The 135,087-nt window shown below is 48.3% G+C and overlaps 4 protein-coding genes across 17 annotated transcripts; 3 read left to right on the forward strand and 1 right to left on the reverse strand.

Moving 5' to 3' along the window:
* The first annotated feature begins 7,259 nt into the window (after positions 1–7,259).
* Positions 7,260–23,963, forward strand: MEIOC (meiosis specific with coiled-coil domain). Of its 3 annotated transcripts, none has more exons than XM_082706338.1 (9): positions 7,260–7,276; positions 7,506–7,649; positions 8,290–8,424; positions 12,248–12,405; positions 16,068–16,172; positions 17,296–19,168; positions 20,115–20,249; positions 21,195–21,375; positions 21,796–23,963. In XM_082706338.1, exons 2-9 carry the CDS (start codon positions 7,644–7,646, stop codon positions 22,023–22,025), a joined length of 2,823 nt encoding a protein of 940 aa, XP_082562464.1. In that variant the 5' UTR covers positions 7,260–7,276; positions 7,506–7,643; the 3' UTR covers positions 22,026–23,963. The 3 variants fall into 3 exon arrangements, with proteins under 3 accessions (XP_082562464.1, XP_082562463.1, XP_082562462.1); XM_082706337.1 differs by lacking the exon at positions 7,260–7,276 and adding an exon at positions 7,306–7,349; XM_082706336.1 differs by lacking the exon at positions 7,260–7,276 and having other exon boundaries at positions 7,366–7,649.
* Positions 23,964–25,586: 1,623 nt separating this feature from the next.
* Positions 25,587–35,537, reverse strand: CCDC43 (coiled-coil domain containing 43; the record flags this gene model as incomplete). Its single annotated transcript, XM_082706430.1, has 5 exons — positions 25,587–27,195; positions 28,312–28,370; positions 29,688–29,823; positions 31,654–31,741; positions 35,256–35,537. 5 exons carry the CDS (start codon positions 35,535–35,537, stop codon positions 27,008–27,010), a joined length of 753 nt encoding a protein of 250 aa, XP_082562556.1. The 3' UTR covers positions 25,587–27,007.
* On the forward strand, positions 35,342–83,735 carry DBF4B (DBF4B-CDC7 kinase regulatory subunit). Of its 10 annotated transcripts, none has more exons than XM_082706368.1 (17): positions 35,342–35,679; positions 35,865–36,393; positions 43,002–43,085; positions 44,184–44,217; positions 49,759–49,953; positions 50,434–50,499; positions 62,130–62,284; positions 67,193–67,378; positions 67,995–68,045; positions 68,809–68,896; positions 71,131–71,207; positions 73,288–73,321; positions 74,758–74,803; positions 76,971–77,087; positions 80,273–80,381; positions 80,528–80,652; positions 81,674–83,735. In XM_082706368.1, exons 6-17 carry the CDS (start codon positions 50,466–50,468, stop codon positions 82,380–82,382), a joined length of 1,731 nt encoding a protein of 576 aa, XP_082562494.1. In that variant the 5' UTR covers positions 35,342–35,679; positions 35,865–36,393; positions 43,002–43,085; positions 44,184–44,217; positions 49,759–49,953; positions 50,434–50,465; the 3' UTR covers positions 82,383–83,735. The 10 variants fall into 10 exon arrangements, with proteins under 10 accessions (XP_082562494.1, XP_082562490.1, XP_082562497.1 ...); XM_082706364.1 differs by having other exon boundaries at positions 35,546–35,679; positions 35,865–36,075; positions 67,031–67,378; XM_082706371.1 differs by lacking the exons at positions 43,002–43,085; positions 44,184–44,217 and having other exon boundaries at positions 35,546–35,679; positions 35,865–36,075; positions 36,243–36,393.
* A 5,771-nt stretch (positions 83,736–89,506) lies between these two features.
* On the forward strand, positions 89,507–107,194 carry ADAM11 (ADAM metallopeptidase domain 11; the record flags this gene model as incomplete). Of its 3 annotated transcripts, XM_082706340.1 has the most annotated exons (27): positions 89,510–89,651; positions 90,132–90,307; positions 98,318–98,394; positions 98,598–98,664; positions 99,587–99,672; positions 99,771–99,846; positions 100,254–100,320; positions 100,389–100,456; positions 100,821–100,895; positions 100,975–101,046; positions 101,223–101,389; positions 101,896–101,980; positions 102,090–102,180; positions 102,312–102,363; positions 102,879–102,978; positions 103,060–103,131; positions 103,242–103,334; positions 103,742–103,822; positions 104,351–104,401; positions 104,513–104,576; positions 104,803–104,902; positions 105,141–105,260; positions 105,352–105,520; positions 105,611–105,725; positions 105,813–105,903; positions 106,534–106,551; positions 107,080–107,194. In XM_082706340.1, the coding sequence occupies exons 1-27, from the start codon at positions 89,582–89,584 to the stop codon at positions 107,093–107,095; spliced, it is 2,319 nt and encodes a 772-aa protein (XP_082562466.1). In that variant the 5' UTR covers positions 89,510–89,581. The 3 variants fall into 3 exon arrangements, with proteins under 3 accessions (XP_082562465.1, XP_082562466.1, XP_082562467.1); XM_082706339.1 differs by lacking the exon at positions 107,080–107,194 and having other exon boundaries at positions 89,507–89,651; positions 106,534–106,763; XM_082706341.1 differs by lacking the exons at positions 89,510–89,651; positions 90,132–90,307; positions 98,318–98,394; ... (2 more) ...; positions 106,534–106,551; positions 107,080–107,194 and having other exon boundaries at positions 100,389–100,452; positions 105,813–105,907.
* Positions 107,195–135,087: the final 27,893 nt, after the last annotated feature.

Here is a 135,087-nt window from a genome sequence, read left to right on the forward strand (position 1 = left end):
GGCCAAAATTAAAACCACTGACAACACCAAATGGTGTCGAGGATATTCAGCAACAGGAACTCCTATTCATTGCTGGTGGGAATGCAAAATGGCACAGCCATCTTAGAAGACAGTTTGGCCATTTTTTACAATACTAAACATACTTTTACTGTATAATCCAGCAATCGAGCTCCTTGATTTTTTTTTTAAGATTTTATTTATTTATTTGACAGACAGAGATCACAAGTAGGCAGAGAGACAGGCAGAAAGAGAGAGGAGGGGAAGCAGGCTCCCTGCTGAGCAGAGAGCCCGATGAGGGGCTCGATCCCAGAACCCTGAGATCATGACCTGAGCCGAAGGCAGAGGCTTTAACGCACTGAGCTACCCAAGTGCCCCAATCATGCTCCTTTATATTTATTCAAATGAGTTGAAGACTTGTATACACGAAAAGCTGCACGTGAGTGCTTACAGCAGCTTTATCCATAACTTAGAAGCAACCAAGATATCTTCAGTAGATGAAATGTATATACTGTGGCACATCCAGACATGGAATATTACTCGTGCTAAAAAGAAATGAGCTCTCAAGCCATGAAAAAATAGGGAGGAAACTAAATGCATATTATTAAGTGAAAGAAGCCTGTCTGAAAAGGCTACTATTAAATGATTCCAAATATATGACATTGTGGAAAAAGCAAAATATGGAGACAGTAAAAACACCAGTGGTCACGAGGGGTTAGGAGAGAGGGAGGAATGAATAAGTCGAACACAGAGTATTTTTAGGGCAGTGAAACTTTTCTGTATGACACTATGATGGTAAATACACAACATTATACATTTGTCAAAACCCACAGAGTACACAACAGTAAGAGTGAATCCTCCTGTAAACTATGGGTTTTGATTGATAATGTTGTGTCAATGTAGGTTCATCAATTGTAACAAATGAACACTATGGTGCAGGATACTGATCATGGAGAAGGCTGTATATGTGTGGGGGCAGGGAGTATATGGGGACTCTATCCTTTGCACTCAATTTTCTTGTGAATCTAAATGTGACCTAAAAAATAAAGTCTATTTTTAAAAAGGGGGCGATGCCTGGGTGGTTCAGTGTGTTAAAGTCTTTGGCTTTGGCTCAGGTCATGATCCCAGAGTCCTGGGGTGGAGCCCCTCATCGGGCTCTCTGCTCAGTAAGGAGCCTGCTCCCTCCTCTCTCTCTGCCTGTCTCTCTGCCTACTTGTGATCTCTGTCTGTCAAATAAATAAATAAAATCTTTAAAGAAAAAAAAAAAAAAAAAGGAGAGCAAGCACCAGATCATCCAGCTAGATAAGTAGTAGGACTCCAGATCAGAGGTAAGGACCCTGAAAGAGGGATAGAACCTTATAACTGGCTAAATCTCCCATACTCTGCTCTCCCAGAGCCAGTGAAGTAGCTTCTCCAGGTTTCAACTTTGTAGGTGTCCTGGGGATGGATACCCCATAGAACCCTGCCTGATTAGGAGCCAGCTTAGAACCTAGGCAGATTTTAAAAGTTTTTGCAATGAAAAGAGCTATCTCCAGGCTCTGACAATGTGATAAAGATGAAGAATCCCATTATTTAGTACAAGGATTTATAAAACAACCAAACTCTCAGACTCAACTTATAGGTAGATCCTCTTATAGTATCTTAAGACTGCTCAAATAGAAAATAAGGCAGATAAAAGAATACAGAATTTGGGGCTGGTTAAAGATTGTAACAGTTAGATGAGCTGTGAGTTTTCAGGAAGATTCTATAAATACAGAATTTATTTCCCACCTTAAGGGCATATAATCATCCACTTTGGAAACCATACCTTTCATGAATGTTCTTTTAACTTAATTACCCTTGGGAAGGAAGTTTATGTTTAGTGGTATGTCACAAAACACAAAGCTTGGATAGAACTAAAAAAATGGACCCGTCCATAACTTCTTGAACTCTGTGGCCTAAATTAAAACTCTGGATCTTAATTTCTTTTAAGAAGCTGTTTTCTGGTCCATTGTGTCAGGAGACCCTTCATTATACAGTCTGGGGATCCCTCAAATTCAGGAGAAATTTAAAGGCCCAAAGGAAATTTCAAAAGACATCTTTAAAAGATGTCTTTTCCTGGTGGCGATCTTCTATGAACCTTTTCTAACATCTGGTTCCAATCAAACATTGAGAAATAGAAACTCAGTTTTGGAGGACAGTGAAACAGAGATTCAGAATTTTCATTCTATAGTGAAAGCCCTAGTTCAATGTCAGTTTGTCAGTGTAAATATCAAATATACACTCTATCCTATTCAGGAAATAAAGTTTTACATAGATAAAATCAAAATACAAAAAAGATGACAAGGAACGTTATCTTTGAAAGAATGGAAGAGTTTGCCATAGAAAATGCTCATTAATATTACATTTGATAAATATTAATCAACTCAAGAATCTCCCCACCCCCCTCAAGTAGAAACATTTATTCAGCAAAGGTAAATGCATGAATTTTTCAGGGCCTCATCTCAAGCTAAGTGGGAACCTACAAGTTTCCTGGAACACAAGTCCAACCAGAAAGGTTAAAGCAGAAACAGGTTTACTTCCTACCTATCTTAAATAAATAAGTAAGCAATCAAGCTGTAAATACAATACTAGAGAACCAGAAAAACACTAATTTGAGTACTGAAAAAAGGGAGTAATTTCAAAGAGCTCTAATAAAGAGCATTATGTAAGGCTTCTGTCAACCTTTTTAAAAGAAAAAGGTAAGCAATTCAGCCAGGAAAATAGAGTTTTCGGGTGGGGGTGGGAGAGCAGAAAAACTGCAATTCAGGACAAGCAAACTATGGCCAACCACAGGCAAGTCCTGGCAACAAAATGGGAGAGGTCCTTCTACAGAGGTAAAGAGGAAGTTTGAAGGGGTTTGTTTTTTGTTTTAAAGATTTATTCATTTGTGGGGCGCCTGGGTGGCTCAGCGGGTTAAAGCCTCTGCCTTCGGCTCGGGTCATGGTCCCAGGGTCCTGGGATCGAGCCCTGCATCGGGCTCTCTGCTTAGCAGGGAGCCTGCTTCCCCCTCTCTCTGCCTGCCTCTCTGCCTACTGTGATCTCTGTCTGCAAATAAAATAAATAAAATATTAAAAAAAAAATAAAGATTTATTCATTTGAGAGAGAGAGAGCGCGCGCGTGTGCGCGCACATAAGGCAGGGGGAGGGGCAGTTGGATGCGGAGAAGTAGGCTTCCCGCTAGGCAGGGAGCCCCACATGGGGCTCAACCCCAGGACCCCAGATCATTACTTGAGCCAAAGTCAGTCAACTGACTGAGCCACACCGGCACCCAGCTGGGAGGTATATATATATATATATATATATATATATATATATATATATATATTTAAGATTATTTATTTATTTATTTGACAGAGAGGGATGACAAGCAGGCAGAGAGGCAGGCAGAGAGAGAGGAGGAAGCAGGCTCCCTGCTGAGCAGAGAGCCCGATGCGGGACTCGATCCGAGGACCCCGAGATCATGACCTGAGCCAAAGCAGTGGCTTAACCCACTGAGCCACCCAGGTGCCCCAGGGAGGTATATTTTGAACAAAAGTTCATTGGAGGAAAAAGTGAGTTTGAAGTGGTGGCGGCCTTTCATTGGCTGCAGGTGAGGGCAGCTTGCTGTTACTGGTCTGAGAGGAAATCTTCCTTCTTGCTGGAGGAGGCAAGCCAGGAGGAGTGGGAGTACAGGTGTGAAAGCCTTCCCTTCCTATTTTCCCAGCTCCAATTTTGAGTTAAATTTCCTTAATACATTTTCACTCTTCCAACAACCTATGAGAGGTAGAGAACCCATATATGGAAGCCCAGTAAATTTCAGAAGGTATAATTAAGATAATTGGATCCCTCAAGTCAGAGAAGCCTATAAAGAATTTAATGGCTTGAACTGAGTAGGTTTGCAGCCCATTTAAATTGTTGGACCCCTAGTCCATTAGGAAACTGGAAAAACAATTCATTTAACATAAATGTGAGCATATACAATAATCCCGCAGTGATTTAATTATATACTGACATGGAATGATATGATTGCTTTCAATGAAGAATTAATTCAGAGTTCTCTCTGGCATTGAGACTTTGCCCCGAAACACTTTGAACTTTTGGAAATACGTATTTTATTTGCACTTGAAGTTTTAGTTGAAATCCTATTTCTTTTATCACACAAAACACTTCTTGGGGGCAGGCTGATTTTTTTCAATGGAACTGATTATTTTTGTTACAAAACAATATGTTTAAGCATGTGTAAAAGTATAAAAATGGTTTCACTAATGTAACTGAAGAGTACCACATTGTACATTGTCTTCCAGAGTTGCAAACCAAAAACAAAAAAACCTAACCTTATATATTTTGGAGAAAAGTGCATTCTGCACTAATTCTTAAGAATGGAATAGGTTTTAAATTGTTCCTAGTTATATAAAAGAATGCTCTTTTTTAAAAGAGTTTAGTTAATTTGAGAGAGCATACGCTGGGGGAGAAAAGGAGGGAGAAGCAGATTCCCTGCTGAGCATGTCCTGAGCTGAAAGCAGAGGCTTAACCAACTCAGCCATCCGGATGCCGCTCAAAGAATATTCCTAACTATTTTTAAAAATCCAATCATAGGGGTGCCTGGGTGGCTCGGTTGTTGGGCGTCCGTCTTTAGCTCTGGTCATGGTCCCAGGGTCTTGAACTCAAGCCCCATATCAGGCTCTCTGATCAGCGGGAGGCCTGCTTCATCCTCTCCCACTGCCCCTACTTGTGTTCCCTCTCTTGCTATGTCTCTCTCTGTTACATAAATAAAATATCTTAGAAATATATACTGGGGCGCCTGGGTGGCTCAGTGGGTTAAGTCTCTGCCTTTGGATCAGGTCATGATCTCAGGGTCCTGGAATGGAGCGCCAATCAGGCTCTCTGCTTAGCAGGGAGCCTGCTTCCCTCCCTCTCTCTGCCTGCCTCTCTACTGGTGATCTGTCAAATAAATAAATAAAATCTTAAAAAATATATATATATATATATGCACAAATGGCCAATAAATGTATGAAGAGATGCTTCAAATAATTAGTTATAGGGAAATACAAATCAAAAGCACAGTGAGACACTGCATCATACTTTCTATAATGGCTACTATTCAAAAAGAAAAGGAAAACAAAAAGTGGAGAAATTGGAACCAGGATGCATTGCTGATGGGACTATAAATGGTGCAGCTGCTGTGGAAAGTTTGGTGTTCCTCAAAATGTTAAAAAGAATTACCATTTGACCCATTCCCCTCTAAGGCATATACCCAAAAGAATTTTAAAAAAAAAAAAGACATCAGATACATGTACACTGATATTCAGAGCAGCATTATTCACAATAGTGAAAAAGTTAAAACATACCAAGTGTCCACCAACTGATAAATGGATAACAAAATGTGGTATACATGTACAGTGAAATATGATTCAGCCAAGAAAAGGAATGACTTTTTGACACATGCAACAATACTGATGAACCTTAACAATGTTAATGAATAAGACAGCCACAATGGGACAAATATTTTATGATTCCACTTACGTGAGGTACCTAGAATAGGCAAAATTCTAGTAACAGAAATTAGAATTGAGGTTATCAGTGGATGGGGGAGAGGCAATAGGGAGTTATTGTTTATTGAGTACTGAGCTTCTGTTTGAGATAATGAAAATCAACAGCGGTGATGGCTGCATAACCCCACTGAACTGCAAACTCGAAAATGACTAAAATGGTAAATTATATGTGTATTTTACTATAACAAAAAAGATACATAAGAGGATTCATACTTTTTCAAAATTCTTTTGGGCACAATGGGGGAGGGAAGGGAGTTAGAGCTCCGTCAAGCAAGGGGAGAATGAGCTCCACATCAGCAACTTTAAGGGTAAGGTAGGGAAAGAAATTTAATTGATACAGCCACCTCACCTGGTCAGCTTTCTTTCTTTTCTTTCTTTTTTTTTTTTTAAGATTTTATTTATTTATTTGACAGAGAGAGATCACAAGTAGACAGAGAGGCAGGGAGAGAGAGAGGAGGAAGCAGGCTCCCTGCTGAGCAGAGAGCCTGATGCGGGACTCAATTCCAGGACCCTGGGATCATGACCTGAGCCGAAGGCAGCGGCTTAACCCACTGAGCCACCCAAGCGCCCCCTGGTCAGCTTTCTTAAATCATATCTAGGCAGGCATCCAAAATAACTCCCGCAACAGAATGGACCAATAAAACTTGTCCCCCTATATTATCTCCATTTGCTTTTTTTTTTTTTTTTTAAGATTTTATTTATTTATTTGACAGACAGAGATCACAAGTAGGCAGAGAGGCAGGCAGAGAGAGAGAGAGGAGAAAGCAGGCTCCCTACAGAGCAGAGAGCCCGATGCGGGGCTCGATCCCAGGAACTGGCATCATGACCTGAGCCGAAGGCAGAGGCTTTAACCCACTGAGCCGCCCAGGCGCCCCTCCATTTGCTTTTGAATTAAAACATCTTCCAGGATGCCTGGGTGGCTCAGGTCATGATTTCAGGGGCTTGGGATCAAGTTCCACATCCGGCTCCTCGCTCAGCAGGGAGCCTGCTTCTCTCTCCGCCTCTGCCTGCTTGTGCGCTTGCTCTCTCTCTAATAAATAAATAAAATAAAAAATCTTCCACTTCATTGAGCGCTTCTCAAGTTTTGATTTTAAACAAACACCTTATAGGCTTTTGCAGGGTTTATGATTCTCATCTTCAATATTTCAACGCCCACAACACTTAGCGTTTCTCTATCATATCTCCAAATGGGACTGCCCATGTAAATGGCGTCTGTGGTGCAAGTTGGCGTGAACTCTGTTCAAGAGTTACATTAACACCAAAACGCCTTCACCCTCGTTGTGGCCTCGGGCCTAGAACAGAGCGCTGCTCTCTCTCGGAAAGGGGGAAGTCCCAACAACACCCAACTCCTTAATGAGGTTCCTCACCTTCAGAAAATGAGCACGCCTATTATTCTCTTGGCCGCTCCAAAGGATTCTGGGAGTTAGGGGAGGGACTAAAGGACAAAAATGAAATACGTAAAGTGCACAGCGATAGGTGAAGGATTATCAACCAGTTGCTGAGCGAATTCTCATATCTTCCTACCACCTACATCACTTCTCCTATCCCGTAGGCCCGCGCTCCTTCCTCACCTTCTACGCCCGCCCCTTTCCTGCCCCACTAGCCAATCATCGGACTGCTGTTTGCCAGTCAGGGCCAATCTTGAACAGGTTTACTTTGAGCGGGAAAGACTCTGAAGCTGCGGAAGAACGAAGTCAGCTAACAGCCCCCTCTTGGCTTTCTCTCTGGGTGGGTGGGTGGGTGGGGGGTAACAGGCCCTGGAGGCGGTTGCCCATTGGGTGGGCAGCGGGCCAATGAGGAGGTGCGATGCGGGGGGCGGGCCTCACAGGAGGGAGTAGGGTGGGGCGGGGCAGGCCGGTGCGGGGTCGCGTGCCGGGTCGCAAGCCGGGGGGGTAGGCAATGTAACGGCCTCTCCCCCCACCCCTCCCTCCCCGCTCCGGCCCCCCCCCACCCACAGACCGGCTCCAGGCAGCGCCCGGGGCGGCGGCGGCGGCAGCAGCGGCGGGGTGCGGGCTGAGGGAGCCGGGCCTCGACGCCCCCCCTCACCCCCGTACCCCAGGAGCTGTACCTAGTCCAGGAGGAGCTGGGGGGCCCCATGGAGGTGAGAGGTGGAGACACCTGCCCGCCCCCTCAACCCCCCAGGCCCGAGGGAGGGACTTGAGGTAACCGGTGGGGGTGGTCAGCGTCCGGGAGGCGGCCAGGCTTGGAGGATGGCGACGGTGAGGAGCCACAGAAGAGCGGGCGCGTCCCCTGACGCGGTTCTCTGAGGAGGCCGCGGCCGGGCTGGAGAGGGCCGGTCGCCGGGGAGAGCCCCCGACGGGGCACCCGGGCCGCGGGGCGGGGACGGGCGGGGGGGGGGTGCGCGGCGACCGGCGGCCCCGGCCTGGGGGGCGCAGCGCGGGCTGACTGGACGGACGGGACGGACTGCAGTGGCCGCAACGCCAGAGCAGCCGCTGCCGCATCCACGTCGGGTGGCCGCGGCGCTGAGGCCGGTCAGAGTGGCCGCCGGCGCGGGTCTGTCAGGGCCGTCGAGGGCCGCCTCCTGGAGTCGGCCCGCTGCTGGCCGGGAGGCAGACAGGGAATCCTGGGGGACCGAAGCGCGGGCCCCGGGATCGGTGGCGTCGGAGTGGATTCCGAGTTGAGCGGGGCAAACAGTGGCGGTGTAACAGCCGTCCGTCCGTTCCAGCCCCGGCTTTGCGCTGCGTGACGCCTCTCCCGCTTCCTACCCCTGTCTTGTGCAGCCCAAGGTAGCGTTCCGTGGAGGTGCGAATCGCTGCTGGAACCTCGGTGCCGACCCCAGCAGTAGACTAACGGACGTGTTCAACAGCGTGATGCTGACTGGCTCCACTTCCTTCTATGATTGCTACAAATCGCAGGTCCATCCTTTGTTAAGAGGATTTTTTTTTTCGAAATCAAAGTCGTTTACCCGAGCCCATTCACTTAGGTTTTACATTGCTCCAAGTGTAGGGACCAGAAAGCCAGTAACATTTTCTTTCTTTCTTCCCTTTCTTTTTTTCGGCCAGTAACATAGAGTCTGCACAATACATATTTTGCTTTGAAAACAAGTTAAGGAAGATTTTTCATTGATTCTTGTTATCATTTTGTCCTCAGTGTAACGTGAGGCCAGAAATATAAGAAAATCCCTATTAGTAAGACCGTAAAATAGTTTTTCCTTCAAGCATTTATTACAAGTCAGTACAAACATAATTTTGATCATCTGAAGGCGAAATTTTCCTGCACTCATTCATTTTCTGGCTTTAGCAGTGTCTTAGATTACATGGTGCCTTTCACCTCACCTAAAACACTCAGTTTTATTAATCATACTAAATTAGGCTTAGGGCAGTGTAAATCATTTGAAATTATTTAACCAGGACATCGGTACTGATATTGTTATACTTTGAATTATAACAATATCCCAAAATAAATAATTTTCTTTAATCCACATTACAACTTTGTATAGTATTACATCCACTGTACAGACTGGGAAACTGAGGCTGAGAGAGCTCCTTTCGTGTTCCCAAGTGGAACACAGGTCTTTTCACTGCTAAGACCAGCATTCCACTATTCTCTATAACGTTTATACAGCTCCTAAAATTTACTTAGACTTAATTTCAATCAGTTAAGTATAGCAGGATATAAGTGATACATTTTGCAGTTATTTAGTCTGATTAATATGGCAACCCCAAGCATTTGCATATTTAATTCCCATAAATGTTTTAACTAAAAAGGATCTAGATATTTAAAGTATAATTATGGTCAAATCCACCATGTTACTTTAGCTGTTTCTTTTATCCTAGAATACCTAACTGAAATCAATCTTATAAAGGAGTTAATTTTTTTTTTTTTAAGATTTTATTTATTTATTTGACAGAGAGAGAAATCACAAGTAGGCAGAGAGTCAGGCAGAGAGAGAGAGAGAAGCAGGCTCCCGCTGAGCAAAGAGCCCGATGCGGGGCTCGATCCCAGGACACCGAGATCATGACCTGAGCCGAAGGCAGCGGCTTAATCCACTGAGCCACCCAGGCGCCCCAGGAGTTAATTTTTCTAATCCTCAAATCTTATTTAATATGTAAAACAAACTTGAAAGAATGGTTTCAAATACTGTATATCTTGTTTGAATTTGCATAATCTGAAAAATACTACTTTTAAATCCCTGTCTCAGAAAGATGAACAATTATTTCTATCACTTTGGATATTTCATACCCAAAAGAGAGTTTAGGTGGGCCTATGATAAAGACTTGAGAACTGGGATACCTTGGGTGGCTCAGTCTGTTAAGCGGGTGCCTTCTGCTCAGGTCATGATCCCAGCATGCTGGGATGGAGTCCTGCATCACACTCCTTGCTCAGTGAGGAGTCTGCTTCTCTCTCTGCCTCCTCTGCCTGCCACTTCCCTGCTTGTGCTCTCTCTGACAGAAAAATATAATCTTTAAAAAAGATTCAGAACTAAAGGAATAAAATTCTGAAAGTTTCTAAAGATAAAAGCCTTTGTAAAAGTTATTGCTAACTAAGAAATTCTGTAAAAGTAATTTTTTAGTGACACACTTAGTAAAATTACTTTGGTACCTCGGTTTCCACAACTTCAGAAGAGGCAGCATGATATATATAAACATTATAATGTGTAGTTTTCAAATAGCAGTCATAACCAGAATTTAAACAAATGGTTGTCAAATATTTGAGATTCTTAAAAGTTGAGTGATTGGAAGAGATTTTCATATTTTTTTGCTATAGTATAAACTCTTATATATTTAAAGAGTTGAATTTCAATAATGTCTATAATGAACAAAAATTTAAGAATACTTTGATTTAAGTATGTCTTCTCTCTTTATATAAATTTTGATTAAGAGTATAAAAACAGTTAGAAAATATTTTCAGTCAGGATTATATTTTATCAATTTATAAGAAAATACCATTTCTACTGTGTCTGGATATTTATAGTTATTACATCTCAGGTTTCATTTGGAGAGTTAAAATTTGTGAAACTAAGGGAGACAAACCATAAGAGACTCTTAATCTCAGGAAACAAACTGAGGGTTGCTAGAGGGGAGGGGAATGGGAAGGATGGGGTGACTGGGTGATGGACATTGGGACGATATATGCTATAGTGAGTGCTCTCCATTATGTAAGACTAAGGAATCACAGACCTATACCCTTGAAACAAATAATACATTATATGTTAATTTTATTTTTAAATATTTTATGTATTTTAATATATGTTAATTTTAAAAATTTTGTGAATTTATACTTTCAGTCTTCCTTAAAGAAACATTTTCTAGAATAAAATACATTATTTGTTAAATTCATTCTACTATATTAAGTATCTAAAATTATTTTCCTGGAACATCAATCCCTTTTGGAAAGAGGCAGCATTTTATTTTTTTAAAGATTCCATTTATTTATTTGACAGAGAGAGAGAGAGCACAAGCAGGCAGAGCACCAGACAAAAGGAGGGGGAGAAGAATGCTGCCTGTTGAGCAAGGAGCCTGATGTGGGGCTCAATCCCAGGACCCTGGGATCATAACCTGAGCTGAAGGCAGATGGCTAAACCAACTGAGCCACCCAGTTGCCCCTTGAGGCAGTACTTTAAATCAATAAAATCTTAAAATTCAAATTTTTTTTACCTTATTTACTCAAAGTTCATTCTAGAAGTATCCACAAAAAGAGAAAAATGAGTTTTTTCTTCTAATTGTAGTAATAGCTATTAAATTTCTAAAGAGATCATAAAATTTTATGTGTCATGTCATTTTTATAATATCTCTTGGAAATAGAAAGTAGGCTGAAAATTGAAGATACTATTTAAAAGGTCCTACAGTAGGAGTAAGGCCTTGAGTTTGGGTGTAGTTTTACCATCTATCAGCTCAGTAATCTGTAGCCTCAGTTTCCCTCTTTTTAAAGTAGAGTACTTAAGTCACAAGGTTGAATGAATATAATGTTATATGAAATTTCTTCAAAAAGTCTATGAAATATTCTATATAAATATGAAAAAACATTCACTTTTTTCACAGATTGGGGGCATTAAGATCAAATTTTGTAAATGATTACTTGAAAATAACACTGCTGGTGTCCACACAATTCTCATCTGTTCAGAAAAGTTAAGGGTGGTAATTGTAGGTGTTTCATACCAGGAATAAGCAACAAGTACAGATCAGATCTGCCCAGTGCCTCATTGTATAAACAAAATCTTATTGGAACATAGCTATGCCCTTTACATATTTTCTTTTGTTTGCTCTGGTGCTAGAAAAGCAGAGCTAAGGAGTTTCAACAGAGACCTTAACAGCTAGAAAAACCTAAAATATTTATTATTTGTCCCTTACAGAAAAAAGTCGCCAACCCCTAATAGAAAACAAACTTAAGGGGCGCCTGGGTGGCTCAGTGGGTTAAGCCGCTGCCTTCAGCTCAGGTCATGATCTCAGGGTCCTGGGATCGAGTCCCGCATCGGGCTCTCTGCTCAGCAGGGAGCCTGCTTCCTCCTCTCTCTCTCTGCCTGCCTCTCTGCCTACTTGTAACCTCACTCTGTCAAATAAATAAAAAAAAATCTTTAAAAAAAAAAAAGAAAACAAACTTAACTGGTAAATCTAGATTTTAAGTCTTCCAGCACTTACACATGGGCTGTTACCTCTAATTTCTTATTATTTCACTAATATTTTATAATAAATGTAATTTTGATGTGTCTGATATGCAAATATGTCTTTAAAATTTCAGAGTGAAGACAGTGTTGACCTAAGGCAGACCTATACTCCACTTTCTTCATCAACAGAATATTCAAATTCTGTAGATTCTTCACTTTTCTATGCACCATGGTCTACTTATGGAGATGATATTAAACAGCCTTCTAATTCTCAGATCAATGTAAAGAACAGGTAAATTAATAAATCAGATTTTTCAGGCTAAATGAAGTTCTTTTTAAGTTTGATTACATGGGAACCCAGTTGTATTAGCTCTTTTTTCCCTATATCAGGATTTTAATGTCACGGCATTATAATTCTGTGTTTATTAAACTTTTAGAAATCCTGGGGTGCCTGGGTGGCTCAGTGGGTTAAAGCCTCTGCCTTCGGCTCAGGTCATGATCCCAGGGTCCTGGGATCGAGCCCCGCATCGGGCTCTCTGCTTAGCAGGGAGCCTGCTTCCTCTTCCCTCTCTCTCTGCCTGCCTCTCTGCCTACTTGTGATCTCTATCTGTCAAATAAAATAAATAAAATCTTTAAAAAAAAAACTTCTAGTGGGGCGCCTGGGTGGCTCAGTGGGTTAAGCCGCTGCCTTCGGCTCAGGTCATGATCTCAGGGTCCTGGGATCGAGTCCCGCATCGGGCTCTCTGCTCAGCAGGGAGTCTGCTTCCCTCTCTCTCTCTGCCTGCCTCTCCATCTACTTGTGATTTCTCTCTGTCAAATAAATAAACAAAATCTTTAAAAAAAAAAAAAAAACTTCTAGAAATCCTGAACTGAGCAGATTTTATGTATAATTTTTAGCTCATTACTTTTTTTATTCATTAGAGGCAATCCTTAGTGCGTACATATTAAATTCCTCTTTCTAAGGATAACTTATATAAATGAGTTATAATTTTTTATCTACTTTTTTCATCCAGTTCTAAATTTTTAGTAATTATTTCCTTCACAAATATACAACAAACAGGATTTTATCAAATATAAGATACTTTTAGTTATTTTTCAATTCCATTAATAATAAAGGCCTACTCTATGCCAGATCTCTCGTACTGGGAATACTAGAATTAACATGGCAAATATTATTCCTACCTTTAGAGATCTTACAATGAGGATAATGATGACTATGATGACAGTGACTTCCTGGGCACAAGTATAGTGAAGTTTAAAAAAGTGTAGGATATTTTGGGAGCCTGTTGCAAAAGAGGGAGTGCCATCTACTGTTACTTTAATTATGTATAAGACAGCAGTTGATAGAAATTTATACATCTTTTTTTTTTTAAAGATTTTATTTATTCATTTGTCATAGAGAGAAAAGCAAGAGCGAGCACAGGCAGACAGAGTGGCAGGAAGAGGCAGAGGGAGAAGCAGACTCCCTGCCAAGCAAGGAGCCCAGTGTGGGACTGCATCCCAGGACGCTGGGATCATGACCTGAGCCAAAGGCAGCTGCTTAACCAGCTGAGCCACCCAGACATCCCAAAGTTCATACATCTTTAGTTTAATTGGAAAATAATTATTTTAAAAATCTTACATGTTTATTCTTTTTTTTTTTTTTTATAGTAAATTTTATGCCCGCCATAGGGCTTGAACTCAGGACCCTGAGATCAAGAGCCACATGCTTCACTGACTGAGCCAGCCAGGCTCCCCAATTTTTAATATTCTTTAATTAATAAAATTTTAAGTGGCTCAATCAGTAGAGCATGTGACTCTTGATCTCAGGGTTGTGAATTCAGGCCTCATGTTGGATGTAGAAATTACTTTTTTTTAAAGATTTATTTATTTATTTTAGAGAGAGAGCATAAGTGGGAGGGGCAGAGGGAGAGGGAGAGAATCTTTTTTTTTTTTTTTAAAGATTTTATTTATTTATTTGACAGACAGAGATCACAAGTAGGCAGAGAGGCAGGCAGAGAGAGAGAGAGAGGGAAGCAGGCTTCCTGCGGAGCAGGGAGCCCGATGCGGGGCTCGATCCCAGGACCCTGAGATCATGACCCGAGCCGAAGGCAGCAGCCCAAACCACTGAGCCACCCAGGCGCCCCGAGGGAGAGAATCTTAAACAGGCTCTGTGCTCTAAGCCCCATCATGGGGCTTGATCTCACCACCTGAGGTAAAACCAAGAGTTGGTCTCCTAACCCACTGCATCACCCAGGTACCCCTAGAGATTACTTTAAAATTCTTTTTTAAATGTTAAAAATTTTAAAGTTTTAGAAAGTTCTATAAAATAGTGATTTTATTAGAAAGACATATATAATTCTATAAAAATATTTTTAAGTTGCTCTATGTTCATTGAAAAAATTCAGACTTTACAGAAATACACGAAAGAAGGCAGTTGTTCACCTTAATCTTTAACACTTCCCAATAATAACTATTAATAGTTTAGTATATATTACATTGAATTTTTTAGATAGATACTAATATATTAATATACAAAAAACTTCACATTGAATCTTTTTGAAATAATACAACATAGTGGAGAAAGCATTAGACTTGTAGGCATACCACTTGTTCAGCAAGTATACAGTTTGGCAAATCAAATACACTTGCAAAATACAAGGTTTTTTTTTAAGATTTTATTTATTTGACAGCGAGAGAGATCACAAGTAGGCAGAGAGGCAGACAGAGAAAGGGGGGGAAGCAGGCTCCCTGCTGAGCAGAGAGAGCCTGATGCGGGACTCGATCCCAGGAACCTGGGATCATGACCTGAGCTGAAGGCAGCGGCTTAACCAACTGAGCCACCCAGGTGCCACAAAATACAAGTTTCTTAAAATCTCAAATCCTCATTCTTCAGTAGCTTAATGATTACTAATTCTTGCCCATCCTGTGTTATGAAGATCAGTGAAATGTTTGAGTGTTATCCAAATATTTTTATTTGGTATTTTTATTTCTTAAATACCTAACATTATGAAGTGTTAGAAATAAAATGTGAGAAAACAAGAAGTTACAACCTAAAGCAACATACTACTTCTAGGAACAAATTTAAATACATAGGAGGTAAAAAGGACTAATTTTGATCTCCTTGTGGTTTTTACATTTTGTATTATTTAGTGTTAGTCACAAGGTACAATTTCAGGTACATAGAGTTCCAGTTACTTTAGTAAGGATTTGGGATAGCCCACAAATCTGTTACATTTAAGAGACAACTGCAATAGGTGTGGTATCTAGGATGACCATATCACATTTCACTTTTTTTTTTTTAAGATTTTATTTACTTATTTGACAGAGAGAGAGATCACAAGTAGGCAGAGAGGCAGACAGAGAGAGAGGAGGAAGCAGGCTCCCCGCTGAGCAGAGAGCCCGACGCGGGACTCGATCCCAGGACCCTGAGATCATGACCTGAGCCGAAGGCAGCGGCTTAACCCACTGAGCCATCCAGGCGCCCCCACATTTCACTTTTTAAATCCAACATTTGGTCTAAAGAGTCACAAAAATAGAGCAGCAGATTTGTTTGGTTTTCAAATCACAAATGAAGAAACTGAGCAAGTGTTGATGGAATAATGTATAATGGGACCAGATATGCTTTTAGAAGGAGCCATGGAGCCAAGCCTGTCTAAAACATCATAGGTCAGAGATTTAGTTCTTGGAACCTAAAATGAATAGCATGTGTTTTGGAGAAATAGGAGTTAAGCATACATCGTGAATTAGACGTAGGATTTGAAATGAAGGAGAAACACTTATGTAGCATAGGCACTATGCTGAAGTGGAAAATATTCTTGAGTTCCCATTCTCTCTTTATTTGAAATGATGGTATAAATCCAATCCAAATATTTTATAGGAAAATAATGATATAATAAGTCTGGAAATAGAAATCAATATATTGTATTTCAGTATGAGGAAAAGAATTTACATGTGATATTCATTTATTTTTAGGATTCAAACAGAAAGAAATGACTATGGCAGTGAAACAGACTTATATGGACTTGTGTCTAATATTTTGGAAGAACAAGATAAGTCACAGCCATATTTTGCTGAGGGGTTAGTATATTCTATAAGCCCTATGGTATATAGTAAGCTTTTAAATTCACATATACTAGATTACTGTATTTATTATTAGCTTTTATTCTTATTTAATAAAGGATCATCTGATGATAGACATCTTAATTCACAGATTTGTATCTAGCAGCCTTGATTTTTCTGAGGTATTTGCCATACAATTGGAAGTTTCATACTAAAGTTTAATTTGATCTTAAGAACTTTCATTTGGAAAATTATTCTTGCATAATTCAGAGCTTTTTCCCTCAAGTTTATGAGCTAAATTTTGGCTTAAAGAATATAAATTCCAAAGAGCTTTTATAGATATATCCTAAAGAATGAAACTATCATTAGTGCTGTGTAGAAATATGTATGGACTTTATTCATATGGTAAAAAATTTTTAAATACATTGTTTTTTGGGGTGTGGAAGCCATATTACCCAAATACCCTATTTCATAGGTAGGGAAATGTGCAGCACACATGTAACCAATTAAAATATTTTATTTATTTTTTTTTTAAGATTTTATTTATTTATTTGACAGACAGAGATCACAAGTAGGCAGAGAGGCAGGCAGAGAGAGAGGAGGAACCAGGCTCCCTGCTGAGCAGAGAGCCCGATGCGGGGCTCGATCCCAGGACCCTGGGATCATGACCTGAGCCGAAGGCAGAGGCTTTAACCCACTGAGCCACCCAGGCGCCCCTAAAATATTTTAATTTCAGTAATACTTTCAGCAAAGTACATCTTTTTCATTTAAAAAGTTGCCGTCAACTTTTTTGTATTGTATAATAACTTAAAGGAGAAACTTACTTTGTTTTCTGCTTACTATAGATAAATAATTCATGTAAGATCATGCAGTCACCAGCCTCAGGCCTTAGTTAATGCCTCTTGGGAAAGTATAATGTAGACATATTAAGATTAAAATGCATATTTATGTAGCATGTGACATTTCAAGTGATAGAAAATTATTTGGATGTTACAGTAGTTTATAAGGCAAAATTAGAAAGCATTAGATAGATAGTGGGGCAGTGAGGTAATATGTTTTGAAAACCTGTCCTACCTTTTCCACTAAGGCAATAAAGTCATTTAAAACCTAAGTTGTAATTAAATATATTTACTTGTTCTAGGACCTGCTCCTCCAATTTAAAGTCAGTTTGGCCAATGAACACAAGCAGATTTGCAGATCACCATGACCTCTTAACAGAAACCAAAAGGCCAATAGATACAGCCATCTCTCAGCAAGCTTTTTATAGTGGTGAATCTGTGTCAGCAGTGGAAAAGCAATACCTGCATAATAGTAATCTAACACCACAACAAAAAATAGATGAACTTTATCATGGATTTACTGGTTTAGACCTTGAAGAACAATGGATGTACCCCTCACGAAGTGATCATTCTAACTGTTACAATATCCAGACAAATGATACAGCTAAGACAACATTCCAAGATTATCCATTTGTCAAAAACTGTTTTACATCACAAACTGGTCTGTCTGACATCATGAAAGAAACAGGAGTTGATACTTACCCTTATGGAAGAGAGAAAATATGTGCTAAAGGTCTTGAAGCACCATTACAGCAGAAAAGGGCAGAGATGTTTCTTTCTCAATTTAACAGATACAATGAAAACACAGATTATTGCAGATACCCAGAATATGTTCATCCTAATAAGGCTAAGATTAATAAGTGTTCGAATTTTAGTGTCCAAGATAGTAAAAAATTAGCCAATGGCACACCTGAAACACCAACTGTAGAAGCAGACACCTACACAAAGTTATTTCAGGTTAAACCAGCAAATCAGAAAAAAATGGAGGAGACAATACCTGACCAGCAGAATTTCACATTTCCAAAAACCACACCACATCTGACAGAAAAGCAGTTTGCAAAGGAAGCAGCATTCACTGCTGATTTTGGCTTAAAATCAGAATTTGGACTAAAACCTCACACAGCTTGTCCAGCTAATAATGATTTTGCTAATGTCACAGAAAAACAACAGTTTACAAAACCTGACCCCCCAAATTCTGAGTATTTTAAATCTGTGAATTTATTACCAAACTCAGCAACATCTTCAGGAGGTATCAACTTAAACAGACCAACTTGGATGAATGTCCAACCAAAAAATAACACTCCTATTCCTTATCGGAATCAAGGTAACTTGATGAAATTAAATAGCCACTTAAGTGTAGCTTCAAAAGGTTCTAACCATTCTTCAGATTTCCCCCAACTGTCATCCACAAATTTAACCCCAAATAGCAGTTTATTTCAGAAGTATTGCCAAGAAAACCCTTCAGCATTTTCTAGTTTTGATTTCAGTTACAATGGTGCAGAAAGAATTCAATCTGTCAATCACATGGAAGGACTAACAAAGACTGGAGAAGAAAATCTCTTTGAATCAGTTACTGATAAAAAAATAAAGCAACCAAATGGATTTTGTGATAACTATTCAGCTCAGCAGTATGGGATCATTGAAAATGTAAACAAACATAATTTTCAAGCTAAGCCTCAGAGTGGACATTATGATCCTGAGGAAGGTCCAAAACATTTAGATGGCTTATCTCAAAATACATATCAAGATCTGTTGGAGTCACAGGGTCATTTTAATAGCCACAGACAGGGAAGTGGAGACAACAATATTAATAGCCGTGTGAATCGCACACAGGCATCATGCTTTTCTAATAATTATATGATGGGAGATTTAAGGCATAATCAGAGTTTTCAACCACTTAGTTCAAATGGGTTTCCCCTAAGATCCTCTCACCCATTTGGCCATTCAGTTGTTCCACTGTTGGATTCTTATGATTTGTTTTCTTATGATGACTTAAGCCATTTATACCCTTATTTTAATGATATGATGTATGGTGATAATTCCTTTTCTGGTTTCGTGCCAACTTTTGGATTTCAAAGACCAATTAAAACCCGTAGTGGACCAGCCAGTGAACTTCATATTCGACTAGAAGAGTGCTATGAACAATGGAGAGCATTAGAAAAGGAGAGAAAAAAGGTAACACAAAGCTATCCTTATAGGAGTAATTTAGGATGTTCCCTCTGCCTGTCTTCATTTTATTTGAGTAGTTTAAGAGTACTCACCTCATTTCTAAGCTGAATTCTTCTGTAATGTACCGTATTTATTAAGTCCATGACACTAAGGAATTAATTAGATGACTTAAACTTGAAACTTAAAAAAGTAGTTCTTATGTAAAGTTTATTTTGCCTTTGAAGTAGACTTTTTCCTTAATGGGTTAAAGATATATTTTGGGGGGTGCCTGCCTGGCTTAGGATTGTGTTTGAGTAGTAGAAACTACTTTTTTGTTTTTAAAGATTGTATTTATTTATTTGACACAGAGAGAGATCACAAGTAGGAAGACAGGCAGGCAGAGAGAGAGGGGGAAGCCGATTCCCTGCTGAGCAAAGACCCCCCCCTCCCTTGCAGTGTGGGCTTGATCCCAGGACCTCTGGATCGTGACCTGAGCCAAAGGCAGTCCTTTGACCAACTGAGCCACCCAGGCACCCTTAAGAAGTTCTTTTAATTAAGTATTAAACTGTCAGAGCCTTTGGGTATTTTATATGCATTAAATATGGCAGAAAAATATGGTGGTATTGTGGTTTGGATTTTTTGCCTTTTAAAACCAAAATGGGAGGCTGGGTGGCTCAGTTGGTTGTGTCTGCCATCGGTTCAGGCCATGATCTCAGATTCCTGGGATCATTGAACCCCCCCACCCCCAAAAATCAGGCTCCCTGCTCAGTGGGGAGTCTGCTTTTCCCTCTCCCTTCCTCCACCGGTGCTTGCTCGCTCTGTCTCAAATCTTTTTTTAAAAAAGAGAGAAAGAAATGGAAACAATTTTAAAGTTGTGATTTTCAATTTATTTCTTAGGCCTAGGAGAAATGTTACTCAGTTTTGAGTCATATGTAGAAAGTTCAGCATGTAAAAGTTATATAATTTTTTACAGACTGAATTGGCCCTGGCCAAGAATTACCCAGGAAAAAAAGTATCCAGTACTAACAACACTCCAATTCCAAGGCTAACCTCCAACCCATCTCGAGTTGATCGCTTAATTGTGGATGAACTTCGGGAACAAGCCAGAGTAAGCTGTAAAAACACCCAATAATGGATTTTTTTAATTGTTCGATAAAATTTTAAAACCAGGAGTTTTGAAGGAGTTTTAAATTCACATTTATGCATAACTCTTTAAATATATACGTTTGCAAGTTTGATCCTAGAACTATGATTAATATTTAGGGAAAGGGAAATTGCACCCCCTTAATTATTTTTAAAGTAGGTTTAGTAACTTAAATGGTTCCTCTTTAAGAAACCCAATTAACATAGAGTTAATGCTCAAGAAAAGAATTCTAAAGTAAAAATAATTTTGAATATTATCTATATGGAAAGTCCCATTTCTTAGACACAAACATTTTTTCTAGCTTGATGAGTAAGCTGGTAAATAACAGGTAATTACTGTCTTTCATTTTCTTAACCCTGTACTCTTGAGTTATTTGACAAACACTAAGTATATCCAACAATGGATTAAATATTGAAAAACTGAAAAATACTGAAGGATATGGGTATGCATAATTTTATATAATAATCTTGTTTTGGAAAATTTATGTATCGTTTCAAATATAAAGAATCCTGATGTTAGATCATTTTATGATTTAACAAATGATTATTCCTGTTATTTCCTTTGTAATTTCAGAATTTTCTAGAATTTAATAAAGCAGGCTGTTCTCTTATTTGCAAAAAACAATGTTAGATCTTAAATTTGCACTTACTGTCAGTAATGTGGAAATGTTTGAATGTTCAGTTTTTTTAACTGTTGCTTATTCCCAGATTACTCAAATAAGTAGGTACAAAAGATTGACTTTACAGCTTTGTTTTCCCCAGCAGGGAAAATAGGACACCATAGGCAGTTATTTATTAGATGAATATTATTGTCCTCATCTCTATTCTGCTTCACTGAAGATTTGTTCTTACTTAAAAAACAGGGAAGTATGATTATATGCCTTATCAAAATTTAAAATGTTTCCCTCAGGTTGTGACTCTACTAGGCAAAATGGAACGTCTTCGAAGCTCTCCCCTTCATGCCAATATATCTACTGCTCTTGATCGACACTTGGAGTCCATTCACATTGTACAGTCACGGAGAAAGGATGAAATTGTTAATGCTTCAAATCGGCAAAGGCAAGGAGTTCCTAGATGCCAAGATGACAGAGGTATAAGTGTTAATACATATTCTTTTGATAAGGCAGTGAGATCATTTGAATGTTGTTAAAATCAGATTCTGAGGTTAAAAGGTTGGATTTCTAAAATTTACACTTAGGTGAAGAATAAATCAGTAAATGATGCCCATATAATTTACTCTGAAAGTACTTTGATCAGTTTTGTTAATTTTACCCATTTAATTAACTCTTGTCAAAGTCTCTTCTACCCAAAGCATAGTCATTGTCCTACAAGTAAGAAATAGAGTACCAATAATTTTAAATACTAAGCCAAATACTTCAGTCCAGTCAATAGCCATCCTTCTTTTGTAAAAATAATGTTTGAACATTTAATAGCACAACATTGGGCTTCTTAAGAGTTAAGGAATATATAAAATGTATCTAATATGAACTGACCCTTAATTTTTTTTACAGATGTTTTTGCCCTTGCTTCAGCGATTAAAGAGATGTGTGTGGCTACTCGGAAAGCACGCACTACCCTGTGGTGTGCACTGCAGATGACCTTGCCAAAAACAGCCAGTACAGCTGGCCAAACAGATGTGGAAAAGGCTTTACAAGATATAGTGAACTGTGAAGACAAAGTCCATGAAAACATCAATAGTAGCAATCCAATGAACCAGAGAGGTGAAGCAAACAAACATTAAGGAAATGCCAGCAGAAAGAAGAATAAAAAGCTGATAAGTAAATGTATCAAGACATGCTAAAAAATTTTAATGAACTTGTCAAACTTGAAAAATTCAATACATTAATTTTCTTTCAGATTTAAAGTTAATACCTTAATGAAGTCTAACTTCTATTTAAAAATCTTCTATTTGGAATGAATCAGATATAGTTTAAAGTGAACTCAAAGGGAAAGTTGACTACTCTAGGAGTTCCGAGTAGCCAAAACTAACAAGTTTAAGTAAATTAAATATTTCTTAACAGCTGAAATATTGCTTAAACCCATTCTGCAGTGCAGGTAAATGCAAATGTGAAATTGTTCTAGAAGATAAGTTTCATTTAGGTCTGCCTTAGTAAGTATAATTCCAAATAATGAATCTAAGTGACTGTAACCCAATTATGGCTACAGTCTAGTAACCAAGACAAGTTTTGATTGTGATATAAAAGTGTTTTCCTTACAAAACTGGATAATACCTAGGAAACAAAGGAAAACAAGGATGAACCCAATATTCATGTAAAAATTTAATATTCAAAATACTACCATATTTATAAATTTGAAATCTTAGTGCCTAAGTATATGGAGGGAAATGCATCTGATTCTCCTAAATTAGTGATAAAAGTGCCAGTGTAAAAACCATGCAAGTTACTGAATATAAAACCTGTTCAAATCATTTGTGTATATTCTTTAAAATTTAATTATACTATCAATTATTACATATTTCCAATTTTAAAGTATTTAAACTGAATCAAAAACAAAACATTTCCTTTATCTGGATCTTTTAGACTTGATGCACAGTGACTAAAATAATGACTATTGTTTTAATACCCTTAGTTTGCTGCATTTTATGAGGGTATCACGAAGTTCTAAAGTGTATTTTTTTAAGGTTAATCTTTAGTTTAGTTTGCAATTGGTTAGTGTATATTTTGTGTAGTTGTGTTCATTAGTTTGTTCTGTATTTTTTTTTAAGAGCTCTTGAAAGCTTGGCTTTTTCTGTTTCTCATCACTTAATATCTTTGTATGAAACCCGAGTAATTTATTCATTAATATGAAATGTTGGTATTATGTGACTCAGAAGATCTTGGGTTTTAACATTTCTAGCATGAGTTAAACTATAATATAATGTACTGATGAAATTTAATTGAACTATCCTTGACTAGAAACACTGATGTTTTAAATGTTGGTGTTTTTCCTAGTTTTAGAAATCTTGGTATTAAAGAGTGTAATCACACCACATAAATTTTCTTTAGATGATGTGCGGAAGAAACTGATTGAGAATGCAGGAGTAACTGTAGGGAGAAACATTTCGATCACTGATATGCTTTAGAACTACCCAAATGAATTACATTGAGGGTAGTCAAATAAAATAGATCACCCCACCACACTCACTGCATAGAAAGTGGTTAAGTTTGACATAAGACATGTTGGATGTTATGAAAACAAATATTGTACTGAATTTAGTCTCTCAGGAAGAAATTAATAAATTTGTTGAAAATATATGGTTTGGGTTTTTTTTACATTTTTGTATTAGTTTCTAACCTTAATTGTCACACAGGTCAGAAAACCAAATTTCATTTCACTGATAAGAACTGGCACTGAGTTTTAAATTTCATTAACATAGAAGTAAGAATGTTGGTAGGCTAACCAATGCCATTCAGATATCCTTGCATCGAACCTGACCTCCTTCAAAGTTGAAGGTTTGGTTTTTGTTTTTGTTTTAAGATTTTATTTATTTGAGGGGGAGAGCGAGAGAGAGCATAAGCAGAGAGGCAGAGGGAGAAAGCAGACTCCCCAAAGAGCAGGGAGCCAGGGACCTAGAGATCATGAACTAAGCCAAAAGCCAAAGGCAGATGGTTACCCGACTGAGCCACCCAGGCACCCCAAAGGTGAAATTTTTGCTCTGCCTTTATACTAATCCAGGCAAACGAAAGTTTTAACATGACAGTGGTTAGAAATAAAACACTAGTCCATTAACAAAAACCAAACACAAAAATTCTTTGAAATTCTGTTAATCACATCACCCTGTAAATAATTCATACATTAGTTGATTATTCCTTCTATGGCATACTCTCTTAACAGATGGTTTATATGTATTGGACTTCTGAATTACAACCTATGAGAACAAAAATAACACACATAATTTGAGGTGAAACTAATAAAACTGATGCTCTCATTTTTAATCCAAAAGAATTTGGTATACTTAATTTTTTTAATAGACAGTGATTTATATAAAGGTGGTTAAAAATTATATATCCTGAATTATACAGGCATCCTTACCACTTGAGTAATCTGCTACTATAACGTTTTGGAGGGTTGGAAATTAATGACTGAAATCCCTATTTTTTAAAAAAAGATTTTATTTATTTATTTGACAGAGATCACAAGTAGGCAGAGAGAGAGAGGGAAGCAGACTCCCTGCTGAGCAGAGAGCCCGATGTGGGGCTCAGGGCTCCATCCCAGAACCCTGAAGGCAGAGGCTTTACCCACTGAGCCACCCAGGTGCCCCTGAAATCCCTATTTTGGCCTAAAATGTCAATCATACTACAGAAGATAGAGTTTAAAATTTGCCCTTTGCAGTATTGAACATTTTAAACATAAAGGATTAGCAGCATCTGAATTAAGTGAATAACCTTACTCAAAGCCTCATAAACTGATCTTTTTTTCCCATTTAAACATTAGTTCCCGGGGCGCCTGGGTGGCTCAGTGGGTTGAGCTGCTGCCTTCAGCTCGGGTCATGATCCCAGGGTCCTGGGGTCGAGTCCCGCATCGGGCTCTCTGTTCGGCGGGGAGCCTGCTTCCCTCTCTATCTCTCTGCCTGCCTCTCTGTCTGCTTGTGATCTCTGTCTGTCAAATAAACAAATAAAATCTTAAAAAAAAAAAAAAAAAAAAAAACATTAGTTCCGGGGTGCATGGGTGGCTCAGTGGGTTAAGCCTCTGCCTTTGGCTTAGGGCACGATCTCAGGTTAAGACCCCTATCGGGCTTTCTGCTCAGCAGGGACTTCTTCCCCCTCTCTGCCTGCTTGTGATCTCTGTCTCTGTCAAAAAAAATAAAATAAATAAACATTAGTTCAAGTATACACCTAACTGTATAGAGTCCCAGAAGAACTGGCTACTGTTGGACTAAAACAAGTACCCTTCAGGGGTCCATAGGTATAACCTGGCTCTGCTTCAGAGACCAAAATCAAGGTGAAAATAAACCAAAAATCCAAAATAAGGGTTAATAAAATAGGCTCTCTCATATGCTATCTGTAGCCACAGCCTATTATTGCTACTGCCATAGAGGACTAAGACTCCAGAAGTACTTGCAAGGACTTCAAAGCCAATTTACCGACTTCCAATACTTGTCCCAATTACAAAGTAATCTTTTTGATCTCCCAATACCCAGCCTCACAGAACTGAGGCAGAGAATTTGATTCTAGGAAGACGTTTTACTTAATAGGTCATATTGGGCTAATAAAAATCTAAAGCAAAATTCAACACATTCTGAAGTGTTCGCACAATTCATTTCCATGGATAGCTGGAAGGAATCAAAATAAATCAGAAAACAGTGATTTAAATAGTTTATTTTTTTTAAAAGATGGTTACTTTTTTTAAAATGCAATGCCACGATTAGAGGAGTGTATAGAGGTGACACATCTTTTCCTTAACCAAGCTTTTTACCCTCTACACAAAGGTAAAAATTTGTTAACCTCTTAGTTAATGGTATAAAACAGGTTGGCAAACATTTTCCCTTAAGGGCCAGACAGTAAATACTTTAAGTTTTACAGGCCACAAGAGGGGTCTGTCACATATTCCTTCTTTTACAACCCTTTAAAAATACAAAACCTATTGCTGACTTGCACCATACAAAAACAAACGGAGCCAAATTTCCTTGGCTGCAGTAGTTTGCCAACCTCAGGTATAAAATACCTATTTTTTGTCTTGTCAGGGAGATTGCTCCCTTCAGGCTTCTTGACAGTCCGCTGCCAGAAGTAGAGAAAGGATTTATTTACAACTGAATGTGGCTTGTGACAAAAGTACAAATGGAGAGTTCCTGCTCACTTGTGACTCTCCCAGGTTTTTCCACTCACTCATTAAATAAATTTGTTGAGCACCCACAATGTACACTCTCAAACATCTTTGTATTAGCAGAGATTTCCAGTGTTTCTTCCTTAGACGCATGGTTCCTGCAGTTTCTTTCAGCCTGTAATTACACATCCTTATACTCATGTTTTACGGCAGATCAGGATTAAAATCTCTACTAACACCCAAGAGGGCTCATGATTATAAAAAATGAATCTAGCTAACAATGATATCCTTTCATCCAATACACATCCTTCAAAATCACAGCCTGGATGAGGAAAAATAGGTAACTATCTCTACATAAAAAGATACTTCTTTCCTCCTATCGGCTGAAACTTAAAATCTCAAATCTAAACATCTACCACATCATCTCTTCTGTTTTCAAAGTTTGTTGCCATGTTAACATAATATCTGGATCCAGGTAGGGCTCTTCATAAGCTTTCTATTTCATCCATAAAACAATACATTAAGAGGTAAGTACTATTCTCAAAGTACTTTACGCTCCCACATTTCATATCAGAAAAGGAGTGGTCATGATTCTGCTCCTTCAGGATGAAAACCGTAACAGTCAGCTTTCTGAATATTTCTGCTATTTATCCTAGGTGAGGGAAGACTTTTAAAGTGGCCAAAAGGAGCCAGGATTTCAGTCTTAAAATATAAAAGTTGCCCCCATTCCAGATCTTTGGTACAGACATCAACTACAATAATCTGATTACCCACACCACAGAGACATGGCACATTTTGTAATTAGAAGTGTTTGTGATTTTCCTTTTGACTGTGTAAACAAAAGGGAAATGCCTTGGGAAACCACTCTGCAATGTTCTCTCATTTCTCTTAATACACATGTGCACAATCGCTTCTCCCTTTGATCAAGTTCATGAGGAGAAAGAATAGAGTGGACCAAGGTTATCGCTTCCGCTCTCCTCTTTGTGTCCTTTTCTTTTCCTTCTCCTTGCGCTCCTGCTTGGCTAGTTTGTCCCTCTCCCTCTGCAGCTTGTCCTGTTCCTTCTTCCTTTGGGACTCATCCCGAAGTGAGTCTCGCTCCAGTTTTCGGGCATTGAGGACATCTTCCACATTGGTGTTTCGGAACAGAGCTACAGGTGAGTTAAGGGATTAGGGTACACGTCATAGTCTACTGTCTTTATTCTCTCTCCACATATGCCTAGTCTTTAAAAAAAAGTCCTTATGACAATTTATCTTTGGTCTCATGGGATACACTGAAACTATCATTACAAAGGTTTAAAACTAACCCTCAGAATAAAAATCTCAGACTTCTCTAAATTTGAATATTAAAATATTTTAAGAAAATGAAGTTTCATTCCAGAATAAGTACTTAGATCATGGCAGAATATTATTGGGAGTATCTAGGCTAGTTTTAGTGAATAGAGTATTAATGTAACTGGCAAAAATTTTATGTTCTTGGCACTATTAAAATGCTTGGAAAGAGTTAAATAAGTGTGTAACCTTACTAAACTTTATCAATTTGCTTTTTTTTCCTAGACCACTGAAGCTTAAGTAAAAAACATGTTCTAATAACCACAAACTCTGAATTTATAGAAGATATGAAATAAGTTTAACCAGTTAGAAAATAACTAGCCAAAAACTTTACCCTCCATTTCTTAGGACTTTAAAAACACAGCCTGGGAGGGCCTGGCTGGCTCAGTCAAAAGAGCATATGACTTGATCTTGGGGTCACGGGTTCTAGCCCCACAACAGGTGTAGAGATTACTAACAAAAACAACCTCCCACTCTTAAAACAACTCTTTTTGCTTTGGTGCTTTAAAATAAGTCCCCCTGGGCGCCTGGGTGGCTCAGTGGGTTAAGCCGCTGCCTTCGGCTCAGGTCATGATCTCAGGGTCCTGGGATCGAGTCCCGCATCGGGCTCTCTGCTCGGCAGGGAGCCTGCTTCTCTCTCTCTCTCTCTCTCTCTCTCTCTCTGCCTGCCTCTCTGCCTACCTGTGATCTCTATCTGTCAAATAAATAAAATATTTAAAAAAAAAGAAATCCTTCCTCCCTTCACAGTAGATGTTAACACTATTTCTTTGGGAAAAGTTCTCGTTAAATTGAATGTTAATGGTTATCCTTAAAATGCTGGCCCAAAACGAGATCCTGTTGGTAAAAGGATCCCCCCTCAAAGACAGCAAGATGAAAACTGTTCCTCAAGAGTGCTCAGTGGAGAAACACTTGGGGACGGACAAAGAGAAGGATACATTTATCAGAACCAATGTTCACTGTGGAGGCACATGAGTCATCCTTCTCATCTGCTTCGGTGAGCGTCGTTAAGGAAAGTCGGATGGAAAGCAAAGGCTAGCACATCCCAACCCAGCATCAGAAGACAGTCGGTGAAGTGATGAGCAGGGAAAGCATGCTGAAGAAAAACACCATCAGAGCGGCAGGGGTAAGCCCAGCCCGGTCATCTTCAGGAATCTCAAGACTGTTCAGAGCTACTGGGAGATCCTTATCTCCCGGAGGCTGAAAAGAAACTGCCTGGTCTGTGTGGGCTTCCACATTACCTGGCAATGCCAGGGGATGGCAAGAGGACTTCTAAAACAGTGTTTCTCAAAGTATGGGTCCTGGAACTCCCTGGGAACTTGTTAGAAAAGCACCTTCTTGGGCCCCACCCTCGACGTACTAAATCAGAAACTGGGGAGCGGGGCCCAGCCATCTGAGGTTTAACAAGTTCTCCAGAACCACCACTGCTTAAAATGTTCTTTTCTAGCCCAAGAAAGAACTACTGGAATCATAGCTCTGCTGACCCTGGCAAGAAAAAAAGTTAGGAGAAACCAGAAGACAAGCTGGCCCCAAAGAGCCTAGGAGCTAATTCCTACACTTGTGATAAGACAGCTAACATTTCTGGTATGAGGTCCCCTATATCAGGCTCCACACGCCCCATTCAATCAGGCCATAAGCTCAGCATCTCCTAAACAAGTTCAAACTCACAGGCAACCAAGCCTGTCCCGGTCAGTAGCAAGTGCCTTTTGCACAGGCCTCCAAATTCCAGACTTCTTCTGTGTTGGCTGGGGATTCAGTCTCACTTTCAATTATGTGGTCACTGGAATATTAAAAATTAAAAAATAAAAAATTCAAACAAAACTGCTCCAAATTTGGGAATCCTTCATCCAAAAATATCCATATTCTAGTCCCTGTTTTGCCACTAAAGCTATGTATGTCTCTGATCACACAGGCATCTCTAACCGTCATGATTTCCTTCTCAACTGGGAAAAGCATAGAAAGATGGATTATATGAAGGATACTGTACTGGACAGAAAGATATTAGACGAATATAAAGAATGACAGCTCTATCTTAAGCTTCTGAAAATACAAGTGGTCCATTATTAAGGCTTTTTTTTTTTTTTACACCACAGTTTTCAGGAACATACGGATTATGTGGTGAAAAATGTTAAGTCTATTATCAACTCTCCCAACGTCACTCCTCACACCCATGAAGGGCCACAGATCAGAGCCATTTTAGAGGGAAAAATTACACTACAGGGGGAGATTAGTAACTTCTCAAAGCTCACTGTAAACCAACAAACACGTCGCTCTCAAGCCTCAGGGAGTGGTCCCAAGATTCCGAAAAGGATATTCTTCCTCATCTGTCACATCAGCATACTGGGCCAGAAGGGCGGCTTTTCTCTGCTTCTCCTCTTCGGACACCATCCTGGGCTTCACCACAATCTGTGCCTGCTTCTCAATTAGGGTGGCAATGGCCTGTACTTCATCTGGGAGGGGGGAGGGAAGGGAGGGACAACAGGGTTGTATGTGAGAGAGAACAAGCTCACCGAACCACTAGTCCACCCAAATAGTGTGCAGGAAAGACAGCGGCATCTGCTGACTCTTCAGGGCCCTAGGCTTCAAAGGAGGTGCCTTGGGGGCCAATGAGAAAGGCAAGGAAAGGCCACGCAGGCTAGGCTTTAGGTCTTGTATCCATCTCCGATCAGAGCAGCCCTGCTTTTACCTGTTTTATAAATTGAAGTTCTGATGCTTTAAGGGACAAAAAAAAAAAAAAAATTTGACAAGCTCTACATTAGAATCATAGGAAATTCAGCTTCAAGCATGCAACTTTCTCCCCTCTTAACCCAGAAACCTAAGAACGAATCTAAAATCAACTTATGCTGGTCCTTTTCATAGTGATGATTATGCCAGGTGAAATTCATAAATTATTATTATTTTTTAGGATTTTATTTATTTGAGAGAGAGAGATAGCGAGAGAGGGAACATAAGCACGGGGAGTGGGAGAGGGATAAGGAGGTTCTCCACTGAGCAGGGAGCCCAATGCGGGGCTCCATCCCAAGACCCTGGGATCATGACTTGAGCCGAAGGCAGATGCTTAACCGACTCTGTCGATCTCTGTCAAATAAATAAAATCTTTAAAAAAATAAATAAAAATAAAAATCAACTACTAAGTTAACCATTCTCAAAGAAAGGAGGCAACAGTGCCCAGTAGTGGTTTTTATGCCTGGAGTGACATTAGAATCATCCGTGTGAGCTTTAAAACAAACAAACAAACGAATGCCTCGATGGCTCAGTCGGTTAAGCCTCTGCCTTTGGCTTGGATCATGATCCCAGGGTCCTGAAATCAGGCCCCACTCAGGCTCCCTGTTCAGCTGGGAGCCTGCTTCTCCCTCTGCCCCATCCTCTGCTCATGCTTTCTCCATCTCTCTCTAATATAAATAAATATCTTTAAAAAAACAAACAAACAATATGTGGGCCCCACCCCTCAAAGATGTTTCTATAACTGGTCCATGGTATGGCTCCAGCACTGATGTGTGTGGGTTTTTTTGTTATGTTTTGTTTTATGATTCTTTTTTTTTTTTATATTTTATTTATTTGACAGATAGAAATCACAAGTAGGCAGAGAGGCAGGCAGAGAGAGAGAAGGAAGCAGGCTCCCCGCGGAGCAGAGAGCCCGATGTGGGGCTCGATCCCAGGACCCTGGGATCATGACCTGAGCCGAAGGCAGAGGCTTTAACCCACTGAGCCACTCAGGCACCCCTGATGTGTTTTAAACTATATAAAGTGGTACTAATGGACAGCCAAGACTGAGAACCAATGTGTAGATAGTTTAGAATTGCTTTAAGTCTGGCTTTTACAATTTGAGTTTTCTGCAGTTAATCTGTCATTCTAATGGCTGTATTAACCCACTTCTCTTTCATTTTAAGGGGTGACACATTTAGCTGAATTAAGCAAAACATCAATCACAACTGTTATGAAAGTACAGAAAAGACAGGAGGAGGGAATATTTAGTTGGCCGCAAGCCCTGCCATGAAAATCTACAAGGAGTAGTGGAAAGAGGATGAAAAGAAGGAAAAGTGAAAGCCAGAATGAAGGGGACTGTGGTCCAATGAGGTGGGTAACTGGAGAAGGGAAAAAGGAAACCAACGTTCAGTTAAAAAGCTCATGGAAGCTGCCAGGTGTTTACCAGTTCAAATTATCTTGGTCAAAATGAGTAGGAAATGGAGAAAACTCAAAATCTTCTTGCTAACAGCTGTATAGGAAAGGTTGCTGGAAAAGGTACTGGTGGTTAGACGGGCAAAAACTCCCAACTCTACCTTCTTTTTTCACTTTGGTGACGACATTCTGACTTTCCGACCATCGTTCCACAATCTCCTTGCAGATGTTAAGAAGCGAATCTTCTTCCTAGTTGAAAAGGTAGACCAATTAATTTCCTGAGAGCCCTCAGCCTGAACAAAGCCCATGCACAGGGCACGGCTCTCCCTCTGGTGATGAGGAGTTCATGGGGAAGGTTTGAGAGCCTTTTTTGAGGCTCAGAAGTAATCCGGCGAGTCTCAGAATCTACACCTGCTAGGTCAAAAGCACCCGCTCCGTCCTGCCAAGCACCAAAGGAAAGGATTCACAGTAACTTAGAACAGTTTTCCTCATGCTTTTGGAGCAAAAACCTGTTGCTGGAGTTAAAACTCTCCTCTGTGAAATCTTCCTTGGCTGATAGATTCAACTCAGTACATTTTCCAGGGTTTATCAACTTTGATGCTGGAACATATCCACGACCTTGGGGACCCCACCACTTTAGCTGTCTCCTATCCAACCATCCCTCTGTCCATTTCACACAAGCAGACATATTCTGCATGTTTACCAATCCTCCTCCTTAGCACAGTAGAACAAAAGGATGTTGGCTTCAGTGTCCGATGAAGTCAAGCCCCGATCTATGAACGAGTTTCTTAACTTTCTGAACTTCACATCTTGTCAGGATTTTAGTGAGGATGAATGAGAATGTGTGAAAAACCCCTACCCTGCTTGGCGAAGAAAAGGCAGGTCAATCAATCCGAGCATTTCCCTCCATCTTCATTACAGCTACCTTATCATCTTCATACTCTATCCTCAAAATGAGTTGTTGGCTCAGGTGCCAGGCACTGTTCTCAATACTTTACCTAAGAACTTTTCATTCTTAAAACAATCCCAAGATGTAAGGGCTATTGCTACTCTCAATTTATAGATGATAAAACCAAGGTACAGAGGTTAAGTAACTTGCCCAAGGTCATACAAGTAAAACACACACACACAAATGGATTAAACAGGATTTGAACCCAAGCAGTCTACCTCCAAGCCCATGTTCTCAACCATTATAGGATACCATCTCTCAAAGACAGTAGGAAGGTGTAGAACACGTACTTTTTTTTTTTTTAAGTTATCTCTATACCCAATGTGGGACTCGAACACACAACTAACCCTGAGATCAAGCATTGCATGCTCTACAGAATGACCAGCCAGGTGAAGCCGTATTTTGGATTTCCTTATTTTGTACCCAACAAAGGATTTCATTCGCTCCCCTGCATCCTTTAAGCACAAATGACAAACATGCAGAACTTCTCTAGCCCAGTTTCTTTAGTTCATAGACCCCCTAGCAAGAAAAGCAAAAGAAGAAGAAATGGAAGGAAAAGGGAGAAAGGAGCAAAAGAGAAAGGGTGCTCTTGGAGGACAAGGTGGTTTATTCTCCCAGGCTTCACCTAGACCAAAAGCCTTCATCCATCCATTTGTTCATTTATTCACCCACATGGTGCCTGCCATGTTGAAGGCACTAAGATGAGTGATAAGAGATGAATCAGAAACAGCCCTGGCTCTCACGACACTGACAATTTAGAAAGCTGGTATAGAAATAGCAGCCATAAAATGTGATATCCCAATTAATGTAATAATCCTACTTAATATTGAAAACTCACTCCCCCATTCCACTCCTGATCTTCTTAAAGTATGTTCCTTTTTTCCTAGCACTTATCATTTTTCTAAAGTACTATATAATTTACTGATTAAGTTTTTCTCTGCTAGAATGTCCCCCCATCAGGGCAGGGATTTCTGTTTTGTTCCCCGAGGTATCCCAAGCACTTAGAGCAGTGCTTGGCAGAGAGTAACCTATCAATAAAAACTCAAATCAATCAATCAGTCAACAAAAATGCTACTGGAAGGAGTAAAAAAAGGATAATAAAAAGCTTTGATTAGCTGTTATTTGCTCCTGACAAGATACACTGTTCTTGAATCTTCACTCAAATTGTTGTTGACAATTTCTTAATTCCTAATATTGAATCCTAGCCCCATCTGGTGATCGATCTGGCTATGCCTTTTGTTTTTTTTCTGGAAAGGGATTTGGTAAAACAGCAGCTTTCATACTGACCGAAAGAAAGTAAGTAGCATTATGAATAACGTGTTTGATATATACCACATTCATTGGCCTTGCTGATCTGTAAAGTTGTTTCTCAGTTGTGTCATGAACCCTGCCTCATCATATAATTCCTGGCCAATTCTTCCCAAAGCCATTTCCTATACAGAAGGGGTGGGAAAACCAAGAGAAAAATTAAGCATAGTGTGTGAATGGGCAGAGCGGGAGGGAAATAAGTCTGTCTATTATAGTTCATGTAAACAAGAAGCAGATATAAAGAGCCAAATCTGGTTCTAGATAACTTTTCTCTTTTCTACCAAGAAACTTAATAGTCTAAGCAAATTCATGCCTGCCTTTATCAGCAGTCATGCAGTCCTAAATAATGACACAGGAAAAGAACAAGTCAAGGAGCTAGTACCAGTGGGTACCCAACTTATTTCAACTTCTTTTTCATGGAGTCTTTAGAAATTTCCAAGCTGGAAATAAAAACTAACTTAAATTGCTTGTCTCACCCTCCCTCTTTCCCCCTGCCCCACCAATCTGCAATGTCAGCATCCAGCAAAAGAGTTTACTCCATAGCGTTCTATCTCCCTGAACACATGAGCTGCATCACAAGCTTTGTTAAAGCTTTCCCGTTTATAGGTCAATCTCACCAGAGCAGGCTTTGGGACTAAAAGGGGGACATGGCCAGAAGGACCTGGGACAGCTGCACCAGTATTATATTTCAACCATCTGCCCAATCATTGAACGGTGTTTCCACCAAGTAAGTGTAACCACAGATGAAGGCAGCAGAATGATCAGGTTGGAAAAGTGGACAGCCTGGTAATTTACCACCTAAACATAGATTAAAAGACACATTTCTGAATTCTTGAATCTCCTTCTAAGCAGCTGGGTACCAAGTTTATCTCTCTTCTTTAAAACTCTGACTTTATATGCCACTTCCCCCAGCAAAAACCGGCGATTACTGCATTTCTAAATACTATAAAAGATCAAGCACAGTATTTGCTTCAGTTCCCACCTAGGCCTAGACCTATACCTAGAGTTTTACTGCCAACTTACCTTTTTTGGACTCTTACCTCCAAAATTGGAACCGAGAGGGTACTTCCTGCAGGCTTTTTTTGTCATGGGACAGCCCTGGGCACTGCCTCCTAAAGAGCACAGACATCCCAGAGCACTTTATTCCCCTCTCTGAACACTGTCAATGGATGGGAATGAAATTGGTCGTTAGGCGTTTATGATAAAACTCTCATTTAGACATTTCAGCGCCTTCGGAAGAACACTCAGCCAGCTCACACACAAGCATCCGAGACAGCCATGTCCCTGAGGAATAAGAGAAAACCATTCTTCTCTATGCACCTGCAACCTCCTGACATCCCCAAACCCTGGTTGGTGAGTAATCCCCTTCCCCCGCGGCCAAGAGCTCAAAATATTCCTCTCCCAGGTGATACCACTAATTGTCTGGGACACCAGGTACGGGAAAGGGGGTACGAAGTACTGACAGGGGCCGCCAGAAAGCTAAAGGAACGTGGCCGGGCTTCTCACCAAGAAAGCAGAAAGGATACCCTGCAGAGCGTCCAGCCTCTCTTCTTCCTCCTCTTCCTGCAGGACACCCAGGATGTAGGCGCCGTAAACGGCTCGGTCCACTCCCAGCGCCTCCAACCGTCCATCCAGCCAGGACCCAAAGGCGGTACTCACGCCATCGCCTTCTCCGGAGGCAGCCGCAGCCACTTCGCTGGGCGCCGCCATCTTGGGGTCAGGGTCCTGCCAGCCTCCAGGGCGCCTACCGCAGTGCCTGACGGGTCGCGCCGCGGGCCCACTGCGCATGCTCCGAAGGAGAACCCAAGACCTGGCGCGTGGGGCGGCGAGCCAATCCACCTGCTGTGGTCGGTCTGGGCATTTTGCACCTTCTAAATAGAGAGCCTGCTGGCGTGAGCGCGGTTACGTCATCTCTCAGGAACGCTGGCAGGTGAGTATTCTTAACAGACTCTTTTTCACAGTTGGTTCAGAGAGGTTCGGTAACTTGGCTGAAGTCACTAAACAGGATTGGAATTCAGCTTAGATTCCGGCACTTCGTCCCACCTCGCGGAATTGCCCTTCCCCGCGCCCTGGTGGGACAGGTACTAAGTCCCCCTCTCCCACACGGCTTTCCAGAGGGAACCGGCTGACTGTCCCGGATGCCCACCGTCTCTATCAACGAGCACCACATTCGCCTTTCCAAGCTCCGTCCGTTTCAAAACTCAAGCTCCAGAGAACCTTCCCCGGTTCCCTGCAGCCTGTGTTAAGACATCTGCAATGTGCTGCGGTTGCTTCTGTGCATTTAGCAAGTAGTATCGGACATAGTAGGTGCTCAATAAATGATCAGGTAACCTCAAGTCATTTTTCACTCATTCATTCAACACTTAAAACGCTTGTCTGTTTCTGAGGAGCCTTCTCTACTCTTTGCCGGGCTCTGTGCTAAGTTAAGAGCTTTTGATGCCTTACTGCTTGTAATCCCCGCAACAACTCTGTGAGGAGATTCTTGTATTAAAGGGAAGGAAACCGAGGCACAAGTCCTTCAGCTACAGGAAGCCTAACCAGAGGCCTCTGCACAAGCCTCAGCTGACTCGAAAGCACCTGGCTCCTGGCCAAAATGAATTACCCAAGAACTTAGGTTGGCTTTTCCTGAACTACAGAGAGGCTGGTAGGTCACTGACCTGACTCTTTCATTCACTAAATATTTGAGTACCTACAGCATGGTGTATGTAGCTCCTAGGCTCTGAAAATACAAAGATAGAAATATCACAGAATCTCTGCCCTCAAAGGGACTTTGAGTCTGGTGGGAACAGGCAGTGTTTAATGACAAGATAGTGAGGTAAATGTTTTAATGGAGCTTTGTCCAATGGTGGTTGTCCAATGGGGATTGTCAGTTGACAAAAGTTGGGAGCCATTATGACTCAACGGTCATAGTTTGAGGTCAGTACAGAGCCCCCCCAACCAGAAAAGTACCATGAAATTTTGTTAGCTTTTAATTTTTATTTTGAAATAATTATGGGCTCATGGGAAATTGCGAAAATAGTCCATAGAAACCTGTGCATCTTCACCCAGTTTCCTCCAGTGGTACTATCTATATAACTATAGTACAGTATCAAAATTAGGAAATCGGGGCGCCTGGGTGGCTCAGTGGGTTAAGCCACTGCCTTCGGCTCAGGTCATGATCTCAGGGTCCTGGGATCGAGTCCCACATCGGGCTCTCTGCTCAGCAGGGAGCTGGCTTCCTTCCTCTCTCTCTGCCTGCCTCTCTGCCTACTTGTGATCTCTCTCTGTCAAATAAATAAAAATAAAAATCTTAAAAAAAATTTTAAAAAAAAAATTAGGAAATCGGTATTGGTACTATGCACAAAGGTTTTTTTTTTTTTTTAAGATTTTATTTGTTTGATGGAGAGAAACAGCGAGAAAGGGAACACAAGCAGGGGGAGTGGGAGAGAGAGAACAGACTTTCTGCAGAGCAGGGTTCAATCCCAAGACCCTGGGATCATGACTTGAGCAGAAGGCAGATGCTTAATGACTGGGCCACCCAGGTGCCCCATGCACAAAGATTTTTGAAGGCCTTAGGAACATCTCACAAAACTGTGTGAAAGCTCTTCAGACTCTGTGTTAAAAAAGATACTTGAGGGGTGCCTGGGTGGCTCAGTGGGTTAAAGCCTCTGCCTTCAGCTCAGGTCATAATCCAGGTTCCTGGGATCGAGCCCCACATCAGGCTCTCTGCTTAGCAGGGAGCCTGCTTCCCCTTCTCTCTCTGCCTACTTGTGATCTCTGTCTGTCAAATAAATAAAATCTTTAATTTAAAAAAAAAAAAAAAAAAGATACTTGAGGGTGCCCGGGTGACGCAGTGGGTTAGACTCCTGGTTTCGGCGTCCATTGTCACCTCAGGGTCCTGACATCCAGCTCCACACTGGGCTGTGCGCTGGGCACCCAGCCTGCTTCAGTTTCTCTCTCCCTCTCCTTCTGGCCCTCCTGCACATTTTCTCTCTCTCTCTCTCTCAAATAAATAAATCTGTAAGGATTTTTTTTTTTTATTTGATAGAGACAGCAAGAGCAGGAGAGGGAGAATCAGGCCTCCTGTGGAGCGGGGAGCCCAATGCGAGACTCGATCCCAGAATCCTGGGATCATAACCTAAGCCAAAGGCAGACACTTAACAACTGAGCCACCCAGGCATCCCGAGGATTTTTTTTTTTTTTTTTTTTTTTTTGATAGAGAGAGATCACAAGTAGACGGAGAGGCAGGCAGAGAGAGAGAGAGAGAAGCAGGCTCCCTGACGAGCAGAGAGCCCGACGTGGGACTCGATCCCAGGACCCTGAGATCATGACCTGAGCCGAAGGCAGTGGCCTAACCCACTGAGCCACCCAGGTGCCCCCGAGGATTTTTTTTAAAGAGTTATTTATTGGGGCACCTGAGTGGCTCTGCCCTCGGCTCACATCATGATCCTCGGGTCCTAAGATTGAGCCCCAAGTTGGGTTCCCTGCTGGGCAGGAAGCCTGGTTCTCCCTCTCCCACTCCCCTTGCTTGTGTTCCTTCTCTCTCTCTCTGTCAAATCAAAAAATAAAATCTTAAAAAAAGTTAAGAAAGAAATCCTCATTGGCTATTTTATTACAAAAGTAATTGCTTGTGGTTAAGAAAAAAATCATAAAACTGGAAAGGTGACAGAAAGCTTACAGAAAAAAATCAAAATTATTTTTAATCTATAAAAAGATGCTGACCTATAGTTTTTTTAATATGCAAATTAAACTTGGAATGAGCTACAGTGTTTACTTCTCAGATCAAAAAGGCCGATAATAGGGTACCTGGGTAACTTAGTCTGTCATGCATCTGCCTTTGACTGAGATCATGATCCTGGAGTCCAAGCATTAAGTCCCACATCAGGCTCCCTGCTCAGTGGGGAGTCTTCTCCCTCTGCCCTTCACCCAGTTTGTGCTCTCTCTTGCTTGCTCCCTCTCTCGCTCTCAAATTAAAAAATAGGTTTGTTTTTTTTTTAAAGAAAAAAAAAAGCAATTTTTTTTTTAAAGGCACCTGGGAGGTTCATTTCTACTCAAGTCATGATCCCAACATCCTGGGATCGAGCCCCACTTTGGGCTCCCTGCTGAGCAGGGAGCCTGCTTCTCCCTCTCCAGGTCCCCCCACTTGTGTCCCATCTCTCACTGTCTCTCTCTGTCAAATAACTAAATAAATAAAATCTGTTAAAAAAAAAAAAAGGCTGATAATATGCTGTCTTGATCTGTGATTGAGTTGCAGGCACTGGAAAATGTGAGAGCAGGAAGTAGATCAGTACAATCTAATTGGAGGGCAATTTGAAAAGACCCAGCATTTCTACTTCTGGGAATTTATTATAATACATACATGTGTGCAGAATGACCTATTTATAAGGACATTCATTACAGTGATGCTTATTGTAGTGAAAGGACAGAAATAGTCTCCATTCTGTCCCTGGGAGATGGGCTCAAAAAAGTCACAAAAAGGGATGCCTGGGTGGCTCAGTTGGTTAAGCCGCTGCCTTTGGCTCAGGTCATGATCCCAGAGTCCTGGGATCGAGTCTCGCATTGGGCTCCTTGCTCAGTGGGGAGCCTGCTCTCTCTCTGCCTCTACCTGCCACACTGCCTGCTTGTGTTCTCTCTCTCTCTCTCTATCTCTATCTCTGACAAATAAATAAAATCTTTAAAAAGAAAAAAGTCACAAAAAGGAGTACTGGACAGCTGTAAAAATGGAAGAAGCTCTTAATGTACTGACAGGTAGCAAAACTCAAGCTACATTGTTAAAGAAAAAAGTGAGGCTCAGAACAGTATGTAATGTTTGCTACCAATTGTGTTCGAAAAGAACATGGGGTGGGGGAATATATATATACATTCGTGTCCTTGTATGTGCATAAAATACCTCTGCAATCACAGACAAGGAGTAAGAGGATGGTTGACACTGAGGAGGAGAACCCAGGGAGACTAGTGTCAGTACATCTTGATTTAAAATTATGAGAGGGGCGTCTGGCTGCCTCAGTCAGTTAGGCATCTGACTCTTGATTTGGCTCAGGTCATGACCTCAGGGTGCTGGGATTAAACCCTGCATCAGGCTCTGCATTCAGTAGGGGGTCTTTCTCCTTCTGCCCCACCCCTGCTCATGCTCCCTTGCTTTCTCTCTCTCTCTCTCAAATAAAATCTTAAAAAAAAAAAAATAAAGGGGCGCCTGGGTGGCTCACTGGGTTAAGCTGCTGCCTTCAGCTCAGGTCATGATCTTAGGGTCCTGGGATCAAGTCCCACATCGGGCTCTCTGCTCAGCAGGGAGCCTGCTTCCTCCTCTCTCTCTCTCTGCCTGCCTCTCTGCCTACTTGTGATCTCTCTTTGTCAAATAAATAAATAAAATCTTTAAAAATAATAATAAAATAAAATAATAAAATTATGAGCTATTTATTTACCTTACATCTTTTTCTTTTTCCTTTTCAGAAATAAAACCTACTTGCATACTTTCTCCAATCTCATTTTCTTCCCTTCCTCCCCAGAGGTAAACACTATTTCTGAATTTGGTGTTTATCCTCCTCCGGAATGTTTGAAACATAATATATAATACAGCATGTTTGTGTATTTACCCAAACATATATATGTATCTGTAGACAACATGTCACATTATTTTTGCATGTGGGACTTTTCATCCTGCAGTGTGCTTTTTTCACATAAAATTGTTTAAAATACTTACCCATGTTAATACATGTAGCTTTTATTCATTCATTTATTTTTTTAAAGATTTTATTTATTCATTTGACAGAGATCACAAGTAGGCAGAGAGGCAAACAGAGAGAGGGGAAGCAGGCTCCCCACTGAGCAGAGAGCCTAGTGCGGGGCTCGATCCCAGGACCCTGAGATCATGACCCGAGCCGAAGGGAGAAGCTTTAACCCACTGAGCCACCCAGGCACCCCTTATTCATTCATTTAAACCACTCTTTGCATATCCTAGTTGATCCATTCCTTTGTTGGTAGTCATTTACTTTCCAGTTTCCCAAATACTGCTTCAATTCACATTCTTTTTTTTTTTTTTTAAGGTTTTATTTATTTGACAGAGAGAGGGCGAGAGAGGGAACACAAGCACCAGAAGTGGGAGAGGAAGAAGCAGGCCCCCACTGAGCAGAGACCCTGATGTGGGGCTGGATCCCAGGACCCTGGGGTCATGACCTGAGCCAAAGGCAGACGCTTAACTGACTGAGCCACCCAGGAGACCTCAATTCACATTCTTATATATGTCTCTTTATATGCTTGTGGGAAAGTTTCTCTAGGCCAGTAAGCATCAAACATATATATATATTTTTTTAAGATTTATTTATTTATTTTAGGGGCGCCTGGGTGGCTCAGTGGTTTAAGCCTCTGCCTTCAGCTCAGGTCATGATCTCGGGGTCCTGGGATCGAGCCCTGCATCAGGCTCTCTGCTCAGCAGGGAGCTTGCTTCCCCCCCTCTCTCTCTCTGCCTGCCTCTCTGTCCACTTGTGGTCTCTCTCTGTCAAATCAATAAATAAAAATCTTTAAAAAAAATTAAAAATTAGGGGCGCCTGGGTGGCTCAGTGGGTTAAAGCCTCTGCCTTCTGCTCAGGTCATGATCCCAGGGTCCTGGGATCGAGCCCTGCATCGGGCTCTCTGCTCTGCAGGGAACCTGCTTCCTCCTCTCTCTCTCTCTCTGCCTGCCTCTCTGCCTACTTGTGATCTCTGTCTGTCAAATAAATAAATAAAATCTTTAAATTAAAAATTTTTTTTAAATTATTTATTTATTTATTTTAGAGAGAGAGTATGAGCGGTGGGGAGGGGTAGAGGGAGAGAGAGAATCTCCAGCCCACTCCCCAGAGTGCAGAGCCTGATGCAGGGCTCAATCTCACGACCCTGAGATCATGACCTGATCTGAAACCATCCTGATAAACAATCCACCACTTAACTGACTGTGCCACCTAGGAACCCAGCATCAAACATATTTTTGCCACATACTCTTAGCAGGAAAAATATTTCACTAGGCATGTCTTGATGTATGTATGTATTTGTTTATGAATCACTATAACAAATTAGTATGTCCATCATAAGACATATAAAAAGATAATTATAAAAGGGGAGATTAAAAAGTGAATAATGATGGTTAGCATTTTTTAGCAATAAAGCAATTTACAAAAAAAAAAAGGTTGAAGAGGGGTGCCTGGGTGGCTCAGTCGGTTAAGCATCCAACTCTGGGTTTTGGTTCAGATCATGATCTCAGGGTTGTAAAATCAAGCTCCACGCTGGGCCCTGTGCTCAGTTAGGAGTCTACTTGTCCTCTGTTTTTCCCCCACTCATGTTCGCATGCTATAAAATTCAGCTAAAGTGGGGTGCCTGGGTGTCTCGGTGGGTTAAAGCCTCTGCCTTCAGCTCGGTCATGATGATCCCAGGGTCCTGGGATCAAGCCCCACATCTCAGCTCAGCGGGGCTCTCTGCTCAGCATGGAGCTTGCTTCCCTTCCTCTCTCTCTGCCTGTCTCTCTGCCTACTTGTGATCTCTGTCACATAAATAAATACAATCTTGAAAAAAAATAAAAATTAAAAAAAATAAAATTCAGGGACGCCTGGGTGGCTTAGTTGGTTGGGCAGCTGCCTTCGGCTCAGGTCATGATCCCGGCTTCCTGGGATCAAGTCCCACATCGGGCTCCTTGCTCGGCAGGGAGCCTGCCTCTCCCTCTGCTTCTGCCTGCCATTCTGTCTGCCTGTGCTTGCTCTCTCTCCCTCTCTCTCTCTGATAAATAAATAAAATCTTAAAAAAAAATAAAATTCAGCTAAAGTAAATAGAGGGAAATATATGACCTTAAATGAATACGCATGCTCTACAAACATAGCCAGCCAGGTGCCTCTTCCCTTGTATTTCTGCCTTAAATATTTTTTTTCGCCTTAAATATTTGAAGGTTATGTTGTTAGGTTCATACAATACTAGGTTACTTAGTTCCTGGTGAATTATCATCAAGCAGTGACACCTATATCCCTAACAATTCTTTACCTCTTAAAATCAATTTTTTTCAAGGGTGCCTGGGTGACTCAGTCATTAGGTGTCTGCCTTCGGCTCAGGTCATGATTCCAGAGTCCTGGGATCAAACCCCGCATCAGGCACTCTGCTTGATGGGAAGCCTGCTTCTCCCTCTCCCACTCCACCTGCTTGTACCTCTCTCTCACTGTGTCTCTCTCTGTCAAATAAATAAAATCTTCCAAAAAAATCAATTTTGTCAGATTTTAATATTGCTGTATTGGTTTTCTTTGACTGTGTTACCCACAGAGCAGCGTTAAGAGCATGGTGTCTGAATTCAGACTGCCTGGGTTCCCATACCAGCACTAACACTTTCTGGCTGTGTGACTGCAAGTAAGTTATAACCTCAGTGTCCCCATGTGCACAATGGGCGTAACTAACTACCCACCTCACAGGGGTTTTATGAGGATGAAATTAATTACAATTTTTAGAGCACTTTGAGGGGCACCTGGGTGGCTCAGTTGGTTAAGCATCTGCCTTCAGCTCCCATTATGATCCTGGAGTCCCAGGATTGAGCCCCAGGGCAGACTCCCTGCTCAGCAGGGAGTCTGCTTCTTCCTCTCCCTCTGCTCCTCCCTGATTGTGTTCTCTCTCTCTCGCTCACTCTATCTCTCACAAATAAATAAAATCTTTCCTCCAAAAAACATTCTGAATATCATAAAGAAGCACTACATTGGTATTTATTAAATAAATTAAATATATATATATATATATCTGCATCCCTTTTCTGTATTTTTAAAGATTTTATTTATTTGAGAGAGAGACAGTGAGAGAGAGCACGAGGGGGGAGAAGGTCAGAGGGAGAAGCAGACTCCTCATGGAGCAGGGAGCCCAATGCCGGACTCGATTCTGGGACTCTGGGATCATGACCTGAGCCGAAGGCCGTCACCCAACCAACTGAGCCACCCAGATGCCCCTGTGTCATTATTTTTTAAGTATTTCTCTAGTAAACACCATACAGCTGGTAGATACTGCAGTGCTGCAGTAGATGTTGCATAAATCCTAGCACATATGTGTGAGCGTATCTGTAGAGTCATTTCTGTAGAGTCACTCCTAGAAATGAGATTGCTGGGTGGAAAGATACATACATTTGTAATTTTGCTAGATAGTGCCAAATTGCCTTACATAGGAGGCTGTTACAACCCCGATGTAAGGTGATTTGGCACTGTCTAGCGAAATTGATCTTTGCCAGTCTGTTAAATGAAAAGCGGCATTTCCGAGTAGGTTTAATTTGCATTTCTCTTATTTTAAGTGAGGTTGAGTCTATTTGAATGCTCTTTGTATTTCTTTTTCCATGAATATTCTCTTACCCATTTTCAACTGGGTTATTCTTTTCTGTATCTATTTGTACAGGGTTTTTTGTTTTGTTTTTAGATATTGGGAAATCAGTCCTTGTTCTATGATAGGAGCTGATTTTTTTTTTCTTTTAAGTTTAAGCACTTCCCCTCAGGAATGGAGAAAAATGGTAAGAAAGAAAATTTTGAATTACTATCTCAAAACATTTTCTGCCCAGTAGTAAAAGGTACATTTTTCTAGTCACTAACTGTGCTTAACACATGTTGAATATTTAAAACCTCACTTTCTGGTAGATAATATTATCTTCATTTTACAAATGAAAAAAATGAAGATCTGAGAGATTCAGGGATCTGGTCATTTAATAAATATTTAGTAAGCACTCGCTGGGTTCTTTACTTTGGGGATATAGCAGTAAGTGAAAAGAAAAGGTCCTTCTTATGGGCTTGCATTCTAGCTGAGGAAACATAGACAAATATAGACCAGTACACAAATAAGAAAGTTTCTGATGGTGGTTAAGTGCTGTGAAGAAAATAAGAAATGGGCGAGCTGGTGTTAGGATGGGTGGTCTCCAAAGTCCTATCTGAAAATAGATGAGATTTGATCTGATGCCTAAAAGAAGAGAGAAGAGTTGGGAAATGGAGCTGTTGGTATAAACGCCCATGTTGGGCTCATTCAAGTTACAGGGAAGTATGGTCAGAGGAGCTAACAAGGAAAGCCACTGGATGGTTTTGAAAGGGAGGGGAATTTGATCCATAATGGAGGAGCCCAAACAGCTTTTTTTAAATAATTGATGTGTCTGTCAGTTATCTGTTGCTGTCTTGCCCCAAAATGTAATGATTTAACCACCAACCACCGATTTTCACTGGATTTCTATGGGCCTGGAATTTGGGAGCGGCTTGCTTGGGCTTTCCTGTCTTGGGATCACTTGTGAGGTTGCAGTCTTCAGAAAGCTCAGCTAGGTCTGAACTATCTCCTTGCAAGATGGCTCAGTCACGTTAGCAGTTACGTTGTTGCTGACTCTTAGCAGGAAGACTTCATTTCTCTCGGTCTCCATAGGCATACTCGAACCTTCTCATGTCATGATTGCTCCCTTCCCCCACAGCAGGTGGTCCAAGAAACAGCAATGCATATGCTGAAATGTTTTATGACCCAGACTCAGAACTGGCATGGCGCATTGCTCTTTCCTGAATATTCTGTTGGTTCCTAGTCCTATTTGATGTGGTCACGATTGCCAGGAGACATACGTCCCTGCAGGCCATCTTGGGAGACTGGCTACCACAACGTTTTAGCGGCTGCTTTTAGGCAACAGGTTTGAACAGTGGAAACCTGAGTAAGGTAGAAAGGCCCACAGAGACCCCAGCCCTCCGGCTAGATACAGACACGCCCATCAGGTGACCCATCTCAAACTATCCATAGGCCCTAACCAACCAACGGGCTACTTAGAACCAGGCACAGGTACCAAAAAAAGGGACTATTCCATATGTTCCCATACCTCCTCACTGTCCTTCTTGAAAAACAGCCCCCACCCATTGCCTTGGGGCCGGCCATCTCTCCTTTGTGGCCCTGCCTGCTGCTCCCTTGCGGTGTATTTTGGTAAATTTCTATCTCCTTTGTTCTGCCTCCAGTGAATTCTTTCACTGCCTGCGCCACTGGCTTCCATCAGATTGAATGGCACCACATTTGGGGCCCCCCATCCAATTGAGACAGACACCACAAATGCGGGTATTTTTTAATTTAAATTTATAAAAGTAAATGTATTTTTTTATGTTTGTATATATATTTAGAAAAGAAAATATGTGATATTTACCATATTAGAAATTAAAGCTTAAAAATATTGTTCATAGGGGCACCTGGGTGGCTCTGTCAGTTGGGCATCCAAGTGCTGGTTTCAGTTCAGGCCATGATCTCAGGGTCCTGAGATCAAGCCCCAAATATGGCTCCATTCTCCCAGGGAGTCTGCTTGAAGATTTATCCCTCTTCCTGCCCCTAACCACTTGCACGGATGCACGAGCGCAACCGCTTGTACTCTTGTTGGGGCACCTGGGTGACTCAGTTGTTAAGCCTCTGCCTTCTGCTCAGGTCATGATCTCGGAGTCCTGTGATCAAGCCCCGCATCAGGCTCCCTGCTCAGCGGGAAGCCTGTTTCTCCCTCCCCCTGCCCTACTGTATTCCTTCTCTCTGTCAAATAAATAAATAAATAAATAGAATCTTTAAAAAACTGTATCTTGTTTGTTTAAAAATAAGCCCACTATCTATTAATGTAAATAATGAATTTTTATAACTATATTATTTTTTATTTTTTATAAACATATAATATATTTTTATCCCCAGGGGTACAGGTCTGTGAATCGCCAGGTTTACACACTTCACAGCACTCACCATAGCACATACCCTCCCCACTGTCCATAGCCCCACCCCCCTTACTCAAGCCCCTCCCCCCAGCAACCCTCAGTTTGTTTTGTGAGATTAAGAGTCACTTATGGTTTGTCTTCCTCCCAATCCCATCTTGTTTCATTTATTCTCCTACCCCCTTAACCCCCCATGTTGCATCTCCACTTCCTCATATCAGGGAGATCATATGATAGTTGTCTTTCTCCAATTGACTTATAAATAATGAATTTTTAATGAAAATACATTTTCTGGGGTGCCTGGGTGGCTCAGTCAGTTAAGCATCTGACTCTTGGTTTCAGTTCAGGTCATGGTCTCAGGGTAGTGGGATGGAGCCCTGAGTCTGGCTCCCGGCTCAGCAGGGAGTCTGCTCCTCTCACTCTCCCTCAGCTCCCCCCCACACACATGCTCTCTCTCTCAAATGAATAAATAAAACTTTAAAAAATGTATGTATTTTCCAAGACAAAAACAATCAAAAGAATGACATTGTTTTACATTTCTCCAAATCTTTTTTTTTTTCCCCTCAAGATTTTATTTATTTGACAGAGAGAAACATAGTGAGAAAGGGAACACCAACAGGGGGAGTGGGAGAAGGAGAAGCAGGCCCCTGGCTGAGCAGGGAGCCCCCTGTGGGTCTCCATCCCAGGCCCCTGGGATCATGACCTGAGCAGAAGGCAGACACTTAACGCCTGAGCACCCAGACACCCCTCCAAATCTTTTTAATAACTGGTTTGACAAAAGAGTGTTGGATTCTTATTTTTGCTTCTGCATACTCCACTAAACTATTCATGAGAGAATGAGAACAAATAATGGAAAATAATGTCTTTTGTGTTATTACAAAAATAGTTTTGACTTCCTAGAGCCTTTTGAAAGGGATGAGCTATACTTTGGGAACCTTAAACTAGATTATGATGTAAAAAATGATACCCAAATCTCAGTAGCTTAAAATAACAGAAATTTATTTCTTACTTATGCTACAAATCCATTTGGGGTTCCCCATGGTTCTGTTCTATGTCATCTTTTTTTTTTTTTTTTTAAGATTTTATTTATTTATTTGACAGACAGAGATCATAAGTAGGCAGAAAGACAGGCAGAGGCGGGTGGGGGAAGCAGGCTCCCTGTTGAGCAGAGAGCCCGATTCTGGGCTAGACAGTTCTTTCCCCCCATTCTGGGCTAGATCCCAGGAGCTGGAATCAGAACCTGGGATCATGACCTGAGCTGAAGACAGAGGCTTTGACCCACTGAGCTACCCAGGCGCCCCAGTTCTATGTCATCTTGACTGAGGAACCCAAGCTGTCAGGTCTTCCTCTAGCTAGGACATTGCTAGTCATTGTAATGGGGGGAAAGAACTTGGTAAATGATCCTGTTTCTTAAAACTTGTGCTTGGAAGTGATGTGAATTTTTTTTCTTTTTACATCAGCTAAAGCAAGTCACATGGTCAAGCTTTAGTTCATCAGGGCTGGTATGTATATGCTAGTATAGGGAGGGATCCTGCTGGAGGGGATATAAAGTATATGTGATCATTTGTATATGTGCCGTGGTAATTAATGAATATCATTCCAGTTGTGCATGGAGAATGGATTACTTTGAGGAGATGTAGGAAGGTACTCAAGAGTAAAAGTAGTGTTGGGCCACCTGGCTGTCTTAGTCAGTAGTAGCGCATGCAGCTCTTGATCTCAGGGTCATGAGTTCAAGACCCACATTAGGGATAGAGTTTACTTAATTAAAAAAAAAAAAAAAAGAGGGGTGCCTGGGAGGCTCAGTCGTTAAGTGTCTGCCTTCAGGTCCTGGGATAAAGCCCCACATCATGGTCTCTGCTCTGCGGGAGGCGTGCTTCTCCCTCTTCCACCCCCCCCACTTGTGCTCGCTCTCTCTCTCTCTCTCTGTCAAATAAATAAATAAAATATTAAAATAAAAAAAATAAGTGTTAGAAATTGTGTTAGAAATTAACACAGTGCTTTGGGCAAGAAGGTCTGGTGGCTTGAACTAAGATGATAGCAGTGGTCTGATTCAAGATGTACTTTGGAGTTGGCGGAATTTGTTTTTGGAGTAGGGGTGGGGATAAGGGCAAATACTGAAATAATGTCTAGGTTTTTGTCTTGAGCAACTGAGTGGATTGTATGACATGTACTGAGATGGAGAATAGGTGGGTTTTTTGAGGGGAGTGTGGGTGAAGCAAATGTTCTGTTTCGAACATATTAAGCCTGAGGTTGTCCATTGGACATCCAAGTAGAAATGTTCAGTAGCCACTTGGATATATATAAGTCTGGAGATCAAGGGAGAGGTCAGAGGTAGAGATAGAAATACTGCAGGCATTAGCATAGAGCCAATTGTAAAGCCATGGAGTTGAATGAAATCTTCTAGGGAGAAAGTGTTAATATGGAAGAGAAGAGGGCTAAGGTCTAAAGCCTTACTTAGTATGCTGAAACATTTATAGGTGGGACAATGCCTTTGGATTCAGCAAAGGAAATTGAAGAATCATTGAGGGAAGATGAAAACTGGTAGAAATAGAAGCAAAATGAAGAAATTGGCTCAAGAAGGAGAGAATAGTCTGTTTCAGGGTTCTAAAAGTCAGATAGGATGAGTATAGCAAAGTGACCATAGGATTTGGGAAAATGGAAGTGATAGCTGACCTGGACAAGTATAGTTTTAGTGGATAGGTGAGGATCAAAGTCTAATTACGTGAGTTGGGAATAAGAAGTGAAGAATGGAGACACCTCTTTTGAGAATTTTTTTTGGAGGTAGGTAAGTGGAGAAAAGGGAGTGAAACAAAGATGTGAAGATGAAATGAAGTGTTCATGGGTTGTTGTTCTTTTGTAAATTGTCAATGTTCTGTGAGTGCTAGGCTTGTCTTGTTATTTATTTATTTATTTATTTTTAAAGATTTATTTATTTGACAGAGAGAAATCACAAGTAGTCGGAGAGGCAGGCAGAGAGAGAGAGGGAAGCAGGCTCCCTGCTGAGCAGAGAGCCCGATGTGGGACTCGATCCCAGGACCCTGAGATCATGACCTGAGCCGAAGGCAGCGGCTTAACCCACTGAGCCACCCAGGCGCCCCTTGTCTTGTTATTTATTATCTAACTCCCAAGAATTTCCAACCAGCTTAGTGTGAAGAATCACGAAGACTGGCTACCACTAGCCGCCAGCTTCCCGTCTTTTAAGGCGCAGGGTATCTCCTCCACCCAATGGCAAATCAAGAAATGAAGAGACGGTGGAGAAAGCGGAACTGAAAAGGAAGGGGGAAAGGGAGCATTTGCCGAGTTAATATTGACCTCGCAGGGCCACCGTAGGGCAGCCCCTCACAGCTATTACGCTATTTTAGGGGGCGGGGCCGACAGGAAATTTAAACCGAAGCCGCGACCGAGGGCGCCTAGAGACTGATAATGTACTCGAGGAGTTGCCGTGGGCCCTCGGACGTCTGAAATCGCTCATGGAGCCCGCGAATGTAACGCGGAGGCCTTGAGGAAGGAGTACGGAGGCCGAGAAGGAGCCAAGAATTTGAGGGAGCCAGGAAAGGGTACGGATGCCGGGAAGGGGAAGATGGGGTAAGAAGGTTGGCGGAAGGGGTCGTGAGATTGTAGAGAGGATAAGGAATGGGGAAGGTGCACAGGCATTGGGGAGCGGATAGGTGCAGAAGCTGAGGAGGGTGGAGGGACGGAAAGAGCTCCCAGGAGTTGAGGAGGCAGAGGACTCGAGGGGGCGGAGGGACTGAGGGGACAAGAACCCGGAGGGAGGAATTGAAACGTACCAAGGGTGGCCAAGAGGCCGTGGGAGTTGAGAGCGCAGTCCTAGAGGGGCCGGTGGGACTGAGGGACCAGAGCCTTGAAGGGGGTGCGGGAGGTGAGATGAGATGTGGATTGGGATGGATTTGAGGCTTGCTGTACCCGGGAGCCGCTCCGGAGATTGTGCGGTAATTGGAAGGCGGGGGGGAAGGGGGGGATGATAGAAGGTCGAAGGCTAATGAAGGTGGTTCTGCTGCTGTTTTGTCCTTTCTTAGGCGACGGCAAATTCTCTGAGCTGCGGATTTCTATGGCTGAGAGTAGGCTCCGGGCTCCGGACCTAGGTAGGTAACAGGTCACAACTAGGGATGCGAGGTCGAAGTTGCTCCTCCTGCACCAGAGTCTCTTGGGATGGAAAGGTCGAGAAATGTTAGCGCTGTTAGGGTTTTCTAATTACTTAGTGGTTTTGAGTGTGTGTGTATGGTGGGATGTCATTGAATCATTTAGGAATTCATGTTAAAGGTCAAATAAGAGCTTTCAGTCTGATAATACAAACAAGATTAGCAGATGGGGAGTCAGGATAGAGTCTTTTATTAAGCCCACATTCATGGTTATTTTTACCATAAACTTAAACACCGAAATAGATAGCGTATTTCAGCACATGCTCACTTCCCTCAATCTTCCCCCTCCCACTTCTTTCAATATCTTCTAGTTTTAGTTCTGGATAATTACAGATACAGGCCTTGGTTGTTGCCTTTGAACGTTAATGTATTTTACTAAGTTATCCACTCTTCCTTTGCTGAAGAACTTTTCTCCAAGAGTTTTCAAAAGGGGGCTTTACGGGATGAATTTTCTGAGGCTTTTATGCCTGAGAATATCTTGACTTCACCGTTGTGTTAAAATTCTTAAGTCAAAGTTCTTTTCCTTCAACACAGTGAAAAATTACAGTATTTTCTTCCTGCAGAAAGTAGAGCCTTTGATAATTGATGTTGGTCTGATTCTTGTTCCTTTGTAAGTGACCTGCTATTTTCATGAGAACATTTCAGATGATTCTCTTTATATTTGTTCTTAAAATTCACTGTAATATGACTGTGTGTGAATTTTAGAGGGTTTTAAAAACTTTTTAATTTTTTTTAAAGATTTTATTTATTTGACAGAGAGAGAAATCACAAGTAGGCAGAGAGGCAGGCAGAGAGAGAGAGGGGAGGAAGCAGGCTCCATGCGGGGCTCGGTCCCAGGACCCTGGGATCATGACCTGAGCTGAAGGCAGAGGCTTTAACCCACTGAGCCACCAGCGCCCCTAAAAATTTTTTTAATCACAATTTTATGGTTACATCATTTTATTTTATTTTTTTTTTTTAAGATTTTATTTATTTATTTGTCAGAGAGAGAGCGAGCACAGGCAGAGTGGAAGGCAGAGTCAGAGGGAGAAGCAGGCTCCCCGCGAAGCAAGGAGCCCGATGTGGGACTCGATCCCAGGACGCTGGGATCATGACCTGAGCCGAAGGCAACCGCTTAACCAACTGAGCCACCCAGGCATCCCTGGTTACATCATTTTAAAAGGCCAGGTCTCCATCCCTCCCTTTCTCTCTCTCCTACACACACACACACACACACACACACACCCACACACACCCAGCAGTGGGAGTTGTTCCTCTTGATTGCCACTCCCTAGGGTGCCATTGTTTACAGCTGTTTTAGCTATTTCTTCTAGTGTTTACCTACTTATTTCTAAATAGCATACTCCTACTGTTTTTGTTGTTTTCAACTTAAATTATATCTATTGATTTCCTAGCATGGAAAATATTTTTTGTTCTCTCCCCACTTACCTGAGCGTGCGCGCAAAAACACACACACACACACATTTCCCTCCTCATCTCTCCTCTTCTTAGTGCATATAAAGTCTGTTTTTGTCATTTGTTTGTTTGGGCCCAACACGGGGCCTGAGCTGAGCTAACCCACTGAGCCACCCCAGCACCCCTATATGTAGTCATTTTTGATTGGTCACTCATTTATTTGCATTATTATTATTATGGTTATTCACAGATGACCCATGTAGTAAAGTAGGAAATATGCCTCATTTTCTGTGAATGATGACTAATTCATGTCCAGATTTTACCAGAATTACAAACCTTCCCTCAGTGCCTTCAAGCTCATCATCAAAGAATCCATCAGTTTCTTCTTTGTCTGGAAGACATACCTTCTGAAATCATTTGTCTTAGTCTTCCAGTCCCGCCCAGCTATGCCTAGGCTTGTTGCACTGATTTCATCCTAGAATCTCCCTTCATCATTTTATGGATTTCCCTTTGCTTCTTTCCTGTTTAGGATCCCCTACATTCCAAATTCCTTTTTTCTTCTCCCTCATTTATTTCCTCATTTTGGTGGAGTACATCTTCTAATATAGCTTCCTGAGAAAGGTATATGACAGATAAATTTTTCAAGACCTGCAGGTCTGATAATTCTTCACTCTTTTTTAAAAGATTTTATTTATTTATTTGAGAAAGGGAGAGAGAACACGGGGTAGGGGGTTTGCGCAGGAGGGTCAGAGGGAGGAGGAAAAGCTGGCTCCCCACTCCGCAGGAAGCCCCATGTGGGGCTCAATCCCAGGACTCTGGGATCATGATGTGAACTGAAGGCAAACTCTTAATCCATTAAGCTATCCAGGCTCCCTGACAAATTTTTATTCTACCTTACATTTGAATGATAAAGAGTTAAAGAATTCTGGGTTGGAAATCATTTTTCCCCAGAATTTTGAAGACCTGTTCCACTTTTTAAGTGTACAAATCTTTTTGTTTTGTTTTAATTTTTTTTTTTAAGATTTTATTTATTTATTTGCCAGAGACAGAGGGAGAGAGAGCGAGCACAGGCAGGCAGAGGCAGAGGGAGAAGCAGGCTCCCTGCCGAGCAAGGAGCCCGATGTGGGACTCGATCCCAGGACCCTGGGATCATGACATGAGCCGAAGGCAGCTGCTTAACCAACTGAGCCACCCAGGCATCCCTGTTTTGTTTTAATTTTTAATTCCAATATAATTAACATCTTGTCTTATATTAGTTTCAAATGTACAATATAGTGATTCAACCACGTTCCACTTCTTGTAGCTTCCAGTGTACTATAGCAAAGTCCGATTCTGTAAATATTTCTGCCTTCCTCCTGAACACGATAATGGCCTCGACTGGTCTATCTCTGAACCACCCCTGCCCCCATCTAACACTGATTGTCTTTTTTACTTCCAAATTTGTCATTGTTATTGTTTTATACAGTCAGTGATTGTTTAGATTTATACATATTTTTGCCAAATTTTTGGCATTTCAGTCCTTCTGGGTCTAACTTCCTTCATTCCAAAGTACACCTCTGTGAAGTCCTTTAGTAAGAAGTGTTTGTGGATAAATGGGTTTTCTTTGTTTGAAAAAATGCCTTTGGTTTTCTTTGTTGAAAAAATGGGTGGCTCAGTCAGTAAAGCATCTGATTCTTGACTACTGATTTTAGCTGAGGTCGTAATCTCAGGGTTGTGGGGTCAAGCCCAGTGTCAGGCTCCATGACGGGTATGGACCCAGCTTAGGATTCTCTCCATCTCCCTCTACCCTTCTCGCCCTCAAGATTAAAAAAAAAAAAAGGAATAAAAAATAAAGAAAGTTGCCTTTATTTTGCCCTCACTCTTGGATAATTGTTCAATCAGATACAAAATTCTAAGTTGACATTTATTTTCTCTCAGTATTTTAAATACTGATTTTAGTGAAATAAAGCATTTAATAATTGAAGTAATTATTTTATAGTCTATATGATTATTCTGTTTGAAGCTCCTGGGGATCCAATTTTGGTGTCTCTTATTTCTGTTGATTCTTACCCACTAGTTTATTTCCTTCATGGTGTTTTATAATGTTGGAAGGTGAGTTAATGTTTGAGGATGCTTTATCTTTGGAAATTCTTGGAACCTTGAACTAGGCTGTGTACCTCTAGAACTGCTTTGCATTTGATTGTTTAAGGTATGCCAAAGACATGAGCTGGGATTATTATTTTTTTTTTTTTTAAGATTTTATTTGTTTATTTGACAGAGATCACAAGTAGGCAGAGAGGCAGGCAGAGAGAGAGGAGGAAGCAGGCTCCCTGCCGAGCAGAGAGCCAGATGCAGGCCTGGATCCCAGGACCCTGAGATCATGACCTGAGCTGAAGGCAGAGGCTTTAACCCACTAAGCCACCTCGGTGCCCCGAGCTGGGATTATTTTTTGCTTTAATTTCTCTGCTTGGTGGTGGTCATCGTGGGTTTTTAGACCACATAAGTAATGTGAATTTGAATTCCAAATTCTTGGGAGGCCTGTGCTTATGAGTTCTCAGAGAAGATTTTTGTCATGCAGAGCCCAAGCTAATATAGACAGTATTCCCCCTTTGTCTCTTTTGGTGGATAGATTATTTTCTAATTTACCTTTTCTCCTAGATTCATGCAGGATTTCTCAATTCTATCTCCCTCCTTTAGGCAGGCACAAAACCTTATCTCCTGGGCCCATCTGGCTCATCAGTCCCAAACCCTTTTCTTTTAAGCCCACAAACTCCCCCAGGGCAGCCAGCATTAGCTTTTACCACAGTGGTTTTCAGTTTTCTCATCATTCAGGGCATTTGTGGGGTCCTTTTATTTATTTATTTTGTGAATTTAGCTGTTAGATGGGATTTGTATTTATATTTTAGCCAGTATTTTTTTTAGATATTTTGTATTATGAAGGCTTTTAAATTACCTGGTCTCCAAAATGGCCTGAAATGAAGCCAAAATCTTCTTTCTCCTTAATGTCCTGAAACTTGACAGTGTGCCCTGATGTGGGACTTTTTTCATTCATGGCAAGGGCACTTGGTGGAGACTCTCAGTCTAGAAACTCATTTTCTTTCGTTCTGGAAGTTGCTAGCACTATTTCTGTAAGATTCATCCCCTCCATTTTCTTTCTTTTTTATTTCTGGAACTTTGTATTATTCAGATATTGGATCTCATGGACCAATTCTTCGTTTTTCCTTTCTCTCCCACTTTCCATCTGTTTGTTTTTTGTTCTCTTCTATGTAGAATTTCTTCAACTTAAGCTCCAATCATTATATTAAATTTATTTCTGTAATAGGTTTCTCAATTCCTAAAAGGCTTTTTTCTCTGTAGTTTCCTTTTTTTATAGTTGCCTCTGTGCTTATGGAAGGCATTGCTTTCTTTTATCTCTCTGAGATATTCATGGGTTTTTTTGTTTTTTTTTTTTTTTTTTCTGTTTTCCTCTGCTTTCCTGTGTTGTCTCTCCTCTAAGGTCTTTTTTCTGTTCATTTGGTAGTCAGATTTCTTGTTAAAAACTTTCCTTTTTCTTCTTTTTTAGAAGCTTTCTTTAAATATTTGATGGTCTTTCGTAACCCTTTTTATTTCAAAGTGAGGTGATAAAATGCCAATTGGAAAGGACTGTCAGCAGTAGACTTGATTCTAAGTAATCAGGCTGGAACCTGGCAATTTTGGTGGGTGTCTTATAGCTCAGGCTGCTATAACAAAACAGCATAGACTGAGTAGCTTAAACAACAGACAGTTATTTCTCCTGTTACTGGAGACTGGTAGACCAAGGTCAAGGCGCCAGTAGATTCAGTTTCTGGTGAGGACTCTTCCTGCCTTGTACATGCCTATCATCTAGCTATGTGTTCATATGACCTCTTCTTTATGCCCTCCTGGATGGAGAGAGTGAAAGCTCTGGTCTCTCTCCTTCTTACAAGGACACCAGCCTCATGTTGGGGGCCAGGTTCTACATTATGATCTCCCCTAAAGGGCCATACCTCCTACCACTATCACACTGGGGGTTATAAGTGTGGTGGTCAGCATTCTGGGAGCTCCATAGGGGAAGAGGTTTACAGGTCTCACTGTTCAATAGGTAGATATCCTTCTGTGTTTTCAGTGGGGCTTATCCCTGCTCTCACCTGTGCTCCATGTCCTCTAGCCCAGGGAGCTTTCACACTTAGCGCTGTTGACATGTAGGGCCAGGTCATTTTCCTGCAAGGACCTTGTCCTGGAAGATGTGAAGCTGCTTTCCTGGCTTCTGCTGGCTAGAAGCACAACCCCTCTCCATTGTGACCACCAACAATGTTTCCATCAAAATCTCCCCCCAGGGAAGAACCATTGCTGGAGTCTTCTCCTGGGGTGAGAGAGGGTTCCTGGTGACCGGCTAACCATTCCTTTTAAAGACTTTCTGATAGCCTCTTTCTCAGCCCCCGTCTTGCGCTCTAGCCTTCTCTCTCTGGCTCTGCAGGTGTGGGCCTTCCAGCTCCAGCTTCTCGAGGGCTTCAGAGGCCGCTTTCTCTGGGGCCTCTGCCTGCTTTCCACTCACCATCTGCTTTCCAGCTTCCACAGTTCAGGGGCATCTCTCTTGCCTATTGTCATCTTCTTGCCAGTTTCTTTGTCCATTTTTATTCTTTTATCTGTCATTTTAGTGGCCCTTGGGGGCGAGAACAGAAGTTCTTGCATTTACCCTCCACATATATTCAGAAGCCTGGACCATTATTTCTCCAAATATTTTCCTGTCTCCATTCTTTTTTTCTTTCCCTTTACAGTCCCTCTGTGGTGTTGCTCACACTTCTCTTTCTGTCCTTTCTTAATATCTGGTTGGTCCATTTCTTTATCTCTTCTTGATACCTTCTGGAAGAGTTCCTCCACTTCAGCCACCAACTCACACTATGTTACAAGATGTAACTCACCTACTGAGGGTTTGGGTTTTTTCTTTTTCATTCTTTAAAATAATTTCAGGGGCACCTGGGTGGCTCAGTGGGTTAAAGCCTCTGCCTTCGGCTCAGGTCATGATCCCAGGGTCCTGGGATAGAGCCCCGATTGGGTTCTCTGCTTAGCAGGGAGCCTGCTTCCCCCTCTCTCTCTGCCTGCCTCTCTGCCTACTTGTGATCTCTGCCTGTCAAATAAATTAATAAAAACAGAGATCACAAGTAGGCAGAGAGGCAGGCAGAGAGAAAGGGGGAAGCAGGCTCCCCGCCGAGCAGAGAGCCTAACACGGGGCTCGATCCCAGGACCCTGAGACCGTGACCCAAGTGGAAGGCAGAAGCCCAACCCGCTGAGCCACCCAGGTGCCCCAAGGAGAGAATCTTAAACAGGCTCCATTCCCAGCTAGGTGGGGCTTCGTCTCACAACCCCAAGATCATGACCTGAGTCGAAATCAAGAGTAGGACCCTTAAAGTAACTGCACCTCCCAGGTGCCCCACCCCACCCCCTTTTTTTAATGTATTTTTTATTTTAAGGAGGTGCATGCCCAACATGGGGCTTAAACTCATGACCTTGAGATCAAGAGCTGCGCTCTCACCAGCTGAGCCAGCCAGGTGCCCCTCATTGCTCATTTATAGTTGAATTATTTCTTTTTATTATATGAGCTTTTTTTTTTTTTTTAAAGATTTTATTTATTTATTTGACAGAGAGAGAAATCACAAGTAGGTGGAGAGTCAGGCAGAGAGAGAGAGAGAAGCAGGCTCCCGCTGAGCAAAGAGCCCGATGCGGGGCTCGATCCCAGGACACTGAGATCATGACCTGAGCCGAAGGCAGCGGCTTAATCCACTGAGCCACCCAGGCGCCCCAATATGAGCTTTTTTTAACTATTGTATTTTTCATGTCTTTTATCTCCAATTTTTTACCTGCTGTTCCTGTTTTATTATTTCCAATATTCTCCCTTTTTTGAGATGATTTGTAATACTTTAAAATTCTTTTCTCTGTCCAATCCATTACTTAGGACAGATAGATATGCTGTACCAGAGAAAACGTCTTTTTTTTTTTTTTTTTAAAGATTTTATTTATTTATTTATTTGACAGAGAGAGATCACAAGTAGGCAGAGAGTCAGGCAGAGAGAGAGGAGGAAGCAGGCTCCCCGCCTAGCAGAGAGCCCGATGTGGGGCTCGATCCCAGGACCCCAGGATCATGACCTGAGCCGAAGGCAGCCACCTAATGACTGAGCCACCCAGGTGCCCCGAAAACGTTTTTTATATACTTTCTTTCTTCAGTTGCCTCATATTTTCTTATAAGCCCATGTCCCTGGGAGACAGTTAGCCACTCTGATTGATAACGTGCTTCTGGGACATAGATGCAAAAGCCCAGACCCTGTCCTCTGCCACTCCATTGCGTGCAGGGACTGGGGGTGGGACAGTAGAGGACAGCCCCTGGTCCCAGCATGGGCTCAGTCACTCCCTGTTTGCAGCCACAGCCTGTGCCCTCCCAGATATACACAGTGCCTTGTGCTGTTCGTCCTCAAGAGCTGTCTCCTTGGAGCGCCTGGGTGGCTCAGTGGGTTAAAGCTTCTGCCTTCGGCTCAGGTCATGATCTCAGGGTCCTGGGATCAAGCCCCGCATCAGGCTCTCTGCTCATCAGGGAGCCTGCTTCCCTCTCTGTCTGCCTGCCTCTCTGCCTACTTGTGATCTGTCTGTCAAATAAATAAATAAAATATTTTTAAAAATAAATAAATAAATAAAATCTTTAAAAAAAAAAAAAAAAGAGCTGTCTCCTTGAGTTGTAATTACCTAACTCACCAAATGGATAGACGGTAGGGAGGAAGGTTCATTCAGACACCAGCCAGCTCGCGGTCCCCTTGACCTCTTGTTATCTCTTTCTCATACACATGTGCGTATTTACCCTGTGCTAGGCTCCCACACTGCCTTGATGGTACCCTGCTGCCTCTGGGGGGTACGGGGCTGCTTACTGGCCCTGCCCACTGCCAAGCAGTGACAGCACAAGTTGAAAGCAATCCCCAGTCTGTCCCCCACCTTCACACCCTGGCACCCTTCTGCTCTGAGCTTACTGTCCGCCCAGCCCCCAAGGCCCGGATCTGACATCCATCTCATTCCTCCTCACTTCCGTGGCTTCTCTAGGTTTTATTTCTGTCGAGAAAGTCAGTGGGCCTTATGTGTTTATCATCTTGTTTGGAACTCGAAAGGAGTGATTCTGAGAGAGCTTTCTATGCAAGTACAGAATTAAAGTGTACACCTGAAACTAATAACAATGTTGTATGTTATTTATACTTCAATTAAAAAAGAAAAAAAGAAAAGCAAGCTTTCTGGAGAAGTTAGCATTGGGAGGGATCTAGAATGGCCACAGTTAGAATAATGCCCAGGGCTAACTTTCGGCAGGTATTCCTCATTTGGCTAAATCCGATACTTCCGGCCAGTCTCCATTCAGAGTGGTTGGTGCAGGTTAAGTATTTGAATACCCACCCCCCCAATACCATTACCTGACACAATTTGCAGTATTTGATTTACTCCATATGGACTGTCCAAGGAGGATGGGTAGTAATTGTTATCACTATTTCAGAAGATTGGGAGACACTAAGAGAGATTGTGACCTGCCCAGGGTTACACAGCTAGGAAGAAGCAGAGGCAGGGACTCACAACAGGAGTCTTCTCTGTGAAATGCCAACCTGACTCTCCAGTATTTTCCGCCTCTGTACCTGACACTTTCAGGAAGAGGAAGGTTTAGGGGACCAGAAGTTAAGTGCCCGGAGGTCAGGCGCCCGCTGAGGATGGGAGAGCAGGCTCTGGTTTTATGGGAACAATACTGATATGTAAGTCGAAATCTCTTCCCTAAATAGTTCCCAGTCTAATGGGAGCCCAGAGGTTCACCCTGAAGAAGTAAACAAGAATATGAAGCTGAAAATACCACGAGGACAGACAGTAAGTGATATGGAACTCAGAAAAAGAAAAATACCATCTCACCAGGGCAGGCAGGGTTTAACTGAGCAGGTCCAGCTGGGAGTCTGATAGGGCAGTAGGTAGCAGTGATGCAAGAATTCATGGAATCAGGGGCTCCTGGGTGGCTCAGTGGGTTAAAGCCTCTGCCTTCGGCTCAGGTCATGATCCCAGGGTCCTGGGATAGAGCCCTGCATTGGACTCTGCTCAGCAGGGAGCCTGCTTCCTCCAATCTCTCTCTCCGCCTGCCTCTCTGCCTACTTATGATCTCTATCAAATAAATAAATTTAAAAAAAGAATTAGTGGAATCAAAGAGTTTTAGAAAACTTACAAAATTATCTGATCCGGGGGTGGTTGGGTGGCTCAGTCGGTTAAGCGTCTGCCTTCGGCTTGGTCACGATCCCAGAGTCCTAGAATCGAGTCGCACATCAGGCTCCCTGGTCAGCAGGAATCTGCTTTTCCTTCTCCCTCTGTCTCTCCCCCTACTCATGCTCACTCTTTCTCTCTGTCCAATAAACAATAAATAAAATCTTAAAAAAAAAAAAAATCCAGCAATGTCACTAACTATATCTTGGTATTGGCTCTTCCGGGTCCATTTTTTCAAGTATGTGACAAACTGAATTTGTTAGTTTCAAATACACTTTTTTATTTCAGGGAAAGTTTCTTCAATTGTAAGTTTTAGTATTCTGGGGATTTTTTGTTTTCTTTCATTGTGTTTAGGAACTCTTCTTATCTGTATGTTAGAACTTCTTTGCCTGTCTTCAGTGTTTATCACATTTTCTCAAATCCATTTTTATCTGTTTTATCTCTTAACATTTATTGTGAAAGTTTTCAGCCCTGCAACAAAGTCAAAAGAATTCCACACGAGCATCTGGACACACCGTTTAGTTTTACCGTTGATGTTTTACTATACTTATTTTATCATCATTGATTTTTATCTATTGTATTTTTTTTTAAGATTTTATTTATTTATTTGACAGACAGAGATCACAGGTAGGCAGAGAGGCAGGGAGGGGGGAGTGGGGGGAAGCAGGCTCCCTGCTTAGCAGAGAGCCATCCCAGGAACACATGACAAAGGCAGAGGCTTAACCCACTGAGCCACCCAGGTTTCCCATCTATTGTATTTTTGATACATTTCAAGTAATTTGTAGACAGTAGTACCTTTCCCTCTAAATAGTTCAGCATGCGTTTCATTGACTAGAATTCCATATTTGTTTATAGTTTTTTCCATTTAATGTAAAATTTATATATAGTGAAATGTACAATTCTCAAGATTATATTCATTGAGGGTTTTGGGGGTTCCTTTTTTTTAGCTTCATTGAGATATAATTTACATACTATAAAATTCATTTGTTGTAATGTATGCTTTCGGTGATTTTTAGTTAATTTACCAAGTTATGCAACTAACACACCAGTCTAATTTTATAATATTTTCATCAACCCGAAAAGAACCTCATGCCCATTTTTAGTCACTCCTTATTCCGCCCACCATCAGCCTTTAAGTGACCGCTGATCTAATTTTTCTCTCTATTTTCCTTTTCTGGGCATTTCCTATAAATGCAGTCATATAATATGTGGTCCTTTGTGTCTGGCTTTTCTAATTCAGCATGTGTTTGAGGTTCAACCCAGTTGTAGCATGTATCAGTAGTTCAATCTTTTTTTATTGCCCAATAAAATTACATTGAGTGGATACACCACATTCCACTTACCGTTTTATTTACATGAGAATTATTCCCTATTGGCTCAATGAACCAGGCTGCAATGAACCTTCTTGTATAGGGTTTTTTGTTTGTTTGTTTGTTTTTAGATTTTATTTACTATTAGAGAGTGAGAGAGGGGAGAAGGTCAGAGGGAGAAGCAGACTCCCCATGGAGCTGAGAGCCTGATGTAGGACTCAATCCCAGAACTCCGGGATCATGACCTGAGCTGAAGCCAGTCGCTTAACCAACTGAGCCATCCAGGCGCCCTGTATAGGTTTTTATCTGGGCGTATGCGTTCATTTCTCCCTGATACAGGCCTAGGAGTGTAATTGCTGGGTCACGTGTTAATGGTTAGCATTTTGAGACACTACCTCACTTTTCTCAAGTGGCTGCACTGTGTTATGTTCCTACCATCCATGTGTGAGGGTCCTGGTGTCTCTGCATCCGAGCTTCACCAGGGCAGGAGCACTAGTCTCAGGTTCATCTTTCCATGCCCGGGGCCTACCTGGGGCACGCCACGCAGAGGCCGTTGGTGAGCATTGCTTTGCTCGCGGGACTCCCTTAGCCCATGCTTCTCACTTTGTTCCTTTTGTCGTTCTTTTCTAGGGACTCAGCTGGGAGTTTCCAGTTGTCTGGAAAAATGCCGGAAGAACTCACCAAATGCTGGGAGGCAGCCCTTCTCTGGAAAGTCCTTTTATCTGGATCTGCCTGCTGGCAAAAGTCTCCAGTTTTTGACGGGGGCCATCCAGCAGCTGGGTGGGGTATGTGAATTGCTCCCAACCTGTGATGTCATGTGCCTTTGTGGGTGGTAGGGCAGGAGCTGGAGAGGAGTTCTGTCTGTGACTTCCAGGTATTTTCATTGGTATGACTACAGTTTCCAAAGCCACCCTTTTTAAAAATGAAGTTAGAGGGGCGCCTGGGTGGGTTAAGCCTCTCCCTTCCACTCAGGTCATGATCTCAGGGTCCTGGGATCGAGCCCTGCATCGGGCTCTCTGCACAGTGGGAAGCCTGTTTCCTCCCTCTGCCTACTTGTGATCTCTGTCTGTTGAGTAAAGAAAAATCTTAAAAAAAAAAATGCTTGGGGCACCTGGGTGGCTCAGTGGGTTAAAGCCTCTGCCTTTGGCTTAGGTCATGATCCCAGGGTCCTGGGATCGAGCCCCACATCGGGCTCGCTGCTCAGCGGGGAGCCTGCTTCCTCCTCTCTCTCTCTCTGCCTCTCTGCCTACTTGTGATCTCTGTCTGTCAAATAAATAAATAAAAATCTTTTAAAAAAAATGCTTAAAAAAAACAATGAAGTTAGAGGTACCTGGTGGCTCAGTTGGTTAAGCGACTGCCTTCAGTTCAGGTCATGATCTCAGGGTCCTGGGATTGAGTCCCGCATCAGGCTCCCACTCAAATAAATAAAGTGATTTTGTTGTTTTTTAAATGGCTTTTAGCGTATTCACAGAGATATGCAAGCTATGTGAATACACAGTCAGACTTAGAACATTTTTCATCACCGCCAAAAGAAAAAAGCCCATAACCATTGTCAGTCACTGCCCATTTCTCCTCAGTACCCCTAATCTGGATAAGCATTCATCTACTTCTTTTTTTTTTTTTTTAAAGATTTTATTTATTTATTTGACAGAGATCAGAAGTCGGCAGAGAGGCAGGCAGAGAGAGAGAGGGGAAGCAGGTTCCCCGCTGAGCAGAAATCCCGACATGGGGCTCAATCCCAGGACCCTGAGACCATGACCGTAGCCGAAGGTAGAGGCTCAACCCACTGAGCCACCCAGGCGCCCATGCATTCATCTACTTCTGTCTCTATTCTTTTTCCCTTTTTTAAATTTTATTTTTATTATAATTTTTTTAGAGTGGGAAGGGAGAGAGGGCAAGGGAGAAAGAGAATCATAAGCAGACTCCGTGCGCAGTGTAGAGCCCCACATGAGTCTCTATCTCCCAACTCTGAGATCGTGACCTGAGCTGAAATCAAGAGTCAGATACTGAACCAACAGAACCACCCAGGTGCCCCATTATTTTATTTTATTTTTTTAAGATTTTATTTATTTATTTGACAGACAGAGATCACAAGTAGGCAGAGAAGCAGGCAGATAGAGAGGAAGGGAAGCAGGCCCCCCGCTGAGCAGAGAGCCCGATGTGGGACTCGATCCCAGGACCCTGAGATCATGACCAGAGCCGAAGGCAGCGGCTTAACCCACTGAGCCACCCAGGCGCCCTATTTTTTTTTTTTTTTTAATGCTCATTTTCTGTGTAGTTATGATCATGAATACGTTTTTTTTTTGGGGGGGTTTTTTTTTTAGATTTTATTTATTAATTTGTCAGAGAGAGAGAGAGCAAGAGCAAGCACAGGCAGACAGAGTGGCAGGCAGAGTCAGAGGGAGAAGCAGACTCCCTGCGGAGCAAGGAGCCCGATGTGGGACTCGATCCCAGGACACTGGGATCATGACCCAAGCCGAAGGCAGCTGCCTAACCAACTGAGCCACCCAGGCGTCCCAATGAATACGTTTTTGATTAGCAATATTTTGCCTACAACCTTAATGCATTAGCACTTTCCTATCATTATTGTCCCTCATATGCATTATTTGTAATGAGCATATAATATTTTTTGAGCGGGTTATTAGTTTACTTAATTGTTCCACTGTGGACATTGAGATTATTTCTAAATTTTAGCTCTTTTAAATAACACTGGTTAAAAAAAACTTTGGGTAAAAAGCATTTGCCATGTTTGTGTCCTTTAAAATATATATATTTTTTAAGGTTTTATTTATTTATTTGACAGACAGAGATCACAAGTAGGCAGAGAGGCAGAGAGAGAGGGGGGGAAGCAGGCTCCCCGCCGAGCAGAGAGCCCGATGTGGGACTCGATCCCGGGACCCCGAGATCATGACCCGAGCTGAAGGCAGCAGCCCAACCCACTGAGCCACCCAGGCGCCCCTGTCCTTTAAAATATTTTTAAGGTGCATGTGTGTCTTAGTAAGCAGCTGGCATGGGTAACTCTTGTGTTTAGAAAATAGGATGATGGCCCTTGGCCCCAAAGAGGCAGGCAGCTGGGGAAATGACTTGAATAAACTTGGAATGCAGAGAATTGTCAAAGGAACAGAAACTCAGGGATATGGAAACTCAGCAGTGGGGAATGTACCAAATGATGATTATACACCCGCACCTGGCCCCAAATTTCCTTTGAACTTGTCGCCTGTTCTATCATTTAGCTTTAGCCTTTGGTGTGTAAAAAACCACCCCAGAACTGGGGCATAAAACAAGTTACTGAGGCACCTAGGTGACTCAGTTGGTTGAGTGTCCAACTCATTTTTTTTTTTTTTTTTTTTTTTTTTTTAAGATTCATTTATTTTAGAGAAAGAGCACATGCGTGCACGTGAGCCAGGGCAGGGGCTGAAGGCAAGGGAGAGAAGCAGACTCCCAGCTGAGCAGGGAACCCAACATGGGGCTTAATCTCATGATCTCGAGATTGATCTCGAGATTGACCTGAGCTGAAATCAAGAGTTGGACACTGAAATGACTGAACCACCCAGGCGCCCTGAGCATCCAGCTCTCAATTTCAGCTTAGGTCACGATCTCGAGGTTGTGAGATTGAGCCTTGTGTTGTGCTCTGTGCTGGGCATGCGTGGCGCCTGCTTGAGATTCTCTCTCCTCCTCCCTCTCCCTCTGCCCCCGCCCTCTCACCACCTGCTTGTCTGCAAGTGCTCTCTCGCTCACTCACTCTCTCCAAGACCGTTTCTGGTTTCATATTTTTGCTCCGTTTGGTGGTGTGGCCAAGATCACAGGTGCAGTGTTAGAATGCCACAGTGCGCCTTCACAGGAAAGCTGTGACCTAAGCTATTCTTTTTCATTTTTTTTAAACTTTTTTTTTTTTTTAAGATTTTATTTATTTATTTATTTATTTATTTATTTTTAAAGATTTTATTTATTTTATTTGACAGAGAGAGAGATCACAAGTAGGCAGAGAGGCAGGCAGAGAGAGAAAGGAGGAAGCAGGCTCCCTGCTGAGCAGAGAGCCCGATACGGGGCTCGATCCCAGGACACTGGGATCGTGACCTGAGCCGAAGGCAGCGGCTTAATCCACTGAGCCACCCAGGCACCCCTAAGATTTTATTTATTTATTTGACAGACCGAGATCACAAGTAGGCAGAGAAGCAGGCAGAGAGAGGAGGAAGCAGGCTCCCTGCTGAGCAGAGAGCCCGATACGGGGTTCGATCCTAGAACCCTGATCCCTGGGATCATGACCTGAGCTGAAGGGAGAGGCTTTAACCCACTGAGCCACCCAGGCGCCTCTCAGCCCCTCATTTTTTTTGTTTTTAATTTTTTTTCTTTAAAGATTTTTATTTAGTGCTCCATTCGGCAGCACATATACTAAAGATTTTTATTTATTTACTTGACAGACCAAGATCACAAGTAGGCAGAGGCAGGCAGAGATAGAGGAGGAAGCAGGCTCCCCGCATAGCAGAGAGCCCAATATGGGGCTCGATCCCAGGACCCTGGGATCATGACCTGAGCTGAAAGCAGAGGCTTTAACCCACTGAGCCACCCAGGCACCTCATCATTTTTTTTTTTAATAAAAATTTTATTTATTTATTTGACAGATCACAAGTAGGCAGAGAGGCAGGCGGTTGTTGGGGGGGTAAGCAGGCTCCCCGCCGAGCAGAGAGCCCAAAACGGATCTCAATCCCAGGACCCTGAGATCATGACCTGAGCCGAAGGCAGAGGCTTAACCCACTGAGCCACCCAGGCGCCCCTTAATTTTTTTTTTTTTTTTTTAAGATTTTATTTCTGAGAGAGAGATCAGGAGCTAGGAGGAGGGATAGAGGGAGAAGTAGGCTCCCCACTGAGCAGACTGCCCAATGTGGGACTTGATCCCAGGACCCTGGGATCATGACCTGATTCAAAGGCAGATACTTAGCCGACTGAGCCACCCAGGGGCCTTTTTTTTTTTTTTTTTTTTTTTAAGATTTTATTTATTTGTTTGACAGAAATCACAAGCAGGCAGAGAGGCAGGCAGAGAGAGAGAGAGAGAGAGAAGGAAGCAGGCTCCCTGCTGAGCAGAGAGCCCGATGCGGGACTCGATCCCAGGACCCTGAGATTATGACCTGAGCCGAAGGCAGCGGCTTAACCCACTGAGCCACCCAGGGCCCCCCCCTTTTTTTTTTCCAGATTTTATTTATTTATTTGAGAGGGAGAAGGCACAAGCCAGGGGAGCAGCAGAGGAAGAGGGAGAAGCAGGCTCCCTGCTGAGCAGGAAGCCCAATGCAGGACTCGATCCCAGGACCCTGGGATCATGACTTGAGCTTACCTGACTGAGCCACCTAGGCGCCCCCAACTAAGCTACTCTTAATCTTGTCGAGCCCCGTCAGTGTGCTCTCGCTCTGTGCAGACTCAAACTGGTCAAATAACAAAGCCTGTGGCCTTTTGCTGCTGGGTCAGAAGCAGCCGTTCTGGAGACAAAAACCTGTATTTTCTATATACATATATATATAGACCCTATTATGTTTCAGGATGACGTCTTCTTGGGGGCTCGGTACAGAACTGCATTTGGTCTATTTAAAGACATTGATTCTGAAACTTCTGGCAGCCAAGATTTCCTTCCCCAGCCTCTCAAAATCGATGATTCTACATCTGCCTTTTGGTTTGCAGCCACCTCTGTGATCTGGTTTCAGGTAATTGAGGGTTTTCTGAGCAAAGAAGTAAGTTACATCGTGTCCAGCCGCAGGGAGGCGAAGACAGAGAGCAGTAGGACAAGCCCCAGAGGCTGCCCCAGCCCCAGCGAGGTCAGAGGACAGACACCATCCATGGCCCATCCAAAGGGTGGCCACACCAGGCCTTCACAGAAGCCTGCAGACTCGGTAAGAATCTCATTGGGTACGAAAGGTGTGTTCTCTGAACAAAGGAAGTACACCTCGGTGAGCCCCTGTGGGCGGTCTCCAGCTTTAGTTTCGTCTGGTTTAATTTAATCCCTCATTTGAATTCAGGGACTGAATCTAGCTCTACATCCAAAAAGCTCACCAAGTTGTTATCCCCACGCGGTCCCTTCTGTGATACATTTCACTTTTCATGGGACTTCCGTGTCAGAGGTTCAGAAACAATAGGAAGGTCCTTTGTAAACCAGGGAGGACTTGTTGAAATTGAGCCAGGTTGCTCTGCTGGGCGTGTGGAAACTCTCCAAGAGTGGTCTTAGAACATGGGGGACACTTTGACCTTGGGTCCATTCAGGACATCCATCTCCACCGGGGTCCAAGCTGTGGCTACCTGTGGGTGACCTGGAATTGTAGGTGGCTTTTCCTTTACTCCAGAAACTTCTTTGGGCTCTCGTTCTGCTGCTCCTCAGCTGTCACTGCTCCCAGCTTTCCGAGAGCCGGGTCCCTAGGACCCCTCCCCCCGCCCCGCCTCTGGCACCTGTGGGGCACATCTGTGCACAGGTGGGCTGCAGAGTCTGGATCACGGCTCTTCTCTTCCTGTCAGGTGCCTCTGAGCAGAGGGAAGGAGCTGCTGCAGAAGGCCATCAGAAACCAGGTGAGCCGAGGGAGGCGGGCTGAAGGTGCCCGGGGGAGGACATAGCCTTTCTCTTGAGGGCTTTCCAGAATACGGCCACGAAATGCACAGCTGTGGGATGGAGCGTCTTTATTTCCTTCTTACAGATGAGCAGGTAGAGTTCAGAGAAGTAAAGCAGTTTGTCCAGAGTCACCCAGGGTGGTGGTAAAGCCTGGGTCTTGACTCCCCCATCCTTCCGTCTCCAGAGCTAGCGAGAGCACCCCGGAGGGACACGGGGATGTGTCTGCGCTGCACATAAGCCAGGCTGCGCATCTCGTATAAGTAGCTGTTTATCCCTTTTGCGAGATCCAGAGCCACTGAAGTGAAGTCATGGGAGGAGGAGTCAGGGTGCTCTTGTGAGGAAAGTGGGAGAAGTGGTGTCAAGAAGGGTGCGTGGCTGTGGCCAAGGGAGGAGGTGGGCTGTGCTTGGGTGGTGGGGTGGGGACAGCCTGAGGCAGACGCAGCTTCCTGCTTGATGGTGGCGGCTGGCGCTGCTGTTTGTCGGGTCCCTGCTGGGTGCCAAGAGCTTGGCTCACAGAGGCCCTCCTGGCAAACGGACAGACAGCTCTCTGAGAACCCTCCATTCCTTCCTGATCACCAGGGGCGGGGACTGGCCCGTGTAGGAAACAGGGTCCTTGGGGGGCCTGGGGGAGACTCTCCCACACCCTCTCTTCATGGGGGCCACCCGGAGCCCGTTAGGCCTTGGGGAGTCCGTTGCTCCTGCCTGACCGGGTTGTCTTTCCAGGAGAGTGGCAGCGGAGGAGGCGGCGGGAGCAGCAGCAGTCTCCTGACCAATGCCCGCTCCTGGGGAGTGAGGATCCTGCACGTGGACGGTACCGTTTCTGCACAGGGCTTCCGCAGAGGGGACTTGGTGACTGGCTGACGGCATCTGCTCTTAGAGGGCTGTCCGCCAGTGGAAGCTAGCGGAAAGCCAGATGGACTCACTCACTGTGTTGACGCACAGAGGTGGGGGATGTGGACCAGCCAGAGTGAGAGCAGGGCACGGGTGCTGGAAGGCACCGCTTTGTTTAGCTGTGCTGCACCCCCCTCCAGCTGGTGTCATGATCCTTCTCCACAGATCCAGAAATCCGGGGCGCCCGGGGGGCTACGTAAGCTAAGTGTCTGCCTTCAGCTCTGGTCATGATCCCAGAGTCCTGAGATCGAGCCCCACATCGGACCTGCTTCCCCCTCTCCATCTGCCTGCTCCCCCTCCTGGTGCTCTCGCGCACTCTGTCACATAAATAAATGACATCCTTAAAAACAACAACAACAAAAAATACAGAAATCCTCCTATTCTCCATAACCACTGACTACATATTACTCTGCTAGGTATCAGCTCAGTTAATCCCCATTGCAGTCTTTTGCCCATTGTACAGATAAAGAAACTGAGCCTTAGTAAATATTAGGTAAATTATCCCTAATGTCATCACAAGTGAGGAGTGTGGCCCACATTCCAACCTAGTTTGACCCAACTAAATTTCATGTTCCTTCAGGGCACCTGGCTGGCTTGGTCGGTGGAGCCTGCAACTCTTGATCTCAGAATTATGAGTTCGAGCCCCACACTGGGTGCAGAGATTGCTTAAAAATAAAATCTTCTTTTTCCCCTAGATTTTATGTATTTATTTGCCAGAGAAAGACAGAGAACACAAGCAGGGAGAGCAGCAGGCAGAGGGAGAAATCGGCTCCTGGCAGAGCAAGGAGCCTAATATGGGACTCGATCCAAGGACCCCAGGATTATGACCTGAGCCGAAGGCAGACATTAACTGACTAAGCCACCCAGGTGTCCCTAAAAATAAATCTATTTTATTTTATAAAAGATTTTATTTATTTGAGAGAGAAAGAACACAAGTGTGGAGAGAGGCAGAGGAAGGGGGACAAACAGACTCCCCACTGCGTGGAGCCTGATGCAGAACTCGATCCCAGGACCCAGAAATCATGACCAGAGCCGAAGGCAGGTGCCTAACTGACTGAGCCACCCAGGTGCCCCAAATCTTTTTTATTTTTATTTCTATTTTTATTTTTTAAGATTTTATTTTAGGGAAAAAAAGGTTTTATTCTAGGAGCGTCTGGGTGGCTCTGTCGTTTAAGTGTCTTCTTTCGGCTCAGGTCACCATCCTGGGGACTGCTCAGTGGGGAGCCTACGTCTCCTTCTCCCTCTGCCTCTCTCTGCTTTTGCTCTTTCTTGCTCTCAAATAAGTAAATAAAACCTTTAGAAAAATAAAATAAAAAATAATAAAAGATTTTATTTAAAGTAATCTCTGCACCCAACGTGGGCCTTGAACTCACAACCCCAAGATCAGGAGTCACATGCTCCACTGACCAACCCAGCCAGGTGCCCCAAAAATAAAATCTTTAAAAAAACATTTTTTTTTATGTTCTTTCTTTTATGTAGGGTTGCCTCACACTGTAATCGCCGATTTGCAGGTTGTCATAAATTTACATTAGAACAGCCATCCTGAATCAGCCAGCAGTGACTAGCCCACGTACCCAGCTCTGCTCTGAGTCTAGGGTTTTCTATAGGGTTGCCTTATAATTCTAATAACACTGATCCAGATCTAGCCAGAGGCCTGCCAGGGCGTTCAAGAATTGTGCTCAGGAAGGTACAGTCTGGGATGTTGGGGGGCTCTTTTGTCAGTGGAAAATCAGAGATTTCTAACATGATCTAATTTCCTGCCTTCCTGTGTGTTAGGGAAGCTCCTGCTGAGTCTTCCATCTAAGGCTGCATCTGAGTAACGCACGTGGCTGGTGTCGCCCCATCTCGGGCACAGCTCTTCAGTGGTACCGTAAAGCCCTTGTGAGCCGTAAGGCCGCTCCTCCTCAAGAGCGGTACCCAGTGCGGCAAAATAGCCCGAACCCAGCTTGGGTACTTTCCCAAGGAGAGAGGACCCAGCCCTTTCTTTTATTATCAGCAGGTGCAGAGATGACACATAGCCAGAAGGTGGCAGGCAAGGCTGGTGTGATCCAGGGGGCCAGGCCGGTGAGAAGCTGAGCCCCAGCCCCAAGAAGGGGCTGTGCTGGGGAGAGAGGAGTGGGAGCCTTTGGCCACAGCCCTCTGTTTCCTCCACAGAAATGCTGATGCACGTGCAGCAGCTGTCTCTTGATGCTCTGTGTGTGAAGAAACAAGGGCCGAAGAAGAAGCCAGAGGTAGGTTGTCCTGCCGAACTGAAGGGAAATGGATGGTCTGCAGTGGTGAAGTCGGTGACAGCTTTGGTAAACCCCTGACCCACATGAGCCATGTGTTCTTGGCCATTTCAGAAAAAGGAGGAAGAGTGCAGCCTCCGTCGTCAGCGTGGCCCTGGTGTCCACAGCCTCTCGTTGCCCTGCCCTCTCCTCCCCGTGCTACCTGCAGATCTCCCATGGTCCACTGAGGCATGCACCGTGGCCTGGGCTGTGGACTGCCCATGGCTAGTCGTGGCCTAGATAAAACAGAAGTGCTCAGGGCCTGCTGGCTAGGCTGCCGTTCTGGGGCCAGCTCTTGGCCCAGGAATGAGCCTGCAGCTTGCATGGGTGGGGGTGGGGGATGTTGCAGTTTAAAAGAGCTGTCACCTTCCAAATTCCTATTTGGCTTTTCCTTCCTCTGCTAGAGTTAGAACTGTGTGTACCCTACATCAAGAGAGCCCAGGCTGATTTTTAAAGCCACGGTGTCTTCATCCAGCCTGAATCTGAGGAAGGATTAAGCCTTTCAGGTACCCCCCAGGGCCTGGTACCCAGGAGCAGGACCAGCAGTGGTAGCGAACCCCTCCATAGCAGAGGGAGCCCTCCGCCCCAGCGCCCCTTGCTCCACACCCTCTGGTCTAGGAGTCTTCGGGGTTCTCCTGCTTCTGTGAAATAGATCTGCATTGTTCACCATTCAGAGGGTTGTACGAGGAAAGTCTTTCTCCGCTGCGACTTCTACACCCATTGCCAGGCTCCCTCCCCAAGATAAGCAGTGTGAATAGTTTCCCAGGTATCCTCCCAGGGTCCGTGCTTATGGGAGCAGATAAATCAAAAGTTCCTCTCTTTTTTGCAAACGCATGGTATTTTTACTTTGCCTTATTCACTTAATAATCTTTTGTTTTTAAGATTTTATTTATTTATTTGACAGACAGATCACAAGTAGGCAGAGAGGCAGGCAGAGACAGAAGAAGGGAAGCAGGCTCCCTGCCGAGCAGAGAGTCCCGACATGGGCTCGATCCCAGGACCCTGGGATCATGACCCGAGCGGAAGGCAGAGGCTTTAACCCACTGAGCCACCAGGCGCCCCAATAATCTATTTTGTAGATACTTAGGGGTCTTTCAGAGTAAGTTCTGTGTGCAGTTGGCTGATATGCAAGGAGATAGGGAAAGCTTCTTTGGGTCATGGGTGCCCTGGAGTTGTTGCCTAGAGAAGAATCCAGAACCTACATGGACCTGGACCCACTAGATCTCTGCCAACCCCCTCCCTGATTTCTTATTTTTTTCCATTTAATTTTTAATAATATAGTAGCTTTGTTTGACCTTGACCTAAACACAGATTTGTTTTGTTTTTCTTTTAAAGATCTTATTTATTTATTTGAGAGAGAGCGCGCACAAGCAGGGGGAGCAGCAGAGGGAGAAGGAGAAGCAGGCTCCCTGCTGAGCAGGGGGCCTGATGAGGGGCTTGATCCCAGGACCCCAGGATCTTGACCTCATGACCTGAGCTGGAGGCAGACGCTTAACCAACTGAGCCACTCAGGCGTCCCAGACCCAAACATTGGTTTTGACCCACAGGGTCCAAATACACAGCACAGGGCACAGGAAAGCAAGAGGTGTGTAAGCTGACCTGGAACAGCAGCAGGGCCTGGGAGATGCGAGCTGCCGCGTCTGGGCACCTGCCCTGCATCAGGTCTATTGCCGCCTCCCTTTGCATTTGTCTGTACCTCGTGGCCAAGTCGGCGAGGTAGGGGGCTGTCGCTTGCACCCCGGGTGGCACAGCACGGGCCTGCGCCCGGGCCCGGGGGTTCTGCATCTCTTGCACTTCCTGGTGTGCTGCGTTCCCTCCACAAAATCAGCTGCCACTGAGATGCACTCACAGGGCCCGCCCCCCCCCCTCATGTCCCTGGGGAGCCAGAGGGAGCCATTGTGTCGGCTCTGCCCTCTCTTAGAGCCCAGCTGACAGCAGGAAGCAAAGTGGGGCAGACAGACTCACAGAGACTTGCCTCACCAGACCTTGCTTCCTCGACCCTCCAGCTCCCTCGCATCCTTAACCTATTTTCCTTTCCATTTAGGGAGCGTGTCCAGCAGAGTCAAGAACGCGGAAAGGTCAGTGTGGTAGCTTTCCTCATCTAACTGCAGTCCCTCCCTCCTAAACGCTTCCCCACGGCTCCCTCTGTGGCAGCATCTGCTCGCTTTTCTGCGGCAGGAAGCGAGCGAGTCCAGGTTGTCCTGTCGTGTTTGCAGGGCCTGTGCTTTGGAGGCGAGAGGGCGGGAGAAGGGTATCCGGGAGCAAGCCCAGAGCCGCGTGGCCCGAGCTTCTCCTTAGCGCCAGGACCGCGTGCGGCCACGGCCCGATCCCGGCCCTGCCTGAAGTTTGCCTTCCTCTTCCCTCTGATTCAGGAGCAGTTTGGGGTGGGCAGTGTGACAGCTGCCTACCACTCTCCCAAATGCCAGACTCCCCGAAACTGACAAACAGGCAGATTGACAGCCCGGCTCCCGGCCCCTCTTGGACCGCAGGAGAGTTTCTCCCCCTGGATGTTTCTCCCGGAGCTGCTCTTTAAGTGGCATTTATTCGTGCACAAGTAGGAGCTAAGAAAAGTCACTTGGCACCTCTCATGTTCAAAATTCAAGGAAATCTGTGGGGGAATTGATTTTAATCACTGTCTCAGTTAATTAGAAAGACAAGAAATCGCCCCCAAAAAGTAATTAATGAGAGCTGCTGCCTTGCGAGGAGCAAGGCTGCTTTTGGCTTGGGCGCTGGCGGAGCCTGGGGCGGGTCTGAGGGGGGAGGCGCTGGCCTCTCAAGGAGGGGGAAGGTCTGGGGGCCTCTGGGGCTGCCCGTGCTCCCAGCCTGCCCAGCTGCCCTTCTCACAGGGCCTCTGGGGGAAGAAGATGGGGTTCTTAATACCTAAGAGATTTTGTAAACTCTGCGAATACCTAGCTCACAGAGGAGAGGAATCTCTTGATTAACTGAGCAAATTCGTCTTCCCAGCGCCCCTGGCCCTGTTGATCCAGGATCCGGATTTCACCTTTGATTTTTTTTTTTTTTTTTTTTTACTGCCCTCCTGCTTTGATCCCTAAACACTCTTTGGCTCTCTTCCTCCCTGCTTTTCCCGCAAAAAAACCCTGGAGTCTCCCACCTGGGAGTGTTCTCAGGCCCCTCGGGATTCTGAGGCAGCAGGAGGGCAGGTCGGGAAGGACCCGAGGCTTTTAGCGGAAACGAGCCGAGACTGCCAGGTTTCTCACCCTGACGGCCTCCAGCGTCCCCACACAGCAGGGTCCCCCATCCTGCTTTGGGGTGGGAAGCCCCCTGCAGCCTCTCCCCACTGGGGGACCTCTTCTCTTTCACCTCAGGTAGAGACCAGAAGAGACGGGGGTGTTGGCTGACCCCAGCCGAACGGAAGGGCACACCTCCGGGTGGTGTGGGTCTCGGTTCTGTGTGACTCTTAGACTTTGGCACAGGCTTGCCTATCAGCGCATTTCCCCTGCGGGCCCTGCCCCGGAGCCGACAGATGGCTCATGTGTGTGTGTTTCCTTTCCAGTGGCCAAGCTGAAGGCACCGTTCCTCAAAATCGAAGACGAGAGCAGGTGAGTTGTGGGGGGCCCTCCTCCCTTCAGCCTCACCAGGCCCGCACGGAGGACAGGTGCTCAGGGGCCCCAAGCCGATGTGACGGTCCTAGAGCCCCTCAGCCCTCCACCTTCGTCTTCCCCAGAAGCCGCTCTCTCCCCCTGTCATGGAGAAGTCTCCCACAGACCAGGAGGAGCCTCTGAAGGTGGCCCTTGCACAGTTGGCCCTCCTCTTGGTCATGAGTCAGAGGTTAGTGACCTGTGTGTGCATTACCTCTTTTGAATGCTCTGCTTTTAGGAGCGCTCATGTCCCGCCCAGGCTCATGGCTCCTCGCCTTCCCCCTCCCCCCCACCAGGGGTGCACACTGACGCTCACTGCTGAACCCCTGCTGGCCCCCGGCAGTACTGGTACCGTCGCCTTGGCTGAAGCCAGGGTGCTTGGGCTGGTGTGGCGGTTCCCTTGTGAGACCATCTTGTACTGGAAGCCCTTCTGTTTGGCGATACAGAACCCTCTTCTGACACACAGTATCTCGTGAGGGCCTGGGAAGGATGGGCATGAGGAGAACCCATCCTTTTCCTAGTGGGGAAACTGAGGTCAGAGAAATTAAGGGACTTAATACAGCCATGTTGCCAATGAAGCTCAGCCCAAGGCCAGAATCTGGGTGTCCTGCCCATCCTGCCTGGTGTCCTCCGCACTCTGCCCTGTCTGTCCCCCAGTAGGGCCTCTTCTTTCTAGACAGCCAGGGCATATGGGGGTCATCTGTGGGCTGTTAGTCGCCTTGGTTATCACTGACTCTTCAGTAAGTACTGGCTGAGAAACCTGCAAATTTATGATGACCTCAAAATAAAAAGTTGGCTTTGGGTTTTTTTGTTTGTATTTAAAGAAAAAGCCCGTGTGAAGCCAGCAGAGACTCCTGGGACCAGAGCTTTCTGGGTCTTTTAGCCTCAGGCAGGGCAGCTAAAAGGCCCAATGCCGGGAGCCTGATGTGCCTGCCTATCCTCCAAGCAGACCTGGGTTTCCCTCTTGGCTTCTGGGCACAGGAGAGAATTGGCTTTGGTGGCCCAACCATGAGTGGAGGGAACGCAGGAGGGTGATGAGATGCTCTCTTCTCCAGTTCCAGTGGGATGGGGGCTGCACGGCCTCTACCCTAGCTCCTTCACTACCAGTTAAACACAAGTGGTCATGGCTTGTACACACCGCCAGTGCCCCAGTGTCGCACTGCACGTGGCCGGCGCATGTCACTTACGGGGAGTACCATACACAGTTGGGGTGCCCCCAGCAGCGTAGGCAAGAGTGGAGACAAGGTGTCCTGTGCTTCTGTTGGCTTGCTCTCCCGAAGCCCAGTGACCTCACCACACTCAACTTTGTAGCCTTCTGGGCAGAAACAAAACCTTGAAGAGGAAGAAAGTGGGGAACTGGGGCTGTGAAGGGTACCTCCTTCTCTCTAAGGGCCCAAGAAGACTCCTGATTAATTCACCCCGAGACCATAGGACTCTCACTGTACCTCTCCCTCACCCCCCAGAAACCCATGGCCCACACTGTCCCCTGGAGCACAGACTATTGCAGCCACACACAGCGCGCCTGTCCACTACAGCGGCAGGCTTTGCTCGGACCCACAGATCACTGTGCCTGGCTCTGGAAGTCTCTTGAATGTGAGCAGCTTGAGGCAGAAGCATTCAGTGTAGGTCTGACTCCCCAGAACTGTGCTGCTCTTTTCCATTCAGAATACCTCCCCTCGGGTGGTATTGAGGAGCAGCCTAGAGCAAAGACATTCCTCTTCCTGGAATAGGAAAGTCACCGATCTGGTTTAAACATTCCTCCATTTAGGTCTGCCAGGCCAGAGTCCTCAAAGGTGGAAAGTGGGAATTTGGATCAGGAGTCGGGAGACTTGGCTCATTGCCTGGTCTGGGCCACTTAGTGGTCGTGAGCCCTTGGGCAGGTCACAAAACATTTTAGGCTTCATTTCCTCTTCTATAAAATGGGCAAACACCACTTGTTCCCCTCTGCTCAGACGATGCAGGGAGGGTAAATGGGCTCGTTGAGTAGCCAGAGTGGGGGAAAATCCATTGTCAGGACTGGGATTCTTCGGGGCAGGGGTGGGGGGTGGGGAGGGGTGTTGGGCCAGGCCCTCCCCTCTCCTCTCCCTGTCCCTGACGGTATTCAAAATGGAAGTTCTCTGTGTTTCAGGAAGTTTCGTCCCTTCCACCATCAATTTAAGTCCTTTCCTGAAGTTTCTTTTCTGGGACCCAAAGATGCAAGTCCCTTTGAGGCCGCGACGACCCCGGGCAGCTCGCATCGCACCAGGTGGGTGTTGCTGGTCTGAGTGCCAAGGGCGAGCTGCGGGCCAGGCCCTTCCCCCGGGGAGCCTGCTGGTCCCGTTTGGGGAATGGCCATGTGTTCACTCCTGAGGCAAAGTCTGTTCTGGGAACTTCGCCCAGAGAAGAGAGATACTAAGCATCTTCATCCGTTTTACTTGGTGTTCTCCATCCCTACGAAGGAATTTGACTTCGGTCCAAAGGGCAGTAAGCTGGTTTCTAAAACTCACATCTACACTCCACCTTCATCAGAGTGCCCTTAGCTCCCATTAAAAATGCAGGTTCTCAGGCTCCATGTGCAGAACCATAGTCTCATGGTGGAGCCTTCAGAACTGTGCTCTTGTGGGCAGCTGGGCAGCTCCCCGGGTGATCTCTGTGCACATCCAAGTTGGAGGCCTCTCGGGCCTGACGTCAGGAATAACTTGGGGGCAGGGAATCTGGGGACCTGCCGCATTGTGTGGCCCAGAGTGGCTTGTAGGCCCGTGGGTGTTCCTCCTCCGCAGTCGGGTGAGAATTGGAAGCCTCCCTGAGCAGAGTGCAGAAGGGATGTGACCTGGGAGACGGACCATATGCCTCCGTGGACCCCCTTCTAACGGCTGTGTCACAGGGTTAGCTCACAGACCAGGGAACTAGGGCAGGCAGGCTCCCAGCATGCAAGTTCCCAGGGCAAGGGCGGCCTGTGGGTGCCCCCCCAGCAGACAGAGACCGTGAGCAAGCCGAGGTGACAGCCTGGTGCCCTGTGTACCTTTCCCAGAAGGCGAAAGGGATACCCGTAGGCAGTGCTGGGCCTCGGATGGCTGCAGATTGCAGAGGAGCGGAGGTTGTAAAGGAAGGACAGTGAAGCATTGGTGTCTGCGTGGGAGAAGTATAGCGAGAGAGTGGCCCGGGGTGGGGAAGCGGGGAGGAAATCTGTGAGAGGAAAGGTTTAATTTTTTTCATTTAAAAATTATTATATTTTGGTTCCAAATTCAAGAGTTACAGGGGGTGGTTTTGTTTTGTTTTTTAGATTTTATTTGTTTGTCAGAGAGCACAAGCAGGGGGAGCCCCAGGCAGAGGGAGAAGCAGGCTTCCCGCTGAGCAGGAAGCCCAATGCGGGTGACCCGAGCCGAAGGCAGAGACGCTCAACTGACCGAGCCACCCAGGTGTCCCAAGAATCACAGAAGGTTTAAAGTGAAAGGTCTGGGGTGCCTGGGGGCTCAGTGGTTAAGCATCTGCCTTTGGCTCAGGGTATGTTCCCAGGGTCCTGGGATTGAGTCCCGCATTGGGCTCCCTGCTCAGCGGGAAGCCTGACTTCTCCCTCTCCCACTCCCCCTGCTGTGTTCCCTCTTTCGCTCTCTCTCTCTGTCAAATAAATAAGTAAATCTTTAGAAATATAAATAAATAAAGTGAAAGGTCTGGGGGCACCTGGGTGGCTCAGATGGTTAAGCGTCTGCCTGTGGTTGAGGTCATGATCCCCCGGGCCTGGGATCAAGCCCTGTGTTGGGCTCCCTGCTCAGCGGGGAACCTGCCTCTCCCTCTCCCTCTGCCTCTTCTGCTCATGTTCTCTCTCTGTGTCTTGAATAAATAAAATCTTTTTAAAAAACTAAAGTGAAAGGTCTCTATTCCACACCTACTCTCCCGTTTCTAGGTTGTGGTTCTGTGTCCAGAGATAATTTGTGTGGGGTGCCTGGGTGGCTCCTTTGGTTAAGCAGTTGCCTTTGGCTCAGGTCGTGATCCTGGAGTCCCAGGATCGAGTCCCACATCAGGCTCTTCTCCTGCCGACCTCTCTCCTCTCATCTCTCTCTCTCTCTCTCTCTCAAATAAATAAAATCTTTTTAAAAACAAACAAAAAAAACATAATTTGTGTGGACAGAAGTACATTGTGTGTCCTTCACTCCTCTTCTGTAAAGAGTAGCATAACATTGGCTGGGCTAGATCTAGCCTTTTCCACTTAATGTATCCTAGATTAATTTCCCATTAGTCCTTAGAAAGCTTCCTCATTCCCTCTTAGGGCTTCAGGGTTTTCCATCAGATGGTCTTACTGTACTTTCTGTAACCGGTCTCTCCTTGATGGATGCTTAGATTATTTCCAGGCTTTTGCTGTTATAAATAATGCTGCAATGAATATTCTCACTCAGAATATATTTGTGAACCAAATTCCTAAAAGCAGAGGTGCTGGATCAAAGGGTTATAACATTTATAATGTTGATAAACGTGGCCAAATCACTTCTCATGGGGGTGAAGCCCATGTGCCCACATGCACCCTGGCCTGCACCCGGCTGCCCCCCCCAACCCCAGGCCTGCCCCCGTGCCGACCTCCGCCAGCCTGCTGGGTTAAAAACCATGTCTTGGTGTGATCTGCATTGTCCTTTTTTTCTCATTATGGAAGAGGTTAAGTACATTCTTAGGATTTGAACATTTGAATCTCTTTCTGTGTGAACCTTCTTTTTGTCTGTCGTCGGCTTTTCTTTCTTTTCTAACTGATTTGTCAGGAGCCTTCCACGTATTAGGGAAATGAGCCCCCTGTCCGTGTTATTAGTTATAAATACCCCCCTCCCCTGTCTGTGATTTGTCTTTTGTTTGCATTTCCTGCCATGCATACATTTTTTTTAGATTGCATGTAGTTGAATTATCAGCTTTTTTCTGCTTTCTGAATTCTCCATCCTGCTCAGAAAGTCCTTGACGGGGACTATTTTGGACTTCGTTGAGTTTGCTCAGACAGCCAAGCAGCCGCTAAAAATACGGGCCTGAAATTAAGAAGAGGAGTCCGGTTGGAGAAGGAGACGGGCAGGTCCTGAGTGAATGTATCAGCTCCGCAGGGGACAAGCCGGCAGGGCAGGGGGCAGTCAGGGGAGTGGAGGGCAGGAACAGCACAGGCCCCTTGCTGCCACTGAGGCCTTGACCCTGTCATCACTCAGCGCGGAGGGATGAGGCTTTGGGGGTGAGCTCGAGCCACGTCTGTCCTGGGAGGCATTCCTGCTGCCACCTGTCCTCACCTGTGCTTTGCCATGTTGGGGCAGGGACAGGATGGGGTGCCCGCCGGGAGCGCTCCCCCCTTCCTTGTTGCTTCTCCTGCCACCCCTGGACAAGAGTCCCAAGTGGGGGCAGGCCTGCCCATGCCTGCCGAACTGTTTTGGTCCACCCCGCTGAGGGCCCCAGCCGTGATCGCTTCCCCCCACCCCGCGCTTTCCCCAGAGAAGCCAAAGACCGAGAGCAGAGCCTGCAGTCAGCTGCCCGCACCCTGCCCAGGAGGAGGAAGGGCTTCTGTGAGTGCTGCCAGGAGGCCTTCGAGGAGCTCCACGCGGTGAGCCCTCCCTGCCCAGCAGCTTCCCTGGGTCTGCTCTGCCAGCAGCCTTCCCCCCCCGGCCCCCGCCTCCACCCTGCTTGTCCAGCCCTGCTCGTCCTACCCTACTCCTGTCTAATTCCCTGTGCCCCTCTCACCCCGGGCAGCATCTCCAGAGCCCCCAGCACCAGGGCTTCGCCCTAGAAGCCCACCCGTACGCAGAAGTCGATCGGGTCATCGCCCAGCTGTGCCGCAGCTCTGCCGATGCCCCACCGTGGCCCAGCCTCCCCAGGTGAGCGCCCTGCGCCGGCCCTGCCCCTGTCCTCGCTCCACTGCTGCTGCCCACGATGGGGGGGGTGGAGCCCTCAGCCTAGTGACATCGGGGACCGGGGACCAGGCTGCGGCGGTTTTCTCTTTTCCACCAGCTTCTGTCCTGGTTCTCTTGGGGATTGGTGGGGGTTGGGAACCCTCCATTTGTGGCTCTGGCTGATGAGGACTGGGCCCCCACCAGCACCAGCATGGCTGTGCCTGTGGGGGTGGGGAGCGCAGCTGATCCTTTGCTGCTCCTGGCATGTCCCTGGTGATGTGCCTGTGTAGAAGTATCGAGGGGGGCTCCTGGGTCCCTCCCAGATGGGTAAAGAGCCAGATCTCTTCTGCCTTTCTAGAAGTTACCCCCGACCCAAAAGGATTGCAGGGTGTTCTCTAGAATCCCAGCATCCTTGGAGCCCAGCTTCCCCTGCTGCCCACCAAGGAGCTGGGGCTTCCCCTCGCAGGCCAAGTCTTCAGCTCCCTGGGCTCCACTTGGAGAGCCAGGCCTTGTGCTGCATCTTCTAGCCGCCAAAGGGCACAGCCTCCACTGCAAAGTTATTAAATGGAACAGCCTCTAACCTGTTCCTCTGGGCAGCACTGACCACAGGCCACAGAGCCAGGAGAGGCGCAGACAGCACTGGCCGCTGCTGCAAGGGGAGCCCGAGAACGGACCTTTCGTGGAGCCCCGAAGTGGCCCGCGCTCTTCAGTGGGCTGGAGCAGCAGGAGCCCTGGCCTGGCTTCCTGTCCCTCTGCAGGCACTTGCCTCGTGCAGCAAGTTTTGGTGTTCCCCACCCCCACCCCAGCTTCCCTTCCCAGGAGCATGTGGCTCTCCTGCTTTCCGAAATGCCTGTTTGTCCCCTCCCTTCAGCACACCAAACCTGTGAGGGTAGCCCTGTGCAAGCCGCACCCCGGCCCGACCCCGACCCCCACCCAGGAGGGTCCCAGCCTACCGCCTGCTCTGGAGTGGAGCCCCGAGGCCCACTGGACATGTCTGTGCCCACAGGCAGCTGGACTCCCCAACTTCAGATGGTGATCCTCTGCGGCTCGAGACTCTGCCTCCCAGCCAGCCCTCCTGTCCCCAGGCAACGTCTCCCAGGAGGAGAGAGGAAGACGAGCACCCGGGTGCCCTAGAGCCAGATGGAACAGCAGGCAGCATGAAGCCCCCTACTGAACCCCCTGCTGAAGCTGCGGGGTCTGGCAAGATGCCAGGACCAGTAGCCAGCTGCCAGGAGCTGGGGGGACCGATGGATGTCATTGCAGACCCCCAAGGGACACCAGAGTCCACGAGCCCTAGACACCAGTGCCACCTGACAAGCTCTGGTTCTGCGGAATTCTCTAGCCCGGACGTGGCCCCTGGTGGCCACAAGCGGAAGGTTCAGTTCCCCAGTGGCAATCCCGAAAAGAGGTCAGGGGTGTCCCAGCCACAGGCCTCCTTCTTCGTCCTGAGAGCCAGCAGCCCTGGTGGCACCAGGACAAGCAGCAGCAGGCCTCTCTCCTCCCCCTTCCAGGCCACGAGCACAGGCCTTTGGCCTCCCTCCTCCCCTTATGCCACCCACAGACCTGCCTCTCCCTCCCAGAGCCCTTCCCCTGGCAGCCCACAGAGAGGCCAGCAGAGTGCTGGGCCGCACAGCCCCCTTGGCCTGGGGGAGAATGGCCCCCGGGGATCTGAGGAGTCAGAGAGTGCACCCCCGGCCCTGTCTGTGGCTGGCTAGCCTGCACCCTGCTGCCCTGTGGCTCCAGGCCAGCTGTCCGCCCACCTGCACACTGCGGCTGACATGCAGGCCCCAGGAGGACCTGTAAGAGCCAGTCCGCCTCTGTACCCCCCCCCCACCAGGCCTCGGAGGAGCCGGCTGTGCCCGGTGGCTCTGCCCCCCTACCTCCCTGTCTCCCAGCACCGGCAGAGGACCGCTCCCCGAGTTCTCTGGGGCAGCAGCAGCCCCTGAACCCAGGGTCAGAGCCACACAGAGCGCCTCAGGGCCTCACCACAAGAGCCAGAAGAGCCCCATGGCCTGGCCTTTGATGTCCAAGTGAGCAGCTGCAGTCATGGCCAAGCTCTGTGGGTCACGGCCAAGCTCTGTGGGGTCAACAGAGCCAGTCCACCACTCGCCAGGTCTGTGGGTGGGGAGGACCAAGGGAGTCTGGGCAGGGGGCCACGCTCTGCCCCTCCCTCCAGCCGTGTCCCAACCGGACGGCAGTCATCCGAGCCTGCCGCCCACTCCAGGAGGCAGAGGCAGGGGTGGCGTAAGGAGGGACCACAAAGAGGCTGGAGCAGCAGGAGCCCTGGCCTGGCTTCCTGTCCCTCTGCAGGCACTTGCCTCGTGCAGCAAGTTTTGGTGTTCCCCACCCCCACCCAGCTTCCCTTCCCAGGAGCATGTGGCTCTCCTGCTTTCCGAAATGCCTGTTTGTCCCCTCCCCCAGCCCCCCACGCGCGTGCACACAGATCCTCAGGAACATACGAAGCAGAGGAGGGGCGGCTGCAGCACCTCCAGAGCTCCCTCGCCCCTGGGTTTGGGGGGAGCCCAGCACTGAATGGACCTTCACCCTGAGCCCCGGGGACGGCCAGACCCCACACACACATCCAGGGACCCTTCTGCTTTTCCATGGCTGCCCCCCCATCCCATTTCTGCTATGCCAGGGTCAGCAGTTCACCTGCCAACTTCTGCATCACCCTTTCCCTCCCTCCCCAAGGACCTCCCCCCATTTCTTCCAGCCAAGCCATTAATCTGGAGACAGAGATGGGTTTGCTATCGATTCTCTGGCCACTTTTTTTTTTATTATTCCATTCCGTGCTGTGGTTCTTCTCACCCTTCTCTGCCTCTGTGCGTTTGTTTCTTTAAATGTTGGAGCTACCAGAAGCCTGGTGCTATGCTGTGTCTCATTTTGGAGAAGGAAGGGGGGCCTAGCTGCGGGTGAGGACCTGAGTTGTTACTTTGGAAATAGAGCAACTGTATGTACAACCACCCTCCTAGAGGTCATGTTTGGCCTTTTTATGCCATTCCTGTTAAATTCCATAATTAATCTTGGTTCAGGAACTGTAAATAAATTTGTTAATAGCAAATAGCAAAGGGACAGGGCTGGAGTGCAGTGTGTTGGGCCCCAAAGTGCCCTGCAGTGACCCTGAGCAGGGCCGCGGGCCCAGTAGACATGGACGGAGTAAGTGACCGGCAGGATGGGAGCCCCCCACGAGTGGGACAGTGTGTCAGCCGCCACCCTCCCCCGCCCGGTGCCAGAGGGCTGTGGGGTGGAGGGGCTACATCTGTCCCGTCTCTGGTCACTGACTTGGTTCGACCTGCCAAGCGGTCACCTCCAGAGGGCATGGCCACAGCCCACTGCCAAGGAAACTCCTTTGCTCTAATGAGCTTTCCTGCTGGGGCCCTCTCTCTTGTCCCCCGTTGCTTCTTCCACAACACTGCCACTCTGGATGAGAAGTTCCCCCCCACCCCTTTCTCAGACCTCTGGGATGTCCTCCTGTGCTGCTCAAAGACCAGCACACCCAGGGCCATCACCCTCCTCACCATCTACCTAGGACCTCACAGCCGGCTGACCTTACCCTCCCAACTCAACGGTTGTGACCTTGGATATCACCTCTCAGCCAGGCCAAGGCCCAGAGCTGTCTCTCCTTGTCCATGTCTCTGTTCCAGCCTCCAGGATATAAATTTAGAGGGGACCCTAGGAGACCTGAGCTCAGACAGCGAGGTGCTGGCCCATATGTTAGACCATAAGTGGCTCCTTGACATGGGGACTATTCGAACCCCCTCCCTTCCACTCTTCTGCAGATGACCTTGACTCAGACCACATAGGCACTGCCTCCCCCTGCTCTCCAGCCCCTTCCCCCATCTGACTCTCAGAGAAGGAGCCATGTGTGCTCCCTGTCACCGTCCCTGCTTTCCAGTCCACCCTGGTGAGCCTTGTCAAATTCCTTCTCGGATTTGTCAAATTCTCTTCCCTGTGCCCTAATACTCCAACCTGGAAAATACTCGCATTGATTCAGCAGGCTGCCCCCTGTTCCCCAGCTACTTCCTGCGGTCTGCAGCCACTGCCTCCATGTCTGTGCCTGCTCGCCCTTCCAAAGCCACGGAGGCTCTGCCTGAAGCGCTCCACTGGGCTTGCCCCTCCCAAGGTCATGGATAACCCGAGAATTATCAAAGTTGGCCGCCTCCTCTCCTTTTCCACCTTGAAACCTGGCTCCCTGCTCCGTGTCCCCCACCACCACCAGCCCGGTCCTTCCCTCCCCCAGCCTCGGGCCTCTGTACCAGCCTCATTGAGCACAGGCCTAGATGTCTACCCTGAGTCAGCTCCTGGAGCCCTAACCCGCCCTTCCGCACCCCTGCTTCCCCAACCTGGGACCTTTGTCCTCAGCCCCATGCATGCGCTGCTCTTTCCTTTTGCAGATGGGACCAGAATTGGTACCTCTACCCTTGGCTTCCTTCTGAATTCTACTCTTCCCCTGCACTGTGGGAAAAGGCAGGGGATCTCACCACACCTCGGCTCACACTGACTTCCGGCAAGTCCCTCGACTACACTGGGCCTCAGTTTCTTCATGTTTCAGTGAGGGGCTTGGATGAGATGACGTCAAGGGTCCTTCTTCCCAATAATAAAATACCCGATGGCCAACGGGTTCCTCATATCCCTCTACTGCCACTACTACAGACCTACTTACCTAGAAACCCGTTCTTCCAGCCAGGACCGCCTCCCCTTCCCACTGCGTCCCCCTGTGTCTCCCTGTGTCCCACGCCTCTCCTGGCATTTTCTCCCTCTGTCCCTCAGCCTCTCGCATCAGACTCAGGTCCTTCTGGCCCCTCCCCCTGCTGCCCGGCCTCTCCTTACAGCCTCCCAGCCTCCTCCCTGCTCTCTGCCACCCCCTGGTTCCTTGTCTGGCCACCACGGGCACTCCAGTGCTAAGGCCGCTCTCGGTCACCAACCTGGAACGCCCCTCGATGACAGCAGGAACGCCTTGCTCTTCGAGATGCAGGTTTCAGATTCCCCGAGAACCCCATAGTATGTGCCTGTAGGTTCCACGGGCCCACGCTCCCATATGGGGCCTGCCCATAACTGACCTTTGGCAAGGATCTTGGGACACTTTTCTTAGTCTGAAAAATGGAGGTAATGGTAGTTTCTGCCTCACTGGGAAGTTGCAAGATTTAGATCTGTTTGTGAGGTTATAAACACGGTAACACACATTATAAACACTCAGCAAACTGTTCGTCTGTTCCCCCCCCACCCTGGAATCCGTACCTGTGAGGCCTCTCCGAGCTCTCCAATAGGGCTTATTTTCACTAATGTCCCACCTCGTGACCCACAGCCCCATCCCCGGCGTGTGTTTTTTGGCTGAAGCTGCTAAGGGGGTCTGTGAGACACCCTGACTCCGAGCCCCCCACTTTCCAACAGCTGGTTCCGCAGAATCTGAGGAGGATCCCAGGTGAGGGGGAAAGGGGCGGGGGGGGGTGCCACATCTTATGCCAGTATGTTGGACCGTTGGGGACATGACTACAAACCTCCCAAAGGATGGCTCTTCCTGGGACACCCCCACCCCCACGCCTCTAATTCCTCCCTGAGCGTCAAGAGTTGGAAGGAAGGGTTCACAAGAACGACCGACAGGGGGGGGTCACTAGGCTTCCCTGGGGAGAGTTAGCAGGTCAGAGGGGTGGCTCTCTCCCAGTGAAAAGGGACAAGGTGCCAGGCTGGGATCTGGGAGAGAATAGAAGGCACTTCTGGTTCCGATGTCCTGGGCATTTCTCTGCTCCCCAGCCCTCAGCATCATGTCAGCCGGGGGTCTCTCCCTGGGCTGAATGGAGGGCCCCAAGGGCTCCCCAGCCACAAAACTGTCCCTTGGGTCTAGGACAAGGGCCACAAAGCTGGTTTTCTCCTTGGCATGTCTGGGGCCACAGGGACAGTGCGAGCCCAGGTCCAGTGACCCTCCCGTGCTGCAAGCGCTGCTCTGAGCACTTGAGGCCGGCCCCTCATTCATCCCCCAGCAGCGCTGCCAGGAAAGGCCTTTCCAACTCCCATTTCACAGAGAAGGAAACAGGCTCAGAGCATCTGGGAGACTGGTTCCAGGTCACACAGCCTTTCACCAGGACTGGGACACCAGCTGGTTGGCTGGAGCCCTCATTTCTGCTGTTCATGGGGCTTCCCCCAGCCCCTCGCCTGGCATGGTCTCCGCTCCAAGCCTCACGGCCTGGGCAGCCTCCACTGGCAGGGATCATGCCTACCATGTTTTCCAGGTTGGAGTTTTGGGGCAGAGGTAAGGAGAGGAGCCAAGGGCAGCAGACCCCCCCCCCTCCTTACCTGTGGCTGCTAGGACTACAGCTTGGCCCCTGTGTGGGAAAATTTGAGGGAAGAACTGGCTGAAGACCAGGACTTCAGGGAAGGAGGCCTCAGGCCTCTTGGTGGTAGAGGCTCTTGAGGGATGGCTGTGGGTGGGGACCAAAGCCTCACAGCTCCCTCAGCAGGGATGACCCAGAGGGTGGCATCAAGACAGAATAGTGGCCCCCAGCCTCTGATTTCCAGAGTCCTGCCCTTCTGGGACAGAGAAGCTATGGGCAGAAGGGACCAAAAGAGCCCACCATAGCTGTGGCCCTGGGGTAAGGCTTTTCCCAGGGAGCCCCTGCCTTGAAGAGAGGCTGCCCCAACAGCTCCTGACCTTAGGAGAGGAGGTTGAGGAGAGAAACAAGCGAGCTTCTGCTGGGGAGAGACGTGCAGCTTGTAGCAGAACTGACCTGGAGGACAAGAGAGAGGAGGTGGGACCTCGGGCTCGGGAGTGGGGCGTGGTCCAAGGAGGGTCAAGATCCCAGCTGGGCTGTGGGCGTCACAGGGCCATACAGAGGAGCCACCCCTGGAGCTGGCTCAGGATGTCACCGGAAAGGAGTTAGACAAGGAAGGACTCCTAGCGGAAACCCAAGGAACCAGAGCCACAGAAATCATAGCCATGCCCCTTCACCGAAGACGCCCAGGCCACAGACTGGGTATGCCATGTGGTCTTGGTCATGTCGTGAGAGGGGTCCAGACTCCCCCAGGTCCAGTGTCCCCCATTGTGAGATGCCTATCCTCTTGGGAGGCACATGGGATCGTGCCCTACTGCTGTGGCCCCGGAACTGGCAGGCCAAGATGAACTCACTCTGGGGGGACCTGGGAAGCAGGTAAGATAGATGGTCTCTCACTGCCAGCTCTTGGACTTCGGGAAGCTACCATGGGCATCTCTTTCTTGGAGCCTCCGTGTCCCCATCTGAAGTGAGGAGCGCAATCTCTCCCTCCTGGCTGAGTTTCTAGGGAATATCCCACTGTAGTTCCTCATTCCCGGGAGCCCCCTCATGCCTACACCCTGGAAGAGGTTTCCAAGATGTCTCCAGAGTGAAGGACCAGTTGGCTCAGCCCTGCTGAACATCTGGAGCTGGAGAGGCAGGTGGTTGCTGGGGGTAGTCACCCCGGTCCCAGCACTGATGTCAGCACCTCCCAGGAAATTGCCTTCTCACCTCTCCTGGGCCCAAAATAGAGCTGGGGTGGGGGGAGCTGTCACGAGCCAGAGATAGCTCCCCCGTCCCTGGCAGAGTCCCTGAGTCCCTAAGGAGGCAGAGGACCCAGGATGGGGTTCCCTGCCTCCACTCCCACCCCTCAGCCCAGTGTGGGTTCCAGGATGCTCTGGCCTTGGGCACAAGGTCATGGTGAGACCTCACCAGCCGTGTACATCCCCTACCACTCCCCATCCATCTCAGGTCTCTGGTTCTTGGAATTCCTAGCAGAGATCAGAGACCCCATCCTCCAGTATGGGGACCCAACTTACTCCGGAGCCCTTGAGCTGAGCTGGAGGGCACAGGGAGAGAGGAAGTTTGGAAGGTCAGTTGGTTTGCACACAGGGTAACCTAGTCTGGCCAGAGCTGGGAAGCTGGGGGTCTCCAGAGGTGTCTTCTGCTCCTCAAAGATTTGGGAAGGCAAGGGAGGGGCAGGAATGGGGAGTGCTAACAGCATGTAAATGACCTGGCTAATTGATATATTTAGGGGACAGAACTGGGGTGCCTGCCCTGTGTGAGGAATTCAGGAGCCCAGAGGCAATAGGCCAGCCCTTGCTGGTGGCTCTGGTGACAGCAATCTCCGCAGCCGTCCTGGAAGCAGGGACATCTTTGGCCTGGAATACAAGCCTGCAGGATGGAAAGGGGTCTGGAGGCAGGGTGTGGGAGGACTCTGCAGTGACCTGCTCTGCTGTGGGTGGGTGAGAGAGCCCTTTAGTCCCATCCCTGGTCCTCCGATCTTCCCAGCTCCACCACCCTGCGGTCTACCCGGGCCCTCGCGGCTGGGTCCAGAGAAAGCCGTTCGTGGGTACCGCGCTGGAGGGGCGAACCAGAGCGGGTCAGCCACGCCCCCGCACCTCGACTGCTCCGGGGCCCCCAGACGGACCTCACCGGGTCAGAGGCCGGGGTCCCCGTGTTCCCTGCCTCCCTTCTCCTGCCGACCCACAGGTCCTCCAGGGTCCCCCAGTGAGGGGTGGCCTGGGGGGCGAGGGGCGGGGGCCGCGGGATGGGGACGGGCGCGCCCCGCCCTGCACCTGCCGAGGGGGCCCCCGAGGAGCCACGGGCAGGCCCGTCTCCGGGCGGCGCCTCTTTTGTCCTCCCGTCGCGGCGGCCCCGGCCCTGCCGGGCTGGGGGGGCCCGCGGGGGGCGGGGGCGGGCCCTGGGCTCACGTGCTCGCCGCTCGGCTCTTAACCCGGCCCGCCGCCCCGCCGGGATGGCCGCGGCCGGAGCGCGCTGAGCCGGGCGCCCGCCCCGCCGCCGCCGCCGCCGCTGCCAGCCTCGCCCCCCGCCCGGCCGGCGCCCCCGCCCGCGGCTCCCGCAGCCGCGCCTCCCGCCCGCGCCTCCTCCCGCCCGCGCCGCGCCGCTCGCAGCCGCAGCCCCCGGAGCCGGAGGATTATGAGCGAGCCATGAGGCGGCTGCGGCGCTGGGCGTTCGCGGCGCTGCTGCTGCTGCTGCTGCCGCGGCTCCCACCGCCCGGTGAGTGCCCCCCGCCCGGCCGCCCCGGCCCCGGCCCCGGCGCCCTCCCTACCACCGCCCCGGGTTTTGCGGCGCTTTCTGCTGCAGCCACATTTTCCTGCAGTGCTCGGGGTGACAGCAGGTCCGAGCGCGGGGGGGGGGGGCAGGGAGGAGGGAGGGCGCGTGCACCCACCTGTCCCCATCTGGCCCGCCCCACCGCGGCCAGCCCCCTGCCGCCGGCCGGCGGACTCTGCAGGTCTCTGCGGGTTGGGGTGGGGGGGCAGTCGTGACGGGCCGGCAGGAGGGAAGCTCCTGTCCCCTCCCCATCGGGCTCTTCCCTCTGCAGGGGAGCAGGTCCTCCCACCCAGATCACCCCCCTCCCCCCCGCCCAGGGCTCCAAGGGCCACACCAGCGTGGGGGGGATGAGGTGGACTCACCCCAGTCCCAAGGCTCCTGCCCCTCGGTGGGCATCCGCCTGCAGCTCTGGCCTTGTCTCCCCAGGTCTTGGGACCCGGGGTCCCTTCGGAGCTCTGCGCTGGAGAGTCTCACCCCAGTTGGGGCAACCGGGAGCCCCTGAGGTCACAGAGCCCAGCCGTCTGGTGGGGGAGAGCTCCGGGGGAGAGGTCCGAAAGCAGCAGTTGGACACCAGGGTCCGCCAGGAGCCACCAGGGGGCCCGGTGAGTGGGGCTGGGTGTTGAGGCCAGGGGGCTGAAGCAGGCCTGGAACCCAAGGAAGGGCACCCACAGCCAGGGTTTGCCCTCACCCTCCAAGCTGGCTCCTGCAGCTTCTCCTTCTGTACAATGGGCTACCTACCAGATGGGTGCTGGAGCCTACTAGTGGGGAGCATCCTCCTCACTCCAGGCCCCCCTCCAATCATCATGGGGATCCCCTGCCCTTGGTGGACCCTGGAATGCAGGACTCAGTCCAGCCTTGGGTCAGCCTTCTACCCGCCCCCACTCCCCTCCTGCCAGAGCAAGTGGTTCTACAGCAAATGGGGCTTGGGCAGGGCAGTAGGAGGCAGGGAGAGGCCGCTAAGAGCCCAGGCAAGGATTAAGTAGGGCTCCTGTTTCTCCTCACGGCGCCCTCCGAGGGCTTTCTTGGCAAAGCTCAAAGGTCGCTCCTGCCTCAGTTTCCCTCCATGCACGGACAGACTTGTCAATTCTTGCTGTCCTCGCTGAGCATGGAGCCTTGGAAAAAGGCTGGAGGCCCCAAGATCACCCACATATGCCAACTCCACCGGCCCCGTTCCCCAACCCCCCTCGGCCCCCTCCCCCGTCCATTTCAGCTGCCAGGCCCCTCCTGCCTCCCAGAGGAAGGTTAGGAACGAAGGAGATTAATTGCAATTAATAATTAATTAATATCATGTGAATAATAATTACCCAGATGGAATATTCATTCAGCATGCCTCGGCTCTCCAGGAGCTGGAAGCTGTAAGTTAGCCAGGCCAACCGGGGGCAGCGGAGGGCGACATGGCAAAGGCCTGGCAGGAATAGGAGGTGTACCCGAGGAGGGGTACAGCCTGGGAAGTTTTGGCAGCTGGGAGTGGTGGGAGGTAAATTGGGCTGGGCAAAGGGAGGAAGGAGGGAAAGGGAGGCTAGCATTACAGACATCTGTCAGACTGGCATCTGGCCCTGCCTAATGTACTTGGTTAAAAGCCCTTAGGGGGGGTGGAGGGGTTTGTGGGAGGGGTGCAGGGGGGATAGGCGGGAAATGGAATGGAGCAGGAAGGCAGCATGCATAATAGATGGACCATCACTCAAGGCAGGGAGGGGGATGGGGTACTTAATGGTCCTGGGCAGGAAGGCCTGGGCAGGGGTGGGGGTGGGTTGCCGCGGGCAAGGGTGAGAGGGAAGGGGCTGGAAGCTGCCTTCAGGGTCTGCTCAGGCTCCTTGGAGGGGGTGAGAGATGGGCCGCAGGGATGGTCCCAAGACCAGAGATAGGGTGTCCTGGCTGGGTTTGGTCCTTGGTCCAGCTTTCTTTCTTGGGGTCACCCCTCCTCCCCAGAACTGTGCACCTGCGTTGGCTAGGAGTTGACCACCCAGCCTGACTGCTGGGGCCCCTGGCGGGTGATTCAGGGAAGGTCCAGATGGAAGATGGAGCGATGTTGTGGTGGGGTCAGAGGGAGGTGAGTGGCGAAGGCAGGGGGCAGGTAGAGATGAAGAATGGAGGCCTCCCTCAGCCTAGTCCTTCGTGGATGGAGAGTTGGGGGTGGTTCCGGGCTACGATGGCGCCTGGGACTGTGTGGGGGGACCAGGATGGGTGGAGCTGGGCTTGATAAGTTGAGTTTGGAGACGATAGGGGAGTCTCTTTGGGTGTCGTTCTGCTGGGTGAGTGGATGGCATATGCGTGTCTGAGTGACCAAGTCTGGATGCGGCCAACGAGGTGTCTGAGGGGGTGAGGGTAGGAGTGGAGGGTTCCTGGATCTCTGGGGCAGCGCTTACCTCCAGTGGGGGTCTCTCTAGCCTTGAGCCTTTCCAGGGACCTTCCTGCAGCCTCTCTAGGGGAATCGTAGTCCTGCCTCACCTGAACCTCAGTCTCCCCTGAGGTGAATTTCTCACAACTCCGCAAGGCAGGTAAACTTTTGCCTGCCCATTTTACAGATGAGCAAACTGAGGCTCAGAGAGGTTGAGTAACTTGCTCAGAGTCCATCAGATCTCAAGCAGTAGAATATTTCTCTCCAAGACCAGGTGCTTCCCACCGCCCCATTCTGCCTCCAGGGATCTGTATTGGCACCGGGGCAACACCACCCAGAAAGATGGAAGAAGGCCAAAGGAGGCAAAAAGTCATGTCCAGAATCTTTCCCCCTTACTGGAAGGTGACACTACAGCCCTCTGCTCCCTCCCGGCATTTCTCCCTGAAGCCCTTCTGGCCTTGCACCGTCCGGGGCTGAGGGTGGAGCGTGAGCGGCCCTGAGTCCCTGTCCCGGGGCACCGGAAGTTTCGCCCCCTAGCGCCGTTGGGCTCTGTCCAGAATTATTGCATCGGTTTGGGACCTTGGGCCCAGTGAGGTGCTGGGGCAGCGGCAAGATCTCTCTTTGCTGTGGATCAGGTGGCAAGTCTGGGGGAGCACTCTGGCCAGCAGGACTTGGGTGGGGGGACCTCAGGCACTCACCTGCTCTGGCCGGGTCCCATCACCTGTCTGAGGCCTCGCTTCCTGATCCCTAAAATTGGGATGATGGTAACATTAATCTCGGCCTCATCCACCTCCTAGAGGTGGTGATAGGAAAGGGTTTTGTGTACTGAGGGCTTCTGGGTTTGGGGTGGAACGGGGGTGTGGAGGGGAGGAAGGTAGCCGGGAAAGAATTAGAAGCGAGAGAAATGATAATTTACTGGGCCCTTACTGGGGCAGACAGTGTTATGCCTTTCCACATATTGAGGTATTTAATGATCATCACAGCTGTAGGAGAAGGGGCTGTCATTATTCCCATTTTACAGGTGGGGAGGTGGGCACAGAGAGGTCAAGTAACAAGGAAGGTCACACAGCACTTAAGTAGCTGAGTCAAGGCTGATGCCCCAGGTTGATACTCTGAGCCCGCCTGCCTCCCGCTCAGGGGTAGAGTGAGTGAGAGGTCACAGGGGACCCTCTGCCCTCTTCACCACTGTTCTCAACACCTTGCTTTTGTCCAGTTTGGAAGCAGGCTGGGCCTAAGGCCCAGAGAAGTGGAGGAATTTCTGGAAGTACAGAAATTTGCAGTCACAGGGAGCCTAAAGCTGAAGGTTGAGACAGAAGAACAAGCAGGGTCACCATGTGCAGTTGGGCTGGTTGTTCACTGCACAAGGGAGCCCAGGCAAGTGGACTGAAAGAAATCTGTGGGCTCAGGCAGCTACATGTTTCTGAGGGGACTCTTTTTCTAGTCAACCCAGAGCTGCTGTGTGGGTCATGTCTGCCCCCTAGGGAAACCCAAGAACCAAGAAAAGGGCAGGATGTAGGGAAGCAAACAGGATAGGGGGTGGAGAGGTTCCAGGCTCCAGGCCTAGGAGACAGACTTATCAGAGCCAGACAGAGGAGGGGAGACCCCAGTCACTGGGGTGAGCTCCTATGAAAGCTGTCCAGACCCGCATTTACTGAAAATGCTACCCCCGGAGCCCCTGGTGGAGGGTGTGTGTTTCAGTGTTTGTGTTTTCTTGCTGTAGGTGGTTGGGGCCAATCTGGCAATGCTCAGTCCCCAGCCCTTACTAAATGGCAGTCCTCAGCAGGGAGCCACAGGGCCTTGTGCCTGGAGCCCTCATACCCCACTAGGGCCACGGCCATGCTTGGTCTGTGCAGCCAAGGTCACAGCTCTGTCCTGGGATTGAAGGCAGGAGGTGGTTCCCGGGGGTGGGGTGGGGGAGCTGATGGCTAGAAGCCACCCCTGAGACTTGTGCTGGGCCCCCCACTTGCTCTGCAGAGGCAAGGGGCATGAACTGAGCCCAGCGGTGAGCCCAGCCATGAAGTTGAGTGAAGAGATTATTCACGCAGGAGACTAAGTTAGCTTGGGTCTAAAAGGCTTTGGTGGGGCAGGGGGAGCAGCCTTGGTGGCTCCTGGTTCTGCTACCTTCTGAATCCCACATTCCTAATCCATAAAATGGGGCTAAGAGTCGACTCCATTTTGCCAAGCTGCCTGGAAGATCAGAGGCGATGATGTTTGTTAGGTGTCCTGCCTAGGATCTGGCAAGAACAGATGTTCAACATCTGTGAGGCCTCCCTTCTTCCCGAGTATCCGTGGCTGGGTGCAGGCAGCTGGCAGCTGCATGAGGGCGGGTGTCTGAAACAGAAGCCTGGGCATTTGGGGGTTACCTGTCGGGCTCCAGGTGGTGCTGGTAAGGGTAGGGACAATGAGACAAGAGTCTTGAGTTCTCCCCAACCAGACTCTGGCCTGCGGGCTTGGCCTCGCCTGATCACCCCCGTCCTGGCTGTCTAGAGGGACTCTGTTGCCCAGAGAATGTCCCCAGAGGAACTTATGACCCTCTAAGGAAGTGACTCTGTCTTCAAAAATGTAGGTCAAATCCCATTATCAGAAATTTGTTCAGCTGCTCTGTCTGGGAGTCCCACTGTCCCGCTGATCAGTGGAGCTCCAGCACATCGTGGAGGACAGCTGCTGTGGGGAGGGGACATCTTCCAGGTGGGGTCCCTGGGTCTCTGGCTCCCCTGCCATCTGCCACGACCCAGCCTATGTGGTTCATCTAGTTCCTCAAAGCCCTGTCCAGCTGGAACATTTACACTTCGTTCTTCAACTGTTCTGATTATGATTACTAGTCCTGGTGACAATAATGCGTTAAGAATGGCTTCCGTCTAACCCTCAAGACAACCCCCTTTTACCAGTAGGGAAACTGAGGCTCAGGCCTTCTGATGCTTTTCCATTCAACATGTGTGTTGAGCTCCTGGGCCGGGAAGAAAATGGGAGTGTTCTGTGAAAAGTTGAATTGGTGATCAGAGATGTCCAGAACCCTGTGTGTGCTTAAAGGCCTAGGAGTAGAGGGGCCACAGCCCTCTGTGTGTTGTGGGGTGGGGGGTTTGTGGATGAGAGGAGGAAGGAAAGCCATGGGAAGAGATGGAGGTTCCAGAGGAGGGACTTGGGGTGACAATTTAGAGGACAGTGCTTGGACATTCGAATTTACTGGAGCATCTGAGAATCCCGAGGTCCTCAATCTCCCCCTTCCCAAGACTGTGATTCTGGGGGTATAAGGTAGAGGCCTGGCGTCTGTATTTATGATTCTGGGACTTCAGTGGGATTTTGGCCTCCTTCCTTCTGCATCCCGAATCTGGTTGAGCCCAATATGGGGCATAAGCCAATGCCTAGGGGGTGGACGGGCTGTTGACAAGATAGCCTCGGGCAGGGCAAAGTCGCTGAAGCCAGGTGGCCGAGCTGCCGGGGCAGATGTGAACTCCAGCCCGGGGCTGAGATCTGACCCCACACCTCCCCAGCATGGCCCTGGGCCAGTCACCTCCAAGTGTCTCTCCCTGAGCCTTGGCCTCCCATTTGTAAAATGAGCACCAGGCGACCTGGGCGGGTTGAGATCCAATGAGCCAGGGCACGTGAGAGCCGGATGGCCGGGGAGCAAGAGGTAAGAGCAGGGCACGGGGTCGAGGCCCGGCTGGCCGGTCACCAGCAGCGCTGAGCTGGGCACGGAGGAGGGCGGGCGGGAGGCAGGGGACAGGAGGGGCTCCCAGGGGAGGAACTGAGGGATAATGGGAGAGGTCAGGGGCAGGTCAGGGGCAGGAGGCGGACCAAGCAAGGAGTGGTTTGGCTCTGCTAGATCTCAGGCCCTCAGGTGAGGGGTGTGGGTGGGGGTCTTAGGAGTCTGATGCCAGGAAGAGCCTCCGCCCCAGCCTTCTGAATTCCCTCCCCTTCCTCCAGCACCTTTGGTGGCTCCCCAGCCCTCCCTGGGCCTGCCTCCTGTCGCGCCCAGCCCCCAGCCCCAGCAGCAGCTGGTGCCCTTATCTGGCCTGGGCCCTGGGTCCTGCTGGGGAAGGGGCAGCCCCACCCAGGGTCGGCTTTCGCAGGTGAGGAAGAATGAGGCTGTGGGAGGTGGTGGGGACAGGAAGGACCTTGTGTCTGCTCTTCCAACAGTCTGGGCTTTCCCCAGAGATCGGGGAGGCTGTAGGGGTGAGCTTACTGACTTCCTGAGTGGTGGACATTCTGCTAGCACGAGGGCCGATGCTGCCAGATTTCTCCTGGCCCGGGATGACCCTCACCACCCAAGCCTGCTTCACAGCCTTGCGTCTCTCTGGGCTCATCGTACCATTTTCAGTGGGAAAACCTGAGGCCCAGGGAGGCTGCTGGATCATCTCTGAAGCAGTACGGTCTGAGAGAGGGGCTCAGGACGGGCTGCTCCTCTGGGGGATCAGTACGGGCAGAGATGGGCACTTATGAGCTGGGGTGGGGAGCAGAAAGAACAAATGGGTACAGACCTGAGGGCAGGGGAGGGCAGAGGTAGACCCGGCGGGGATGGGTGGGGAAGGCAGAGATAGACCAGGCCCAGGAGAGGACAGGAGAGGGAGGGCAGGGACAGTGCAAGCCAAGGGCATGGGGTGGGAAGGGGAAGGGTAGTCCAGGCCCAGGGGCAGGGAGAAAGCAGAGATGGTTCAGACCAGGGCAGGAAGAGGAAAGCAGTGACTCCTTGTCCTTGACGTTCTATTTCAAGTCTGATCGACGCTCTGGGGGCTTGGGATAGAGCTTTGAGCTCAGTCGGCCTGGGATGGGGTGAGTCAGTGTCCTTGGAGCTCAGAGGGCTGCCTACCCGAGCTCTGACCCTTCACCCCACCTCAGCCCCCCTCTCTTAGGGCCTCTCATGGACACTGGGCCATTTTCATCTTGCTTCACCTTTCGGGTGAGAAGGCCTTGGAAGCTGATTCTGCAGGCTTGAGTCCCAGCTCTACCACTTCTTAGCTGTGTGAGTTTGGGCAAGTTAGTTAGGCTCTCTGTCCTTCTGTCCTCTGTCCTCTGTCCTCCATCTGCCAGAGGAGGGTAGCAGGAACATCTGTCCCCCTGGCTTGTGGTGAGGATCAAATATGATAATACTTGTATTTTGAACAGTGCCTGGCACATGATAGCACTTAATAAAAACGAGAAATCTAGGTGGTTGATAAGAAAGCCAACTAGCACAGGCTATGAGATTTTGTGACCTTGGGGCTCCCTTCTGTCCTGCAGCCCAGGAGAAAGGCAGCAGACAAAAGCCTCACACCTGCACAGCCCAGTGGTGGGGGTCTGGGTTTCAGTCTTCTGAAATGAATAGGGGTGTGGAGAAGGCTCTAGTCCTTCTCAGGACCTTGATACGTTTCCCTGGGTCTTTTGTGATGAGACCTGGAGTGGGGAGCCCCCCCCTTATCCCCTGAGCTCAGACTCCTCTGCCCCTTCTTCTCTTAAGGTCACTGTTACTCCAGGCACATGAGCTTCAGGCCTGGAGTCCCCACTCCCCGTGGAAGCTGGGTGCCCAGACCGGGTAGGGCAGCCATCTTGCTCAGACCTGGTACGTCGCCATGACAACCTGGAGCCTCCCAGCCCCACTGCAAAGGCCCCTTTGAAAAATTTATCAGGAAAACTTCCGTGTTTAAAAATTAACCATGGGATTGAAATATTAAAGATGAGCTGCTTTGGGCAAGGCAGAGGGCAATGGACTTGGGGGTAGAGGAGCCAAGTTCTTTCCTCCTGACAGGATGGCATCCGCTCCAGCTTCCAATTCTAACCCACACCACCCTGTCTGCAAAGTCCGAGCTTTCTCCATAAATGGAGGCTGGGCCCCGGAGGCAGGAGAGAGGAGCCCGGTCTACAGGGTCCGGGGGTCACCCTGCACCCCATCTCCAGTTTGCCCCTTTTCCATGGTACTTCTGGGGGCTCCCTGAAGTGAGAGCAGAGCTGGCCCTGCCAACAGCGGGGAGGGCCTGACCTAAGCAGTGGGCGGGCTGAACTGCTTTCCATCCCTGCTGCGCAGATAGACCGGCCCTGGGGGGCTCCTACACCAGAGAGGATGGCCTGGCACCCACTTCCCATGCTGCTCACCGTGCCCTGGCTGAGGGTGGGCTGTGCCCTGGGATGCATACACCTGCCCCTGCCCCCAGGAAGGAAACAGGGGTCAGAGGAAGATAAGCTCTTTCTCGCCAAATCAATGGTTCCCTTAGCGGCTGGGCTGGGCCATCCCCTCCCCAGCGCAACAACTTGTTCTGAGGTTCCCTGGGTTGACTCCCCTCTACCGTCCCCCAACCCCCAGCCTGTCCACCTGGCCCAAGTGAGTTTCGTCATCCCAGCCTTCAACTCAAACTTCACCCTGGACCTGGAGCTGAACCAGTGAGTGTGGCCTTGAGCCTAGAAGGAAGGGCAGCAGGCGGGCGGGGGGGGGGGGCAAGACATGGCCTTGACCTGGGTGGGTGAGGAGATGGGGACAAGGCCGGGTCAAGGGACCTAGATCGGAGCTGGGGTGGGGCCCAAAACTGACCCGGCCCCCAGCATGGACCCCCTGCTTCCTCCTGCCCCCCTTCTGTCTGTTTCAGTCACCTCCTCTCCTCGCAATATGTGGAACGTCATTTTAGCCGGGAGGGAACAACCCAGCACAACACCGTGAGTGCCTTTGGAAGGGGCCAGGGGAGGTGGAATGAAGGGACAGGTGATCTGTGGCCCCCAGGGTTGGAGTCCAAGCAGCTTGTTGAACAGTGTGGAGCCTGAGCTCCCTTCACCCAGTTCCCACTGCAGCGCCGACTCCCAGCCGGCCTCTCTGCCTGACTCCGAGGCTTTCAAGGACCCTCCCTGCTCCCTGCCCAGACCTTTGTCAGAGGTGGCAGTTGGGGAAATGCACTTCTTACTAAGCACCAAGGCCTTGGGAAGTCCTGGCTGCCTGGGACACCAGGGTCCCAGCCCCAGAGGCCCAGGGGCTTGAGCAAAGATGAATGAGTGTCTATAAATAGCCACCTCCCCCCCCACACACACACACCAGCCAGCTCAGTAACTGGAGCACAAGTAATTCTTCAGGAGCAGGGAGGGGGTACTTGTCCCCTCTGACCCGAGCGCCCCGGCCCCGAGGACACATGGTGCTTATGGTTGCTCAGCCACAGACCGTGTCTGGGGGCAGTCCGCAGAGGCTGTGGTGTCTGTGAACCACGCCATGTGTGCCCTTGTGTGAGTGTTGGGGCTGAGCCCACAGCTCTCATAAATTCGGGGCGCTCGTTGGTGAGTGCTCAGGACAGTGCCTGGGCAGAGTGCTAGCTCTTCTTTTCAGAGGAATTGATGAACCCCACAAATGCTGAGAACCACTTGATGTAGCCCAACTTCCTCATCTTGTAGGGGAGGGAAGGGGGCCCAGAGACTAGGCACCGGCCCAGGTGAAAGAGCAAACTAGGAGTGCATCCAGAATAGGACCAGGCTCCCGATCCGAGGGGGCACCCCGAGACCACGGCCACCCGCACCCCGCCCACACCGAGCGGTTGCGGGGACCCTCAGCCCTCCTCCTGCCTTCATGTCTGTTCATGTTCTGCTGCTCCCCCAGGGGGCCGGGGACCACTGCTACTACCAGGGGAAGCTCCGAGGGAACCCCCACTCCTTTGCCGCCCTCTCCACCTGCCAGGGGCTGCAGTGAGTATGGGCAGGGAGAGGGCAGGAGCGGGGGAAGGGAAGAGCCTTCCTCCCTGGCCCTGGGGATGCACGGTGGGGACCTGCGCCTCTCTCTGCAGTGGGGTCTTCTCTGATGGGAACTTCACCTACATTGTGGAGCCCCGTGAGATGTCCAGGTCTCAGGAACCCCCCCAGGTGAGCCCCTCACGGTCCCCCCTGACACCCCAGCTACGCACTTGCGCATCCCCATGGCTTGTCCCAAAGGCTGTCGCGCCTCCTCCCTTGGTAACCTCAGCCTTACTGCCCTCCTCAGTCACCCCAGCTCTGGTTCCCTCCCTCTGTGCCCTCAGCTCCAATGTCCCCTCTGTCCCCCAAGTAACCTCCCATCAGGCTCCAGTGTCCTTTGCCCCTATCTCTCAGGGCGCCCCCAGGTCTTGACCCCGGAATCTGAGCATCTGGGAGATCAGATCCGACATGGGAGCTCTGGCCAGTTCTGGGTCACCCTGGGATGGGGCGGGGGGGAAGGGCTGGAGCTGTCCCCCATTTGGGTTCAGTAGCAGACCTGGTCGGCCCCCCCAAGAATTAATTCCCCCTCATTTCAGGGACCCCTTCCCCACCTCATTTACCGGACCCCTCTCCTCCCAGCCCCTCTCGGATGCAGGGAACCAGGTAAGGGAGGGAAAGTGGGGCTGGGGAGGGGGCCGGGTGTGCCCCCCTCACCGGTCCCCTCCCCCCAGGCTGCCTATTTGCTGCCCCTGCTCATTCTGCTCCTGTGAACCGGCCGAGGCTGAGAAGGAAAAGGCAGGTACGGGGGCCCGCACAGACCTCGGGCTGCAGAGACCCCAGGCTGTGGTCCAGAGCAGAAGGACACCCCATCCATGACGGGGGCAAAGGAGGGCTCAGACCAGCGTGGCCGGGGGCCAGGGTACCATGCCTGAGAGGAAGCCCCCCACCCCATTTCCTAATGGCTGTGTCTACACCCGCCTGAATTACAGACAAACTGAGGCTGCCTGCCCTCTTACCAAGGCTGGGGGTGGGGTGGGGACCCCCACCACTGAGGGGACTAGCATTATCCCTGACTGAAGTTCAGCACCCCTGAGTCTGCCCATGGCTTGGCCTCCATGCCAGGCATGGAGGGGACTGATCCCAAGTGCCCACCCACCGCCCAGGTCCGCCGGGGCCACCCTACTGTGCACAGTGAGACCAAGTATGTGGAGCTGATCGTGGTCAACGACCACCAGCTGGTAAGTTCTCAGCCTAGGGGCAACTCGGGGAGGGGGGCCAGAAGTACCCTGGCCCTGCGCCCACTCTCTTTCCTCCCAGTTTGAGCAGATGCGCCAGTCGGTGGTCCTCACCAGCAACTTTGCCAAGTCCGTTGTGAACCTGGCAGATGTGGTGAGCCACCCCCCCTTCCCTTCCCTCCCCTCCCTTGCCAGCGCCCCGCTGCACACATGCTTGGGGTGAGCTCTGGAGGGCCCTAGCAGCCCCTGATTCCCACTTCTTGGAGAGACAGACTGAGGCCCTCCTCCAGCCCTGTGCCCCGACCCTCCTCCTCTTCCCTCGGGGCCCAGATGTACAAGGAGCAGCTCAATACTCGCATCGTGCTGGTTGCCATGGAAACGTGGGCAGATGGGGACAAGATCCAGGTGCAGGATGACCTCCTGGAGACCCTAGCCCGGCTCATGGTCTATCGGCGGGAGGGCCTCCCTGAGCCCAGTGATGCCACCCATCTCTTCTCGTGAGTCCCCCCACGCCACCCGGGTCCCGCCAGCCTCTGCTGTTTGCTCGCTCTGTGCCGGGGCTCCTGCAGGGTCTGGGAACTGGGCTCACCTTGCACCAGCCCCCCAGCCACTTGCCACAGGCTGGACATCTCCCCCTGTATCTCAAGCTGATGCGTCTTTTTCCAGTCCCCACTGATCTTCCTCTGCCTATCATCTCCCCTTTGGTCCCCTCTTCTCCTTTCAAACTGCCCCAGCATCCCTTCCTCAGGGACTCAGTGCTCAGATAGAAGAAAAAAAAAATCTGATAGAAGGTCCTTGTCATTAGAGATGATCTCATAGGAGCCTCTCACGTGGCTCCTGGGCAAACAAACCCAAAGAGAGGAAGGGGTTTGCCTCATGAGGATGGGCTCCCCTCCCCGAGGGAGGGCTGTAGTGCCGGAGGCTCCGCAGTCTGCCCCTCTCAGCCCAGGGAAGACACTGTGGGCAGGGCATGGGGTTCTCCTGACAACCCTCTCCCTTCCAGGGGCAGGACTTTCCAGAGCGCCAGTAGCGGGGCTGCCTACGTGGGGGGCATCTGCTCCCTGTCCAGGGGTGGGGGTGTGAACGAGGTGAGAGCTGCAGGGCATGGCTGGGGTGGGGGTGGGAGCCAAAGGGAGAGGGGCTTTGAAGGGCACGAGGGATGCAGATATCTCTGTGCTCCATCTTCCTCACCCCAAGTATGACAACATGGGCGCCATGGCAGTGACCTTGGCCCAGACGCTGGGGCAGAACCTGGGCATGATGTGGAATAAACACCGGAGCTCAGCAGGTATCAAAGGAGACCCCGTGCGGCCCCACGACCAGCCCAGACCCACTCCCAGCAACCTTAGAAGTGAAGAGGGTGTCTGTGGGACAGGCGTAGCCCTCCACCCTCCCTAACACCCATCTGCTCCCTCTCAGGGGACTGCAAATGTCCGGACAACTGGCTGGGCTGCATCATGGAAGACACGGGGTGAGTTCTTGGGGACAGTCGAGGGCAGGGTCTTGGGCGAGGGAGAACCACAGGGAGCACTGGTCAGCAGTCTTGGACCCAGTGGCCTCAAGAGGCCTAGCTGTTGGGCCCAGTTTTCTGAGGACCCTGCCCAGGGAGACCCACAGTGTCCATCCCCACCCTCCCCGCCCCGCCCCGCCCCGCCCCGCCGCGCCCCCCACACAGAAACTGGCAGCCTGTAGTGTGCGCTGTGGCCACTGGGAGCCGCCAGAGCCTCACGTGGAGGCACCTTCTCCCCTCAGCTCTCCAACCTCCAATTCTGAGCTGTCCTGAGGCTTCGGGAAGGGGACAGGAGCACCGCCCCTGTCCACTTCCGCTTGATGGGCAGGCAGGAGGCTGATCGTACTGTTGCCGGGCACATAGATCCTCAGCCTCCTCGAGATGGTCACCGAGTACCCCCGTGCACCCCATCCCCAGTCTTAAGAAGGGGCGAGAGCGGCGGGGCTCAGCAGCTCGGTCCCCTGACTCTTGCCCAGGTTCTACCTGCCTCGCAAGTTTTCGCGCTGCAGCATCGACGAGTACAACCAGTTTCTGCAGGAGGGAGGCGGGAGCTGCCTCTTCAACAAGCCCCTCAAGGTACCAGCCCCAGGGCGGCGATGTGGGAGTGAGGCTTGGGCAAGGTCCCGGCCAGACTCCCGACACCGCTTCCCCGTCCAGCTCTTGGACCCGCCTGAGTGTGGGAACGGCTTCGTGGAGGCGGGAGAGGAGTGCGACTGTGGCTCGGTGCAGGTGAGAGACGGGTGCGGCGCCAGGTGCCGGACCGGGGCGCGCTCGAGAAGGTCTGGGTGAGGAAGGTCGAGGCTTAACCACCTCCCTCCCCTTGTCCCCGCATCCCTCAGGAGTGCAGCCGGGCGGGCGGGAACTGCTGCAAGAAATGCACCCTGACTCACGACGCCATGTGCAGCGACGGACTCTGCTGTCGCCGCTGCAAGGTGAGGGACACCCACCGCCGGGGTGGGATGGAGGCGGTACCTTGAGGCCTGGGGGCGGACATTCCGATAAGGAGCGGGACTTAGGGAGGAGGAGCCGCTGGAGGCGGGGCACATGTAGGGGCCGGACTTGAGGCGAAGGAAGCGCCAATGGAGAGGGAGGAGGGCGGGGCGTACGCCCCCAAGGGCCTGTTGAAGGCGGGGCTATGAGAAACGGGGCGGGGCACCCACACTGTGGCGGTGGGAAGGGCGGGACCGTGGGCCGGCCTGGGGGCGAGGAGAGGAGGAGCTGAGTGCCCAGGCCTTAGGAGGGGCGGGGCTTCAGGGGCGAGGCTTCAGGGGCGGGCCTCGGGGAAGGCAGGCGCGGAGTCCGCGGTTCTGGGCTTAGCTGCGAAGCATCCCCTTCCCAGTACGAGCCGCGGGGTGTGTCCTGTCGAGAGGCCGTGAACGAGTGCGACATCGCGGAGACCTGCACCGGGGACTCCAGCCAGGTCCGTCCAGCCCAGCCGCCCTGCGGGTCCCCGGGCGAGGCAACCCCGATCCTTATAGGTTTGGCTCCTCGGGGCTTTTGTTATCTGCGCCCCTCCGCTCTGCTGCTGGCGTCGCCGCCGCTGGTCAGCCTCATTTTCCTCGCCTGTGAAACGAGTTCTTCATGCCTCCTGATTTTGCTCCTAACGTCATTAAATCAGAATAGTCTGGCTGGGGTTCTAAGGGCCTGGAACGGGGTTGGTGTGCACTCAAGATCAGAGCGTAAGATATTATTAGTTAACATCCCTTAAGTCCTCAATATGTGGCATTAAGTTCTCCCAGCCCTGTGAAGTAGTTACGGGAAACAGGGAGATTGGAGAGGCTACGGGACTTGCCAACCTGTGTGGTCTGAGTTCTGAGCCAGACCTCTTGCCCTTAACTTGGAAGAGCCCTCTACTACTATGAGCCCCATGAGAGGGCATTTAACAACCCTTCATCTTCAACTCTCAGTTCTGGGGCTGCTCTGCTCAGACCAGCCCCTCTGTCCACAGTGTCCTCCTAACTTGCACAAGCTGGACGGTTACTACTGCGATCATGAACAGGTATAACGGGGCCCCTCCTCTTCTGGACCTCTGGCTCAATAACAGTCTTTTGACTTCTATCCATTCTGACCACTCAATGTCTCAGTCCCTTGTCTCTTGTTTGCACCTTAGGGCCGCTGCTATGGAGGTCGCTGCAAAACTCGGGATCGGCAGTGCCAAGCCCTTTGGGGCCATGGTGAGTCTTTGGCTAGGGGTATGGGAGAGGAGACACTGGAGGACCCAGAATCAAGAGGCTGGGGAGGGGTAAGTTCTGGTAAATAACCTCTACCAAGTGTGTGGCTCTCAGGATCTCAGTGACCCAGCTGGATTGGGGGTCAGGCCAGAGTGCTGGGGGTGCAGGCCTGAGGTCCTGGGGTGGGTTCTGGGGTGAGTGGGTGACACCTGGCATCATCTTCTTACAGCGGCTGCTGATCGCTTCTGCTATGAGAAGCTGAACGTGGAAGGGACAGAGCGTGGGAACTGTGGGCGCAAGGGGTCAGGCTGGGTCCAGTGCAATAAACAGTGAGTTGCCAAGGCTCCTGGTTGGCCTCCCCAGCTCTGGGACCCAAGAGGGTTTTGTTTTTTGGTTTTTGTTTTCAGAGTTGGGACAGCAGGTTCTAGGACAAGCCTAGGAGTCCCAGCGGAGAATATAGGAAAATTCAGATGGTGGGGAGAGGGCGGATTCAAGTTCAGTAGTAGTAGTAGCAGTTGGGTCAGAGGTCAGACTTGGGGCTCCACTGTCTTCACGCTGCCCCAACAGGGATGTGCTCTGTGGCTTCCTCCTCTGCGTCAACATCTCTGGAGCTCCTCGGCTGGGGGATCTAGGGGGAGACATCAACAGTGTTACCTTCTACCACCAGGGCAAGGAGCTGGACTGCAGGTATGGACTGAGACCATGCCTGGGGAGGGGCAGCTTGCAGCCATGATGGGGGTGGGCGCAAGAGCTGAAGCTGGCTATGCCGGTTCCCCAGGGGGGGCCATGTACAGCTGGCTGATGGCTCTGACCTGAGTTATGTGGAAGATGGCACAGCCTGCGGGCCCAACATGCTGTGCCTGGATCATCGGTGCCTACCAGCCTCGGCCTTCAACTTCAGCACCTGCCCTGGCAGCGGGGAGCGCAGGATCTGCTCCCACCATGGGGTGGGTGCCTGGAGGCCAGGGGTGGTGGGAGGTGCTCCCGAGAGGGGACAGCCCCCACTCTACCGCTCACCTCTACTGGCCCAACCCTAGGTCTGCAGCAACGAAGGCAAGTGCATCTGTCAGCCAGACTGGACAGGCAAAGACTGCAGCATTCACAACCCCCTGCCCACATCCCCCCCGACAGGGGAGACAGAGAGATACAAGGGTGAGGCTGGAGCCGGCCTGGGTGGGGCTCTGTCTCTCCCTTTCTGCATGCCTGTTCCTGCCAACCGAGCTCTACCTTCCTCCCCAGGTCCCAGCGGCACCAACATCATCATCGGCTCCATCGCAGGGGCTGTCCTGGTCGCAGCCATCGTCCTGGGAGGCACGGGCTGGGGATTTAAGTAAGAGACACACATGCACACACATGCACGTGCACCCCCCATCCTTTGGTGTTTTGGGGGGTATCAGAACCCCAGACTGTTGGAGCTGAGGGGCCTCCCTGAGAAGTTAGCTAAGCCAGAGCTCACATATCATGGTCCGAGCCAGGCACATAGTCTTGTTTTGCTCACAATTCCAAGACATTTAAAAAAAAAAAAAGCAAACAACCAAAAACACCAAAACATTTTACATTAACAATCTTCCCAGCTTCTCTTGCAAAAGGAGAAGACTGGGCCTCAGTGCATCCCAGCACAGTGGAGAGGAGCCTAGTAGGGGCTGGTGGGAACAGGGTGTGTCCTCCGTCCCTAGGCCCCACCTGGCCCACAGTGGTCTGTGGGCATCTGGGTCTGGGGCCCTGAAGCTGGTCTAATGCCTTCACTGTGCAGAGGAGGGACCTGCCAAGTCAGGACTCAAACCCAGGCATCTCTCCCTAGGCCTGCCATTAGTGAGCCGGTCCTGGGGACCCTGGCCCATATTTGGGGCCAGGGGTCTCATGGGAGCCAGGAAGGCCCTCCCTGAGAGAAGGGCACGGTCGTCACCCGTGGCTCCTTTTCCTTTTTCTCTCTGCCTGTCCTCTCCTTGGCTCCTTGAAGAAACATCCGCCGGGGAAGGTACGACCCGACCCAGCAGGGGGCAGTGTGACGCCGGCCACGTCATCCCTCCCGCTGTCCCTGTCTTCCTCCATCTCATTCGTCACCTCACATTCTGTTGATGGGGAGCTGGGGGCTGATTCCCCCACCCCTGCTGTCACTGCTGTCACTACAGGGGTGGGAGAGCCCCGCCCCGCTCCGGGAAGAAAGTCCTCAGCCTGCCCGTGCCCCTTCCTCCCGCCCACCTGCCCTCCCAGGCCTTGGTCCATTTCCTCCTGCCCTTCCTATTGCCAGACCACCACTGTCCCCGTGGGCCCTGGAGCTGTGTCCCCCGAAGCCCCGTTCTCCCGGGAGGGGAGCCTACCTCTGCGTCCCATCTGTTTTGTCTTCCATGTCACCGCTGTCTGAACTCCCACCAGATCCCCTCCCTGGCCAGCCTGGGACTTGCTGCCTCTAGGGCCCAGCACTGACCTCCCAGGGCCCCGGCTCAGGGGCTCTCCCTCTGGGCCCTGCCTCACCTCCTCCCCTGATGCCCCCTCTCCATTCCAGGTCCGGAGGGGCCTAAGTGCCACCCCCCTCCCTCCGAGCCTGGCGCCCACCGTCTCTCCGCCCTGAACCACGAGGCTGCCCCCTGCCCAGCCATGGAGGGAGGCACCATGCAAATGTCTTCCGGGCCCAAGCCCTTCAACTCCTGGCCCCACGGTGTGGGGCGGGGGGAGGGTGTTGTGGGGGGCTGTGGCCCTCCCTGCCCTTCACTCCACCAGGGTGGACCGGGGGGGCCTGGGGCATTTCCGTCACGGTCCACCACCCCACCTCATGCGGCTTTGGCCTCGCACACCAACTCTCCCTGTGTGAATGTAGCTTTCATCATCACTGATTGCCACAGCAAGAGGGATCCCCCCCACCCCACCCCGTGGGCAGGGCCTGGGACGGCCCCTCCTCAAAACCAGGCAGCTGGGACCAGGGTTTTTAGCTCTCTGGGACTTAGGGGGAAGGGGCTGACATCTACATTTTTTTTTTTTTTAAACTGAATCTTAACTGATGAATGTAACTTTGGGGGTGCTGGGGCAAGGGAGATTGTGGGGATATTTTGACATTTGTGTGGGAGGGACCGGAGGAACTGAGACATAGCCATCCCCCGGGGCCCTCCCCGGGGATGATCCCACCTGGAATCCTCTCATCGAACATAGCCGACCCCAAGCCAGGCAAGGGCAGGGCCCGTGCCCTGTGGCCCAGCCCTACCGAGCTTGGAGAAAAGAATGAGTGCTGATTCAAACCAAAGCTGCCTGTTCTGTGCCCAAGGCCTCGGTTATGGGCACAACGACCACACGTCCCAGATTGTCTTCAATTTCAAAATGACCATCCTGCTATCCCTGGCAGGATGCATGTATTTGGGGTCTAGAAAATCTAGACCCTGATATAAAATAGCACCTACCCCCCTTTCAAGAAGGTTGATTCTGGGGCAGACTCAGGGTTTAGGTGCCCCCCAGCATGGCCTAGGGGTCCCAGGCTGGGCCATCTTCCCAGAGAGGACTCTCCCAAGGAGGAAAGGCCAGGGGTGGCCCAGTGACTGGAGGGTTAGGGGTTTTGCCTGTGATGTACAAGAGGAGGTAAGAAAAAAGGCAGGTTTCCTATCTGATCTTCAGCTTCTAGAAAAGTCCTCAAGGCCCTGTCAAAACCATTCTGCTCCTTACCCCCATTCCAGGGCTGAGTAGTAAGTTTACAGTTGTTCTCCCCCTAACATCCTCTGATCCCCACTGCAGCTGAGCCTGACAGACAGGCTGAGGCCAGGGCGGGAGTCCTCAGACCCGCCCTTGGCCTTCCCCATGACCCATGGGACAGTGGCGCCTCGGCTCTACTGCTTACAAACCAGCTGGCAAGGGCAAGATGAGGGTCAAGCTACCTTATGGATGAAAGCCACAAATGAGCGGAGCCCCTCTCCCCAGGAATACCCCTTCCAGACTCAGCAGGGGTTTCTGGACCCCCCAGGGACTTTGAACTGCCTGTTTCATCCAGTCCCTCTGTTTCTGGGGCCTCTTTGAAGAGGAAATGGTTCCCTGTTTATCTGCACCACCCCTCAGGGCAAACGGGACTGAGACCCATTGACACCCTTCTGGGTGGCCGGATGCGGCTACAGTGGAGTCCTCGATACTGAGCTCCAGCTGGCACTGCCCAAGAGAAGGGGGTGGGTGGGGCGCCCCCTGGCCAGTCCGGCTCCTCCAGTCCCACACACTGGAGCAGGGGGGCAGGAGGGGAAGGGCTGGCTTGGGCGCTGCTGCCGCGGTTCTCTAAGGCGTTCTCCGCTGATGCACGGGCACACAGCCGGTGGTACCCCTGGCACAAGCATTTGGATCCACATCTCCGCACAAGTGTGAATACCTCTGCACGTGCAGACAGGCCTGTGCGCGCACACGCGTGGGGGCGGGCGTGAGGATGTGGAGGGCTCGGGACTTCCTGTGACCAGTCCCCCGGCTCCCAGCTGTCTGCATCCTCCCGCCCCACCCAGGCAGCGCTCCGGGAGGAGGGGAGGCTGCACTGGCCTGGGCCTGGAAATGGCTCCATACAGCATCCTGTAAATATGTCATCTGGGGCTCGGGGCGGGGAGGCAGGGACAGGGACATCAATTAAAGATCATGTCCTGGGGCTTCCATGGAGCTCACACCAACGTGCGGTCTCTCCTTTCTGTAAATGACGGCGCTGTGACTCGGGACCCTTCCCCATCCTCCCTGGCCCTGGAGGAAACACGATGTCTGCAGCGCTGGAGGGGGGAAGGGAGCACCCAGGACCAGGCGCTGGGAGTCTGGGAGGAAGTGATGTACTTTTCCATTCCTGGCCGGGGAAATAAGCGACGATGGGTGGAGAGCCAGCCCTTCCGCTTCCTCGGCTCTCCCAGCGAAGAGAGCTGCCTTCCCCTGGCTGGGGCAAAGCAGAAGGGGAGGTGATAGGAAGCATCTTTCTCAAAGCCAGGAGACCCAACTTCCATTTTTTTTTTTTTAAGATTTTATTTATTTATTTGTCAGAGACAGAGGGAGAGAGAGCGAGCGAGCACAGACAGACAAAGAGGCAGGCAGAGGCAGAGGGAGAAGCAGGATCCCCGCCGAGCAAGGAGCCCGATGTGGGACTCGATCCCAGGACCCTGGGATCATGACCTGAGCCGAAGGCAGCTGCTCAACCAACTGAGCCACCCAGGTGTCCCCCAACTTCCATTTTATGGTTAAAGCCAGAGAAGCCCCTCCTCACCACCCAAGAGGTTTCAGAAAGCCGGTTAAAACCGCTAGTCTGGTCCCCGGGCACCTGCTCTCTGGCCTGCGGAAAATTTGCTGTTTGTCCTCTCTGTGCCTGGGGCAGCAAGGGACTGAGCTCTGCCAAGGCTCCGAGCCCCGCCAAGGCTCCGAGCCCCTCCCATCTTCCCCTTCAGAGGCTTGGGGCCTGGAGGTCTCTGGCTTTCGAAGCCAGGCAGGTTCAGGGGAAATAGAAGGTAAGAGGTGGGGGCAGAGAATGAAAGCCAGGGAAGGGAGAGAGAATGGGAGCAAGAAAAAGCAGCGTTCAAGCACCTGGAGAGAAAGAGCAGCCGGTAGCTGGGTAACGTAGCCCCATTCCCAAATGGGGGGTCTCCCGGGACCACCCCAGTACACATGCAGAGAGAGCAGGACTCAGGGCGGCCTGGGTTCCTGGTCTGCTCAGCCGGAGCCCTTCTGCAACTCACAGTCGTTGGCTGCCTGTGGTCTAGGCTTGCCCCGTATGCGCTGGGTGCCCCCTCTCCACTCTCCTTCCTCATGCCCACTCCCTCCTCGCTCCTCCCTCTGTCCTGACCTTCAGACTCTGATGGGTCACACAGCTGAGGCTTCAGGGGATGAAAAATGTGGCTTCTGTCAGAGGGCATGGGTGAGGCTTATCACAGGTGACTCGTGAAGGTCAGGGCACAGTCACTCTTGACACCTGCTTCTCAGCCTCAGGTCACAGCCCGGAGCCCCAGGAGTTACCTGGGTGAGCACCCAGAGGAGCGGGAGGCTGTAGAGCAGAGTGGGCACTGGGGGGGCAGTGGGAATACCAGGGAGGTGGCCTCAGCCCTCTGCCACGGGGCTGCCCTCCGATGCCAGCACGCCTCTCCCATGGCCGCTCTGCCCAGGGCTAGAATGGAACACAGAATGGGGTGGAACTGGACTGGAACACCAGATCCGGTCCAAACAGATCATCTGAAAAAATACTTGCTTTGGCTTCAGAACATGTCACAGAACATGTCTGGCAGAAAATATTTCCCCAAGAGTGTGGAGTGGAACCAGAAATTCGAAGGTGCTGTGAAGGCCACTATTGTAAGAATTCCCAGGTATATGTTTTTGATATAGTCTGCTCCCAGATCCTTTAACAGGATCACCATCCCAGGCTGCCTCTGTCGCACCTCCCTAACCCAGCGCTCGCCTGTTCAGGATTTCTAGATGGATCGTGGGTCCAGATTTCAGTTCCCATGTCTACGTGTGGGTTTCCTCAGTGTCCTCCTGAGTTGAATGTGGCCACGATGGACAGCTGGGGTCACAAAGTTCATCCTGCGCTGTGCAGGTGCTCCGAATGTGTTTGCTGAGGTGAAGGAATGATTCTAAATCATTATGGCTCATCCTAGTGCCTAAACGGGTTTGTCCAAAAGAATTAAGTGCGCAGCCCACAGAGGCAAGCTACATGTGCATCTTTAAATTATCTAGTAACCGGGTGCCTGGGTGGCTCAGTGGGTTAAGCCGCTGCCTTCGGCTCAGGTCATGATCTCAGGGTCCTGGGATCGAGTCCCACATCGGGCTCTCTGCTCAGCAGGGGGCCTGCTTCCCTTCCTCTCTCTCTGCCTGCCTCTCTGCCTACTTGTGATCTCTGTCAAATAAATAAATAAAATCTTTAAAAAATAAAAAAATAAATTATCTAGTAACCCCATTAAAAAGAGAAACAGGTAAAGTTAGCATTAATACAATGTACCAAATTAAATATAACCAAAATATTCTCATTTCAATATGTAATCAACATAAAATGATCACTGAAATATTGCATGGGTTTTTTTGTTTGTTTGTTTGTTTGTTTGTCTTTGGTGCTAAGGTTTAGAAAGCAGGAGTGTATTCCAGACTTAGAACACCTGTCAGTCTAGACTAGCCACATTTCAAGAGCCACATGTGGCCAGTGGCCACCCTGTTGGACAGCGCAGGTCTAGACCAGAAGTATGAAGTTGCGCTGTCTCAACCCAGGAAACTCTGAAAGAAGGCAAGGCCGGGAGAGAGGAAATCAGTGAGGGCAGGAGACACCAGGTTGGGCTGAGGTGAGGGGGCCGCTAGGATGACCTGGGTGGGACTGGGCAATTTTAACTTAATCTTGAGGGAGAGACCTACATGCATCCCGCCCTGAAAGCAGCTCTGGCCCCCAGAACGGGCTGCAGATAAGGCGTGATTTTTTTTTTCTTTTAAATATATTTATTTATTTGACAGACAGAGATCACAAGTAGGCAGAGAAGCAGGCAGAGAAAGATAGAGGGAAAGCAGGCTCCCTGCTGAGCAGAGAGCCCGATGTGGGGCTCGATCCCAGGACCCTGGGATCATGACCTGAACTGAAGGCAGAGGTTTTAACCCACTGAGCCACCCAGGCGCCCCTAAGGCGTGATTTCTATCCCGCTTCTCAGAAGGGCAGAGGAAGCCCAGGGACAGCCCCGGCCTGAGGCTTGGTGCCCAGGAAGCCTCTTCTTGCCAAAACCCTTCGCAGGCGAGGGCTGTCAGCAACGGCTCGAGCTTCCGCTTCTGGCCTTCGAAGCTGGAGATTCATTCTAATTTGGTGAGAAGCCACAGACACAGGGAGGGAGATCTGCACCCCAGCCCTACCCCCCCCAGACCCTGACACCCTCTGCACCTCTCACCCAGGGCCCCAGCAGCTGTGGGGGTGCCCCAGGCCTCCTGGGGTTGAAAGCAAAAGCAGGGAACAGGCGATGTCCCTGCCCTGTGCCTCAGCGATGGCTAGGGTGGCCCCCAAGAAGTCTTTAGATCTTGCAGCCTGGAAGAGGGGGTGCCTTGGCAGCGGGGACCCTGGGGGGCCGGTCATCACCTGGGCCCTTGGGAGAGAAGTGTCTCCCTGCTCTGAGAGACTGACGAGGCTGGGAAGCAACAGATAACATCGCCCATGCCGCGCTCGGCAAGAACCTTCTGCTTGGTCACACGTCGCCCTGCAGGTCCACTGTGAGGGGACAAGGTGCACCCCCAGTGCTCCAGAATGCTGACAGGCGGCCCCTAATGCCTGACGGCACTTCGCTCTTGCATCTTCACGCGGTCCATCTGACCACCAACTGAGACCGAGTCTGTCCCCAAGTTCAGTATACGTGCGGGCTCCCAGCCGCCTTCTTGGGCAATGCTTCAGTTGGGCTCTGGAGTGTTCTGTTTTGGTTTTGTTGTTGTTGTTAAAAGATTTCATTTATTTCTCAGAGAGAGAGCGAGCACGAGCATAAGCAGGGGGAGCAGCAGGCAGAGGGAGAAGCAAGCCCCCCGCAGAGCAGGGAGCCTGATGTGGGGCTTGATCCCAGGACCCCAGGATCATGACCTGAGCCGAAAGCAGTTGCTTAACCGAATGAGCCACCCAGGAGCCCCTTGTTTTGTTTTTCTACGATTAACTTCTGTATTTGAGAGGGAGAGCATTGGGGAGGGGGCAGGGGAGAGGCAGGGGTAGGGAGAGAGAGAGAATCCCAGACCCCGCACTGAGCATGAAGCCCCATGCGGGGCTCAAGCCCACAAACCTGAGACCATGACCTAAGCGGAAATCAAGAGTCGGCTGCTCAAGCGACCGAGCCCCCCAGACGTCCCACTGGGCTGCGGAGTGTTAAGCGCTGCTCCCCTCACTCCCACCCTGACCCCTCGTGCCCGGTCCTGGCTGTCAGCCAGTCTGAACCCCTGCCCACTTAGCAGCCTACAGGCTTCCTGACAAGTGTCTGACCAGATGCCAATCTCTGTTCTCCCCAAGAGCCGTCTGCTTCTCCCAGGCGGATGTAGTGCCCACTTGGGTTTAAAAATAAGCTCACTGTCTGCTCTCTCCAGCCTGACCACGGGAACAGCTTCCAGGTTAAGCCTGATCCTGGCTGCCACTGCGCATAAGGTTCCACCATCATTCCACTGCGAAGAATGTGTCCCAGTTTCCACCAAGCACAGCTCATATGGAGATCGTTCTAGAAAACTCCATCCTTTTCCATCTTTAAAAATAAGACCACCAGGGTGCCTGGGTGGCTCAGTGGGTTGTCTCTGCCTTCTGCTCAGGTCATGATCCTAAGGTCCTGGGACAGAGCTGTGGATCAGGGTCTCTGCTCAGCGGGGAGCCTGCTTCCTCCTCTTTCTCTCTGCCTGCCTCTCTGCCTACTTGTTTTCTCTGTCTGTCAAATAAATGAAATCTTTTAAAAATATATATATTAAAAATAAATAAATAAATAAATAATTTTAAAATTAATTAAAATTTTAAAATTTTAATTAATTTTAAAAATGAAGTAAAATATTTAAATAAAAAATTTAAATTTAATTTAATTAAAATTAATTTAAAAATAAATAGGGGAGCCTGGGTGGTTCAGTGGGTTGAAGCCTCTGCCTTCGGCTCAGGTCATTGTTATGCCCCTGCAAAAATGGGTCCATGATTATAGGAGCAAGACTGATATAAAGTGAAGGTCAAGCAAAGCTTTATTTCGTGCCAAGCATCAAGAATCAACCTGACCAGCCAGGGCCTCTCCTCTTACAGAAAGGGCGAACTTTCTCTGTTTCCCAGACTATCTTGTAAGGGTAAAGGCCATGCAGTTGGGCCTGGCCACGCACAGGTGGCCAATGGGACTGTAACACACAGAGAAAGCTGCTGAATTACAATTTACCCTAGTAGACATTTGAACCAGCCTATCACCTTGGTCAGAATTGGCGCCCAAAAGGTGCTCAAAGGGCGGGGACCACACTCCTTGGTAACTAGGGAGACAGTATGCATCCCCCCACTGATCGGATGTCTCCACCTGGCCTGACCCACCCTTGTATTTGAGTTTTGTTACCTGGAGCTGGTTTCTGGGACTTGTTTTTAAGTAAGTCCCCTGGGGGAAGGGGGGAGCAGGGACAGTTTAAGGGTTAAACAACGTTATTGTTTTAACCTTGATGGAAGCCTCTAGCTAAATAGGTCCTTACATTCTCCCCTTTTCTTTGGAGATTAGTCAAATCTTTGACTTTTCAGCCAGTTTTATACCCCCCTTTTAATGGCTGCTATAAACTGTTTTAAGGACTCCTATGTGATTTACCCAGAAACAGGATTTCTCTCCTGGGGTTATGCAGAGTCCTCCCTCCTGTTTTATTAGAAACAGTATGTCAAGCCCCCCCCTTTTTATTTTGCAATTGCTTATACCTCTGCCTAGATCTTAACAACAGGAGCAACAATGAATTTAATGAACTTACTGTTCTTTGAGTTTTAGTTTTAGTCCACGATGGGCGGGGTCCATTGGCAGGAGCATCCACCTCTTGGGGGATGTTTTCACCGTTGGCTTGTTTGATGTGACCTGCGTGAATCCAGGCCCTAATGCCTTCCACTTTTATTGCCATGGGGGTGGTCAAGATGAGAGTAAATGGTCCCTTCCAGCGAGGCTCCAGGTTTCCCATTTGGTGGCGGTGTATCCAAACCAAGTCCCCGGGTTGGTAAGGATGTGGTTCCACCTCCGTCTCGGTCCCAGTGTGGGCAGTCCGGATCCCTGCCATGGGCTTTTTTAAGACAGACTGTAATGCCTGCAGTGACTGGAGTACAGATTGATCAGTCATTTCTGCTATAGCAACCTCTTGTAATCGAGGGCAGAGCGGGGGTGGGGGGCTTCAAAACATCATTTCAAATGGGGTCACCTTATTTAAGTAGGGTGTACCTCGCGCCCCGAGGAGGGCAAAGGGATGGAGATCCACCCACCCACCGCTGGTCTCCAGAATTAACTTTATCAAGTTCTCGTTAAGAGTATGGTTCATTCTTGGGGCGCCTGGGTGGCTCAGTGGGTTAATGCCTCTGCCTTCAGCTCAGGTTATGATCCCAAGGTCGTGGGATCGAGCCCCGCGTCAGGCTCCTGCTTCCCTCTCTCTCTGCCTGCCTCTCTGCCTACTTGTGATCTGTCAAATAAATAAATAAAATCTTAAAAAAAAAAAGATGGGGCGCCTGGGTGGCTCAGTGGTTTGGGCTGCTGCCTTCGGCTCGGGTCATGATCTCAGGGTCCTGGGATCGAGCCCCACATCGGGCTCCCTGCTCCGCAGGAAGCCTGCTTCCCTCTCTCTCTCTCTCTCTGCCTGCCTCTCTGCCTACTTGTGATCTCTGTCTGTCAAATAAATGAATAAAATCTTTAAAAAAAAAAAAAAAGAGTACGGTTCATTCTTTCTACTTGCCCGGAGCTGTGGGGCCGGTAGGCACAATGTAGTTTCCAATTAGTGCCTACAGCTTTGGCCAATACCTGTGAGACTGAACTCACAAATGCAGGGCTTTTGTCTGACCCGATTACAAGAGGTGACCCAAACCTCTAGTAGCTTTTTGGCTACCACTCCTGCCATCCCATGTTTGGCAGAAAATGCCTTTACCCAGCCAGAAAATGTACCAAAACTAACATATACTTGTGCCCGTATTTTCCCGGTTTCATCTCTGTAAAATCTATTTCCCAATAAATTCCTGGTTCCCTACCCCTTTCTCTTTTTCCTCTTCCCATTCTAGTTCTTTCCGCATTTACCGCCTGATATTGAGCACATCTACTACCCACATCCCGAGCCATACGCCCTAATTTAGAAACCTGGAACTGCTTCTGCTTGCCCAGAAGCTCTTTAAGCTTGCGTGTCCCCAAATGAGTGCTCTGATGTATTTGGTCTACTGATTTTCTTCCTAGTCTTCGAGGAAGAATTAACTTTCCTGTTCTAGTCTTAGCCCAATCCCCTTCATAGTCTAATTCAGTCCACTTCTGTAAATATACCGGCATGCTTGACCAGGAGGGCTGTGGCAGCAATTACGCGGAGGCAAGGGGGAACTCAGCTGCTACTGGACCTAGTTTCTTGCTAAGATAGGCTGTTGGCCTTTGCCAAGGCCCCAGAGTCTGAGTCAAAACTCCTTCAGTCACCCTGCCTTTTCATCCACATACAAGTGGAAGGGCTTGGTAACGTCTGGGATGGCCAGTGCTGGGGCCCGCAGTAAGGCTGTTTGTAATTCCCGAAATACTCCTTCTGTCTCAGCGTCCACTCTACCATAGTGAGTCCTCCCTTAGCCAGTTCGTAGAGAGGTCGCGCCATCTCCACGAACCGCAGTATCCTCAGCCTGCAGTGGCCCACCGTCCAAAGGAACTCCCTCGTGGAGACCAAAGCCTAAATAAGTGGTGTGGCTCTTACAAAGCTATAAGAGCTGACACCCGATACCCCTTTCCCCCCCCACGCAGAGTCTGTAAGAGAGCTCTTGTCCCCTGCAAGCATGACCCATAGTCCTCAGCGGCTATTTCTACTATTCCCATGAACTTAGCAGATTCTTCCTTTCAAATCCTTCCATTTTATGAAGTTTCCTCCTTATACCTGGGGCTGACTGACTGGCAAAAAACAAGACTGTCTACACGAGTTATCATGCAACTTCTCTGAAGTTTACCTTAAGCTGTCTAGCTTAGGTGAATAAACATTTAATAACAATCTAATCTAGAATTTAACACCCATAAAGGCATGTTATTAAAACATAATTTTTCTCTCTAAAATAACCCTCATTTCCAGAGATAGCCAAATCAAGACTAATTCATTTGAAGAACAAGTCCAGTTTTAACAAACTTGGTCTAATTATTTACATAAGCTCAGCAAGAACAGTAAGTAATCATATAGATCTTTTAGAATCTGCTTTGTTGGAACTTTTAAAAAAATATTTTATTTATTTATTTGACAGGCAGAGATCACAAGTAGACAGAGAGGCAGGCAGAGAGAGAGGAGGAAGCAGGCTCCCTGCTGAGCAGAGAGCCTGATGTGGGGCTCGATCCCAGGACCCTGGGATCATGACCTGAGCCGAAAGCAGAGGCTTTAACCCACTGAGCCATCCAGGTGCCCCTAATGTTGTGTTTCTTAATGTTTTGTCTTATTTTAAACATGACTACTTCTGTAATGTTTGCTCCTCCATACTAGGGAAACTTTTTCTTAAGTTATCTGTAACTTACAGAGATGTAAAAGTACTCATTTGTAAACGAACCAAGGCATTCAACTTTTCTCTCTATCTGAACCCTCTGAAACCAAAAGGTCTCAGTAAATATTCTTTCTTCCTTGGCAATCAGTCATTTGCATAAGCTCAATAAGAATCTGTTCTCCTTGTAACAGGACACCATTGGAAACTGGTTATTTTACCAAGGCTTTGACTGGAATGTCATATTTGAAAAGACTCAGATATGACCAGCAGCTTAAAGGAACTAAGGTTGGCTTTATAAAACCTGGAGCCATAAAGCCCTTTGGAACTGTTGGCCTGATACCTTGCTTACAGAATTCCCAGCAGCCTCACCAGGTGAGTAAAGAATGTCACTCCCTGGTAGGAGTAGGAGCCTCAGGATACTTTGGGGACCTCAGGGAGAGGCAGTTGCCCAAGTCAACAGGTATTGCAGGCACGTCTGATGGCAAGTACATGGCTTGGCTTCTGGCTCGGAGAGACTATTAAAAGTTCAACCTAGAGATTCCTTATAATAAGTTCCAGGGGTGCCTGGATGACTCAGTGGGTTAAAGCCTCTGCCTTCAGCTCAGGTCACGATCCCCGGGTCCTGGGATCGAGCCCCGCATCGGGCTCTCTGATTTTATTTTATTTTAAATTTATTTTTTTTTTATTTATTTGAAAGACAGAGATCACAAGTAGGCAGAGAGGCAGGCAGAGAGAGAGCAAGGGAAACAGGCTTGATCCCAGGACCCTGAGACCATGACCTGAGCTGAAAGCAGAGGCTTTAACCCACTGCCACCCAGGTGCCCCAGTTCCCAGGATTTTTAACATATCAAAGACCTGTATTTATCCTGAAAGTCTCCCATATGAATTTCCTTTAAGGCAGAATTCATCTTACAAGAGAATTAAAACAATTACAAATGACAAAAACTCAGAATAGATACGGTTAAATATCAAGTGATGACCCTTACCAAAACATTAAACTCTAGGAAATGTATAGAACCTCTAGAGTAGTTACAGCATTTACCCAAATGTAACCCAAGGTTTATCATTGGTTTAGCAGTACTCCCTGAGTAATTTAGCATATCAAGGAAAAACCTTGAGTCAAAGAGATCTCATTTACAACTCTGGGCAGGCACAAAGAGAAAACCATTTACATTTTTAAAAAAATATTTTATTTATTTATTTGACAGGTAGAGATCACAAGTAGGCAGAGAGGCAGGCAGAGAGTGAGAGGAGGAAGCAGGCTTGGCTCCCTGGTGAGCAGAGACCCTGATTCGGGGCTGGATCCCAGGACCCTGGGATCATGACCTGAGCCAAAGGCAGAGGCTTTAACCCACTGAGCCACCCAGGCACCCCTGAAATAACTTTCTATCCTATATTTTTTTAAACAGATCAATTAATCTAAGAAAACCTTGCCCTTTTAAACAGAGACAAAACCAGGTGTTTGTTTGTTTGTTTTATACCAGTGTTTCTCCTCTCTTTTTTCTAAAATAGTGAGTTTTCTGGGTTTCCCTCCCATCGTGAATGATGTCGCAGACAAAGGGAGGGCGATCTTTCAGATGCTGTCCTGTTCGCATCCCTTGCGGGAACTTAGGAGCATCTTAGCTAAGGTCTGTCCGTATAAGCCCCGGACCAGGCTACTCCGTGGAGTAGATGACCGTAAGGCCATATGACACCCCGCGAGACTCAGGATGCAGCCCACTCAGACTCTAGCCGAAGTGGTGGAGCCACACAGACACATTCACAGAGTCAGGCCCTCTTCATTCAAAGAGGTTGGACACCCCACTCTGGGTATCCGTGGCTAATGGGAGGCGATCAGTCTCCCCTTCCGTTCTTTATGAATGGATCTAGCTCAGACAGTGGCCCCGGGGCTGTTTTTCTTTTTTATTCAAACAGGATCAGGCTTCTGGTCTTTTCTCTCCTTTTTACACATCTCCTACTTTTCTACATACAGAGTTGTTTCCCGTATTTCCGTCAGTCTTAGTTACACTTAGCAGAATTTTGTCCTCTTAGAAATACCTTAACCTCGGGGCGCCTGGGTGGCTCAGTGGGTTAAGCCACTGCCTTCGGCTCAGGTCATGATCCCAGGGTCCTGGGATCGAGCCCCGCATCGGGCTCTCTGCTCAGCAGGGAGTCTGCTTCCTCCTCTCTCTCTGCCTGCCTCTCTGCCTGCTTGTGATCTCTCTCTGTCAAATAAATAAATAAAATCTTAAAAAAAAAAAAAAAAAGAAATACCTTAACCTCTACTGAAGACTAAATACAAATCAATTGTGAACTGTTAGAACAGAATTCTTTAGATGGCACGTTTATCAATCAGTTAAGCACAAAACATGTTTACCAACAGATTTCAAAAGCACAAACCTAGTTCCAGCGACCAGCGCTCTAGCATTTTATCCCATTTGGTTTAAAGTTTCAGGTTAGCAAAGACTTTGAAAGCTGCTTTAACAATTATCCACTAAAACTTTGAGACAATTGGGCGCCTGGGTGGCTCAGTGAGTTGGGCCTCTGCCTTCGGCTCAGGTCATGATCTCAGGGTCCTAGGATTGAGTACCACATCGGGCTCTCTGCCCGACGGGGAGCCTGCTTCCTCCTCTCTCTCTCTGCCTGCCTCTCTGCCTACTTGTGATCTCTGTCAAATAAATAATAAATATATTAAAAAAAAAAAAACTTTGAGACAATTAACCATCAGTTTAGTCATCTCTTTGCTAACAGATTTAACACAGATTTTAACACATAACACGAGCTTATCTGACCTGAAGTAAAAATTCTGAAGTTTCACATTTACTACTGTGAACTCAAAGGGCATGTTTATCCTAATTAACCCAACAAATTTAACTTAGTTCAAATACTGATTTCTGTTCCACCTGGGCCACTCTGTTTCGAATGTTTACCTGAGACCCAGGTAGGAAGATCCGGAGTGGGGGGTATTGGGTCCAGGGGGGGCTCTTCTTGTTTCCCAACAGTGAAGAACAGAAAAAAGTGCCACCAGAATGCAGAGAAAGGGTTCCCAGTTCTAGGACTCATCAGCTCCAAGAGAGGAACAGACGCCATGCTTTCCCACCAGCAAGGGGGAGGGGCTAGGCAGTCCCTGTCAGGCCAGAGAGGGCAAGGAATGTCCCCGAAACAAAGTTGTTTCAGCAGCTGCTTGGGAATATTCCTTAAAGTCTCTGTCTTGAGTTAGACTACCCCCAACTGGCTCCAGTAAAGCCATTAAAAGTCAGAGTCCCTTACTCTCTGCTTGCCTCATTCCTTCAAACACAGCAAACAGCACAGGAGACAACAAAAAGACAACTACAGGCCCAGAAGTTCTTAGCCAGAACCTGCCACCAGTGGGGACTTTTTGAACTTCTGGCCGTCCAGGGGGACTCGAACCCCCTGGCCGCCTAGGGGGACTCAAACCCCCTGACTGTCCAGGGGGACTCGAACCCCCTGGCAATCTGCCAGAGGAGGGAAGGGGCGTCCCCGCATTCTCTCCAGCCCTGGGGAGCATGGCCGCTTCTCCCCGGTGGGCTATACCTGGATCTCCACCCAGACAGACAGACCGATCTCACAGAGTACTTGGAGATCAGTGGATCCCACAGAGTAAAATCTGTGAGATCTTACCTCGAGGCTTTTCCCGGAAATTCTGATGCTGGCTCAGTTCTCGTTGTTTAATCCCGACAGAGCCCCCATATGTTATGCCCCCCCCCCCAAAATGGGTCCGTGATTAAAGCAGTGAGACTGATATAAAGCGAAGGTCAAGCAAAGCTTTATTTCGTGCCAAGCATCAAGAATCAAACTGACCAGCCAGGGCCTCGCCTCTTACAGAGAGGTCGAACTTTCTGTTTCCCAGACTAGCTTTTAAGGGCAAAGGCCATGCGGTTGGGCCTGGCCACACACAGGTGGCCAATGGGACTGTAACACACAGAGAAAGCTGCACAGTCATTCTAGGTGACCAATTGAATTACAATTTACCCTAGTAGACATTTGAACCAGCCTATCACCTTGATCAGAATTGGCGCCCAAAAGGTGCCCAAAGGGCGGGGACCACACTCCTTGGTAACTAGGGAGACAGTATGCATCCCCCCACTGATCGGATGTCTCCACCTGGCCTGACCCACCCTTGTATTTGAGCTTTGTTACCTGGAGCTGGTTTCTGGGACTTGTTTTTAAGTAAGTCCCCTGGGGGAAGGGGGGAGCAGGGACAGTTTAAGGGTTAAACAACGTTATTGTTTTAACCTTGATGGAAGCCTCTAGCTAAATAGGTCCTTACAGTCATGATCTCAGGGTCCTGGGATTGAGCCCCGGCATTGGCATCAGGCTCTCTGCTCAGCAGGGAGCCTGCTTCCTCCCTCCTCTCTCTCTGCCCTGCCTCTCTGCCTACTTGTGATCTGTGTCTGTCAAATAAATAAATAAATAAATAAATCTTAAAAAATAAAAAAAAATTTAAGAATAAATAAATAAAAACAAAAACCACCACGTCAAAAACAGCCCGTGGCTACCAGCCCCCTGTCTTCAGAGGCACATCTGTTGATAGAACAGCCCCATTTCCTCACCACCCATCCAGTCCTTGGAGCCAACAGTGGAGGTTGCCAACTGGGAATTCAAATCCTACTCCGCCCCATCATCCGGATCCGGATCCGGATCCTGGCAATGGCCACCTCTGGGCCTGCCCTCTCCAGTCCTGCCTCGGGCCCCGCCCCACCCCTCCCACCCCCCCCCAGCTCTGGCTCACCTGTTTGCCCCCTCCTCCCTCTCAGGGCCATGCTCACCTCTCAGCTCCAATGTCTTTCGGTTCCTTGACAATCCTTGCCCTTGGAATTTCTCCCTATTTACAATTTCATCTCTCACTTTACCTGGCTAATTCTTATTCTACCTTTTGCTCTCAACTTACTTTATTTTATTTCTTTTTTAAAGATTTTATTTTTGCAAGAGAGAGTAAGCACGAGCAGCTGGATGGGGGTGAGGGCAGAGGGAGAAGCAGAAGTCCCGCTGAGCTGGGATCTCGATGCGGGGATTCAATTGATCCCGGGACCCTGGGATCATGACCTGAGCCAAAGGCAGCTGCATAACTGACTGAGCTACCCAGGCGCCTCCTGGCTCTCAGTTTATGTCATTTGCTCCAGAAGGCCAACCTGGTTTGGGTGTCCCCTGCAGGCTCTCCAGCACTCCCAAGGTCGTGAAGGGTGGGCCAGCTCTGGTTTTTACCATATTTCCAGCACGTGCAATACTCCATAGCGCTCAATCAATGTTTGTCGAAGTGGGGCCATCCGAAGACTAGAGCACGCTGGTGGGTTGTGTGTTGAGTTAGAAGAAAAAGGAGAAACATAAAATTGCGCCCGAACATCGGGCTGGCTCAGGATTGTTCTTGTTTAGCTGGAGTTTAATCTGGAATTTGAGTGACTTTGGGGTGTGGAGGCAAAAAGAGTTTCATTTGGGCCTGTACCCCATGGCATGTGCTCACAGTGGAAATTTCTTTTTCTTTCTTTCTTTCTTTTTTTTTTATTTTTTATTTTTAAGATTTTATTCATTTGTCGGAGAGAGAGAGAGAGAGCACAAGCAGAGGGAGAAGCAGGCTTCCTGCTGAGCAAGGAGCCCGATGAGGGACTAGATCCCAGGACTCAGCCAAAGGCAGATGCCTAACTGACTGAGCCACCCAGGTATCCCATCACTGTGGAAACTTCTTTCCCAAAGCACAACAGAAAGAAAAATTGACTTGCTGCTGAAAAAAAAAAAAAAAAAAAGAATTAGGAATATATTTGCAAATCCACCTCCCTCCCCAACTAGCTTCCCTTGTTAGCCTTTCCAGATGGATCCGTGGAAACCTTATGCTTCCAATATCAGGCACCCCCTGTCTATGAGGCCCCAGTAGAGTGCTCCCCGGGGGGCCAGGCACTGGGGCAGCACCTCCCATAGTCCTCACTTGCCATCACCAGCCCCATCGCACAGAGAAGCGTACCTGGCCTTAGAGGATGCGCCCCCTTGAACTCACTGTTCTGTAGCACTGGTCTGACACTCTCGCTTTTATGTGAAGGTCCTATTTTCTGCAGCGTTGTGAAGTCCCCCATGAGTCTCATTTTCTCCCTGCATCTTCCCCAGGGCCTCTCTACCCAGGATCACCTCGCACAGCCTCATGGTTGAGGGCAGGGCACCCTGGGCCAGAACGCGAGGGACAACGGGTCTGCGGCTCCAACACCAGGGCCAACCGCACCCTTCAAAGGACTTTTATGGGTGCTTCCCCTTTCTGAGTCTCTCATAAATATCAAAGACTTCGTGTTTATTTGCTAAAATACTTGCCCAGCATCTCTAGCAGCTTAAGGAGAAAGAATCAAAGATGTGAAGAAAAAGAATTTGGTGACCGGTGCTGTTGCAAAGGGAATGGAGACTGAAATCCTGCTTATTCAGACAGAACTGCAGGATCCGGAGACGAAGGACCGGGACAGTCCTTGAAGTATGCGAAGACCGCGGGGGCAAGTCTTCTCTTCCTCAGGCTCATCATCCTTTGGATTCAAGTGCTCCACATTGTCTGATCTGTGCTGCCATTGTCTTCTGGGTACCCCCCAACCTGCCCAAAGACAGAGAGAAGCCCAGTGGGCCGAGCCCAGTAGAGCCAGAACCATGGGCCCGTTGCCTTCGTGGATGAGAAATCCTATCTCTACCCAATAGTAACGGTGCCCAGATCAGACCACAGCAGCAACGTGCATTCATTCGCCTTCGTCTTACCATGATTTGGCCTAAATCTGTAGAAAGGAAATCTGAGAAAGCTGTTATTTTTAAAGATTTTTAAAAATTTCTTTTATTTTCCTTTTCATTTTTTTAAGATGTTATTTATTTATTTGACAGACAGAAAAATCACAAGTAGGCAGAGAGGCAGAGAGAGAGAGAGGAAGGGAAGCAGGCTCCCCGCTGAGCAGAGAGCCTGATGCGGGGCTCGATCCCAGGACCCTGAGATCATGACCTGAGCCGAAGGCAGAGGCTTTAACCCACTGAGCCACCCAGGTGCCCCTAAAGATTTTTTTTAAAGATTTTTATTTATTTATTTGACAGAGAGAGAGAGAGATCACAAGTATGCAGAGAGGCAGGCAGAGAGAGGAGGAAGCAGGCTCCCTGCTGAGCAGAGAGCCTGATGCGGGACTCGATTCCAAGACCCTGGGATCATGACATGAGCCAAAGGCAGAGGCTTTAACCCACTGAGCCACCCAGGCGCCCCTTCATTTTAAATTTTTAAAAAGATTTTATTTGGGGGGCGCCTGGGTGGCTCAGTGGGTTAAGCCGCTGCCTTCGGCTCAGGTCATGATCTCGGGGTCCTGGGATCGAGTCCCGCATCGGGCTCTCTATGCTCAGCAGGGAGCCTGCTTCCTCCTCTCTCTCTGCCTCTCTGCCCACTTGTGATTTCTCTCTGTCAAATAAATAAATAAAATCTTAAAAAAAAAAAATAAAAAAAATAAAAAAAATAAAAAAGATTTTATTTGGGACGCCTGGGTGGCTCAGTGGGTTAAGCAGCTGCCTTCGGCTCAGGTCATGATCCCAGCGTCCTGGGATCGAGTCCCACATCGGGCTCCTTGCTTGGCAGGAGCCTCTGTCTCTGCCTGCCACTCTGTCTGCCTGTGCTCGCTCTTTCCCTCTCTCTCTCTCTGACAAATAAATAAAATCTTTTTTTTTTTTTAAAGATTTTATTTATTTGACAGAGAGAAATCACAAGTAGTCAGAGAGGCAGGCAGAGAGAGAGAGGGAAGCAGGCTCCCTGCTGAGCAGAGAGCCCGATGCGGGACTCGATCCCAGGACCCTGAGATCATGACCTGAGCCGAAGGCAGCGGCTTAACCCACTGAGCCACCCAGGCGCCCCATAAATAAAATCTTTAAAAAAATTTTTTTTATTTATTTGACAGAGATAGACACAGCGAGAGAGGGAACACAAACAGGGTGAGTGGGAGAGGGAGAAGCAGGCTTCTTGTGGAGCAGGGAGCCTGATGCGGGGCTCGATCCCAGGACCCTGTGATGGTGACCTGAGTGGAAGGCAGATTCTTAACAACTGAGCCACCTGGGTGCCCCAAGAGTTTATTTTTAAATAATCTCTACACCCAGTGTGGGGCTCAAACCCATCATCCCAAGCTCAAGACCCATCACCCCAAGCTCAAGAGTCACATGCTCCGTGCCAGGTGCCCCTGAGGAAGTTCTTTGAACGAAATTGATGTAGCTTTTCGTTTTTAGGAAAGTACCAGAGACTGTATATCAGTCCTTGTTCGAAGAACTGACTACACGTTAAAACTAGAAGCTGTGCTTGGAGGGACAGCGGAGGGACCCCCCCATTAAAGATCTGCAAGCTCTTTCCTTCTGGTACCTGCAAAGCCCCTTCCGGGAGGTGATCTCTCTTGTTCTCTTGAGAACATGGAGCCAGGCGAGGCCATGTTACTGGGGGCTGGAAATCTGAAGCTGAAGGTGGGCCCAGCTGTGTAACTGGCCACATGGTCATTGACACAGTGCGGCAGGTGCACAGGACAAGGTGACACCTTCCGTGCTAGCTGAGATCCACACAGGAAAAAACTGTGGGAGAATTCGAAGAAGTGGAGCAGTGGCTACACGAGGGAGAAACGCTGCTGGGAAACCGGATGTAGGGATTTTTATTTTCATTCATTTAATACATTTTGGTGGCTGGCTGGCTCCATTGTTTGAAGCTTCAGTTCAGGTCATGATTTAAGGGTCCTGGGATCAAGCCCCGCATCGGGCTCCCTGCTCAGCAGGAAGCCTGCTTCTTCTTCTCCCACTCCCCCCATTTATGCTCCCCTCTCTCTCTCTGTCAATATAAATTAAAAAATCTTAAAAAGATGGGGCACCTGGGTGACTCAGTGGGGTAAAGCCTCTGCCTTTAGCTCAGGTCATGATCCCAGGGTCCTGGGATCGAGCCCCCACATCGGGCTCTCTGCTCAGCAGGGAGCCTGCTTCCTCCCCTCTCTCTGCCTGCCTCTCTGCCTACTTGTGATCTCTGTCAGTTAAATAAATAAAATATTAAAAAAAAAATCTTAAAGAGAAAAAGCATTTAATACAATTCGATTAATTAATTAATATTTATTTATTTATTTCCTGGCTGCTTGGAGTTTATTTTCCACTTAGTGCAAGGCATATGGTTACAGGGTGTCACGAAGACTTACGTGGGGCCTGGATAGTAAAGGGGACAGGGATTCTCTCAACTTCCCCTTTGGTGTTTTGCTGTTTTGCTCTAAAAGAACCCATATTCTTCTGCGGGCTGCAGCCTGGAGTCCACGGGGAGGAGAGGGTCTCTGATGAGCTCAGCAACTCCTGACGCCTGGCAGTGGCCGTTCAGGACTGGGCCCCACTGTTGGCTTTGCCAGGCTCCCCAGCAGGCTGCTCCCTCAGGGTTTCCAGAGCCAAGTCACAGGTGACCCTGCCCCTGGAGGCCCAGGGAGAGTCCCCGCTGGGGGAGAACGTGGGGTCAGAGGCTGCTTCCACCTGCCCCCATCTCCCACACTGGCCCCCAGGTGGGTGGACTCCCTGTTCCGGGGACTCCAACATGGTGGCCATGGATGGATGGATGGGAGAGTGGACTTCCTGCAAAAGAAGCCTGTGCCCCTGTGCCCCGGGTGCAACTTGGAGACCCATGTAGCCGGGACTGGCTTCCCCAGGATTGTCTGCACTTGCTCAGGACCTGTAACTGGACATGACAGCCCAGTGGCTCTGGCAACAGTCATAGTTGACCACTAATGAGGCCACTGCCATGCTGTGGTTTGTGGGCTGCTGGAAACCTCTGCTTGGAGGGATGTTGGGCCACGGAGCCAAAGGCCACTCTACCCTCACTGTGCACTCAGGGTGGTAATTAAAAAAAAAAAAAAGATTTTATTTATTTAACAGACAGATCACAAGTAGGCAGAGAGGCAGGCAGAGTCTGGGGGAAGCCGAGCAGAGAACCTGATGCGGGGCTCGATCCTAGGACCCAAGCTGAAGGCAGAGGCTTTAACCCACTGAGCCACCCAGGCGCCCCTGCATGTGTGCTTTGAACAAGAGACGCTGCTAAGAATGACTTTTTTAGGGAGGGGCAAGTATTGACATCTTTTGTTTTGTCTTTATTCGTTCCTGAATTTTCCAAGTCTTTTATAAGGACCATGTGATAATATCCTCATAACCAGAAAAAATGTCAATAGTTGAATAACCAACAATGCAAAAAGCCCCAGCAGGCAATGGTATTTGCATTAAAACAACAATAAAAACAAAAACAAACCCTCACAAAAGTCATTGAACTGTACACTAGATAAGGTCACCTTTATTGTCTGCAAATTATGCCCCATAAAGTTTTTTTTTTTTTTTTTTTAAAGATTTTATTTGAGAGAGAGAGTGAGAGCAGGAGCAGGGGGAGCTGCAGGCAGAGGGAGAAGCAGGCTCCTTGCTCAGGGCTCAATCCCAGGACCCTGGGATCATGACCTGAGCTGAAGGCAGACTCTTAACCGGCTAAGCCACCCAGGCACCCCCACTAAAGTTCATTTTAAGAAATTAAAAAAGCTTTAGAACTCTTACATTTCATTTTAAGCCGTCCATGTTGTCGGGCAGAGCTCATCAACTTCCTGGTGAGTAAATTCATGAACACCAGCACTAGCCACTCCTGTGAAATTTCTTTTTTCTTTCTTTCTTTTTTTTTTTTTTTTTAAGATTTTATTTATTTATTTGACAGATCACAAGAAGGCAGAGAGGCAGGAAGAGCAGCAGGCAGAGAGAGGAGGAAGCAGGCTCCCCACTGAGCAGAGAGCCCGATGCAGGGCTCCATCCCAGGACCCTGAGACCATGACCTGAGCTGAAGTCAGAGGCTTAAACCCACTGAGCCACCCAGGCGTCCCTCCTGTGAAATTTCTACGTGCCCCCTTGCAAGACAATTCATTAAAGCTAACTTTGGTGTCACCAATTCTGGGTTTGGGGTCCTGCAGCCTATTACTAAAGATGACATTTGTAATTCTCTTGAATAAATAGTTTGCTTAATGGGGTGCCTGACTGGCTCGGTTGGAAGAGCATGCAACTCTTGATGTCTGGGTCATGAGTTTGAGCCCCACACTGGGTGTAGCGATTACTTAAATAAATAAATTTTTTTTTCTTTTTAAGATTTTATTTATTTGACAGAGAGAGAGAGATCACAAGTAGGCAGGGAGGCAGGCAGAGAGGGTGGGGGGAAGCAGGCTCCCCGCCAAGCAGAGAGCCCGATGTGGGGCCCGATCCCAGGACCCTGAGATCATGACCTGAGCTGAAGGCAGAGGCTTTAGTCCACTGAGCCACACAGGCGCCCCACAAATAAAAACTTTTAACAACAAAAAAAAAACACAAATAAATGGTGTTTAAGCAACAAATAATCTTGTGTATATTCTTGTATGTGCATAAATATTCCTGCAGTGTTTAGCTCTGAGGAATAGTAATAGGAAGAAATGAGAGAGACTTTTTCTGTTTTATATCTTTTAGTACTGATCAAGATGCTTTTATTATTTCGTTTTAGTAAGTTTGTCATTTTTATTTATTTATTTTTTCTTTTTTAAAAAATTATTTTTAATAACACATAATGCATTATTTGCCCCAGGGGAACAGGTCTGTGAATCATCAGGCTTACACATTTCACAGCACTCACCATAGCACATACCCTCCACCAAGGTCCATAACCCCACCACCCCTACCCCTACCTCCCCACCCCCAGCAACCTTCAGTAACCAGGACTTTCGTAACCAGTCTCCTACTAATACATACCATCCTATGGTTCTCAGATCAGGAACACTGGACTCACAGAGGTTAGGAAGATTGCCCAATACCCATCAGCCGTATCCTAGGTCTGAAGTCTCCATCATTTCATTGTCTCACTTCCCAAAACCTGCGTCTCCCTGTCATTTTTATTTTTAAAGAAAGAGTGTGAGCAGGGGAGGGGCAGAAGGAGAGAAGGAGAGGTTTTTTTTTTTTTTTTTTTTTTAATTTTTATTTATTCAATAGAGACACAGCAAGAGAGGGAACACAAGCAGAGGGAGAAGGAGAAGCAAGCTTCCCGCTGAGCAAGAAGCCTGATGTGGGGCTCGATCTCAAGACCCTGAGATCATGACCTGAGCCTAAGGCAGAGACTGAACAACTGAGCCACCCAGGTGCCCTAGAGGGAGAGGTTCTTAAGCAGGCTCCACACTCAGTACAGAGCCTGACGAGGGGCTTGATCTTGTAACTCTGAGATCACGACTGGAGCCAAAATCAGGAGTCGGATGCTTAACAGACTGAGCCACTCAGGTGCCCCCCCATTTTTTTTTTTTTTAAAGATTTTATTTATTTGTCAGAGAGAGCGAGCAAGAGCGAGCACAGGCAGACAGAGTGGAAGGCAGAGTCAGACGGAGAAGCAGGCTCCCTGTGGAGCAAGGAGCCCGATATGGGACTCGATCCCAGGACGCTGGGATCATGACCTGAGCTGAAGGCAGAGGCTTTAACCCACTGAGCCACCCAGGCATCCCTTTTTAAAGCTCTCTGTCCAACGTAGGGCTCAGATTCACAACCCTCAAATCAAAAGTCACATCTCTACTGACTGAAGCAGCCAAGTATCCCAATAAATGAGTTTTTTAAAAAGCAGGCTGGTTGGGCGCCTGGGTGGCTCAGTGGGTTGAGCCGCTGCCTTCGGCTCCGGTCATGATCTCAGGGTCCTGGGATCGAGTCCCGCATCGGGCTCTCTGCTCAGCGGGGAGCCTGCTTCCTCCTCTCTCTCTCTGCCTGCCTCTCTGCCTACTTGTGATCTCTCTCTGTCAAATAAATAAATAAAATCTTTAAAAAATAAAATAAAAAATAAAAAAAAATAAAAAGCAGGCTGGTTGCTGGCCCGAGTTTGGGATGATATGGCTAGTAAATTGCTGATAAAATCACAGAACCAAAAAATGGTTTGCATTAGAGAAGAATTGCTATAAACAGGGAAGTCCAAAACACACTGTGTACCGGGAGCATGATTTCTTACCTTTCCTCATCAAGGGCTTAGAGTTGGCACAGTGCTTATGCTTGCGGTTTTTCTAATAGTTGACTAAAGCCTTTTTTTTTTTTTTTTAAGGTTTTATTTATTTGTCAAGAGAGAGTGAGAGTGCACAAGCCAGGGAAATGACAGGCAGAGGGAGAACCAGGCTCCCTTCTCAGCAGGACTCAATCTCAGGACCCAGGGATCGTGATGAGCCAAAGGCAGATGCTTAACCAAATGAGCCACCCAGGTGTCCCAGACTAAAAGCCTTTTCCATCCTCTGTTACCAGCCTCAGAACCCGTGCCTGAGTCCAATCAAGACGGGGTTGCTAGTTTTAGCAAATAACATAGGACACTCAGTAACGTTTGAATTTTGGAAAAATGACAAATAATTTTGAACATATCAGTATTTCCTGTATATAAGATACGATATATAAAAACCGATTCGTTGTGGATTTGAACTTCAAATTTAACGAGGCGTCGTGTGTTTTATCTGGCAACCCTAAGCCAAAGGTAATGGGTTCCTGGCCAGGCCATGTATTTCAGGCCAACCTATGCTGATCTATTCAGTCTTCTCTGGCAGTCCCTGGTTGTGCTCGGGCACATCAGATCCCTCCTGACTGCACAAGGCCCTCCTGACCGCAACACCCCAGCCCCACGGTGCAAGCTCGGCCCTTCCCTCTCCTATTTCTTCCCAGGTTCATGGAGACTACTCCGAAGAGCCAGCTTGAGTGGCCACTCACTGCCTAAGGGCAATGAGTTAAATGAGAGGAAAAGCAGTCCCCACCCCACGCTGTCTCTTCTAGGCCAACGAGTCCCCAACAGCAGACCGACCGCTGGAATCAAGCAGCATCATTGCAAGCTGGTCTATGATCGAGACGGGGTCAAACGCTGCAGACTTTGTCCATGATCATTTTCCCAGCAGAACGTGAAGTAAACAATCTGCTGACAATTTGCACTTACCCTATTTCCAGGGCTTTTGCCTTTAAAGGCATCTCAAGGAGCCCCAATCCTCATGCAGACCATTCTGCAGAGGCTGGGGCCTGTCACTGCTGTCCACAGCACCTGGGTACAGAATCGAACATCCGTCTTTGCCTGCTGGGCACAAGCCACAGCTGCAACGTGCTTTCAGAAAAATGGGCCAGGCCAAAGGGGCTCCCTGTCAGTGCTTTTCAATGTTCCCAGTGCAAAGATAAAATTTCACTTTCACAGGACTACACAAACTAAAAATAAAATTGGAAAAAAAAGCGATCTAGTTCTGTATCATTTTTCCCCATGGTCAGGTCCCATTCAGGTCACTGGCTGTGCAGGGAAATCAGTTATGAACAGTTGCTTGGCTCTGCCTTGCCTGGGGTTTAAGGCTGTCAGCCAGCCATGCCCTCTGTGATGGCCCCAGAGAGCAGAGCAGACAAGGATACTTGTGGAAGGTTCGGCCGAGGGTAAAGAGGGAATCCGGTCAGCTTTTCCTCCAGGCACTAGCAGTGGGCTTCCTTGGGTTTTCTCTCACAATCCCTGAATCTAGTAGAAAATAGGCCTACCGTGTCAAGGACAGGGCAAGGAAATGCTGTGCCATTTCCTCAGGATTGAGAGGGCAGGAGAAAGCCAACCGACAGCGAATGCCTGTCACCATGTCATCTTCTCTTTTTCTTGTTTTCCACTCCTGAGTCACTTCCCATTTCTCATTTCCTCAAAGATGCCATTCAACGTAGGGTGGGGGAACTTCTAAGTAATGATACCAACTCATGACACAGAAGGGGAGAGGAGTCTCTTTACGTGCGGCTCGTCATAGCCATAAAGTGGAAGTCGGAGTCTGTACTGCACGAGATTTTAAAACACTTCTGCATCTAGTCCAGGACCACATGCTTCCCAGCACCCAGCCCCTGCAAGTCCCTTACGGCTTCTTCTGCCCATCACTCTACAGTGCTCCATTCCAGGCCATCAGGCATTGTGGGCTCCTGTGCAATGCCAGGTCTAAACCTGGAAAGGAGACCATTCAAAATAAACCCTCTCCCTTTCACCCTGGCACACACTTGAAGTTTTTGTTTCTTTTTCCTAAGATCAGTGGTTCTCAAAACTTAATGTGATTATTATATACAGAAAATTGTTGGGTGAGGCACCTATTCTGTACCTTCCAGGGGTGGTTACTCAACCGTATGCATTTGCAACTATATACTAAGTAGTGAATTTCACCACATGTGAAATTCTACCTTAAAATATTTTTTTAATGTTCTATTTATTTATTTGACAGACAGAGATCACAAGTAGGCAGAGAGGCAGGCAGAGAGAGAGGGGGAAGCAGGTGCCTGGTTGAGCAGAGAGCCTGATGTAGGGCTTGCTCCCAGAACCCTGGGATCATGCCCTGAGCTCAAGACAGAGGCTCTAACCCACTGAGCTACACAGGCGCCCCTACCTTAAAAGATTTTTAAACAACTGCCTAGAGAACTTAGATCTGATTACGAAGGCCTGAGATGTATCCAAGGAACCTACATTTTATTTTAAATATTTTATTTATTTATTTGACACACAGAGAGAGGAAATACAAGCAGTGGGAATGGGAGAGGGAGAAGCAGGCTTCCCACTGGGCAGGAAGCCCAATGCAGGACTCGATTCCTGGACCCTGGGATCAGGACCTGAGTCGAAGGCAGATGCTTACTGACTGAGCCACCCAGGTGCCTTGGAACCTACATTTTAATAGGCATTCCTGTTTCTTCCACAGGCGGCTCAACGGTCACATTTGGAAAACACGCTCTAGACAGCAAGGTTCCCGCAGCAAAGATCCACAGACCCAGACCCGCCTGCCCCCATGAGGAAGCCCCAGCAGCAGCTTCTGCCCCTCCAGGAAAAGCTCCAAGGGTGCTAGACAGAGCCACTGTGGAGACCGGGATTCTGTTCTCAGCTCTGCCTCAACCTCCAAATTTTTCACGCCCCTGGGTAACGTGCTTCCAAATTTGAGGTAACCAAAGGAGAGAAAACCCATAAACTATTGTATATTATAATTTATATAAGCCCTAGAAATAGTTTTAAACTCCACGTAGCAAAGATTTTTAACTCTGAGGACATCTTATCCAGGTGTTAGTTTCTGCTCTGATAGCAAATCTGCCAAAGAATCCACTTTCAGAAGGAAGAGAGGACCTTCCCTGCTTGGACAGCTTTCCCAACAGCTCACAAGTTCATTACCAAATATGGTTGGCTGACCAGTTTACAATCTGTGCTGCTGAGGGTGCGCTCTGTGCATGACCTACCAGCCAATCTCCTGTGTCTGCGGGAACAGAGGCCACGCTTGCAACAGATGCTACCCTCTCCTGCACTTCCCGCAGAGGGCAGATTAGCCATACCAAGATTGGGCTGGGTCTGTGGGAAACAGCCCTCCAGAAGGCGCTCCTCCTGGAGTAAAGGCCCTGAGAACGAAAGGGAGCCTGAGACAGGGTGTGATCCCAGTTTCTATGCTTAGACCTCATCCTTCCCGGATTAGGATGCCAGAAATAAGCCCGTCCATACAGCCACAGCACTGCCAGGGGTTGTAACTCAGCTGTGAAAAAGTGCAGGTTTTGAGCCCAAACATCTACTTGGATATCTTCCTGGTCGTGCATTCCCACTGAGATCAATTTACTGTGCAATGCCAGGTCCACAGGTTTTCGTATCAGGTTTTCTGCACAAACCATTAAGCTCTCAGGTACTATTTTACACAAAGAATGGGGTAAATACTCAATATGATACTTACTGGCAGCTGAGTTTTCAAGTTTGGGAAAAGATGCACTGACCACGAATTAATCTTAACTGTATGTGGCACAGACCCGTCTTCACGAGACGTGGCCACGAGCAGTCTGTCCCACCACTAAGTTTTACATCAACATACAGAACAAAATTAGCATTGGGTGATCTCTGGCACTAGAATGGTAATTCTTTAGCTGTTCATACAACATCTAAGCTGCACACCACATGACCTTCGATTGCTGGTTAAGAGATGAATTTCACATTTATTTATTTATTTTTTAAAAAGATTTTATTTATGTATTTGACAGAGAGAGATCACAAGTAGGCAGAGAGGCAGGCAGAGAGAGAGGAGGAAGCAGGCTCCCTGCTGAGCAGAGAGCCCGATGCGGGACTCGATCCCAGGACCCTGAGATCATGACCGGAGCCGAAGGCAGCGGCTTAACCCACTGAGCCACCCAGGCGCCCCTGAAGTTTACATTTAAATTACCTTAAATAACTGGAGGTCTTAGCTACCTTTTTCATATCCGTATGTTAACCACATCTAATACTTAGTGCCTGGGGAAGAGACTTCTCTAAGAGCTTTATTAAAGAAAACACAAGTGAGAATACAAAAGGAGAGTAAAATTGGGTGGCTCAGTTGTTAATTGTCTGCTTTCAGCTCAGGTCATGATTCCAGGGTCTTTTTTGGGGGGGGGGTAAAAGATAAAACTTATTTGAGTCACTGCTATGCAGATTTTCAAAGGAACCAAAGCCCTCATAGAACTGCC

The sequence above is a fragment of the Mustela nivalis genome (genome assembly GCF_964662115.1).
Source record: "Mustela nivalis genome assembly, chromosome: 17".
Classification (NCBI taxonomy): domain Eukaryota; kingdom Metazoa; phylum Chordata; class Mammalia; order Carnivora; family Mustelidae; genus Mustela; species Mustela nivalis.

Excerpts from the sequence above, each read along its gene's own strand:
- DBF4B (XM_082706364.1), top strand. The coding sequence starts at position 50,466 with ATGGCTGAGAGTAGGCTCCGGGCTCCGGACCTAG. Across the intron at positions 68,046-68,808 it reads AGAAGGCCATCAGAAACCAG|GAGAGTGGCAGCGGAGGAGG; the intron begins GTGAGCCGAGGG and ends TTGTCTTTCCAG. Across the intron at positions 77,088-80,272 it reads GGCAGCTCGCATCGCACCAG|AGAAGCCAAAGACCGAGAGC; the intron begins GTGGGTGTTGCT and ends CGCTTTCCCCAG.
- MEIOC (XM_082706338.1), top strand. Across the intron at positions 16,173-17,295 it reads CAGCCATATTTTGCTGAGGG|GACCTGCTCCTCCAATTTAA; the intron begins GTTAGTATATTC and ends TACTTGTTCTAG. Across the intron at positions 19,169-20,114 it reads TAGAAAAGGAGAGAAAAAAG|ACTGAATTGGCCCTGGCCAA; the intron begins GTAACACAAAGC and ends AATTTTTTACAG.